Source organism: Rousettus aegyptiacus, unplaced genomic scaffold (genome assembly GCF_014176215.1).
Source record: "Rousettus aegyptiacus isolate mRouAeg1 unplaced genomic scaffold, mRouAeg1.p scaffold_m13_p_6, whole genome shotgun sequence".
Classification (NCBI taxonomy): Eukaryota; Metazoa; Chordata; class Mammalia; order Chiroptera; family Pteropodidae; genus Rousettus; species Rousettus aegyptiacus.
The window spans coordinates 69,297,059-69,441,237 of record NW_023416309.1 but is presented as its reverse complement, the minus strand read 5'-3'; the positions used below and the strand labels follow the sequence as shown (position 1 = coordinate 69,441,237).

The 144,179-nt window shown below is 38.3% G+C and overlaps 1 protein-coding gene and 1 pseudogene across 4 annotated transcripts; both read left to right on the top strand.

Moving 5' to 3' along the window:
* The first annotated feature begins 59,812 nt into the window (after window positions 1-59,812).
* MYOCD (myocardin) lies at window positions 59,813-143,684 on the top strand. 4 transcript variants are annotated; one of them, XM_016158087.2, is made up of 15 exons: window positions 60,118-60,165; window positions 92,567-92,632; window positions 97,530-97,573; window positions 102,406-102,461; window positions 103,451-103,526; window positions 106,116-106,277; window positions 119,185-119,360; window positions 121,937-122,062; window positions 126,673-126,929; window positions 128,596-128,749; window positions 132,665-133,603; window positions 136,009-136,152; window positions 137,151-137,279; window positions 139,158-139,215; window positions 141,358-143,684. In XM_016158087.2, the coding sequence occupies exons 5-15, from the start codon at window positions 103,511-103,513 to the stop codon at window positions 141,927-141,929; spliced, it is 2,733 nt and encodes a 910-aa protein (XP_016013573.2). In that variant the 5' UTR covers window positions 60,118-60,165; window positions 92,567-92,632; window positions 97,530-97,573; window positions 102,406-102,461; window positions 103,451-103,510; the 3' UTR covers window positions 141,930-143,684. The 4 variants fall into 4 exon arrangements, with proteins under 4 accessions (XP_016013571.2, XP_016013572.2, XP_016013573.2 ...); XM_016158085.2 differs by lacking the exon at window positions 97,530-97,573 and having other exon boundaries at window positions 59,813-60,165; XM_016158086.2 differs by lacking the exon at window positions 97,530-97,573 and having other exon boundaries at window positions 59,833-60,165; window positions 132,665-133,588.
* LOC118604881 lies at window positions 98,807-98,922 on the top strand (annotated as a pseudogene).
* Window positions 143,685-144,179: the final 495 nt, after the last annotated feature.

Genomic DNA, 144,179 nt, shown 5'->3' with positions numbered 1-144,179 from the left:
TCAAGATAGGTATGAATTTGTGATATTATATAGACACACAATGGCTGTCTTTATGATATAAGTAATTCTTATAAATTATTAAGAGAAATATGAGTACTATTAGTAAAAAAATAATTAAAGAAAAGCTCAAAGATATCATTTGCATGAAGAATATATGTAGCTAACAAGTATGCTTCTTGCTTCATTTTTGCAAGATGGCTATTGCATTTCCAAACATCACAACAACACTCCGGGTAGATAGAAGTAGAAAAAGAGCCTGCTTCCTGCATCTATACATATTCCTTCTCATCAGGACTGTTCCCAGAAACCTCCTGTAACAGATTTCCTTGAATTTCATATGGCCAACCAAAGGGAAGCCGAGGAATAAGTATTCGGTTTTCCAGATTCCGGAGTAGATGATGGCAAGAAAAAAGGGATTAGTAATGGATGCCAAGTGAGCCAACTGCAGTTTTTACATAGTATTTTTATGTAGAAAATTAAAAGCATACTTTGTAGAGTGCATCGATTGAATGTAGTGACAACCGAAATATGCAAGAATTGTTTTGCAGGCCCTCTAAAAAGCATTTGTGACATCTGACCATTAAAAGGAGTTAGGAGATGTACTAACAAACTATTCGGGCTCTGATCCCTACATTTTAGGGGTGCAACACTATAAATCATATGTCTTTATACAAAGATTAGAAAGTTGATGTCGGGCACACATATCTCTGCCATAAACTCTTTCACAGGCACTTTGTCGTAGGCGACAAGAAAGAGCACTTTCAAGCTGTGTTTGGTTACATGAAACCTGAGTCAGTTATATAGCGATTGCAAAGAAAATATCATCAAAACACAAGATTTGTCATACAACTGAAGGCAGCAAGCTGTTGGACAAAGAGCAAAGTGTGGGATTCAGGAGTCTGAGGGTTTCATCACACTTTCTACTAAACAGCCATTTGCCCTTGGACAGATAATTACACCAGCCAACTTCAGTTTCCTAATCCATAACATCAGGGGCTATATGGAAAATATATATATATATAAGCACCTTGAGCACAAGATGACTGTATCACATTATAATTAAAATATTCTGAAAATTAATAACTGCAAAGGTAATTAATCATGTCAAACCTCTCACTGTGAGCCAAAATAAAGGAACGCAGAGAGATCTGGAGGAACAGAGATGTGAAGAGTCATTTGCTCTATGTCAGTTGCCATCATTCATGGTAAATGGTATAATTCACAGGAAATATAGCAGATATAAACCTTTAGAACCCAATAAAACTCTATCAACATTATCTTTGTATAATTGTAGAAATGACTGAGCAATGCAATTTATTGAGCCCACATTCTAGCTTAAGATTTGGAGTCATTACTGACTTCATTTCACAAAATGGAAAGAATACACCTCAAGAGACAAATCATAATGGTAAGAAGTTGTCACAATACTTACTAAAAATTTTCAAGCCAGGAATCAGAGGCCATACAAGGAACTCTATATCGGTGCTATCAGAATGTATCAACCTTCAGATTCAGATCAAAGTGATCCTCAGGCTGTCAGTACAGGCTATGATGTAGCTGAAATTCTCATTCTACCACTAATAGCTATGTGACATTAAACAAGTTAACCTCTCTGTACCTCTATTTCTCATCTGTAAAAAGGGAAAAAAATAATTGTACCCACTCCTTAGAACTGGGTAAAATTTTAACATTTTAGTGTAATTCCTGTTCTCTTAATAGTTATTATCAGAGAGGTAATTTTAATTCTTCAAGTAGATCAATGAATTTGCAACTGAGGTTATACACTGTTATGTACTTAGTAACTTGTGGTAAGTTTCTTAATTAGGGAACAAGTTCCTCTATGCAAAAATACACAGAAGTGGCAAAAGTATGATATGGTAAACAGAAGTTTACCACAAAGCTTGGGGAAACTTTTAATGAAATACATTCCAGAATATATTTGCAGCTTTTCAAACAGTTGTTGCCTAAAGTCCTAAGTGTCTTCCTAGTGCAATTCAAGTACCACTACTCCTGGGGAGAAGGCACAGAACAAGAAAGACATAGGTCCAGACAGAGCAGGAGTACAAAAGTACAGACCTTTGGGTTAGGCTTAGACTATATCTTTCAGGAATATATCAAGAACATAACTGGAAATTGTTATAGAAACAAAACTGAAAAGATTTTCACCTATAGTCTATTTGTACTTCTCTTGTTGGAAACCTCCCCTGAATTCTTCCAGTGCTTAATATTGGATGTTAAAATCTACTTTCAAATAAATGGGGAAAGGCCAGGTTGTTCATTAAATGGTGTCGAGACAGTTGATTAACCATTTAGAAAAACAAAAGTTAGAATCCTATCTCAAAACAAATGAATGGGTTAAATATAGAAAGAAAAAAAAAGAGGCATGAAAATATCAGAAGGAAATATAAATGAATAGCAATAAAACTATGTTATGGGAAAAGGCTTTATGACTGTATTCCTTGGAGCAGAAATTATAATGGGAAACATGATTGTTGATTGCATTACAATTTTTAAAATGTTCCTTTATAAAAAAAAAAATACTGTAGGCAAAATAAGGAGAATAGTAAGTTATAAAAACATAATATTTCAGGTTAAAGAGTTATTGTGTCTCAGAGCACAATCAAAAAATACGTCATTATAATAGAGAAAAGGCTTTTATAAGTAAATTAAGAAATAATGACCTGCCCTCTTTGTCTCCCCCACCCTGATGTAGTAATGGCCATACCCATGATGTTTAAAAAAGAAGAAAGACATATACCTAATAGACTTGAAGAAAATTCAGCCTCTAATGTAATCACCTACTTTTCATCTATCAAGATGTCAAAGATGAAAAGTACCAACACTCCATGTAAGAAAGCATTGGGCAGGCAATATGCAGTTGCACGCATGCATGCTGGCAGGGTAAACACATAAAATCTTTTTGGAGAGTTAGTAGGTCATTGAGATAATTTTTTTTAGTGAAAAGTTTTTCAAAATTTCTAGTATTTATCCTTAGAAAATTATCAATGACAAGCCTGGAGATTTAGATCAAAGATGTTCATAGCAACAAAGTTTGGAATCTCAATAAAAAAAAGTTAAGGAGACACTTGTCATCTGAGGGCAATTAATAATTAAGATTTGGTTTCCACAATGGAAAACTATACAGATTTTTTTTAAACTAATGTGTTGATGCAGAATTACAACATAATTAAAAATTATAAAACAAGAATATAGTATAAGTCACATTTATAACAAAATTCTACATCTTGCTATATTTAGCATGTTAACTATTTACATGGAAAATATTAATAAATGGTTAAAAACAAGTATCTCTCTATGATATTACTACTCAGGACTGTCATGATCATGAAAAACGAGGAATGATTGAAAAGTTTTCATAGACAAGAGAGGCCCAGAAAGACAGGAAAACTAAATGTACTGTGGTATTCTGTATTAGATCCTGGAATAGAAAAGGGGCATTAATGGGAAATGAATGAAATACAAATAAAGTCTAGAGATTAGTTAACAATAATATATCAATTATAGTTTCTTGGTTTTGAGAATGTTATTGCAGTGGTGTAAGGTGTCAACAATGGGAGAAACTGGATTGGGGCAAATGGGAACTTATTATAGTACCTTTGCAGTTTTTATGAAAATCCAAATCTATTCCAAAATAAAAAGTATATTAAAAAAATCAAGACATTTTCAAAAAGGGTATATACCTGAGGAGTTGGATTTGGGTAAGAAACCTAAAGACTTTTAGATTCTATGTGTAAAATTTTATATAGTAACTATATGAATTATAAAGTAAAGGATAAACTGATTTAAAAACAAAATGATATTATAGAAGTTTATTTGTGAACATGAACTAATAAGAAAAACAAATCAACATGATCCTATTTAAATGTTTTTTTTTAAGTTGGTGATATTTTCTCTAATTTTTATATTCTAATTTTAAAGACAAATATGTATTACTTATAGGATAGAAAATAAAGTTTAAAACATTTTCACAGGCAGGCTCGGGGTAGGTGCAATTCTCAAATCTAATCTCTGGTCTCATGAGTTGGAATCAGGTATTTCCTGGTCATGTGCCTTCTCCTTGAAACTTTGGGGCCACAGAAACTTTGTTTCTCTCTTCTGTTGATAAATTTGAATAAATATTCTTTTACTCTAATTGTGATCCAACATAATTTGTATCTGCCTAGGTCAGTCCATTGAAGACAGAAGGGTAAAGATAAGTTTTGATATAAATACTTTAACAGTGTGAAACATTATTTCCTGATGGACTGGTTATTTATAAAATGATTTTCAAAGAAAATGACAACCAGATGATGATGAGAGAAAATACAAAATCATTAAACACTACTGTTTGAAAACTAAAGACAAAATGTAAAAAACCATTTTGTCTGCTTAATGTTTTATCACATAATCACAGCATTACCATATTCAAAATAATATTTTAATAGCCTAATATTGGCCTAATATTTGAGTGCATAATATGACTGATATTTATTGTAATATGTTTTAGACATGTATCCATATAATGCAATCTTTTCATATGCTCATCTTATTCAAAAATGAATTTGCTGGATGGTTTCCAAGTGTAATTTGAATTTATAAAATACAGAGTAGGTAAATGCTATGCTTGTCTCCTTCCACAACCACATCATGATTGCAACTAAACTACAGAACAACCATCACTGAGAGTGGCCTAATGTCTAGCTAAACAAAAGTCCTATAACTAAGGATGTACAGAAAGACAGGTAGAGAATGGTAGGAGTCCCTCCTGAGGAGAGAGGGGTTCCAGCTCCACACCCAGGGTTCCTATGCTGGAAAGAGGAGTCCCCATAACTTCTGGCTGTGAAAATTAGTGGAGATAGTGGCTGAGCAACATGGAGGGCGGCTGGAGACCTAGGCAATCCTCTTTAAGAACCTGTACCCAGATTTATTCACTGATGGACTCAGTTATTCTAAGTTCCTATGCTGGGGTAACAGCTCAAAAGGCACTAGGGACATATGGAGAGAAAGTGAATTACCTGTCTTCAGGGTGAGGGCTGGAGAGGCAGCTTTCACTCAGATGGAAATGCTGACACAAACCATTGTTCTTTTGTTGAGCCCTCCCGCTGCATGCACAAGTGGGTGCTATATCTGAGTCTCCATTAACCTAGCTAACACTGTTCAGCCCACTCTGTGATTCCCTGAAACCCAACTTCTGAACCTACACGTTACTTTCAGTAGCTTTTATATATAAATATCCTATCTTGGCTCATGTTGTAGACTTTCCTAAAATCTCTCAAAGGTTCACAAACCCCACACAAGCAGTATCTGGCCTCAGCATACCCCATACCTCTTGCTAAGCCCAGCACTAGCGGCAGCCGCCTTTAATTCGCAACTTAGCCTCTTCCAGGCACCTCCAAACCCCACACAAGTGATAACCATCTACAGTTAACCTTGTAGCCCATACCAACTAGCCCCAGGCAGAGCACAGGCAGCAACTGAACTTGGCCTGCACAGAGTCCCTCCTCAGAGGCTCCAGAACCAACACACATGGCAACCAGCATCAGACCACACAAGAGCACCACCCAACAAACTCCACAAATGACAAAATGGAGATGAGCAATCTACCAGATGCAGAGTTCAAAACACTGGTTATAAGAGTACTTAAGGATCTCAGTGAGAACTTTAACAAAAAGATAGAAAACACAAAAATAGAGATAGAAAACATTTTTTAAAAGTCAGAAATAAAGAATGCAATAACTAGAACAACGAATTCATTATAGGGAATCAACAGTGGATTAGATGAAACAGAGGATCGAATCAGTGATTTGGAATATAAGGTAGCATAAAACACCCAAATAGAACAGCAAAAGTTTTTAAAAATCCAAAAATAGAGGATAGTTTAAGGGGTCTCTGTGACAACGTCAAGTGTACCAACATTCTCATCATAAGAGTACCAGAAGGAGAAAGAGCAAGGAACTGAAAACATAGGTTAAAAAATAATGATGATAAACTTCCCTAACTTGGTGACAGAAATAAATGTACAAGCCCAGGAAGTGGAGAAAGTCCCAAACAAGATGAACCTCTCGCCAAGACACATCAAAATTAAAATGCCAAAGGTTAAAGACAAAGGGAGAGTCTTAAAAAGCAGCAAGAGAAAAGCAGTTAGTTACCTACAAGGAAGCTCCCATAAGACCATCAGCTGATCTCTCAACAGAAACTTTACAGTCCAGAAGGGGTAATCATGAAACATCGATGATGAAAAGCAAAGACCTACAATCAAGACCACTCTTCCATTAAAAATTGAAGGACAGATAAAAAGCTTCCCGGACCAAAAAAAAAAAAAAAACCTAAAAGAGTTCAACACCAAACTGGTATTACAAAAAATGTTAAAGAGACTTCTTTAAGAGAAGAAAAAATATATATCAGAAATAAAAATAATAAAATGGCAATAACTACATATATATCAACAATTGCTTTAAATGTTCATGGATTAAATGCTTCAAGCCAGAGATACAGGGTTGCTGAATAAATAAGAAAACAAGACCCTTACATATGATTTTTTCAAGAGATTCAGTTCAGGTCAAAAGACACACACAGACTAAAATTAAAGGTATTGAATAGACTATTTCATGAAAATGAAAATGAAGAAAAGCTAGGGTAGTAATAATTATATTAGACAAAGTAGACTTAAAAAAAAAAAAAAAAGGCTATAACAGGAGATAATAGGAGACCCAGTAATTCCATCTGGCTATTTATTCAAAGAAAATGAAAACACTAGCTTGAAAGGATATATACATTTCTATGCTCATTGCAGCATTATTTACAATAGCAAAGATACAGAAGCAACTTAAATATTTATCAATAGATGAGTAGATAAAGAAAATGTGGTGTATATCTACAATGTAATATTATTCAACCATAAAAAGGAAAGGAATCTTACCATTTGTGACAATATGGATTGACCTGAAAGGTATTATGCTAAGTGAAATAAGTTAAACAGAGAAAAACAAATACTATATAATCTCACTTATATATGGAATCTAAACAACAAAATAATGAACAAACAAAACAGAAACAGACTCATAGATACAAAAAACAAATTGATGGTTGCTGGATTGGAAGAGTTTGTGGGGAGCAGATGAAAAACGTGAAGGGATTAAGAGGTACAAATTGGTAGTTATGAAATAGTTATAGGGATGTAAAGTTCAGCATAGAGAATATAGTCAATACTATTGTAATAACTATGCATGGTGTCAGACGTGTACTTTATTTATCTGGGTGATCACGTCATAAGTTATATACATGTCTAACCTCACTATGTTATACATCTGAAACTAATATATTATATGTTGGCTGTGATTAAAAAATTAAAAAACATTTTTTAAAAGACCACAAATAGCACATTATAACTGCTTTCCCAGTAGCTTTTAAGCTCATGCTCATGGTGATTAGGTAATGGCAGATAAAGCCATTGGAGACACATCTCACATCGATCCCCCACAGGCCTCTCCCATGTACTATATTTCAAAATTCATTTCTGTGAGTCTTAGAGACTTTATAATTTCAAAGATATTCCTCACAAACACAACTATTTATGCCTGCTAAAAGTTACTGAGAAGTCAACCAGTGATTTTAACATAATTTATAAAGTGCTATATTTGGTGAAATTATAAGATTTCATAGTAAATCAAAAAGAGACACTTTGAAACATAGATACCCGGTCACAGAAAAGGCTTGCCAAGGTACATTTGACATGAGGTTCGAAGAATGAGTAGTCATTTCTCAGGTGAACAAGAGATCAGAGAAAAGACTGCTGCATCTGCAAAGGCCAGGAAGAAGGTGGGAGGACTACTGAGCCTGAAGGAACTGGACAGAGCACTGGGGTATAAAGTACCAGAGAGAGTGATGAAAGATGGGGCCAGAGGAGGAGGACCGGCCGAAACATGAAGGGCCTTGAAAGCCATGTTAAGGAGGTTGGATTTTATTCCAAGGGTGTTAGGGGCTGAATTGTATTCCTCTTACCTCCCAAAATTCATATGCTGAAATCCTAATCCCCATTACCGTCTAAATAGATGACAATAGAAATTGTGTGCCCATAGATTATACATTACACATTTCGCAACTGTGCATCTGTACAAGGTAGCCCTGATAACAGTACACAGGTAAACAAATTGGAAATAAGTGGATGCGTTTGAAAGAGACTTAAAAATAGACTCAATGATTTTTCAAGATTGGTTGGATACTACTAGTGAGAAAGGGAAAAATAAAGGATAAAGCTACTTTTAGTCAGGCAATTGGATGGGTGGAGGCACCTGCCAAGGATATCAGAAATCGAGGAGGAAGAACTGGAATGGAGATGATGATTGAGTCCATTTTGGCTCAAGTTTGAGGAACCAAACAGAGGTGTCCAAGTGGAGATTTTCAGTAGGGAATTGGAGTTATGAAGATATGGACTTTTATATGCATGACACTTTTAAAGCCCACTATTTTAAACCACAGAGATTGATAAGAACAAAAGAGATCATGTGTAAAATATGTAAACAGAATAAAAGAAATAAAAATAAACTTTATTTTTATAATCCAAACTCCTAAGTCAGGGTTTATTATAAGAATGTAGTGGTAAAATAAGAAAAATGGTGTCACCCATTCCCTTTCCCTCTTCTACCCACCCACTGCTTCCAGGCATTGCCGGCTCCACATATCCAACTCCTTGAAGCTTGGGGGTGCTCTGTATACAGAGTTAGTGCATGCATGGATTTCCCTATTCATTCAGCATATGCTAGGTACCTACAGCCTATCATATATTGTGCTACACTTCTGCTGATCAAAAAAAATTGTCATGTTGCTCCCCATTCTCAAAACAAGCTAGATGTTTCATCTGTTCAGGACATCATAGAAGAGTAAGCCTAAGTCTTAGCTGAATGCATAGCTAAAGTTGCTTCAAGAATACAGGTAGAGTTGGAAAAGATAAAAACAAAACGACTGCCCATCAGCCTTTATCAAGGCTGACTATTAGGTTACTGAGGGTGATACTTTGCATTTGGCGTTATCTAAGCTTGAGTTTGGATAGTGCTAATTATCACACATTCCCCAAATAGCTTTTTGAAAATTTGTTAATATGCTTGAATACATTCGTCTAGTTATTAAAGCAGATAGGCTTAGGAATTATGCTTTGCAACAGGACAAGCTAGGACAGAAGAGGCTGCATGGAAAACACAGCTGGCTGCCTGGTTCATGCATAACTGGGAGAAATCTCCTTGGGACCAACTGTATTCTTGCTTGAGCTCAAAGTATTGTAATGTGAGTACAGATATAAATGTATTATCAGCCCAAACCTGGTGAGGCACAGAATCATTTGGGCAACATGAGATAAGTAAACATATATTCAAATCCTTCTGGGAAACTGGAATAAGATTGCCTTTTTTCCCCCATTTTTTTAAAGAATACTCATAACATGAAATAATCATTTATGTTGATATTTGACTTTAAGACAGACATTTGTTCAGCTTAGTAACTCCATCAAGAGCAAAAAAAAAATAATTACATGCAGGAGATTATAGGAAAGCAGGAAGTTTTAGTCTTTTGGCAGAATGAAAGGGAAATAGTCAGCCATGACCAAGAGGTCAAAAATTCTTAAGGGAGTTGTAAAATCCAGTCTGGAATCAAGGGGGAAATCCATAATTAGTTACCCAACCATGTCCTTATGAAGGGACGGTAACACCAAACAAAGAACTAGACTTAAATGAGAGGGAAGGTGATTTCTCCCAACTCTGGCAGAATTTGATTCTAAAGCACTTCAAGAGTCCATTTCACGTCCTTTTATTGTTTCATTCTTATTCAATACAACTTCAGCCCAAATGAAAAATCAGCCGGAGCTCAGAAGTCTTTGGTTATATGGATGTGGGAGATGTAACAAAATTCTATCCAGTCTATAGAGAAAAGAAAAATCCACAAGTCGAAACTAATTCTAGGAAATACACTCTACAGAGATAAATGTATCACCACCCAATGTTCTCCTGCCTTTGTGTTTTCATCATGATTTAAAATAAATAAGCTTCCCAAAAAACAGCCAGATGACTATTGAGCGTACTAAGATTCTGCATTCATTTCCTATAAATCCATTATAGGAAGTACAAAGCTGACTGTCAGAAGCCCATTAATAGTACACAAATTATTCTTCTGCAACCCTTCAAGGAGTGCTTCTCAAGTGTGAAGTGCATACAGAGAGTCCAAGAAGTATTGTTAAAATGTAGATTCTGATTTAGAAGGACTAAGGTGGGACCTGAGATATTATATTTCTAGATGATGCTGATGTCATTGGTCCAGTTCACACTTTAGCAAGTTGACATCTCCTATAACATTCTATAGATCTCATTACCTTTTCCACATAGAATTTCAGGAGAAAACTATTAGCCACAGGATAATGATTGTCCCTCTTAGGCATAGGTTTAATTGTAGGCTACCTGAATACGATGGGTGAGCCTTACAAATAATTACCAATTTAGAGTGAAGAGAGAATGATGTCAGTTTTTGTAATCCATGTTTGGGGTCATAATTATGAAATGCCATGTTATGAAATATTGAATTTATTCAGGACTCTGCAATTATTATTTAGAGAAAGCCAGGTGTCTGAAAAGTATTGCCTGTATATACAAAATTTTTAACAACAACAATAGCAGTAGTAATAAAGTCTGCTGTGTTCTAGAACTTTGGGACATTGAACAACATATATAAATTTAAAGAGAAAATGTTCTTTCTTCTGGAATGAAAATTGGAAGACTAATCATTTAGGTAAGACACCTTAATGAGGACAAAGCTGGATCAGGAAACCATGATCTTTTTCCCACATGCTGCATATTCCAGAAACAGAGAGAAAAAAGTAGATAATGGTGAATGAGTGACAGAAGTTCTTGCTTTCACTGACTGGAAGAAAATTCAGATCTTGAATCATGAAGAAAACATTGGCACCACTAATGAGGTTTGTATTCTGGTTACTTGTGAAGTCGAAAGATGGGAATTGAAATGGGAATCTGGGGGACTTCTTTCCTTTTCTCCATGAAAGCACCAGAAGTTAGACTTATGACTAAATTTGAATGGAAATTATTTGTGCTCTTTTTTTTTATCTTAATCAAAAAATGAGGGTTCTTCCATTTTTTATACTGTTAGTCTCATATCTGAAACACTTTTAAATTTTGGTTAGTTTTGAAGCTCCTTTGAATTTTGTGTTTTCTATAGTCTTTTTTTTTTTTTTTTTTTTTTGGTCACTCAAGAATGGTTCAATTGGTTACTCTTTCTTATTTCAATGAACTTCTAATCATGCCACAATACTATTTTAAAGAATATCCATGGATTTCTACTGCCTAAGAGATAATGCCCAAAGTCTTCACTTTAAAGGCTTTCATTATTACACACAAGTTTTCTTTTTAGTCTCATGTCTTTATGATCCAGAAGCACGATTAGTTGCCAAGCGCATCCTATTGCCTTTTTCCTATGGTTTATTTATTTATCCTCAACAGTACTTTCTTTGTGAAGCTTTCCAAACAGCAGCGTCCCAAGCAGAATGTATCACCTTCTGCTCCCAGAATCCTCTTCCAGAATTCTTTGCTCCCATTGTTGACCCAGTATGGTTCCCACTGCCGTCATAAGCCTTGTGTGTGACTCTCGTGCTGTGTAGACTGAGAGAAGCATGAGAACAGGGATAGTGCCTATTCCTTTTTATAACTCTAGCATTTAACATAGAGCCTTACACATGGTAGATGCTCAAGAAATCTTTGTAAAATTTTTCTAAATTAATGAATTTTCAATTGCATATAGAATTTAGGGGAGCGATCAATCCTCTAAGTGGTGGATGCTTCTTTAGTCTGTTTTAAATATATAGGCTTATTTAACTGTTTATAAAAATGAAGAGTACTGTAAATCTTTTAAAACTAAATATTTTTGGTTTAGGCTGACTATTTAAGCATATTTTTAAAATCCCCCTCCCTTACAAATGTTCATAGAACTGCCATTCTCCAATAAAAAAAAAAATTAGCAAAAATTCTGCTTTGGTTTTGCAAAAAGAGAAGGGCATTGTCCACATGAAAAAAAAACTCTGAAGAATTTCTGTTAAATGTAGTGCAGATATGAGAAGTTAGATGAGAGCCACCCACAGTTTAAGGCTTGCAATGCAGCCCCCACTTGAGCAGTAAATGGAAAAGCACCACTGAGAAGAGCTCCTCTGAAACATCTTGGCTCAAGGCCTCAGTGGATGAATCTGTAAAGGGTGATAAAATATTGCTGGAATGAGTGAGAAAGTTGAGGCCAGTTGACAAAGTTGACAAAATCTTTAAACAATGACTCCAATAAACAAACTTTACATGAAGAAAATAATTTTGAGACAGTCGGGGGAATTTGAACACAGACTGCATATTTAATGATTTCAAGTAATTATAGTTAAGATTTTTAAAGATATAATAATGAGATATGGAACTTTGGTTATGTTTTTTAGAAAGAGATTTTATTTTTTGAAGACATATACTAAAATATAACTGATTCTTATTATTCATGGACTCCGTCTTTGCAAATTTGCCTGCTAGATAAAGTTTATTTGTATCCCCAAAAATAACACCCATGGTACCTTCACAGTCATTCAAAGACATGAGCAGAGGGGTAAAAAATTTGAGTCACCCAATACACATGGAGCTACCTGAGGTCAACAAGATGACTCTGTATTCTTGTTTCAGCTCTCATATTTTCAACACGTGTCTTTTTCACAGTCTATTTAGTGCCACATTTTTTGCATTTTTTTGTGCCATTTGCTGGTGGCTTTACTGTTTAAAATGGCTCCAGGCATAGTGCTGAAGTACTGTCTGGTGTTCCTAAGCACAAGAAAGCTGTGATGTGCCTTCTGGAAAAAATAAATGTGTTAGATAAGCCTCATTCAAGTGTGAGTTGTAGTGTTGTTGATTGTGAGTTCAATGTTAAGGAATCAACAATATATATTAAATAAGGTGTCTTTAAACTGATACGCACATAAAGCAAGGATAAATATTAATTAGTTGACAAAATGTTTTGACCAGTGACTTCTAGGAACTTAACCCTGTATTCTTCCAAGAGCAATGATTCAGTATTTGCTATTTCAGTGTTCATAAGACTTTAGAGAACACAACTACCACAAATAACAAGAATAAGTTATAAACATGGGTGAAATAATATGTCTGAAATTTACTTCAAAATAATTTGGAGGATTAGAAGTGAAAATATAAATGAAATAGATTGGCCATGAATAAATTGTTGAAGGTGTATGAAGGGCATATGAGTGTTCATTATACTATTCTCTCAACTTTTGTACATATTTTAAATTTCCCTTAATAAAAAGGTTTTATTTTTAAGAAAGAGACAGAGAGAAACTTGCATAGTAGAAATATAAGTTTGGCTTTTCTTCAGGCATTAAAGAAATCATTTAGTGTATTATGTGAAGAAATATAATTATTTAGAAGTAGAATGAATTAAATTTCATATTAAATATAAATGATCCAGTGCCATGTAAAGTTAGTATATACAAATCCGCAAAAGATAGCGAACAAGTATGGGCTTTATAAATTGTAAGGTAATATAGAAACTTACATGTCATTTTGAGAAAGTGAAAAGAAAAAGGAAAGAGACATCTAAGTAAAAGACTGCGATCTGCTATTTAACTCTAATAAGCTCAGTTTTTACTAACCTTCACTCTTGTTTATCTCATTGATAAACTTGCTTCAAGACCCTGGGATGCCTATGCCCGCCCCTGCCCCAGCTCGGTCTCTGAGAGTTCATAACAGGTCAAGTGCAAGGACTAATGCCCTACATTATTACTACCTATTTCCACTGCAATGCCTCAACTTGCTCTCAAGCCCTCTGACACTAATTTAATAGTCACTTTTGCCAAGGTAAAGCTTTCACGTCATTTTATTCTCTCTCATTGCCTAAAATAGTGTTTTCCAAATATATTCTATGGAGTCCTGGAGCTCCAGAGAGATTTCTCAGGAGTGTGAAGGGCAGGATAAACTAAAGGACCTAGAGCTGCCATAGCAGCATAGAACAGCATCACTTCTAGACTTTGGGGTTTACAAAAGATTTAGCCATGAGTAAAAATTCTCCTTCTAAGGAAAAATATTGAAGAAGGCAAGCTTCTGAGACACATTTTATAATGAGGACACATACATATCACAGCTGTTTCTGATGAACCCAGCTCACTCAGGTGAAAGACTCACACACATGTTTCATTCTGTTTTCTTAGAGAATCTAGGCTCTTTTGCAGTCAAAATCAACAAAGGTCCTTATGAAATCCTTAGCAGATTGGCTGTTTGTTTGTTTGTTGCATAAAGCTATGTGTTGTTGGAAGGTCTTTAGCTTGAGGAAGAGTTGGAGAACCCTGAGAGATTTTTGAGTCATCATCCTCATTCCTATTTCTTGAGAGCCTTTTGTATGCAAGTTATTGCACTAGTTACTTTGCATTTATTTTATTTAACCTTCTCTATAAACTTTCAAATTATGTGGTAGCATCCTCATGTGTTAGCATTCATTTACAGGCAAGTGACAGATACCCAGATCTAATTAGCTTAAGCCACAGAATGCAAATGCAGGAAATGCAAGGTAGAGGCTGTGCCTAGACAGACCAAAATCTGGGCTCCAATGCTCACAGAACATCATCTGTACCTTCTTTTTTCTTGGCTTCTATCTTCACTTTGGCTTTTAACGCTGCAGAGGTGATCATCTTACATGCTTTCCATGAAAACAGAGACCCTGCTTTTTCACTGCAACATTCCCAGCAAATAGAACAATGCCTTGCACATGGAAGGAACTCACAATATTTCTGTTGAATAAATGGATGAGATACAATCATAAAAATATAGATTTTCGTAAGTCTCATAATTCTATGTTCATGCCAAAGATACTATGCCATTTCCTGGTATTCAGGGTATCGTTTTGTGTACTGAGCAAGTAGATCTCCATAGTCTAGCCTCTTTCTCCAGCCAGCCTTCAGATTGGCCTCCATTAAGTATTACATCTTCTTTCTCACTTTTAGGTAAGTTATCACTTCAAAAGCTTTTTTTTTTTTCTGATATGAAATGTGTGAATCTAGAGATAAAACAAGACCAGAATGCTATCTTTCCATGAAATATATGGCTGTTGTTTACATAGAGGTGCCCTTTGTTTTGGGTTACTGCAGAGGCCATTTTCATTTATTTAGCAGCAAACCTCTTAGTTATAACCTACAAAATAATTTCACTACACATCTATAATTTAATTTGAAAAAGAAGCATCTTCCTATGGGTCGGGTCCTGAAGAAAGTCAACTATTCAATCTTAGAACTCCAAGATAAAATAAAAAGTTTGAACAAAAACTTCAAGGAATCTTCTAGTTTGTTCTAAACTTTCTATTACCTATTACTCATCTTCACTTATGCCCAGCCACTGTCAGTTTTGTTCACTACTTGGGGCTAAATCCAGTGTGTTTTCCTCCATTTGGTATTTGAAGAAGGTGCTATTTTCTTTTATATTAATCTCAGGAAGGCATTCCAATACTGGTACTTAAAAAAATAAAAGACTCTAGTAGGCTTTCTAAAGAAGGAAATGGACAAAACTAATACTTAATATTTATATTGTATAATATAGAATTTAAATTATATAATATCAGATAGCAAAAAAAGGAAAAGAATGAGCAATGCTGTCTAGCAGGTGTCTATAATTTCTAGTAGTCACATCTAAAAAGTAAAAAGAAAGTGGTGAAATTAATTTTCACAATACATTTTATAAAACCAAATGTAATGAAACATGTAATGAAAATAAACACTGAGTATTTTATATTATTTTTTATACTAAATCTTTAAAACCCATTAAAATTTTTTTGAAACCCAAGTACATTTTACTCTTACAGTGAATTTCATTTTGGAGGCTAAATTTTCAGTAGTTAAAGTGAAATATAGACCCATCAAACAATAAAGTTGCTCAACAGGAAAAATATTTCACAGGTTTTCAGTTTTTAAATTTAAAGTTGAAGATAATGAAAAATTAAATTACAGTCATCATATATCAAATGTTCAATAGCCACAAGCTTCTAGTGACTACCACATTATATAGCAAAGTATAAGGAGTTACAGGGCAGGGGGTGAGGGGAATCGACTCTTTACGATATAGAAGACGGGAAGATCTTGTCTGAAGATGACACTTGAGCAGAGACATGACTGGAATGAAAGAGGGAGTCTCCCAAGATCTGAGTGAATAATATTGCAGGAAAAGAGAAGCACAAACTGCAAAAGTCCTGGAATTGGGATGGTAAACATCCAAACATATGCAGAACCTTTCAAGTTGTTGACCTTGGGAGTATATCTACTTGATCTAAGGATGTCATCATAGTACAGTATCTTTTTGGTGTTTGGGACACAAAGTCCCTAAAATATGCATCGCTTCCTTCCCTTCCCTGTTGTTCATTAGAACAAAACATAAGATTCATCTTCATTCTGTGAAATAAGTAAAAGAAGTTTAAGGCTATGAGTCTGGTCTCAGAACTGAGCCAGTTGCCTCCCAGTGGCTTTGTAATGCGCACCACTAAAGAGAAATTAAAAGAGAAAAATTTCTGGATAACACCTGGCAGTGAGGTGCTGTTTGCTCTCACCCAACCCCTGCCCTTGAAAAGGGTTCACGGTGGCCATCTGCATTTAGCTAATCTCAGTGTTATTTTCTCTTGGCAGGTTTCTGGACAGCTAACACCTTTGACAGCGATATCAGAAGTAGGTTCCCAAACAGCACTGCCCAGAATCCACTCAGAGAATCTGAGCAAATGGATTAAAGCCTTTCTTATCTTTGCTTTTTCTTAGGCAACTTAGAGGTGTGTAAGCTGCTGAATAATTGCAACCAGGGACAGAAAGTCTAGAAGAACAAAATGACCAAGAGCTGAAAGCCCTCTCAAGTGGGCCCTGAGCTCCTGGGAAGAGAGCACACAAAGCATAGGAGACAAGTCAGGGAACAAATTATTTCAATTTTGTGCATATAGAAGGCCCTTCTAGACACACAAAATACCGAAGTGTATGTCCAGTACTGCTGAAATGAAGAAGAAAGATGGAAAGGTTTAAGATAACAAAAATCGATTTTGTTAAGGCAATTGGTTGAAAGCTTTTTTTTTTTGTCTTTTATCAAAATTGTCTTTGAAAATTTGTATTAATTACAAGTTGTAAAACAATAAAATAATGCTCAACATCATTAATCATTAGGAAGATGCAAATCAAAACCACAATGAGCTATCACCTCAAACCAGTTAGAATGGTTATTATTAAAAAAGAGAGAGAGAGAGAGAGAGAGAGAGAGAAGGGTTCATGAGGATGTGAAGAAAAGGGAACCCTTGTACACTGTTAATGGGAATGTAAAGTGGTGTAGCCACTATGGAAAGCAGTATGAATATACCTCAAAAAATTAAAAATAAAACTACCATGTGACCCAGCAATTCCACTTCTGGGTATATATCCAAAGAAGATGGTATCACTACCTCAAAGAGATATCTGCACCAGTATCTTCATTGCAACATTAGTTACAATAACCAAGACGTGGAAGCAATTTGTGTCCATTGATGAATGAATGGATAAATAAAATTTGTTTTATATATGTGTGTGTGTGTGTGTGTGTGTGTTATGTCTCAATAAAGTTGAGGAAAAAGTTGCAAAACAAAAAGCTTGCAATTTTTTATTTAAGATTAGTATTGTCCTGTCTTTATGCTCTGTCAGCCTTGATGAAGATGGGTCCAGAGATGTTTTCTGCAAGCTGACCGCAACCGCTCCCCTGAATTCAAGCCCCATGAGAGTGAAAGTGGGCCTATCTTCTTCAGCAGGTAGCCTCATACCTCAAATTATCTGTTGAATATAGAAGATCCAATGTCATGTAAGAAGTCATTGTCCAAACTACAGGATGGGAGAAGAAATGCAGAAAAAAGGAACCATGTGCTTAGGCAGAAGCATGAGGTTTTAGAAAATGAGACTCTGAAGGCATTTCCAGAGTCAGCTGAGGAAGGAGCTTCCAGGCAGTGTAGAAAGCTGCTTTGAAGTACATCAAGGGGCCCTGGGTTTTGAAGTCCAGGGACCCAAGGGACCGGGAATGTAATAGCATCTGCCTTTGTAGGCTCAAGATGCTTTAATGAGCAGATATGTTCAACCTGAGGTGTTGGAAGTAATATAAATCAAGCACTGGACTCCACCTTGTACCTTCATTGGCCACTTAACATTAAATAAATGTGAGCACTGGACACTCTGCACCCAGAAGAGCAGCTGCCAGTTATGAAGGGAGCTCAGAGCTGGCCTCCTCTCTGCCCACAGGGGAGAGCCAGGAAGATGGGAAGCAAATGATTTCTCTTGACCCTCAAATCCTAGAGTATCTTTCCATCCTCTGATCTCCCATAATAATATCCCGACTGCTGTTAGGTGGGAAGAGTAGACTTCCTGTGCCCTTTCAGGAGGAAGATTTCAGCTCAGTCTTATGAAGAATGTTCTAACCATCAGAGTTGTGCATAGAATGGGCTAGCTCCTGAAGCGAGTTACCTGTTCAAGCCTAGGGACCACATCAGGAGCATCAGGGAGGGAAAACTTCCTTTTGCGGAAAGCTTGAACTCAATAATATACCTCTCTAAAAAGAGCACACCTTATGAGCAGAGTCAGCATCTGTGGCCAGTGCTAGCTGGCCTGGGCACAGGTACACTCATGCTCTATCTACTCCAAACTCTGAGCTGAGTCAGGACTACAAAGCCCTTTTGTCCCCCCCAAGTAATGTATTCATATAATTTATCATGCAAACTTGGACACTTTTACAAGTAAAAGAGAACAATAATAATAACATGGCACAATAGGGCAAATGGAGAGCTGTGGTCCCCCAACTAGAGTACACCATTAGCAAAAATGCCCAGCCAGATAGTGGGGTCTATAATTCTAAGCTGTGACATTTACTAATTGAGCTAAAAATCTGCCTGGTGCTATCAAAATGGAGGGTCTTTGGTGAGTCTAGCAAGAAAAACAGCAATGTGCTGTTATACAAAGATCCTTGTGCTGAGAACTCTGGTGGCTATAGAATACTTTATGGGGGTTATGGTTTCAGGGGAGATGTCAGGTTTGAAGAGAGTGGTGAAGTATCAGGGAAGTGAGGGTGAGAGGGACATGTTTCAAAGCTACATTTCCATAAATACTTTTAAACACCCTCAAAATAAGACTAAGAATGCTCAACTGTCCATGTCAAATTATGTGACTATTTTTTTATTTGGAGTGGTTTGGGGGATGTCTGGAATAGATATACTGAACCCCACCCCAACAGCACCCTCACCAACCCACACCTCTGTGCTGGCACAGCCAAGATTTATAAACATCCTCATCTGTAAAGGCAAACACAGAGGCATTTGCCACTGGGGTCTCATCTAGTTTAGACCTCTGTGACTTCACTCTCTTATTGACCTACAGCAAAACCACTGACATCATGCCAAGCCCTGCAGACCTACCCGACTGATTCATTCAATATTTGTAACCTTTGAAAGATGAAATTTCTCCATAAAAAAGAGTCAGAAAATAACCATGACTTTAAAAATGTGTTAGCATGCATACCTATGAGTCTCTCCTGTCCAAACAATTTTACAGTTGCCTGCTTTCTTACTTTCCTACACTGGCTTCCTACTTCTGCTCTGGGGTTCCTAAAATCAGACTCACACTGGAATAGATTGCAAGCTCCCATCTTTTCTGACTGGGTCTCTCTGAATGGAGCTGTCACTAGCGTCTTCACAAATGGCATTTCCATTAACATTTCTATTTCCGTCCACTTGGGGCACCTAAAGATTTCCCACCAAGATTGACATCAACTATTTTAAGAAAGTGCTTTTAAAAAGCCAATGCACTGGCTAAGTTTAAATCTGACTTTCTCAAGGGATGCTTAACAGAAATATACTTTTTTTTTTTTTTAAGAACCTTTGTAAGTTCAAAATAACATTCCAAAAGGAGTCACTAGAAAAACATTCAGGGTAAGAAAAGAAATAATAATTTTTTTTTTTTTTTTGCATTTGTGGCAGACAGACCTAGCTTTATCCTAATATTCTATGTTTGTTTTTTGACACAGAAAATTCAAATAGCCATAAGAGTCAGATAAAAATTGAAAGAAAAATAGGTTGTGCTTTTCATATCTAGAATATTTACAACAGAGGGAGGAGTCAAGACTGTCTAGATCCATTATTCAATAGGCAAGGAGATTTTAACAAATAGCAGATCGAAGGCGGGGTTTTGGAGATTCTTTTAGATCTTACAGGAGCAGTGTCAGAGCCATTTCTAAACCATGCCAATTAGAATTTTTTGTCAGGCTGATGACCCACAATCTCCTGATGCCACAGCATGACAGAATCTGTGATATGCTTTGACAGCTGCCAGTCAAGAAGATACACCATGGATGATTACATCCATGAAAACTTACAGTTGATGTGATTGTTCCCCTAAGCATTGGAGACAGATCTATGCTGGCAGAAAAAGACAAATGATGTATCAGTGAGAATTATGTTTTGCTGCTAAAACTAAAAAACCCTCATGATAGTGGTCTAGTCATAAAGAGCCCAGGGGGAGGCTTAGGGCTGGTATGGTGAGACCATGATGTCGTCAGGGACCCAGGGTTTTAACTGTTTCTTCTGCCATCTTGAGCACATAGCTAAAGTTCTCCAGATCACCTCATGGTTTTAGATAGCTGCCAGGCTAGTATTCTCATGACTGCCTTCCAAGCAGGAGGAGAGAGGAAAGAGGGAAAGTGTGGTCCCCTCTCTTTCAGGAGATCTCCCAGGAGTCTCACACAACACTATTATATCTCAATTGCCAGAGTGTTGTCACATGGCAATTACTAGCCACAAAGATGAGAGCTGCTAGTTTAGAAGGATTCACAAACAGATACTGTAGCAAGTTTTTCAGATCTCTCAGAGGCATCAACTTGCCTAAAAACAGTATTTTGGACTGCAAAAGCTTTTATGTATGTTTGTTCATCATTTAGCATAAAAAATAATCTGGAAGCTAGAAAGAATGCAGTTTTCCAGGAACTATAATAAATGGTAAGTGTTTATCCTAAAAACGGTAGGTAAAAGTATCTCTTATGCTTTGTCCAGAAGTGAATAAGAAAAAGAAAGCCCACGTTACAGTCTAATAATGATGTGTTGTCCTAAATTCACTTTTGAACCAAAATGAGAAAACCATTATCTTCTAAAGAACCCACTCCCAGTGCTTGTGGCATTCATACTGGAAATCCCAAAGTCTCCATAACTCTTCTCAGAATAGTTTAAGGGATGTCAGCTGAGTTGGAATAGTAGAAGTTAAGGAAGAAGTGAAAGTGGTAAAACTTGTCTTGAAGGTTCGTTTCCAGAGCAAGCATGATACTCATGATCTGTTCAAAATCTTTCGATTTCAAATTTAGTAATCCCCACTCCCATGATGAGGCAACTTTGATACATGAGGCAGTCCTGCATTGGAAATTTTTTAAATCCCCTGGTACAACAAATGTTTATAGAGCAGGTGCCACAAAAAGGATTGAGCTGTATTCAGTCACCTTTCCTATTGGAGGCTGTTGCCCAAGATGTCTGAGATCTTGACCAAAAATGTTAAGTGGTTCTTTCAGCCTTGAGTGTTTCTTTCTATTTTAATACATGATACTTAAAGGTTTTTTTTCGCACTAAAATATATCATAATGAAAATAAAGGACTTATTTGAAAATAACTATGTCGGTTATTTATATACTATGAAAGAAAATACATGCTGGTCACAAAATCATTGACTGAAACCATCCCAACAAACTCCAGTAACATGGAGCTGGTGGGTTTTTAAAAATATTTCCCCCCAGCTTTATTGAAGTATAATTGACAAATAAAATTATAAGATATTTAAAGTGTACAACGTGATGATTTGATATATGCATACATTGTGAAAGGATTTTCCTGTTGAGTTAATTAACATATCCAATACCTGATGTTTACCTTTTCATTTATTTATTTATTTTTAGTGAGAACATTTAAGATCTATTCTCCTTGCAAACGTCAATTATACAATTACACAATATCGTGTTTTCAGCTATAGTCACCATGTTGTTCACTAGATTCTCAGACCTATTCCTCTTATAAATATGTAGTGTTTTACCAGCCTCTCCCTAGTATCCCACCCCCAGCTCCTGGCAACCACTTTTCTGTTCTCTGTTTGTGTTTGATTTTTTACGTTTTTTAGGGTTGTTTTAGATTTTACATATTCCACACTCTTCAGTAGTCAGACTATTGATGTAATTAACAGTAAATATGTCCACCTTGGTCGTTTCTCATTCCCAAGCCTAGAGGCACACGACCTCATGGTTCATGTAGGCTTCAGGGACCTCCTGAAATTTCATGTCAAGTTGTGTGTGCTTGTATATTTGCAATGGGAACAGGATGTTCATCAGATTCTCAGAGACCTCTGTGGTACTTAAAACTGCTACCCTGACAAATTGTACTTCAGCAATGCTGATCTTTCAAAGGCCAAATACACTAGATTGTCTCCTACTTCCATATCTACTAGGGGACAAAGAGAAGAGGCATTCCAAGCAGAAAGAGCAGCGTTGTCGATCTGGTAAACTGCTTAACTTTAATATTCCAGCACAAACCCTGTTTTCTCTGCAAAACCGTCTGATGCCTCTAAGCAGATGTAGGCTCTCTTTATCCAGGTTATATTGCCTGCACCTTATTTTATCATACCACATTGTAATGCTTTGTTCATGTTTTTTTTTTTTTCTTCACTTGTCTGTGAATTCTTTGAGGCTCAGATTGACATTCATGTATGTATAACCTATCATTGCAACTAGTACTCACTCAACTAGTGAGTTCCCAGTGGATGGATAGACAAAAAGATAAACAGATGAACTCCTCCTTTCATTACCAATTTCACATTATCCACAGATTCACTTCTGTTCCCTATCACGTTAGTCATTTCCTTAACTCAGGGCTTATATTAATTGCAAAGCCTGAAATTGCTGAATGTTACCCTTTAAAATAAATAATCCTCATTAACTGAACTTTAATCCATCAATTTCAGTTTTTCTCTGGACAAGTTCTAGAGGTGCAACTATACTCTGTAAATAGGCCTCATTTGGCTCCTGAATAACAAATAGTATTTTCTCTTTGATCGGGGCTATTTTATGTTTCTGACTTCTTGCAGAAAGAAAACTCCTAGACTCAGGCTTATATGAATCTAGCCCCACTTTTCACAAGTTGCTTTGCTTCATCTACTTTACACGGCTATCTATCGAATGATAATCCTCACCCTCGATAGTAACTAGATTTTAAAAACTCTTCAGTCTTCTTGGGTTTTTACTAATTTTTAACTTTGCAATGCTGACTTGCATGTTTTAAATTTTCATCTCTAAGCTTACTCCCAAGAGCTGATAAACCTCTTCTATGTTGATAAGTTATCAAAAACTGAAGAATTGGGAGAGGAAAGAGTTACTATTTTGTGAGCTGTGAGTTTGCCTGCCTAGAGCAGCATTTTGGATGAGGCTCATTATTTGTGGAAATGGTGTGTTTCACAGGCAAAAATAACTTTTTAAAAAAAGAACATCTCTGCACCCTCTTGAAGTCATCTCAAAATGAATTCAAGATTTCTCATGAAATAGAAAAACCTTTATTACGGCCCAATGGGGTCCTAGTGTACTTAGCCATGCCACATCAAGTCTAATATAGGCAACTATAGAGTTCAGAAAAGCTAATAGAGACTTAATGATGAGGTATGAGAACAGAGGTCAAGGAGGGGTGAAACAGGTTTTCTATTTGGAGCCACACAGCCATGGGAAAATCTCACTTAAGAACCATAAACAACCAAAAAGAAATAATTGAAAGAGAAGAATATGGGACCTTTCTCTTAATTTTAAATTAGTACAAAGGATAGCACATTTTATATAATAAATCAAAACATATATGTCAGTATCCCAGGAGAATCAGCTAATCAATGGTGAAGGGGAAAAGATGAAAAAAAAGGAAGATGACAAATAGAGAAGAGCAGAGGAAAGAGGAGAGAGAATAAGCTGTCTGAGAAACATAACCAGCATTTACTTTGTGCCAAGTGTTGTTCTAAGTGCTTCACACATCTTAATTGTTATAATTATTATAGCAACCCACAAGGCCCATCTTATCACCCTCTCTCTAAAGAAATGAAGCACAGAGTTGTTAAGTGATTTGCCCAAAGTCAACACAGCTGGTGAGTAGAAGAAACAGAATTTGAACCCAAGCAGCCAGGCTCCAGGGCTGACAATGTGACAGCAGATGTGACCAAGAGATTGAGAAATGTGTGCTCTCCTGACCACATTCAATAGAATGACTGTTTCCATCCCTCTAAAGATTCATATGTAGAAGAAACATAACCCCCAGTGTGATGCTATTAGAAGTTGGGGCCTTTGGGAGGTGATTAGGCCATGAAGGTGGAGCACTCATGACTGGGATTAATGCCTTATAAAAGAGACCCCAGAGAGCTCCCTCACTTCATTCCCCATGTGAGGACACAGCAAGATAGGAACTGTAAACCAGGAACTGGGCCTTCACCAAACATGAAAACTGCTGGCCCCTTGATCTCGGACTTCTCAGCCTCCAAAACTGTAAATAAGTTTCTGTTGTTTATAAGCTGCCCAGGCTGTGGTATGCTATTACAGCAGCCCAACTAGACTAAGACACCATGGAATGCTTATCCCAAATCCCAGTCAGGGTTCAGCTATCCACCTCCATGCTCTGTACTTTCCAACCCTCTGATCACAACTGTGGGCTCTTGATAAAAAATTTCTGAATGCCCAGCACAGCCAATCACCCTTCACCCAAGTATGACTCCTGCCTAAATCTCCTAACCTATGTAACCTTATATCCCGTCCTCATGGGACCTGATATTCCTAGAGATGCACACTCCAATAGCCTGTCCAAAATATTCATGCACTGACCACACCTACTGCTGAGAGTTCAGTTCTGTTTCTGATCAGTTCATGATCTTGTTCTGATGAAACCCCAGTCAGGACACAGCAAGATGAACATGTCTGAAGTTCGATCTTGGCAGGGGTTCAACAGGAGACTACTCTGAGAGAATATAGAGAAACTGAGTGAAATTGAATTAGTTATCAGTGGAGATGTGCATAGTAAGTTTTGAGGTGGATGCTGAATGGATTCAGACACTTCTGGTCTCATCACTGCTGAAAACAAGTTTCTGCCAAGCCAGTAAACTCTGTTGAGGCAGATATTCTACCCTTTGTAGTGGTGATCTTTGCAGAAGGAAAAGCAACACAAAATATCTTCTCAAGTCGAGGTATGAATATTTCCAAACCTGAACATCTAACTTGACAAAATCATACTATAATGAGAAATTTTTCTTTTGCAGACAACACACTCTGAATAAATATCTTTCCCTGTGAGTTCTAGTTCATAGGACACAGTAGGGAAAGTCCTGGATTTGAGGTAAGTGGCATTAGGGGTGTGGTGCATTCAGTAATATGAGCCTCATAACCTCCAGCTGCTGGGAGTGTTGGGGCTGGTGGCTCTCAGATGAATCCCATTAGGGGATTTGCTCTCAGTGAAAGAGAATTACCCAAGGTTATATACTCTCTCCTGAGGCAAATCTATCCAAAGACTAGACCTGGGAATGGAGGATAAAAAGGCCTGGCCACATTGCCTTAAGGCAGGACAACTCTGAAGAACCATAGCAGCTTCAGAGTTCCCTGGGATTCAGAGTCAAACTAAGGTGAGCAGAGTGAGGCACTTGCCCTACCTAGGTACAAAATTTAAAGGGGCACCAAAAATCTCAGTAACGAAAACAGATAAAAATGTAATGCGGTATATCTTTTTAATAATGCAAAAAAAAAAAAAAAATCCATGGTAAAGTATCAAAGTTTTAAATAAAGATGGACCTCACCGAGGCTGGGATTAGGGTGAGGGGAGCAAGACACTTCATGGAAGTGCAGGGTTGGATTTTGTCTTTATTTAAATTTTAATATTTTGTTCAGCATTAATTTTTTTGCACTAGGTTAAATTTTTTTTTAATGTTGCATTAAAATATTATGTATCTTGACTACTGAGTTTTCTGGTACCCCTTAAAATTACCCTGAGGCAAGATTCACCTCACCCTGGTCCTGACTCAACTGGGATCTGCTGAGGCTTCTATCACAATCACATTACAGTTTAAGTTCTCTTCTTCAGTCCTGCCTTCTTTTTCACTCCCTTGTAGGAATTATTCCTAAGCCATTCCCAGTAAGTCTCCTGCACCCAAACCTGACAATGTCAGAGTTTATTTCCTAAAGAACCCAACCCAGGACAAGGAGACAATTCAGTAACATAGAAAGCTCATATGGTGGACACAGCCAGGGCTGAAGCACAGCCCTGCAACTTACTAAAAGTGCCCTCATGGGCAAGGCACACAGCCTCTGCAATTCAGTTTTCCTCCAGTGTAAAATGAATACAATAATGTCTGCCATTCATTTAATCCTGGGTCTCTCTGAGGAGTAAACAGGCTAATCGGGATACAGAATTTAGCTTCATGTCTAGCAAATAGGTGTTGGGAGATGTTATTATCCCTCCCTCTGTTTCATGTTCCCCTTTCTTTGAACCATTAAACAGGCTGAAGTGATAAGCACCATGTCCTGTTACAAGACGAAGCCTCAAAAAAAGAGGATGAGCCCCTGTTTCACTGGTTTTGCCAAATCGGCCTGAGTTTGTCCTCCTATAGCAGAATCAACACTCTTTATCCATAAACTGCTGATAATCTGACTCACCACTTCCTGGTAAAATCTGTAATGTGTGAGGTCTTCCTTCTTAGTTGTTTCTAAACATCTATGATTAGGGACAATTAGGGACTGGTGTGCCTGCTATCCTTCTCCTTTCAGCTGAGGAGGAAGTTCTGATGTGCCATTATCAGGACAGAGACATCATCTGTCAGCCAGTTTCAGGAGTCCACAGGCTCATTCAAACCCAGCAACAATCTCACTAACTTTATCTGTGTTCCCCAAATGCTTCAGACTGTTTTCTTCTCACTGATAGAGGAATCTGCCATCTCATTTTCTCAATGACTAGAGCAAGATTCTTAAATAGAAAGAAACTAAGATAGGTGTTATAAAATGTCAAGGAAATTGGGACAACCAAATAGAGGATCAGGTCCTCACTTCCAAGAAGCTTTGAACAGTCTAATAAGAAAGAGAGAATAAACATACACATGAGAGACAAGCAGAACCCATAGCCACAGACTTATGGTGATATGAACCCACCTCCTTGCATGCTGCCTATCACACAAAACCCAGTAGGGGTCATATGACACCTTCACCATTAAGCATTACTCTCTCCTGCACCAGCCACCTCCCCGAAACCCCAGCCAGAAGCACATCTTTACTCTCTCTTTCCATAGCTTGAAATGCTATTCTCATTTCTAGACGATTTGCTTAAATTTGCTTGGCTGCATCCATTCTTAAATATTTTTTCATTTCTGTCTCTCCAACAATTTTTTTGTGCAAAATAGGTGCTTAACAAATGCTAGGCAATGAACGGCTATGCTAGAAAATGCCAGGAGCAATGGCAGGGAGCAGGGAGGGGGGGTGGGAGTGGGGGAAGAGAGAGGGGGGTAAGAGAGAGAGAGACGGAGAGAGAGAGAAAGGAGGGAGGGAGGGAAGGAAGGAAGGAAGGAAGGAAGGAAGGAAGGAAGGAAGGAAGGAAGGAAGGAAGGAAGGAAGGAAGGAAGGAAGGAACAGTTTTCCATGGGCGGTAGTTTTTGTGAAACAGCTTTTGAAGGAATGAAAAATATATTCCTCTGGAGTAGGATTTAAAAACTGAAGCTCCAAGGGCCACATTAAACCAACCTACACATTTCTGAAATTTTCAAGACTGAATGACTGAAAAAAGAAATTTAAAGCAGAAATCGTTCTGAAATTTGAAAATTAGAATGTCTATGGCTAACATATGCATTCCCGTTAAGCTGCATTTTCCATTACTTCCTGTCTGCTGTCTACATCTAGGGCACATGCCTGCTACCTGAGGCCATTTCAGTTTATCTCCTGCTCTGCAGGAGCTTGGCCATAGCTGCTTCCATCTCTGGAGTTAGATCGTCCTGGCCAAAACACATGAGGATTAAGGTAAATATGTGTGTTTTCCCTAATTTCTCAGCCATCTCCCTTAAATGTAGATTAATACCTTTCCTTCAGAGCCAAGAAAAGATCAGAGAAGAAAAGGAATGGAGAAATAATTGGGTGCCCATCATATATAGCAAGGCTTTATTCTATTTAATCCCCATGACCACCTTGAAATTAGATGTTACTTATCCACATTTTATATATGAGAAAACTGAGGCCCAGAAAAGTTAAATATCTTGCCTAAAGCTACAGAGCTGGGAGGTGGGGGTGCCAGATTTCAGATCTTGATCTTCATGCATCCCATCCCCTTACTCTTATCACAGCTTGAAGCTACTAAGGATGGAGCCGCAGCACAGAATCTCCATTTCCAAGGACAGAATTGTGGGAGGGAGGGAGACACATGTTCTCAGCAGCACAGGGCTTTGCATGCAAGTAATTCCTGTTTATCTGCAGTAAGGCAGGCGAGTCATGTGCAGATAATCCAAAAATAGTTTCTCTAATTTTTCTTGGGATAAATATAAAATTTTGGCAACAGACACCCCTTTCAAAGTGTGTTTTGATTATAGTTACACGAAAAGGCATTTTTATTCTCTGAGGATTTGCCAACTAACGAGCAAAAGGGAACTAAGAAATGTGCCAGCCCAACCTCCCTCCTGCCCACCAACAAAAGGACAGTGTACAATCCAGACTGTCAGCGAAAGGACACTGGATAGAAGTAGGACACCTGAGTTCTGACTGAGTCTCCATCACTCTTGAACATGAAACTCAAATCAATCCTCCTCATTTCACGGACACGTTTCTTATGAAACTATGATCTGGTTGTGAGTGTCTTAGCCAAGGTCACAAGAAAGGCCAATAGAGAATTGGGATTCAAAATCTAGAGCCCTTATCTTTATCCCTTTTCAATAATAACCCTCCTGCCTGATCCTAACGTCAGACTGTTCCAGAGTCAGATATGGCCAGAAATTGATATAGAGATGTTTGCATATGATTCCAAGTATGGACCCAAAATACAAGAGAGAGATAAAGATGAGTGGGCAATATTCTGTTCTAGGCCATAAAACTGGGCTTCCATGAATACCCTGCTTCTGAAAACTAATGAGGGCCTTGGAGACAGTTGTGAGGCAATATGAGTAGAGTGGATGGAGTTGAAGCTTATGTCATCATGCAGACCTGTGTGATTTAGAGCACATTACTTAGCCTTCCTTGGCTTTTCCTTAAATGGAAAATTCAATTGCCATGGGAACTCACAGAAGCACCTGGCATATAGATAAGATTCAATTCATACAAATGAGTGGTCTTGTTGAAAGTAAAGGGACCCTCCCTGTCTAGTCCTTGTGAGTGAATCTGGCTTCTATTGAGTGACTTATTGTTAAATTTATTGACTTAATGACTTATTTGTGGGTCTCTTTTCTTTCTTCCAAATATCTTCAATAGGCAGAAGAGAAATTAATGAATTACTATGCAAAGAAAAACAAGATCTATTTTCCCTGTCCCTTAGATTCAACACCTATGTTCTTCTGACCTGCAGTTGATTGAAGAATGCAGAAGTTGCGACACAGCTGGGCAGGGAATGTGCAGAAGTGGAGAAGCAGAACCCTAGACCATCCTCTATTGAGTGCACAGGCTCCAATAAACCATAGTTGATTAAAATCATCCAGTACAAACAGGAGGACCATTCTGTAAGAGTTAAACCAATGGGGTACCTATGGTTCTGTCTTTTAGATTAGATCTGAGATGACCTGAGAAGTAGTTTACCATTAACATGGTCTTCAGCTCTCACTTGATTTTAGTTGATATTCAGGAATAACTCAGGAATGATCAGACGGGATTTAGTAATCCCATTTAATAGACGAGAAAATTGAGACCCAGGAAAGTTAAATGTCTCCTCCATGCATAAAAAGTATACAATGATAGAGCTGCTATTAGAACTTGTTGTATTGTAAGGGATTATTTCTATGCCTTGTAACTGCTTGAGGACAAAAGTTGTACGTCATTCATCTTTGTCTCTTCAGCACCTAGCAGACAATAGGGTTTCTTATGTATTTCTTGAAGGAATGAATTTTCTGTATATTATGCTACTATGCATGTATTTGAAGAAGTCCAGTATTATGAAACACAATGCCTTCTTTTCCCAAATAGCACATGACTTCAGAAAATCTCTGTGATCACAAATTCAACCAAGTGTAAGCTTGTGGGATGAATATTTTTATTTAGCCATATTAAAGAGTCTTCTAGTATAAATGTTTTTTTACATAATCATAATATATTAATCATTTAAAAATCGAGAAGACTGAATTATTCTTTATGAGACATTGAAGTAGCATTACTCAATGATCTTTTTGGCTTAGTGAAATAAATTTGATGTAGTGAAGTGGGACTAGAATGAGAAGCTGAGTTATTTGGGCTTGTCTTTAGAATTAAAGATGCAAATTTCAGAATTTCATGTATGAGTAACCCTAACTCCACCATTTCATAGTCCTATTAGTGCATTTTGGAAGAAGAAAGTTCCTTTCAGCCAAAAAAAAAATTATTCGTTTCTTATATCAGAACAACTCTGTCCTTCATCATCTTTGCACTCTTCACCCTTCATCTTTGACTTGCATTCTCACTTGTGTTTGATGCTTTACCCTTTTCCATTCACTCCCTCGCCTGTCTATGTTGATAAAAACTCTAGGGCCAAGTGCAGGAAGACAAGAGGAAGAGAGAGATCAGCAGTTTTGTACTATAAAGAAGGACTGACTTGACCTTTGGAACTGGAATTTTTAACACTACCAACTCAACATGTAAGCAGACAAGTAGGAAGCAACTTCCATTTCAAGATTCTACACTATTCTATAAGGAATTAGAAAAGGTTCTGATTGACATTCTAGTGGAAAAAAAGGAAAGATGGCATATGAGATGGTGTGGAATCACCAGAGGTGGTGGCATATTTGTTTGCTCTGGCTGCTAAAACAAAATACCACAGACTAGGTGGCTAAAACAACATCAATTTATTTTCTCACAATTCTGGAGGCTAAAGTCCAAAATCAAGGTATTAACAGTATTGGTTTCTTCTGAACTCTCTCTTTGGCTTGTAGATGATCATCTTCTCCCTGTGTCTTCACATGGTCCTTCCTCTGTGTGCTCATCCCTAATGTCTCTCTGCATGTCCTCATCTCTTCTTTTTATAAAGACTCCAGTCAGATTTAATTAGGGCAACTATAAAGGCCTCATTTTAATTTAATCACCTTGTTAAAAGCCCTATCTCCAAAGAGAATCACATTCTAAAGTACTGAGAATTAGGGCTCCAAAATATAAAATTTGGGAGGATACAATTCAGCTCATAACAGGGAGAATGTATAAAAGCACCAAAATCAAGTTTTATCTTCATCTCAAATTTTCTCAAGGCATATTTAGACATTGGGGCCAGGCAAACTAAAAACTAAATGTTTACTAAGAGCAGTTGTATGTCAGTGAGAGAGAAAGCCATGATTTATACTGTGTGCCAGTTTCTGTGGTATAAATATTCCCACCACTGTCTATTTCAGGTTAGCATTGTGGTAGTATTGAACACAGGATTGGGAAGAGATTCAAACGATCACATCTCATAAGCCAGTCTGAGCTGGCTCCAGCACACCTGCAAATAACAAGAAGGTATATTGATGCTGTGTTTTCCTAGCCAGATTCCTTCTTGCCATAGTTGTCTCTGGTTTGAAGTTCTTCCTTCCTCCCTACAAGCTATTTGTTCTCTAATAAGGCAAACAAAAATCTACAAATCTAAACATTTCCTATTCTCTTTATCTGGACTTGAAATATTTTAGTACTAATACACAATATCCTAGATAGAACCCATCTTAACTCTCAGTACTGGGCAAATCATCTGGAAGAATGACCTGGGGGAAAAGCAGTAGTTGTGTGAAAATATTATACAATATCCAAAAAAGGAACTGATCTGATAAGTCAAAGATGCCCCCACCCCATTTCAATAATAGTTATTGAAATAATCATGGATAACCTAATCTCTAATATGTATTTTTTATGCTTTTCAGGAATATTTTACATTTATGAAGCTAATCCTGAAAAGAAAACAATCTGACATCTGAAAATATATGTCAGCGATTATAAAATGACAGATACATCTTAAAATGCAATAAATGCAGTACACAGCAAATGGCTTCTGTATAAAGACTGAATAATTTAATTACAATACAATATAACTTGGAGTATAAGAAATAAAAATGATAAGGTTTTAAAAAAAATGAGAAATACAGAAGGAATGATCCAGAAGGTCTTTCTATGTACAAGAATTCCAGAAAGAGAGATCAGAGTATTAAAAGGATCAATAATAGAAGTATTAAAGTAAAATCATTTCTGAACTAAAAGAAGTCATGAGTCTTTTTATTATGTATTACATATAACAAATGAACTGAGACACACATCACAATATATATTATTTGCATTTTTTAAAATTCAAAAAATTTTAATTTAATTTGTATGTGGGGAATCCCATAAGCATCTAGGAAGTTTTAAAAATTATTCACAAAAGAAAAAAATTAATTCTACATCAAACTTCCCCTTTGTAATACTAAAAATCAGAAGTCAAGTCTACAGATATTAGATGAAAAAATATTATGACAAACAAAAATGTTCTTCAACATGCAAGCTTTAAAACTGCCCCAGTACAGCTAGTCCTGCAAAATAGACCAGAGAAAGTGATTTCGAAAAACAAATAAGTAAGTAAAATGAAGACATGATGCAAGATTAAAGAAGGCAATGTACAAATAAATGGTGGTAAGTAATAAAAATGGTAATATTTTGACTAGAGTTGTTTCCTATTTTTGGTTAAAATGATTTTGAAACTGAATGCAAATGTAGAATAATTCTTGCCAAAAATACTGTATAATTAAAAAATAAATTATTTAAGTCTGATTATTAAGCCTTCTGAATTTAATATTCTTGATAATTTCAACAAAAACTAGAAGGAGGAGAGTAGCGGAGGTTAAATTATTCCCCATTTGAAAGAATCAAAGGAGTGTTCCTAGGAAAAAGTTATCGAAATAATCATGGATAACCTAATCTCTAATATGTATTTTTTTATGCTTTTGAGGAATATTTTACATTTATGAAGCTAATCCTGAAAAGAAAACAATCTGACATCTGAAAATAACTGACCCTTCGAAAAGGGTCAGTTAATTTCTAGGAGATGAGAATGTCTAGATGATGATAAGGGGGCCACTGTTACTGACAGAGGAAATATATAAGTGGAAGACCTCAGCACTAATAGAAAAATATATGTTCTACTTTTTTAAAAAACCAAAAAAGTAATAAAAAATGAAGAATAAGATAGAATTTGAAAATTACTATAGGGAAGAAACATAAAAAGAAAATTAAGAGTTATGATGGAAGCATAGAAAAACAGAAAACAAAGCAAGATGAAAGAAGTAATGTTAACAAAATAATTTACCTCAATAAATGTTAATGGGCTAAACCTCTCCCATTCAAAGACTCTGGAATTGAATCAGATTGAAAAATCCAGATTGTGTTTTTTATTAGATAAGTATCTTTAAAAAATGACATAAAAAGTAGAAAATAAAATGATGTACAGAGACATAACATGCAGAAGCAAAAAATAAAAATATAGGAATAGCAATGTTAACATTAAACAAAGAAGAAATCAATGCAAGAAATTAATGACACAAGGTTGATTACCTGTTACTGTTTCCTCAGCTATGAAATAAAGAAAATAATATAAGATGGAAAGAAAATAATGGAAAAAATAATGTCCTGTTTGAACTTGAAATGAGGTGATACTTAAAAATACTTACCACAGTGCTGCCTGATACATAGAAAGAGTTAAACAAATGATGGTTATGTAAAACTTAAGAGACATCATTGACCAATCCATCAAAATTTTTCATATCTCATCTTTATTCTACATTCTCATTTCTACACTCTTAATGCAGTCTCTGATTGCCTTTCTGCTAGATTTCAAAGATAATTCCCTACCCGCTCTTCCTGTCTCCAGTTTTACACATTTCAATTCATCCTACACAAATTAATTCTCTTAGAACATTATTTTTAGTATGTCACTTTTTGGCTCAAAATTTATATACACAATGCAACCCAAACTTTCCAGCTTGTTATTTAAAGCCCTTTAAAATTTGCCGTGATCCTACCTTTATTTTCAGGATTATGCTGCACTACTCTCAATATAAACTTTTCATTCCAGGAATTTCTACCTTTTCAATAGCCCTAAGATATGTTTTAATCACTTCTGTTTCTGTGTCTTTCTTTGTTCACATTTGAAACTTCCTTCTGCCTATTTCCATGTTGGCCTTTCTGCGCCCACTTCTGGTCCTAACAATATCTTCTTTTCTCCTCCTTAAATGTAGTCTGACTTGGTTCATGAGAAAACTTTCCTCTTCTGATGTCCAAGAAATTAGGTGCTGTATTCTAATACTTAAATAAATCTAAACTTGTATTCTTATTTACCATATATCATCAAATTTAAGAAAGTTTATTATAAGATAAAGCATTTATGTGCTACCAAGGAAGAGAAAAAAAAAAACCCTCTCAATTACAATGTGACATTCCATTGAGTTTTTTTAAGGGGCATTACTTTTTGAGTGAAAATGAAAAATGGAAAAATGTGCATCTTAGGATCAATAAAATATGGTATTTCACACATTCATTCATTCATTCAATAAATATTTTCTTATTGCCTACCATAGGCTCAACACCATACAGATAGTATCGACAGGCAATACCAACAAGGCACCTACATTCAAGTTTATACTCTGCTGTGCATATACCTTTTACTGCCTTCCCCAGCCCCACCAAAAGGATTGGTAAGATCTTTAAAGGTATAAATGAATGTATCATACTTTCCTCCCTTATTAGGTAGCATTTCTCCTATTTTGTACATAGTAGGCATTCTAAATATTTAGTGAGTGAGATAATAAATGAAAAAGAGTGCACATAGTGTAATGAAGACAGTTCTAAATTCAGATAAAGAGAATATACAATGTGTTAAAATTAATTATATATGAATGTGATACCTTTATACTCTACATAAAGCAGAGGGGAAAGGTTCAAAAAGTGTGGGTTGAAAAAATCTTGTTATGTAAATGTGATTGAGAGCTGTCTCAAGTATTCTCTAGGTGAAGCAAATGAACGCAGAGAATTATAATTAATGCATTATTCACACTGTGTTATGAAATTACTTTCTTCCCAATTATTTAAAATAAAAAATCTGCAGATCTTTGTCATTCGTTGATTTAATATTTCTGGTTTTTACTGTTTATTAGGCACCCTAGAGTCTCTGACGTCTAGAAATTTGCCTTTTTCCTGAGAATTCCAGCACTTGGGAGGTTGGCGGGCAGAAGAGAGTCACCAAGCCAAATACTTCCTGGGTGAGCAATAGTCTGCCACCCAGGAAGTATTTCAGCATCTCAAGAGCTTTGCCCTTCTCCTTTTCAACATTATTTAGGAAGCTGAGGATTCTTGAGATCATAGAACGTATTCCCTGAGAATGCCAAGAGCCTATTGTGGTCTTGATCAGCTGGGGCTCTTCATTCTTGCAAGTTCATACTCTTTGTGTCCTTGGAGAACTGAATGAGGACAGGAACACTTAGGCTGCCAACAGTGCTCATTCATTCAATCAACAAGCTTGTAAAGAGATTTGCAATGTGCCAGACATTAGAGCATATACAAAGAGGAGTATATTCTAAAGTGAATTACAATACTCAATTCAATTAGGACAGACTTTTATAGGACTTTTACACTTTTAATTGTCCTAACTTGTTTTCATTTTGATCCTCACAACCACCCAGCATAATAGCCAGGAATCATATTGGTCCCATTTTACAGATGATGAAAGTGAGGCCCAGAGAGTTTTGGAGAAATCCCCACATTCAAATAGCTTAAGACAGACTCCAAAATTCAGTCCTCTTGACTATAAACCCAATGGTCTTTGCAGATTATGCATATAGAGGGTCGGGGATATCAATAGGGTGGATGGAATTTCAGAGTAATTTCACATACGTTCTGAATGGTATTCTAGAAACATCACTCTGCTCCCCCACCTCCAAACACAAAAATCAAAGAATCATGGCAAAGACTACCAACCGAATTGAACATCTAAAGGTCCAAATATAAATAAAAGGTAAAACCTTCTGTGCAAAACAAATTAACAGTAAAGAGTGATAGGAAATTTTTACATGTCCTTGAGTGTTCCATTTCACCCTCTACTCTTGTCTTTGGCTTGGTCCTAACCAAAGAGCTCCAGATGGAATGAACAGTGTCTGGGGCCAGGCTCCGGGTTGTGTTATGACTGCAAGTTAGCAACTTGCCAGGCTGAGCCTTCACTCTGTCCTCCCCCATGACCCTGGCCCACTTCAGCTGGCTGAATTATTCAAATATTGTACATTACTAGTTAATAGACACAGCATATTGAAAGTTTTACAATCAAATATTTATGCTGCTAAAAAACATTTTATATAATCTTTAAACAGCCATGTCATCTATTTATTCTTATTCTATAATCTTCCTGTTTTGTATCAAAATTGGAGAATTTAGCCTATTTACCCAGAAGTAAATATTATGATGAAAACATTGGGCAGCTCAAAAGTAGACTTAGTAAAGTGCAGAAGTATTTTTTGTCAGTGTTAATTGCGCAAGAGCCCCTGCCTGGTAATAAATTAAGAAATTTCTTCAGGATGCTTGAAGCATGGAGATTAATATGTTTCATGGCTAGATACTACCTCTATCTGCCTTCGGCTGCCTTGGCGGACCAGTCTAACCATTCTTTCTGGCCATTCATTCCTTTTCAGAAAAGGATAGGAACTCTTCTGGGACAGAGAGTGGGCATTTGCAGGTGTCTTCCATCAAGGAAATACATTTAATACTGAACCTTGGGCTCCAAGTAAGAGTTGACCCAATGGTCTAAAGTCTCGTGTTTGGTAATCAAAGGCCACCAAGCCCTCAGATTAATATCCTTCTCTTTTGTCAGATATTCTGAAATTCTGAATGCTTCTCCCTAATTCTGTCTTATATTTCTGCTTTAATAGTCTTCAAAAGCCTGCCATCATGTTTTAGGCACAACTAATCTCTACCCTATAGAGGCTCCAGCCGGTATCTCCTCTTATCACTGAATCAGAGAGAAAGACCCTCTTTCAATATCAGGTGTTTTTTGCCATGTCATTTTCAAAGAATAATCTTAAGGCACAGGGGATGTGCCAGAACATCAAAGGGCCAGAAAGCACCATCTTTTTGATGAGATTTCACCTCAGTCTCTGACTTTGGTGTGCAAGATCTAATGGCTACCCCTTAGCTTTAAATGTGCTCTCTGCTTCTTGATTTCATTCTTCTACCATATCCAATTTTCTAATCTCTGGCTGAACTCTCAATCAAGGTCTTATTTCTGCCTCGCTCCTCACTTTAGAAGCTGAATAACCTATAACTCCCTGCCCTGACTAACCTCATTAGATTTAGAGAAGGTAGTGCATTAGGTTTAGGGTAAGTGAGACCTGTGTTAGAATATATACCACTTTCTCAGTAGCCTCATAAGAGCTGTGGCCTTCACAAGGAATGCAGGCTGGGGTCAGGAGACCGTGGGAAACAAAAGCCCCGATCTCACTCTCCCACCTCACCCTAATCCATGCCAGAGCTCCCCATTGGCTGAACACACCCAAAAGTCATAGGGAAAAAGAGCCTGTTAATGGTGACCATATTGGTCAACCTCCCAAACATCACTGACAACCCCTCACCCAAGTGAAGGTTAGGACAGAGGAAGAAGACAATATGAGAAGAAAAAAGAAGTTATCAGAAGATACACAGAATAGCTATGATAAGATATTTGGTTTAATTCTGAAGGCATTGGGAAGCCACTTGAGAGTTTTAAGTCTCAAGTCTGATGTAACTGGAGGCTATTTAAAAGATGTTGACTAATTTATATTTAATTTGTATTAAAAGAATCAATCTGGCTTCGGTGCAGAGAATGACTTTAGAGGGGCAAGAGTGAAAGTTAGGAGAATATTTAAGAGGTTATTACATCAACTAAGTAAGAAATGCATGTTGCTGTGGTCTAGTATGGTGGCTAAAGATAAAGAAAAATAAATGGATTTAGGATATACATTGGGAAAAAAAATTACAAAACAGGTTCTATTATTGCCATGAGCTAAAAAATCCCTTCTTACAAACTTAATGGAAAATAAGAACAATGCTGCAAATGCTGGAAATTCTGCAGCAGTGTCAACTAATGTTGCTTTTACAGTGCAAAGTGCATTAAGATAAATTTACCAGCTCTGTGCTGTTTTTATTTAAAAGAAGGAGAGAAAAAATAAAGAATTTTTCAAGCCTGGCATGTAGAAAAATAATTTGTTCGGTCAACCCAATAACAAATAGTAAAGTCTTTTGATTTTATTGTTGGCATTATCATAAAGAACACACTGTGCTTGTTATCTGATTAAAGGAGTTTCATTGTAATGTTGAAGTGAGTTACAATCTTTAATAAACAAATAACGTCAGTAATTTTTAAATTCCACAGTCGTGAATGTTTGTAGTTTTTTTCTCTCTCACTGATACTTCTGTCAGACATCAGAAATGCTTTTGGTGCATTCCCAGATGCAGTATCACTTCCAACTAAAGAGTTGTAAGGCTATTTCTAAAAATCCATCAATATCTCTTCAAGGACTAGGCTACATCATTGACGAGCCACTTAAAGTTTGGTGTCATAATACCAATCCCAAACCATCGCCTCACTCCTGGGAAGTTCCAGTGTCCCATAAATAAACCTGAGTAGACTATTAAATTCATATTCTTATCTAAGGAAGTCTTAGCATGGAAGGTGGTCACAGACCAAAGAAAATTGTGAAATGGTAGTTTGATCATTCTACACATAAAAGACTTAATAGTGTTGAAGAAACCGATCATGTTTGCAAAATGTATATAGAAAGATTACAACTCCTAATATCTTTAAAAATAAAGAATACATGAGTACTTCACACACATCTGAGGTCAGACAATAGCCCTGCCATTTACCAGTTGGATAATCTTGATCAAATTGTTTCACCTCTCTAAGCAGGGATGCTTAAAGCAAAGGCTTTGGGGAAATACTTTTTACAAGACTCCTGACTGTACGAGTAACCTGAGTAGTTTAAAATCAGCATGTGAGTACCATTCTGGCAGCCTAATAATACACCTGTCAGAGGGAGATATCAGCTCACAAGGCTTCCCTCCTAGAACCAGTGCTGGTCATTAGGCTATAGTTTTTGAGCTCATGTGGATGTCTAGTTGACCCTGCCACAGGCTAGAGGATTAGAAAACAGTCCAAAAGGGATAAAAAGAGACAAGAGAGTGGGTCTCACCCTATCTGACTCGGGATCAGAGCACCTAGCCCAGATGGCATTGTTAGCCTCCACAGTTTCCAGGTCCCACAAGAAGACTTATAAAATTTCAAGGAAGGCACTCCAAAGTGCAGGAGGTTTCTGAGATGTGGCATCTGGGGCAGAGCTCCTGGTCTAAGGATGGCAATTTCTCTAAACCTCAGTTCCCTATCTATAAGATGGGAATAAAATTCTACCTACTTCCTAAGGCTATTTTGAGTATTAAATGAGATAATAAAACCATTCAGATCCCTAGCATAGATTAAGCATTCACTGAATATCAGCTAATGTTGTTGCATACATGTGTTTGTGTACAAATATATACATATTAATATGTATGTTACAGCCCAGATTTGAGAAATTTTTAAATTAAAATTATTGGGGTGACATTGATTAATAAAATCAAATAGGTTTCAAGTATACAATTCAATAATACATCGTACGTATATTGCATTGTGTGTTCACCACCCAGTTAAATTTCTTTCTATTACCAAATGTATGACACTCTTTTACCCTATTTATCTCCCACCGCCTTCTTTCTGGTAACCACTAATCCACTGTTCATGTCCATGAGTCTCCGATTGCCATGTTTGTTTGTTGCTTTCACTCTAATATCCCGCATATGTGTGAAATCATATGATTGGATAAAGAAGATGAGGTACATATATATAATGTAATAATACTCAGCCATATGAAAAGATGAAATATTGTCATTTGTGACAATATGGATGGATCTTGAGATTATCAGGCTAAGTGAAATAAGTCAGACAGAAAAAGTCAAGAAATTTTTGATGACAGATATGTCTTTTCTCTAGAAGGTGTAAAACACTTGGGCCTATCCACCATCTTCAAAATCTCTTATTAGCAAACCCAATACAAAAAAAAAAGGACAAAAAAACTCAAAACAAAAGAGGATGAAAAACCTTTAGAATTATTAGTTTTAGCTTCACAAAGTTCTGCCCAAGTAGATTTTTCTCTTTCTTTTCAAGTGGGGCAAAAACAAAACTTCCGAAGTCTAAATGCCTCAAAGCCAAATATCATTGTTTCCATTTTTATAATTAACTTAAGCATGGATCATTCCACATTTATATTTCCAGTGGTATCTTTAGTAAAAATTCAGATACCAGCCAATCCACACCTGCAATTCAGGGAGGGCCCTGACTATAGCATCCCTGGCAATTGCTTTCCACCAGGAGTACCACATCCAGCCTTGAGGCACTGATTCATGAAAGGACAACCTAGGCTGATGTAACTGGAGGCCGTTGAAAGGATGTTGACTTTTTCACTGCTTTGGAATCGTTCTGGCTGTTTCTACCACAGAAGATAGTCATTTCCCAAAGAATCACCATTCACAGACTCTAATATGTAGCATTTATATGGCACTTTAAAATATATAAGGTGCTTCTCTGTACTTCAGCTTTGCCTATAAATAGGTTGGTCAATGGATATGCATGATCATCACTGTTGCCATCATCACCACCATGGCAGTCATCATCATGGCTCTCCTTTCATGGGAACTTCACATGTGCCAGGCTTTGTCTTGAGTGCTTTATATGTATTTATTTACCTATTGAATCCTCTCTAGAACTTTATGAACTAGACATCCTCATCTTACAGTTGAGGAAACAGAGGCACAAAGAACAGAGCAGTTAAGTAACTTGCCTAAAGTCACACAGATGGTAAAATGTGCAGCTAAGGAATTATACTCAGACGTCAGAATTATAACCAGCGTCAGAAACCATATCCTTTGCCGTAATGAGCCATAGTGTTACTACTGCTCCCGTACACAAGAGGAAGAGTTACACTACCAATAGCTCCATATTTTAATAACTTTCTTTCCAAACCAACTCATCTGCAGGCACATAAATTTTATTGGATCTTCTAGGATTCTCCTTTAGTAATTTTTAATAAATTTTCTGTCAAACACACTAGTTACCCCAGTTTCATGTCTTGAAAATTTTAGACACACAGTTACTATTTTTTAGCTTTAAATGATAATGTAACAAAATCCTAGTTCTTGTGGTTTTATTTTATGGTTTTTTTTTTTTATGGAATGGGTCAGTACCAAGGTCAGTTTGTAATAAAGAATTTTCCAGAAGAAAAACAGAAAATACTGCATAAGCCAGGAAGCAAAGTAGAGATGTTTAAATTTTTCCTGACATGAATACCGACCACCCACGGGAATAAAAAAAAAAAAAACACCTGTTGAAAGAAGGACACATGTATACCCAGAGAGGGAAACTCGAGCTGGCTTCTGAGTCACCTGTCAAATGAGAGGCTGCATGAACTCATGAAAAGAACAGTCATACAGAAGCCTTGAGACCCAAGACCTGTTCTTGCCTCTACCTAGAGGGACAACTTACAATGAATCAGTGATCCACTCTCCCACACCAGTTACTTCAGCTGTCAAAAAGTGTCTCAAATACCTCATAGGATTGCTATAAGGATCACAAAGGAAAATATGCACAATGGGGCTTAGAAAGTTAAAAGTACATATACCATTGGGGGAAAACAAGAATGAATGAAAATAGTACAATCATAAAACAAGAAAATCTTATGGAAGGGGGTGAATAATTAGAGCATGGAGGATTTTTAGGATGGTGAAAGTACTCTGTGTGATACTATAATGATGGATCCATGTCATTAGATGTTCATCCAAACTCATTTAATGTTCAACACCAAGAGTGAACCCCAATGTAAACTATGGATTTGGGGTGATTAGGATGTGACAGTGTAGGCTCATCAGTTCTAACAAATGTATTATTCTGGTGGGATGTTGATAACATGAAGGCGATGCACATGTGGGGCAGAGGGCATGTGGGAAGTCTCTGCTCCCGCCTCTCAATTTCTCTGTGAACCTAAAACTGCTCTAAAAAAATTAAAGTCTTAATAAAAAACAAATCTTACTAGAAGAGGCATCCTAAGGGTTGTATCCCCTGCCTAAATATCATATAGGTTTAAATCTGAGAGATGCTGAGTAAATCTCTATAAAACTGGCATATCCATTCAAATCATATTCATAAAAAGGAATTTTGCTACAGAAGCATTCAGTGGATCTGACTAGCCCTTGGCCATTTGCTAAACTGAATGATTTTTTTTGTCTTTTTTTGCTCAGAGAGGAGCTGAGCATATTGTTGGTTAATAAGCCTCCTGTCATGAATTTTCTTTACTGGTTTTAATAGCACTTGGAATTCTCCATTTTCAGACATTCTCACTTGGAATGGACTAATTTTAATAGTCAAATGTCAGTTTTAGTGAAGCTGTTCTAATTCCCCGAGTAGGCCATGATGTTTTCAGAGGGAGAGAAATACTCTTCCCAGACAGTGTCCCCTAGAAATAAAAGCTCTCTTCTCTGACTCACAGCCCTGGAAATGTGGGGTGAGGTGAATAAGAGGTTTGGAAAGCTCTTGAGCAATCGTGGCCCACTAAGTAGTCGTGGTGGCCCTCCCTCACCCTCCCGGCTCCCTGCTGCACGCTGGGGTAGTGCTTCACCATTCCTTAGCCATAATAGGCGTCCAGGGTTAATGAGACAAGGCACGCATGATTTGTAAGGTCACCTGAAGCAGGTCAGGGATTTATGGGACTCCATTCTGTTTTCTGGGGAGCGGGGGAGATGGCAGGCATGCTGAGTAAGGGAGGAGTTAGGAAACAGAATGTGACTAGTTGCAAAAAAAATGTTTGGAAGAGAAAGCAAACTCCCATATCGGCTCACATTTTATGAACCAGAAGTGGTTTCTTCATCATCTCTAGAAAGTGTATAATGTTTCCAGCCCTGAATGGAGTGAATCAGAACAAACCAGTTTCTACACTCCCAGGTACCATCCAGTCTGGGAAAGGCACTGTGTAAGATGCCTTGGTTGATATAAAGAAAGATATGGCCAAAGCCCTCAAGAAGTTTATAAATGCGGAAGAAAAGATAAAAAACAAGAAACACTATTTGATATATAATAATTCAAACACAAATTATGTCAAAGGGCAGTGATGAATAATACAGAAAATTAGCAAAATAGAATTAAAAGGAAAAATAGATAATGAATTATGGACATAGATGAAAATAATATGCCTGTTCCCCCAGTAGCTTATAAACTAGTGGAAAGATTTTCATGCTATAACGTCACTAATAATACTCCTTGAGAAATGCAATAACGAAAGTACGTATAAGATATCAAAGTAGGAAAGCAAGGAGGGTGTGATAAACTCTGCCTGAGGCTATGAAGGAAGGTTTGCTGGGGAGGTGAAGTCTGATTTGGGTTTTGAAATATAAGTAGGATGTCTCTAAACAGAGAAAGGCAAAAATGAGTCTGGGACAACTGGTGTGATTGATTCAAACATTGTCAGAATACATATTCTTTGTTTCTGATCTATATTCCTCCCCAGCAGCCAGGACACAGAAATAACAGTCAGGACACAGAAAGAAGCTGAAGAGGCACTACATGAATTCATGCCTTTTTAGCACAGTGACCCTGTCCTCTAGCATATGTGCCCAACCTGATAGCTTTAAATCGGAATTATCAAATTATATTCCTCTTTCTTAAGCAGGAGTAAGGACAGAGAAGTACAAAGAGAGAGGGAAAGGATGAGAGGCGTTGCTCTCAGGCAGGGGAAGAAGGTACTATGACAGATACTTTCAACTGAAACTACACTCTTTACATTTGTTTAACTTAGGTCTTTGTTTAAATTAGGCAAAAGTCCTTTTATATTCACTTTCATGGAAAAGAAAAACAAGTTGTATTAATAGGGTGGCTCACATGAGTTCCATCTGAAATTTCATTGCATTGCTCGTGTAATAATGACATTGGATTTTTGGTTTGCTAGGAGTTTGTGGGTGTCCTGCCACTATATTCTTGGCCCCTAGTTGTCCAGGATTATATCTTCTTCTTTATCTTTATAAACCCTACAGTGCTAGAACGCAGTCTGTGTTTAATAAATATTTCTGGAATTGAAACAAATTGATAGGCTGATACTGTATTCCTTAAACAGGTAATTCCTTGAACAAGTAACTTGGTAGTATACCCTCCCTCCTGGATTCCAGATGAAACCTCTTGAAGGTCAGAGCACAGATTTTACAGCAGAGACTATAAAGCAGTGCAATATGTATCTCACTCAGCTTTCCCCAGAGATGGATTTACTGTGAAATTAAGGAAGCTTAAACTTCAGGGCCCTCACTTGCTCTGTCTCTGTGGTGGCTGGGAGTAGCTTGGAATTCTAGAGAGTTCCAGGTAGGAAGAGGAAGGCAGAATGCAGCTAGGAAACATTTCTGCATTACCATTTCTGGAGTTGACTGAAAGATCTTATGAGAAAGGAAATGAATCTTCTATGTTCCAATTAGTTGTAATTGCATGTATCACTCTAAGTCAAAAGTCACACTAACCGTCACATTTCTAATTTTGCACTCATTTTTTAAAAGGCCCCCAGATATATAAGACTCAGGTCCCACAGTCTCGATCTACCACCAATTGACTCATATTGTGTTTTAAAACTTACTTTAAAATTACAGATAGTTGCTCACATTTTTAAAATAATAATACATTGAACATTATAACCTGGATTTCAAGTTTGCTTAAACAACCGGAAGGAATGAATGGCAGCGAGTGTCTACAGTCCCTCTCAAATGGCTACAGTCAACTAGAGCCAGATCATGACTGCCTCATTTGGACAAGCCATTGCTGTCCAGTTTGCTGCATACACCCTCTTCCCGATCCATTCTTTCTTAATGCTTGTCATATAATTTCAGTTTGCAAACCTGTTTTAATATTGTATATCTACCTGGGCACTTACCAAAGTGACTCACAAAGTTCCCTAGGTACATTTTCAGTGAATGGATGACAGAGGAGGAAATGCTTTCCTAAAGTTGTTCATCAGACATGTGAAAGAAAAGAGAAAACAGACAAAAGGTGATACAGGCAGTTAGGACAAGATGATAACATGCAAGAAGACAGTGATGACTGCTGCTAAGACAAGGGGCTTGTGCTAAGAAGGGGAGAATTGGAGGTCCTGAGGCTATGAGGTGAGCTGTCCCTCAGCTCACCAACCCCTGCTCTGTGACCCAATAGCTGATTTCATGTTGATCCATAAGGAAGTCCATAAGGGGTCAGAATTCAAACTGACTACCCTAGGCTATGCTGTGGTTTCATACCTATGGACACAATCACTCTCAATTGGCTGAAAGCCAAGAATCTCAGTTGTGGAAGGCAGAATTCTAAAGTGAGCCTCAATGAGTTACATCCTTTACATCTTTGTATAATCCTTCAGCACAGGAAGGACTAGAGAATGTGACAGGTGGCATTGTCATGATTAGGTTGCATCATATGGCTGAAATAAAGAGATTTTGCAGTTATCATTAAGGTTTCTAATTAGTATGATTTTGTGTCAATCTAAAAGAGTTTATCCTGGGTGGGTCTTACTAATCAGATGAGCCCTTAAAAAGAAATTTCTCAAAGAGAGAGATTCTCCTGCTGGCCTTGAAGAAGCAAGCTATGATGAATTCTAGGGCCACAAGGAACTGAATTCTACCAACAACCAGTGAGCTTAGAAGAGGACACTGAGCCTCAAATGAGACCACAGCCCCAGCCAACACCCTGATTGCAACCGGTGAGATAATGCTGAGCAAAGAACTTGCTAAGGGAGGCCCAGAATCATGACCCATGAAAACAATGAGATAATAAAAGCGTGTGCTGCTGTTAGAACGGCTATTATCAAAAGGACAAATAATAAGTGTTGGAGAGGTCGTGGAGAAAATAGAACCCTCATACACTGCTGATGGAAGTGTAAATTGATACAGCCACTATGGAAAACAGCATGGTGGTTCCTCAAAAAACTAAGAATAGAATTATCATATGACACAGCAATCCCTTTTCTGGGTATTTACCCAAAAAACTTGAAAACATTTATCTGTGAAGATATATGCACCCTGATATTCATAGCAGCATTATTCACAGTGGCCAAGATGAAGACAACCTGAGGGTCCATTGACAGATGATTAGATAAAGAAGGTGTGGTACATATATACAATGGAATATTGATCAGCCATAAGAAAAGATGAAATACCGCCATTTGTAACAACATGGATGAATCTTGAGATTATCATGCTAAACAAAATAAGTCAGATAGAAAAAGTTGAGAAGCATATAATTTCAATCAAATGTGGGATATAAAACTAAAAGTAACAAACAAACTTGACAAACAATCAGAGATTCATGAACACAGATAGTGGATTAGTGGTTACCAGAGGGAAGGGAGAAGGGGAGAGATAGAAAAGGGTAAGGGAGGCCAAATATTTGTGGTAGAAGGAAATTTAACTTTGGGTGGTGAACATAAAATGCAATATACATATGACATATCATTGAATTGTACACTTGAAACCTATTTGATTTGATTAACCAATTTCACCCCAAGAATTTTAGTAAAAAAATAAATAAATAAGAAGATTGGATTAAACGTGACAGTGTGAGAGATGTTCCCAGATCGCTTCCCTTGAAACAATAATAAGCTGAACACCTAAAACTCAACAAAAAACACCTAAACTGCATGCCAGCATGTCTGAACATGGGATCTGCGTGTAAGAGCTACCACAGGTCAGAACCCCGGGTGTTGGGCAGTGGACTGGGAGTAATAAAGAAGCTGCCTCTCACAGCAGCTGGAGCTCCCTGTAGGAGGAGCGGGAGGGGAGGAATGGCGAGTTCCCTGAACAGCTCTGTGTGAGAGTGCTCTGAGCTCCACGTGGCCGGCGGCAGTGCCCAATCATCAGGGCAGAAGGCAGAGTAACAGGGATGGCAGAAAAGGGGGGATAGCAGAGAAACAACAGTTGATTTTTACCAGCCATTGTTGCAAAACTGAGGCTGAGCCAAGCCTCCAATCTCTAACCCAGACGGCTCCTCCCCCATACCCTCCTACATGGAATGCTGCGGAGCCCAAGGGGAATCTGAGCAAATGCTACCACGACTGTCCTAACACTGACAGGAACTGAGACCGAAGATAATGAGCATGATTAAACATCTATAAGAAAAAAAAGACATTATTAACACTTTATATAAAGCAAAGATCCAAGAGGCTTAGATGCCACCTACTGGAAATCAAAAGAAAAACACTTTATTTGCAACAGGCTAGGGACCATTATATAATAAATCCTCTTTCTGGGTGGGGAGGGGAGGTGGGGGGAAACCAAAACACACTTCCATTAATGCCCAGACAAAGAAATAGTCCATTAAACACCATGAACAACCAAGGTGACAAGGTATCTTAGAAAGAAAGATAAAAATCTCCAGAAAATACACTTACATAGAAATATGCAACTTAAATGACAGAGAATTCAGGATGGTACTTCTGAAAAAGCTCAGTGAGATCCAAAATGAATCATATCAACAATTTCAGGAATTGAAAAAACAACTAGATGAGTTCTTTAGCAAGGAGACTGAAACCCTCAAAAAGAACCCAATAGACCTTCTGGAGATAAAGAACACACTGCAAGAGTTGAAAAATGAAATAACAAGCTTGGGAAATAGAGTCGACCAAATGGAAAAAAAGATCAGTGATATCAAAGACAGAAATGTAGAAATAAATCAGAAGAAAGAAGAGAGAAACTGAAGAATGAAAAGAGAAATATACGAACTAGCTGATACCATTAGGAGAGGAAACATAAGAATAATGGGAATTCTCAAAGGGGAGGGAAAGGAGCAGGGATTAGGAAACGTTTTCAGACAAACAGTTGACAAAATTTCCCCTATCTATGGAATGAACTGGAGCTTGGAATTTAAGAAGTCGGTAGAACACCCAATTACCTCAACCCCAAAAGGCCTTCACCAAGACACATCGTATTAAAATTATCAAAAATCAACAACAAAGACAGAATTTTCAAGGCAGCCAGGAAAAAGATGGTAAACTATAAAGGAAAAACCCATTAGATTATCATCAGACTTCTCAGCACAGACCTTACAAGTCAGAAAGGAGTAGAATCAAATATTCAAACTATTAAATGAAAGGAACTGTAAGGTAAATGCGTGACACGCCGAGAGAAGTTTTAAAAGCAAGCCTTTATTGCGAGAGCACTCCCGGGCAAGGTTCTCTGGTTCAGAGAGGAGAGGAGAGGAGCCAAAGAAGTCACGCCCTGGGATGGGAGGGCGTAGTTTTTATAGGGTTATGTGGAGGTAGGGTATAGAATGGGGAATGTCAGTTGAGCATCTGATTAGGGTGGTGGTGGATCAGGGCAGTGGTGCCAGGGCTTTAGGGTGGGCCCTTGTCCGGATTCCGTTGTCAAGCTAGGAAGCCTCCAGGCAGGCCCCTGCCGACCTAACATCCCAACCTCTTTGATATAGGGGTGCTGAGTCAATCTGGCTACTTCCTGCTGACCACGGGCGAAGAGGTTGGGGGTCTGAGGCCAGGACTTCGGTGGGGAGGCGAGCATATGGATGTAAAAGCAGCTGGTTGACCATGATCTGGGAGACTTTGTGGATGTGTTCCATGCATCATGGGGAGGAGTACGCTTCAGGCAAGTGGGGTGGTACCAGCACTGATGACCGAGGAGTTTGGCAGCTGTCAGTGTAGTCAGGATGGCAGTGTGTGGACCTGACTACTGAGGTTATAGTGACCGAGGCTGTAGCTCCTTGAGAAGGACATGGTCCCCTGGAGACAGCGGATCACCATTTGAGGAAGCTGGTCCAACAGCTAGGTCTGTTGTAGGGGCTGGGAGGCACGAGTCACCATGCTGTCTGAGTAAGCTCCGGAGGAGAGAAAGATAAGGTAGATATGAGAAATAAGGCGGAGGTCTTGAACCAACCAGTAGGCTCCAGAGGGCTTACGGACAGGTAGAATTGGAGTATTACAGGGTGAACTAATAGGGATGAGGATCCCCTGACCAAGAAGTCTGGTAGTGTTAGGTTTAAGGCTCCTACGATGGATCTCAGAAATAGGGAATTGCGGGCGAGCTGGATAGCGAGGAGGATCTTTGAGGCAAATACAGATAGTGTGGTGAGTAGCAATAACAGAGGTAGATGTGTCCCAGATGGAGGGATTGACAAGGTCAGAAAGGGTAGGGAGAGGAGGAGTAGAATCTGGCGCTAGGAGAGGTAGCAGGAGTGGAGAGACCTATATTTGTGGACTTATATATAGAGAAGCCCCTAACTTATGTAGGAGATCTCTACCTAAGAGGGGAGCTAGGCATGTGGAAATGACTAAGAAGGAGTGTGAGAAGGGGAAGCCATCCAGGGAACATGAGAGAGGAAGAGTTTTAGGTGGGCATGAGGCTGTGCCGTCAATCCCCATAACCGAGATAGGTGAGGGGACTGTAGGACCCGAGTGAGATGGCAAAACAGAGAAGGTAGCCCCCGTGTCCAACAGGAAGAAGATGAACTTAGCTGCTACCTGGAGCGTTACCCTGGTCTCGGCGAGAGTGAGAAGGGTCCCCGGGTCTGTCTGGGCCTCGTCAGTCATCCACTAACCCAAGAAGTTCCAGCAAAGGTATTGCCTGACGGGATGATCCCCCATGTGGAGGCGCCAACAACGAGCTGGCCATTGGGCAGTCAGATTTCCAGTGGCCCGTCTGCCTGCAGACCAGGCAGGGCTTCGTGGAAGCCTGTGGGTTAGGGCACTGATGGGCCCAGTGGCCTTCATGGCCGCATTTAAAGCATGCCCCAGAGGGGGTTGATTTTGGGTTGACCCCAGCTCCTTGGCCCCTGGGGCCCACCGGCCTCAAGGCAGCTACCAAGGCCTGGGTCTGGAGTGCCAACTGGTGGTGGAGATGGGTCTGGTGGCGAGTTTCAGCCGTCTCCTCTTTGGCATTGAAAACTTTAAAGGCCATTTTCGCCAAATCCTGTATAGGGGTTTGAGGGCCATCCTCAGCCTTCTTTGACTTTTTCTGATATCTGGGGCCAATTGGGTAATAAAGTGGGTGGCTAGTACCATTGCGCCCACTAGGGAAATTGCATCTAGACGGGTATATTGAGTAAGGGCCTCGGTGAGTGATTAAGAAAGAGAGCCAGGTTTTCGTCGGCTCCCTGGTTTACCTCCAGAAGCTTATTAAAGTTAACTACCTTGTTGGAGACCATTTGCATGCCATTGAGGATGCATTGTAGCATTAAGTCATGTCACCGGCAGCCATCTTGCCCAGCTTGGTATTCCCATCCCAGGTCAGTTCCTGGGACAGCCTGAGGTCCAATGGGCATGGTGGTGTCCGTGAGGTGAGTTTGGTCAGCATAGGCCCTGGCAGCTGTGAGGATGTGATCTTTCTTTTCAGGTGTGACGGTAGAGGCCTGGATGACAAACACATTGTGCCAGGTTAGATTATAGGCCTGAGTGAGATAGCGAAATTCTTTGATGTAGATAGTGGGGTTAAAAGAAAAAGACCCTAACCGCTTTTCTATTTGAGAGAGATCCTGTAAATAGAAAGGAACGTGAATTCAGTCTATACCTTCAGCCCTGGCAACCTCTCAAAGAGGGCAGAGGAGATAAGAGTCGGGGGCAGGGGCAGAGCGAGAGCGGGTATGGGCTGAGATGGAGGATGGGGCAGGTGGAGGTGGAGGAGGAAGAAAAGGGTATATCAGGTGAGTGGTGGAGTCCGACGAGACGGGGGGCCGAGGAAGAGCTGAGGGACTAGGGCAGGGAGGCGGCGGGGTAGGCCAGAGCAGAGCGAGAGAAAGGATTTCTGGAGGATCATTGAGAGGAGAGGCAGATGAGTCGGTTGCAGCTTTGCCTTCTGTGTCAGGGGTCGGTGAGGTGGAAGGCTTAGGGCCAGCCTCCCCAGCTAAGAGGACCTGAGCAGTGGAGCATCGAGAGCAGAGGGAGGGACGGGAGCATAGACCCCAAAAGCCTTGCACATACGAGATTTCAGCCCACTTTCTCGTCTTATGACAGTAAGTGTCTAGATCTGTCAGAGTTTGGAAGTTAAAAGTGCCTTCAGCAGGCCACTTAGATTGATTATCTAATGGATATCTATGCCAAGCAACAGTGGAGTAAAAGATCAGTCTTTTATGTTTTAAATCTTGACCGAGGCCTAGACAGCTAAAATTTGTGAGCTTTGGGGAGCTTTGGGGTCCGGTTTCAAATTAGAAGCTCCCATGGTCTCAACACCCAGGTAAAACCAGAGATCAGGCGTCCCTAAGACTCTGATTTAACCCAACGGCAGAAAGGACCATGGAAAGTTAGAGACGTCTCTCATAACTTTGCCAGGTCTAGAGTGAAATATGAGTGCCCCTGACATGGCCGCAATTTCGGTTACAGTTATGGTTACAGAAAGGCAAGAAAGACAGGAGACCCAGCAGTGGGCCTGGCCCGGAGAGTGGTGAGACCAAAAGGGAACTTACCCTATCTGACAATGGAAGGTGGATAGCGAATGTCCCGGAAGAAAAGAGAAGAGAGGCCCCTCAAGGCCTCCCAGAGGCCGAGGGACACAATCTCCTCCCGGGCTTCAGCACCAAATGTAAGGTAAATGTATGACACGCCAAGAGAAGTTTTAAAAGCAAGCCTTTATTGCGAGAGCACTCCCGGGCAAGGTTCACTGGTCCAGAGAGGAGAGGGGCCAGAGAAGTCGTGCCCTGGGATAAGAGGGCGTAGTTTTTATAGGGTTATGTGGGGGTAGGGTATAGAATGAGGAATGTCAGTTGAGCATCTGGATTAGGGCGGTGGTGGATTAGGGCAGTGGCACCAGGGCTTTAGGGTGGGCCCTTCTCCGGATTCCTTGCAAGCTGAGAAGCCTCCAGGCAGGCCCCATTGCCCACCTAACAGGAACTACCAGCCAAGAATAATGTATCCAGCTAAGCTCTCCTTTAGATATGAAGGAAAAATAAAACCTTTCCAGACATACAAAAATTGAGGGAATTCACTACAAGGGTTGCACTACAGGAAATATTAAAAGAGGTCAGTTCACCTAAAACAAAATGACCCCAAAAAATGCATAATTAGGAGTAAGGTGACTAGCAGGCTGATAAAAGCAGAGGGGTGTAACCCCTACTATGAACAGGGCATTATAAGCTTAAAATGAGAAGAGATTTGCTATAGCAAGATAGTAATGAACGTTCAGCATACATAGGGACAAAATGAGACAGCAATGACTGAAAAGGGGAGGATTCAAAGATCTATTTTCACAAAGGAGCATGGAGATAAGCCATATGCAGAAGAAAAAGGACGACTGTATCCACACAACTATCCTTTTTATATTCATAATGGTAACCACAGGCCAAAGATTTAGAACCAAAGTATATAACATAAGACAAGAAGGACCAGAGGGAAAACCAACAAAAGCCAACCAAAATAAAGAAAATAGAAACCCTGGGACAAGGAAGCAATAGAAACACCGAGCTACCAGAAAGCAAAAGATAAAATGGCTGTAAGAAGACCTCATTTCAATAATCACCCTGAATGTAAATAGACTGAACTCACCAATAAAAACGCACAGAGTTGTAGAATGGATCAAAAAACAAAACCCAACCATATGCTGCCTCCAGGAGACACATTTCAGCTCCAAAGACAGATATAGACTCAAAGTGAAAGGGTGGAAAATGATTTTTCAAGCAAATGGCATCTAGAGAAAAGCAGGAATAGCAGTACTAATATCAGATGAAATAAACCTCAAAATCAAAAAGGTAAAAAAAGATACTGAGGGACACTTCATGATGATACAGGGAATTATGCACCAAGAAGGCATAACACTTCTTAATATCTATGCTCCCAATCAAGGAGCCTCAATATGTGTAAAGAAATTACTAGCAGAACTAAGGGAGAAACACACCAAAACACTATCATAGTAGGGGACCTAAATACCTCTATGTTGGAAACGTACAGATCATCCAAACAGAAAATCAATAAGGAAATAACATCTTGAAATGACACATTAGACCAACTGGACATAATTGACATTTACAGAGCCTTCCATCCCCAAACAGCTGCTTATACATTCCTCTCTAGTGCACATGAAACATTCTCAAGGATTGACTACATACTGGGACACAGAGATAGCCTCAACAAATATGAGAGTTGAAATCATTCCAACCATGTTCTCTGATCATAATGCTTTGAAACTAGAGATCAACTGTAAAGAGAAAGTGGAAAGAACCACAAATAAATGGAGATTAAACAATATACTACTGAAGAACAACTGGGTCAGGAATGAAATAAAAAGAGAGATCAAGAGATACATAGAAATGAATGATAATGATAGTACAACATATCAAAACTTTTGGGACACGGCAAAAGTGGTCATAAGAAGAAAGTTCGTATCTTTACAGGCCTACCTCCCAAAACAAGAACAAACCCAAATAAACAACCTAACTTCATATTAAAAAATTAGAAAATGAAGAACAAATGAACCCTAAAGTCAGTAGAAGGAGAAATAATCAAAATTAGAGCAGAAATAAATGAATTGAAAACAAAACAAACAAAAAAATGATAGAAAAAATAAATGCAACAAAGAGCTAGTTCTTTGAGAAAGTTAATAAAATTGACAAACCCTTGGCTAGAATTGCTAAAGAAATAAGAAAAGGACACAAATAAACAAAATCATGGATGAAAGAGGGGAAATTACAACAAACACTGAAGAAATACAAAGGATCATACAAGAATACTGTTGAAAAAGTATATAACATCAAATTTAATAACCTAGAAGAAATGGACCAGTACTTAGAAAAATATAACCTTCTTATACTGAATCAAGAAGATCTGGAAAATCTATATAGACCGATCAACAGTATGGAAATTGAAACAATCATCAAAAACCTACCAAAAAGTAAAAGTCCAGGACCAGATGGGCTCACCAGTGAATTCTATCAAATATTCAAAGATTTAATACCTATTCTCCTCAAACTCTTCTTAAAAGCTGAAGAGGAAGCAATACTTCCCAACTCATTTTATGAAGCCAATATTACTCTGATACCAAAACCCGGTAAAGACAACACAAAAAAAGAAAATGACAGACCAATATCTCTCATGAATACAGATGCAAAAATCCTAAACAAGATACTAGCGAACTGAATACAGCAACATTTTTAAACAGTTATACACCACAATCAAGTGGACTTCATCCCAGGGGCACAAGGATGGTTCGACATATGCAAATCAATTAATGTGATACACCACATAAATAAATTAAAAAATTGGAATTATATGATCATATCAACAGATGCAGAAAAAGCTTTCAACAAGATACAGTACCTGTTTATGACCAAAACACTTAACAAAATCAGTATAGAAGGAAAATACCTTAATATAATAAAGACCATATATGACAAGCCCTCAGCAAATATTATAGTTAATGGTGAAAAACTTAAAACCTTCCCTTTAAGATCAGGAACAACGCAAGGCTGTCTACTATCACCGCTCTTATTCAGTATAACATTGAAGGTCCTAGTGAGTGCAATCAGACAAGAGAAAGATATAAAAAGCATCCAAATAGGAAATGAAGAAGTCAAACTCACTATTTGCAGATGACATGATTCTCTGTATAGAAAACCCTAAAGACTCCACAAGAACACTACTAGAAACAATAAGCAAATACAGTAAAGTTTCTGGATACAAAATCAATGTTCAAAAATCCATAGCATTCCTATACTCTAATAATGAAGTGTCAGAAAAAAAAGTGGAAAAAATAATTCCTTTTCCAATTACAACAACAACAAAAAATAAAATACCTAGGAATAAATCTAACGAAACATGTGAAGGACCTATATCATGAAAAGTATAAGACCCTATTAAAAGAAATCAAAGAAGATACAAAGAAATGGAAAGATATTCCATGTTCTTGGATTGGAAGAATCAACATAGTTAAAATGACCATATTACCTAAAACATTATACAGATTTAATGCAATCCCCATCTAAATCTCATCGGCACTTTTTAAAGATATAGAACAACAACAACAAAAAATCATCAGATTTGTATGGAAGCACAAAAGACCCTGAATCGCCAAAGCCATCCTGAGAAAAAAGAACAAAGTTGGAGGCGGCATCGCTCTGCTCAACTTCAAATTATACTATACAGTGACAGTAATCCAAACGGCACGGTATTGGCAGAAAAACAGACACACAGACCAGTGGAACAGTACCATGAGTCCAGAAGTAAATCCATATTTATATGGGCAAATAATTTTTGACAAAAACTCCAAAATATACAGTGGAGAAAGGAAAGCCTCTTCAATAAGTGGTGCTGGAAAGCCACCTGCAAAAGAATGAAACTAGACTGTTGTGTATCACCACACACCAAAGTTAACTTAAAATGGAATTAAAGACCTGAATATAAGACCTGAAACAATAAAACGTATAGAAGAAAACATAGGAAGTAAACTTAAGGACCTTGGGCTAGAAGAGGATTTTATGAATTTGACCTCAACGGTAAGGGGAGTAAGAGCAAAAATAAATAAATGGGACTACATCAAACTAAAAAGCTTTTGCTCAGCAAAAGAAACTGTCAACAAGATAAAGAGACAACCATCCGAATGGGAAAACATTTGCTCGCAACATCTCCGATGATGGCCTAATATCCGAAATATACAAAGAACTCATACAACTCAATAACAACAACAACAATAAAAACAACAACAACAATAAAAATATGGGCAGAGGACCTGAATAGACACTTCTCCCTAGAGGACATACTAATGGCCAACAAATATTTGAAAAGATGCTTGACAACACTAGCTATTAGGGCAATGCAAATCAAAACCACAATGAGATACCATCTCACACCTGTTAGAATGACTATAATCAACAGGACAAGTAATAGTAAATGCTGGAGAGGATGCGGAGATAAAGAAACCCTCATACACTGCTGGTGGGACTGCAAATTGGTACAGACACTATGAAAAACAGTATGGAGTTTCCTCAACAAACTAAGACTTGATCTACCATATGATCCAGCCATCCCTCTACTGATTATTTACCCCAAAGAAACCCATATCCAAAAAGATTTTTGTATACCAATGTTCATAGCAACATTATTCACAGTGGCCAGGACATGGAAGCCATCGAGTGTCCTCTGATAGATGATTGGCTAAAGAAGCTGTGGTACATATATACAATAGAATATTACTCAGCCATAAGAAGAGATGAAATACTGCCATTTGAGACATGGCTAGACCTTGAAATAATCATAATAAGCGAAATAAGCCTGACAGAAAAGGTTGAAAATCACATGATATCACTTGTATATGTGGGATATAAACCTCAAAGCAACAAATGAACAGGACAGAGACTCACTGACATGGACAATGGACTAGTTGTTACCAGAAGGGAGGGGGTGCAGGGAGAAAGTAAAAAAATAACCTGGCATTTAAAAAAATTTAACTTGAAAAATAAATAAACAAACATACATGTGTGCTCTTTTAAGCTGGCAATTTGATAGCTAACTGATGGCAAAGGAAAGGAAAACTGTAACAAAGGAGGTGTCAAGATTGCTTGGAATCAGCAAGAATGGTTGGAGGTGAGGGGAGGGTAAAGAGAGGTACTTAAACCTTTCAGGAAGAATTATTCATTTAAACTTCCCTACTCTTCTGGGAAGCATTTCTAACTCCATTTTACTTGAGGATGTTGAGTGTCTCACAGGACTTTAACGACTAATTCCAAGTCACAGGGGTAGATTAGGTTTAAATCAAGCTCTTCCTGCTGTTAGAAGCTTCTGTGTCTCCTCTACATCACATCTCAGCCTCACTCTAGGCCTCAGGAGAGAAGGTCACAGGGTAGCAAGGCAGAGGAAAAGTACTGCTGACATGGTCAAACTGCAGGACAGAACCTGGTGGCAGCCAGCTGCTGCCAAAGCACCACAGGCTATGCTGTTCCCCTTGGGAGCATACAAATCAAATTTTACCCCCCAATTTTTTTTTTCTCAAAAAATGCTAACATAGAGAGGTGGAAAGATGAGCTTCTAAATGAGCATATTTATATCCATAGATATTCCACGCCATAGGGGTATAAATTCCAGAGGGCAGACGTCAGCAGCTCCACAGTATTATGGGAAAACCGAGAAGGACTATGGTTCCCAGCATTTCCCGAACACACTCAAAAAAGAAACTATACTCTTTTCTCTCTGTCTCTCTCTCCCTGCCCCCTTCCCCTTCACCCCACTCCCTCGCCTGCAAAGGAAAAAAGTTTACTCCGGTCTAACTCATCTAGGTCATACAGACCCTTATGTTCAATACTGGCTTCAGCTGTTTTTATCACAACTTTCGCTGAAAAAATAAATCTCTGCCAAGTTGCCTTCTTCTCAGCTCCACAACCCTCAGGATAAAAATCTGTTTGGCTTTCTTTTGTTTTTAATGTTACTCAGAATAGTTTTTTTCTCTACTCTGATAATTTAGCAATGTTCCTTATCCCATTAGTCTCTTCCCTGAAGATTGGTACCCTGCCACAGGGATTGCTTGCCAAGCTTGCCAGGGTTCTTGCAGGCTCCTGTGCATTCCTATTCCCAAACCCGCCTTTATTTGACCTGTTTTCATTGAAGACCAGGCACTTAGGTCTCCACCGAAGACTAGAACATGCTGGTAGAAAGAGGGGTCATGCTGTGTCGAAGGCAGAATAGCGTGCCCTCTTCCTATGTTCACTTTTTAATCCCAGGAATTTGTGACTATGCCACATTAAGTGGCAAAAGAAAATACGGCAACGGATGGGAGTAAGGTCAATAGTAATCAGCTGATCTGGCACTAGGGTTTATCCAGATGGACACCATATAGTCACAATGGTCCTTCAATATGGGAAGGGCAGGCAGAAGAGGAGAGGTCAGAGCTACACCACATGATAAGAATTTGAGCCATTGCTGCTTACTTTGAAGATGGAAGAAGGGGCCACAAGCTGGAGAATAGGATTGACCTCTAGAAGCTGGAAAGGGTAAGGAAACAACTCTTTTAAAGATCCTCCAGAAGGGAATGCATCCCTGCCAACATCTTGATTATAGCCCAGTGAAGCCGATTTCAGACTTCTGACCTCCAAGAACTTCAGAATAATAAATTTGTGCAGTGAACTCAGCTTGTTACAGCAGGACAAAGAAAGCGGTATATTCTGTATGGGAATGTTACATAATCACTGGGGCGCTCCTGCACACACTGTAGGCCTGTGCTCAGGCCCCATGGGCACGCCAGCATTCCCACCGCAACATGGGTGGGCTTGCTCTGCCTCCTTTCTGACACATCAGGAATTAAGTGGTCTGTCCTAGAAGATCTCATTTACACAAACAACTGGTCAGATCTAAAGAGTGAACTCTTAAGAATCAGGAAATTCAGGCAGAGGCACAAACTCAGGGCATTAGAGTAGTCCTATGTGCCACTGTCACCTTGGGTCTTCATCTGTCACCAACTGATCTTTTAAGGATTTAAGGGTCCCCTGAGACATATGCAAGCATTTGTGAAACAGATCATATATTGAGGCCCATGTGCATGTAAGGTTGCAAATAAATTCAACCCAACTTTATATATGTATATAGTTTGTCTTTTATTTTCTGTGCCAAATATTAAGCAGCCTCTTGAGAGCAGGGTCTTCATTTTATTTATTGATGGATGCACAATAATTCAGCGTTCAATTTGGAATGGATTTTACCCCTAAGGAAGTACCCGCTCCTAGAAAAGCCTTGGAGCCTTTCTATGCTAAGCCCAACCCTAGCTTTCACATCACCTTGCTGCACAGATCCTCCCTTCTGGAGTCTCACCGTACTGAGAGCCCAAAAGGGCAGTCTCCTCATATGTCTTCCTTCTCCCAAAGGGACAGCAAGCATATCGCCTGGGCTAGATCTGCAGACACACTGAGTCAGGTTTGTCCAGAAAGCTCATATTCCAGAAAAATGAAAGGCTTTTCATTTTCTCCATGGATGTGTAACCAAGTTTGAAACTAGAGCTGCGAGGTGAATACGGTCTCTCTGTGCCTTGAGAATGTGGGGACTCTGCTCTGTTGCAAGCTTTATTTATCTGCAAGTGGTCCAGCTTATCTGAAAAGCGCAGTGCGCAGGGAGTCTCGAAGGAAGGCGCGCGCGTCGCTTCCTGGGTGTGAGATTCCCTTCGCGTCAGCCTCCCAAGCAGCTGCCCAGCTGCGGGGAAGTCCCGTGGCTCCCACCCACCCTGGCGCAGCCCCGGGACGCCCCCGCCCGCATGTCCGCAGAGCCATGCACAACCTGCAAGCCCAGGCGCTTTGCAGCCCTCCTTTCTGTCCTTCCCTATCCTTAACTTTGTCCCTGGCGGATGCCAGACCCGGGCCCGGCCGGCCACCCGCGTGCCTCCACGTCTGCTCAGCTCGCTGCAGAGTTAAGATCCGACTCCCCACACGCCCCGGGCTACTCCAACTGCCGGGTTCGCGCTCGCCGCTCCTGATTGGCTGAGCTCCTGTCAGTAGTAAAAAAGTATCAGATAGCAAACTTGGGACCTTCATAAAGGCGTGGTGGTGATACTCCGCAATCGCTGGCAGCCTATGACATCAGCCAAGAACGCCTGGGATGCCGCTGCTCCTGGCCAGACGCAGGAGGAGGAGGTTCCTGCCGGCTAAGAGTTAATCAGCACCGCACAGCGAGGGGGGAGCCGTCAGTTTTCCGGGGACCCTGGTTTCGGTCACTGGCTGCCACTGTACTCCTCCTACCCAGGGGAGCTCACGGAGAGTTGGATGAATTCTGGGTTGTTAGCTGCGGTCAGCTGGGCTCCTCGGAGCCTGTTCCTGGTGGAAAACAGGGGGCGTCTGGCCAAGGGACCAGCGGCTCGCAGAGATTCAACATGACCCTCCTGGGGGCTGAGCATTCTTTGCTGATTAGGAGCAAATTCAGATCAGGTAGGGCTGAGGCATTTAGCACTCCTTCTTAAACTTTCCTCTTCTGCACTTCTCAACTCTAGACTGCTTTCCAATAAATGTCTCACAGCCGGCAGTGGCTACTTCAGCCTTGTTCCCCAAAAGCACATTGTGGAAGTGAAAATTTTATTTGACTTCGGGGGCCTTTATTGTCTTCCATTTTAAATAACTTTGAGTTGATGAGTGTGTTTTTTGTTTGTGAAAAGGCCAGTCTTTTTATTTCGTTTTATTTTTCCTCTGTATCTGTGAATAGAAAAATTTAGAGGGGTACATTCAAAAGGACCATGTTTGAAAATGAACAAATACGGATTCAAGTTTGTAAGCAGCTTAGCATTAGAGATAATTGCTGAGAAGATGAACCTGATGCTGTGTATTAGATTACAGGGGTCACTTAAAATGTAGCTAATCCAAACAAATGCATTTCTCAAAAAAGTCACTTGGGGGAAGTAAAAATAGCAAATTTGGAGCACACCAAGTATTTAAAATGACATCACTGTAGAAAAAAAAAAAAGTCCAGTGCCACAAATATTTTTTCCCAAACCATCTGATATTTATAAATGGAGATTTTTGCCCCTAAGTTTCTGATTTAGTAGCGCCTAAAGAAACTTCTCAAAGGACGCTAAGTGAAGGTGAGTGGAAGGGAGAGATGGGAACTCTAACTTGCTGCTCACCAAGGGTTGGTATAGGTGCCCATAGAAGGTTTGAAGGTGTGGGGGCTCCACATTTAGACACAGAGATACATGCCTTCTTAAGTTCTTCCTCCATAGCGCTATGCGTATAATACTGGTTTTATAAAAGCTGTAATAAACCACATAATAAATGGCAGAACTCCTACTTAGAAGATAAATTACTTTATGAGAACTCTAGTGTGAACATCAGGCATAACAGGTGTAATAAGGATGCTGATCTCGTTTGCTAACTTTTCTTAGCCCTTCTATTTGGGACCACTCAGTGTTTCCCTGGGGATTGATGTTTCAACAATGAGAAGAGTGGATTCAAGAAAATGAAGGGAAACATGGTTTCCTTAGATGCTCCTGGCTTTTAGATGTCTGTGAGGTCCACTGGAGATTTTCTTAGGCTCTATACTGTTGAAAAGAGATGAAAACTCGAGAGCTTACGCAGCCGCAAGACTCAGTGCCCTGAAGCTCCAGGATGAGTCTGCCAGCCACTGGGCTCAGCTGTGGTTATGTCCTTCCTTTCCTTCCCATGGCGAGGTGAGGTGGTTGGTCAGTTAATCTGCTGGAGACTTTAACAGTGCTTTGTAATTTGGTCAAAACTGCAAGGCAACACTGCCACCTTTCTGAAGAAGAGAGGATGCAAATTTGTTTTGCAAGAAGATACATTCATTTCAAATGCACCCTTGCTGTATCATATGGGGGGAGGGAGGGGGCGGGGAATGGACAGAGGAGGAGCAGAATTGTCAAAATGAATTTGGTGAAGGTACTAGATAGAATTGCAAAGCAGACCTAGCAAACAAATCCTTCCTCCCTAAAGTACAGACCAGAGGGAATACAATGTTTGCGCTGCCCCCTCATTCCTGTCTTAGTGCACTGGTGGAGTCCTGGTATATCCCAGTTAAACCCTGAAGTTTCTGAGAATTCCAATTGCTGCCTTATTTTTTTAAAGCTTGGACAGGCTGTTGTGTCACAGGAAGGGTAGCTTCAGGAAACATGATATTAAAGCAGACACGGGCATGCTTTATCCTCTTGCAGATAAATAGGGAAGTTGGGATGTGGAAGTGGACAAGGTAGTTTAATTATCTGAGATGCAAGGGGTTGATAATCTGAAAGACAAGAAAAACAAGCAAAATATAAAATGAAGTAAATGGAATATTGAGGATGGTGATCATTCTGTCTGGATGTACTTACAACTGTAGCTGCACCAGCGCAGAAGACTGGCTGGCAGCATGCTAACAGAAAGGTTTGCCTCTTCTAAGAGAACTTGGTTTATTTTGTGGCTAACAATGGATAAGGAAACCTGCTCTGTTTTGATTTCTTTCTCTCTCTCTCTCTCTCTCTCTCTCACTCATTTTTTCACGAGCTACTCAAAATATAAGTTCATAAAACTCTATCTCACTGCTAATGTTTGCTTTGATAGTAGAGCCTGGTGTTACATATTTCATTAAAAATAGTTCAAAAAAAATAAATGAAACTAAGTTGGTCTTTGATCATACTCACTGTATTATAGGTCTTGTTTATAAGTGAGCAGACTCTGAAATCGACAAGTATGACAACAGCATCAAGCCAGCTTTCCGTAAATTGTATTCAAGTGACCTTGTTATTAAGTACGAAATCATGCCACAGGAGTAGTAAACTGTGAAAGTTTACATGTATGAATATGTTTAGTGATATAAACTAATGTCATCTGAGAGGCCTCAGGGTTTCATGGTTAAGCGTATAGGCCTAGAACCAAACTAACTGGGTTTTTAGTGGACACCTCTACTTGAACCTAAGATAAACTGCATAATTCCCTCTGCCTCAATTTGCCTCATTTGAGTAATGAGAATGATTATAAAGTTGTTGTGAGGATTAAATGTGATTATACAAGTAGAGCACTAAGGAAAATACCTGGCTTTTAGTAAGACCTCAAAAATTACTGTTTTATTATTATTAGGCAGCTGGATTCTGCATTGGTTACCTCCTCTCTGAGTCTTGGTTACTTAATCTGTAAATGTCAGGGTTGAATGAGGTGATTTTTCAGACCCTTTTGTAACATTTTACATTTCTCTGAAGACATGTAAAGACTGAGAATAAGCAACATTGTGATTGGGCTGTGTGGCAGTTGGGCATAAATGGTAGGCAGTTCACATAAATGCAGTAAATAGTGTTACTTTTTAACTACATTTTTACTGTTTGATCTCACTGTTGTTTTGTCAATATCTATAATCAGTATCACTGTCAACAATTTCCTCAATATCATAATCCTTGTGTCAATAAAATACAAGGAGTTATACGTATGTGTGTACACACATACACACACACACATACATACACACCATGCACAAAGATAGAAAGGTCATTTATTGATTTTGCTTCTATAGAACTGTTGTGTTTCATTTGTTTATTTCTTTTTTTGTTCTCCTTTTTCCATTCTAACAGCCCACACAAAGGCAGACCCTGGTACCTGCCATGACCTTGCCTCTATCTCTCACAAATTTAGCAAATAAAAATACAGGAGGCCTAGTTAAATTTGAATTTCAGATGAATTATATTTTTAGCATGCTGTAATATTGGAGACTTACTTATATCTGGAATTCAAACTGAAGTAGGCATTCCATATTTTATCTGGTGACCCTACCTATAATCTGAGCAGTCTTTGATCAACACTCTTTGCTGCCCTCTCAAGCTCTCAAGATTTTTGGTGCCCAAAGACTCCCCAAAATGCAAACTTCACATTTTAGGCATGAAAGCAGAGACTCAGAATGAGGAGAGGGTGCTATGAGCATAAAGGCTGAGTCCTTTGGGATAAATCTTGCATATGGATTGGGGTAGAACATCAGTACTCCTCTGTAGCTTTCTGGGGAAGAAGAGGGTAAGCTGCTCCAGAACTTAGGGCTGCAGCTGAAAGAAGCCAAGAAACAGGCAAAGTAGGCAGTAGAGAAGCAGTAGCTGAATTCAGCTAAGCATTGGAAGGTGGAACACACCAACACCACATTTTTCTACCCCCAGCAATGTCCAGGGATGGGGCTTCAGAGTCTGCAATTGCTGTTTGTCTTTCCAGAGAAAGCAAGGGGCATCTCAGGACTCCACAGGTCATCCTCTCTGTGTTTTCTCTGTCCTCCATCCTTCAGATCACCTAAAAAGATTACTGATTTCTACTTTAAGCTATATCCTTAACATCTCTGGGACTGAATTTTCTCTCCTATAAATTGAAGAGACTGTACTAAGAGGTTGATCCCAAAGGTTTTTACCGTATGATCACTATTGAAGAGATTTCCACTATGATCTGAAGAGAAGTTCAGGCTCTGGCCCTACCTTCACCATTAATTAGTTTGAAACTTAGAACAAATATTTTAACCTAGCAACTTATTTTATATTATAGGAAAGGCATTTTTGTAGGTTAAGTTAATTTTTCTAGGCTATAAAACTAACTATATATATATTTTTTCTTTACCTAATTCAATTGACCTCTTTAGACCTCATTTTTGTCATCTAAAAAATACAGGGTTTGAAGTGGTTCATCTCTGAAGTTGCTTCCAGCCTTAACATTTGGTATTTTTCCAAATGAATTCCCTAGGTATTTTTGTAAAGTTTTGAATACGATAAGCTTCATAAAAGCATAACTATGATGTTTCTGAATTGTTGTGTTCTCAGGAAACTCGATATATAGTAGATGCTCAATAAAAATTTCTTGAATGGATGAATGAAAAATTCATACCTACCATCTTCATAATTAATACAGTATTCAAGAAAATCATTTCAATTGCTTCATATGCTGTCTTCTTTTAAAAATTACATTGATAGCTTTTGAGTGTGAAGCCTACTGAAGCACAAATATCTTAACCAGTTCCCAGTTTCATATTATTAATGAAATGATCAGTAGAATATTTTTAAGGTTTGAGAAAACTTGTTCCATTAAAATCTTTCAAGAATTTCTACTAGACATAATCAGAATAGGAGGAACTTAAGGGCGAATTGTCACTGTAGGCTTCTGTACAAACTGTCCATAGCTGAACTTCTTCCTTCTTTTGCTGACAACCGCTGATTCCTCTCTCAGCCACGACATTAGGTGCCTGTTGCTGCCGTAGTAAACTACTACTAACTTAGAGGTTTATAAACACCACAAGTATATTATCTTATAGTTACAGAGATCAGGAGTCTGAAAAGGGTCTCACTAAGCTACGGTCAAGGCGATGGCAGAGTTGTACGCTTTTTGGAGACTCTAAGGAGAATGTGTTTTCTGATTCTCTTTAGATTCTGGAGGCTATCCCCCTTCCTTCATCTTCTAAGGAAGAAATATAGCATCTTTAAACCTCTCTTTGACTTCAACTCTTTTGCTTCTGGCATCCACATTAAAGGGCCTTTGAAATTCCATTAGGCTCATCCAGGATAATCTGTATGTTTTGAGGTCGGCTGATTAGCAATCTTAATTCTATCTGCAGCATTAACTAATTCCCCTATACCATGTGTTTTAGCATAGGCTACTCTAACAAAATACCATAGACTGGGTGGCAAAACAATAGAAATTTATTTTCTCACAGTTCTGGAGGCCGGAAGTCCAAGGTCAAGGTGCCAACAGAGTCAGGTTCTAGGGAAAGCCCCTTTCCTGGCTAACAGGTGGCCACCTTCTCTTTATGTCTCTGCATGGCACAGAAAGAGACAGAGAGAGGGTAGTCTCTGATATGTCTTCTCACAAGGGTGCTAATCTCATTCTGAGGACCTCACCCTCATGACCTCGTCTAACCTAATTACCTCCCAAAGGTCCCATCTCCAATTACCATCACAGTGGGGATTAGGGCTTCAACATACAAGTTTGGGAGAGGACACAGTTTAGTCCACAGGACCATATAAAGTAACATATTTGTAGGTCCCAGGGATTAAGACATGGGCATCTTTGGAGGGAATGGGGGGAGGGTGCATCATTCTGCCTGTGACAGCAACTTCTGATATGGCATTCCCATCTCTCACACCTCCACAAGGGCTCCATCCTGTAGATTTTGTTCTCCAGAACTTTTCTCATAATGTGGATTATCTAGCCATAATCCCAGTATTTTCTCTAGGGTGATCCACAGAAGACTAATTCTACAGGATGTTAACAGTCATTCAGCAGGAAATATATTTTTTAAGAGGTAGGCAGAATATACTGAAAGATTGAAATTGGATTTTTAACTGTAGGATTTCTCAGAGATTTTAATATTTCTAATGTAAGTCAGGACAAATACCATACCCCAAGAATATCAATCATAGGATTCTAATCCCAGTCTCCAAAGAGGTCACAGGCAACCTAAAAAATGCTATGCAAATGGTATATATTTATTCATTCATTCATTCAACAACTATTTCTTTCATGTTTCCCTTGTTATGGAGACTGTGCTGAAGCTGGGGATACAATTGGGGAGCAGACAAGACATACTCCATGCCGTCACATGACAAGGATATTAGCTGGCTCTCTAATATCCTTGCATGGTTCCTGCAAACTGTGCCTTCAGAAGTCCACATTGGAACACAATTAGCTAAACCTTAAAAGATGAGTGTATTTTAAGTCCTAAATGGAAATTAAAAATCTTTTTTAAAAGCCAAAGGAAACCACAGGGTCTGGCTGGGGCCACCTGCTTGAGATCATTGCTCTTGCCTCAGGTCTGACTGTGTTAGATGTACTCCTATACCCAGTGGCCCTCCCTCATCATCTTAATTATGATGCAAGAGCCCTGACCTCCCTTTTGGACTTTCCCTGCCTTATTTTTATCCATAGCACTTATCACAAATGGGCATACTAAACATTTAACTTGGTTATTTGTTTGTTATTTGTCCATGAGAGTAGGAATTTTTGTATGTTTGTTTTCACTACTTTATTTTCCAGCACCTAGAGCAGTGATTAGCAGAGAGAAGGCCTATTGAGTATGTTTTGAATTAATACACTTTATTTTGCACCTAAAGAATATTCAAAAACAATAAAAGTAAACAACATAATGTTTTTATATATTTTAGGCATATGTATGTATACATTAAAACTAGAACAACAAAAGAAATGAGTGAATATAAATACAAAATTCAGTAGTTACCTCTGGAGTGAGAGGGGCAAGATGAAGGGATAATGGTTTAGTCCAAGGTAAAAAAGAAGTTATTGGTGGTGTTTCTGGGTTAGGCAGTGGTTACATGCATAGTATTCTTAGGCAAATTAATTAAACGATGTTCATCCATGGACCAATGATGATAGTGCAACAGTGTAACATGGACCAAGAATTATGATTAATCTAATTTTGTGTACCTGAAGTACTTTAAAAAATAAGTTTTTTAAGACCAGAAAGAGTGGCATTTGTCTTTTATCTGCTACAGTATGTGACAGACATGGTAAGATTTTATCAAATTGGATTGAACCAAATTGAATGGATTCTCATCTAATAGGATTAAATTGGAGAATAACAGATGTGCATGGCAGAAGCAGATTTGCTCAAGCCCAAGATTAGAATTTTACATACTTCAAGAAAACCAAACCTGAATAGGAGCTGCTAGAGCCTAAAGTGCACATTCATCTCCTTTATTTCCATCTTTTCAGCAAGAACTCACTGGCCATCGAGGAGATGGTGACCAGCTAGCTATCTTGCATCTCTGCCCAGATTGGGAAGGAGAATCCAGCAGGTACATTTCACAAAAACTTGCCTCCCCAGCCTCATTTCAGATTTCTCTGCCATAAGAAGACACACTGTGGGACCCCATCATATCCATTCTGTGGCTCCATGACCTTGGGAAAGTCAATTCAGTTCACGGGGCCTTTCTTTCCATATTGGTAAAATAATTCATGCCATTTGTGAAAGACTTTTGTAGAATTATCAAGAGTTTATTTTATAGAAAGAAGTCCCATACATAAATAAATATTTTATGAATATTTTTGTTTTGTATGTAAAAAAAGAAGTCCCTATTCCCCATGTGGGAAGGGATTACTTAACCTGGTGGGATGTGAACTGTGCAAGAGAGAAGTGTGTATAGTTAAAAGGCTTCGAGAGATATAGATATAATTTCATTTATCTATCTAGCTAGCTAGCTATTTAACTTTTCCATCCAATCTTTCACTGAGCATAATGTTTTCAAGGTGTCAGCACAGCATTCTTTCCTGTGATTGACACCGCCTCTGCGGATGGACCACACTTCACTTGTTCACAACCCTAAATGGACGCTGGGTTGCTCTCACCTTTGGCATGTGACTGCAGCTGTCATGGCCACGTGTCCCTTTGCACAGAATGGCTTCATTACCCCCTCGCGTGTGAGGAGGCAGAGCCGGGGGTGAGGCTGCTTTGCCCAGTGCTGACCCCGGACAGGTTCCGGGCAGGGCTGCGGAACCGAGGCGCACACAGCAGTTCTCACCACTAATGCAGACCCCAGCCATAAATAGAATTTTAAAAAACAAAACCATCAGACAAATAATAGTTTTGCAGTCTTACAATTTTAGTACTTCAATTTTCAACTTTATTAAGCAGGAAATGTTTGTCTTTTAAGTCAGTAATTTGCCCTAACTTCTATTCTGAGATCATCCAGAATAGCTAGTCAAGCTTCACTCTTAGATAAAATGCAGCGTTTTCCGAATTCTGTTAAAATAAAATATATTGTTTATTCTCTGAAATATAAAATAAATAGCTGATCCTGACTTTTGTTGTTGTTGTTCACCTCTCATAGTTATCTTTCTGTCACCACATATTTGATCCCCTTTACCCCGTCTACCTCCCCACTCCCCTCTCTCCTCTCCCCACTGCCCTCTGGTCTGACTTTTATTTTTACAGGGCACAACGAGATGCCCTCTAGGACCGAGATGCCCCCTAGGACCATTATTGAAAGAAGGAAATTTTTTTCTTTCCTCCTGTTGGTAGAGAGAAGAGAAATTCTCTCCAGTTCCATGCAGACACTTTCGGAATATCTTTTATCATTTCAGTCACTCCAGTGGACGTTTGCTGTGTTCAGCTACTTGAGATCATTAGAAGAGCAATAGAATTCTAGCAGTAGAAACAGTGACTTAAACAGTGAATTAAGTGTAATATTGTTAAACATATTTTGGGGTTCCCTCATGTATAGGAACTTAGCCATCACTTGATATGCGTAGCAATAATGAGTGAATACACAATCTTTCAAATACTCACTATTTCTTGGCTAGCACCTTTTGTCTGTCACCCCAACTTGATTTGTCATGTAAGTTTTTCACCCCTCAATCTTCATCTCTTTCCCCTTGGCCTCTTAAATGGTACAAAGTCATCGGTTTGTTCTCAGAAAATATAATCAAAGCACCAAGGAACATCCCCATTTCACAGATAAGGCAAAATGATTGAAAAATACCCCATAAACTGTTCTGACTTTCCTAATTCCGAAAACACTCCTAATTCTGGTTTCTCAGTCTGAATTAAAGTTCCACACGGAACTTTTTGATGCTAAAGCTCCAGACAGGGCAATAAGGCTCCAAAATAGGCAAAATCCAGAAAATGCTATTCAACATTAATTGAACAATAATCTCCTCAATATTTTATATGTCTTTACTATTTTGTGTTCCTTTCCTGTCCTTGTCCAGATGCATAAAGATTTTTACAAAGTTACATGAGAATGCATACATAAATTTACACTCAGACTTTTATCATTCAGCAAAAATCATAAGTAGTTTTTCAAGCTGCTATATAGCAGCATAATTTTTTTAGACTGTATTCAAGTCCACCAAGTGAGTATATAGTAATATACTAAACTCTTCCCACTCAGATCAGCAAATTAAGCCCATTATGATTTTTATATAATAAGTAACACTAGTATGAAAATCTTTGTGCACATAAGCTTTCTCATTCTCTGAATTGTTTGTATAGGATACTCAAGTTTAAATGTCCAAGTGTGGGAATAATGGATATTAATCTTATTATCTACTATAGTAACTAGTATTTCTGGAGAACTTAGAGTGTACAAAGCCTAACCTAAGTCCTATTTCTGTATGGTGATGAACACTTGTCCCTGAAATAGAACTAATTCAGAGTTGTCTTGGGTATTTATTTAATGGTGCCTGATGTTCAATGAGCTATACACACCTTTTCAGTCAATAAAAAAAATAAGATCCACAGTTACCTGATAACTTTGAGAACTTCTGTGTGATCTGCTTTTTGGGGATCACCTCTTACCAAACATGGCTGATGACTCCTCAAAGAAATGAAGAGGACTAGGGGTTATTGAGAAGCTATTATCTCATTTAATCTTTACAAAAATGCTGTGCTACAGATATGATTATCCCCATTTCATAGATGAAGAAGCTGAGCCTCAAAGATGTTAAACACCTTTGTCAGAGTAACACAACCAAAAAATGACGGAGGCCAGATCTGATTCCATTTGTTCACCATGCCACGAGGACCATCTTTATTACAACTTAAAGCTCCCTGCTCCTACTCCCCACCCTCACCCATCACATACACACCTGGCTTACTGGATTTAATATACCTCATTCTGGACTACAACTCCAGGCACATACTCAATTGCCATTATCGTCTTTGATTGCCTAAATAGTAACTTATCAAGATACCTGTTTCTAGTACAAATTAACCTATAAATGATATATGTCATTTTCCCCTCCCCCAATCAGAACTTTTCATGAAATTTGACTATTTCGATTTGTTTATTTGAGAAAAAAATTCAAAAAAATTTTGAAAACTAACAACAGTAAGAATAGATTTGCCTCAAGATACAAACATAGCTATATAAAAAACATCTAGTAACAGACTGTGAAGCAGTCATTGCCAAAGGCTGGAAGGTGGGGGAAATAGGGAGAGGTTGATAAAAGGGTACAAACTGTCCTTCATAAGATGAATAAGGTCTGAGGATCTGATGTATAAAAATGGAAACTATAGTTAATAACACTATATTTTATAATGGAAAGTTGCTAAGAGAGTAGAAGCGTTCTCACCAAAAAAAAAGGTAAATATGTGGGGTGATGGGTATGTTAATTAACTCGATGGCAGGGCATTCTTTCACAATGTATACCTAATGATCATGTTGTATACTTAAAATATGTTACAATTTTACTTGTCAATTAAACCTCAATAAAGCTGAAAAAAATAAAAGAAATATTTAGCGGTATTAGGAATAAAACAGACAAATGTTATCAGTGGATCAGAATTTTGTGTATGTATATACACACACACAGATCTATGTGTATATGTGTGAATCTAATCTCTAATTATTAGTTATTAATCTCTAATAATAATGATGGCTGTTCAAATCAGCAATAAAATATGTGATGAAAGTTTGTTGGGAACATTTACTACCCATTGGGAAATAAATGAATTCAGCTACTTTATAATATATCTTAAAATAAATTCCATATGGATTAAATAGCTAAGGAAATCTGTAAAATATTAGAAGAAAACAGAGAACAATTTTATAGTCTTAGAGTGAGACAAACCCTCCCAAGCATGTCACCAAGATAAGAGTAGAAATAAAAAATGACATATTTGGACACTTAAAAAAGTTTAAAATGTTGCATGAGAAAAAAAAATCACCAAAAAAATTTAAAGTCAAAAAGTTTATTTAAAGAAAATACTTGAAATGACTATCTCAGACAAAGTTATTAAGAGGGCTTCCATAAACAATAATATTAAAAGCATACAACATAAAAGAAAGGTAACTCGGGGGGGGGGGAATAGTCAATAAGCTCATGAAATATACTCAGTTCACTAACATTCAAGAAAATGTAAACTAAAAGAGCAGGATATTATTTTTTTCAAACATAAGATTGGCAAAAATTTAAAATATTGATAACATCAAGTATTGGACACGTGTGGAGAAATAGGCATATATATCCTATTGATAAGCATATCTGTAAAGTCTTAAAGGATGCAATTTGACAGTCTCTGCTAAATTTTAAATGAGCCTCCTCATCAACCAAAAAACTTCAAAGTATCTAATCTAAAGAAATACTTGCGTGTACAGGAATTTTCAATGCATCATAGTTTATTATGCAAAAAATAAAAATAAAAAAGGAAATAGCATACACATCCGTCAATTGGGGCATGGTTAATTAAATTATAGTACATTCATCCTATACAATATAATTCAGAGCAAAACAGAAATGATAAAATATTATATGAACTGACATAGAAAGATCTCCAAGACATGTAATTAATTTTTTTACAACAGCAGATTACGAAACAGACAGGCAACATATTTGCATTTGTTTTTAAAAAATTATTTAGATGTAAATACACAGAAAAAAACCTTCAAGAATATAAGTCAAACTCTACATTGATGCTCAGTTTGGGAGGAGGGCAAGACCTTATCTTTACCATTTGAATCTTTTAAAATAAGAATTTTGGTGTCTATAGAAAATATGTTTAAACAATAAAGAGAAATTGACGTAATAATAGTAGTGGAAAACACCTTTCTGTAAGTCTAATCAAATAGACAAAAATTTAAATGAGGATTTACAGGCTATGAATAGTTAATTTGATTACATATTTTAAACCTCTTCAATAATATAGGATATTGAAAGATAAGTTTAAATTTACCACCCCCTCTCAACATGTGCATGTGAGCATGTGTACACACACAGAGAGAAATGTCAATAAGTTCTAAACATCAGGCTCATATCTTGACCATAAAGGCAGTAAAAAAGAATATATTTTAAAGCTGAAATATTTTAAACTCAACAAGTTAGGGTTCAAAACGCCATAAACATACCCGAAGTGTTAAAGTATAGAAAAAAGCCTGGAAAGACCCATTGCAAAGTGATTATCTCTGGGCAATGAGATTATGAATAATTTAATATTTTTTCTTCTTTTTAATATTCCTATATTCTTTACTTTGATTATATATTCAGTGCCTCCTATTATTTTCTGTAATAGAAAGGAATAACTTTGGTAATAAACCAATTAACAGTGAATGTTGTTTGCTCATTCACTTATTTTTTAAAATAATTTTTTATTTTTCAATTATAGTTAACATACAGTATTAGTTTCAGGTGTACAACATAGTAATTAGACATTTCTAAAACTTACAAAGTGATCACATGATAAATCTAGTATCCATCTGACACCATACATAGTTATTACAATATTATTGATTGTATTTCCTATGCTGTATTTCCTATGACTATTTTGTAACTACGAATTTGTACTTCTTAATCCCCTCCTCTTTTCACCCATGGCCCAAACCCCCTTCACCTGGCACCTATCAAAATCTTCTCTGTATGTATGAGTTTGTTTCTCTATTGTTTGTTTATTTTGTTTGTTAGATTCCACATATAATTGAAGCGATATGGTATTCGTCTTTCTTTCTTTGACTTTTTTCATTTAGCATAATACCCTTTAGGTCCATCCATGTTGTTGAAGATGGTAAGATTTCATTCGTTTTTTTTTTTATAGCTGAGTAATATTCCATTGTATACATGTACCACCTCTTTATACATTCAACCACTGATGGACACCTAGGTTGCCTTCATATCTTGGCTATTGAAAATAATCCCGCAATGAACATATGGATGCATATGTTTTTTTGAATTAGTTTTTTTAGGGGGGTTTCTGTGGCTAAATACCCAGAAATAGAACTACTGGGTCCTTCTTTGTCTTTCGTGGTAGCCTTTGTTTTTAAGTTTATTTTGTCTAGTATGAGTACTGCTATTCCAGTTGTTTTTTTTATTATTTCCATGTTCATGAAATATTTTTCCCTATCCCTTTACTTTTTTCCCTTTTTTGTTTTGTGTCTTTCCATCTGAAGTGAGTCTCTTGTAGGCAGCATATGTAAGGGTCTTGTTTTCTTATTTAATTAGCCACTCTATGTCTTTTGATTGGAACATTTAATCTATTTACATTAAAAGCAATTGTTTATAGATATGTAGTGATTGCCATTTTATTATTATCCTTTTTTTTCTTCTTTTTTAAAAAGTTCCTTTAACATTTCTTGTAATACTGGTTTGGTGGTGACGAACTCCTTTGGCTTTTTCTTGTCTGGGATGATTTTTTTATTCTTAAATCATGGTATAATGGGGGATGAAAGAAACCTTATCTGGGGCACAACTAAATCGAAAATTGGCTGAATACCAAGGAGGTTTAAGTTGTTAATAAATTCCCACCAATCCAAGAGCATGCTCACATTCAACCAAAAACACTTCAGCTGGGACTGAAAACTCAAAATCCTAATATTACTTTATACTAGAAATTTTAAATGTATGTGTTGTAGCATAGGTCCTATAGCCTAGCTGACCTGTGTCCAAATCCTGGTACTACTCTCCTGATTGTGTGAACTGGAGCATATCCTTCAAGCTCTAGAACTACCACTTCTCCATTTGTAAATGTAGAAACAAAAGTGCCTCCCCTTGGAAAGTTTGTGAAGCTTTAGTGAAAAAGCATATTAAGAGTGTTTAATAAAGTGCAGGGATATGCTTATACACTCCACAAATGGTAGCAATTTTATTCACAGATTAATATATATTAATTATTATATCAGTATTTATATCTCTATGCTATATAGTATGTTAATTTACAATATTTTTAAACAATTTATAAGTTATTGTAAAAATCATATTGTTTCTAAATTAACAGCAACCTGCCTGTCATAATTCTCTCTTAAGACTTGCTAATAGCTATTTTCATTTCTTTTTTTTTACCCCAGTTTGTGTTTAAAAGTGGTGAATATAATCATTATCATTATAGAAATTTACACTGTATTCAATAAAATGATTTTATACATATTAACACTTATTCTCTCCCTTTCAAAAAAATTTTAGGAAGGAAATTTTAGTATTTTTATTCTCCAGAGACTGGGGTTGTTGTCCAGCTCAGGTCTTTATATGTTTCTGAAAAGAGCCCTAGGCCTTGTCTGGGACCCTCGAAAGGTTACCAGTGGTTATAAGGATCAGAAAAGGCTCACGGCTGATTTTCAGGTTCTACTGAGAGTACAAGTCCTATGCCATTATAATTGAAAATACTTTTCTATTTAAAACTAAAATCAAGGGGAAAAGCTTTCTCCAGAGGGAACAAAGTTTGGGAATCAGACGGCTGGGAAGGAGACTGCTAAATTGTGACACTTTTTTATCTTTTTGATGCATTAAACTTCCCTGCCCCCAACACAAATTTACATCAGTTAATATGCTTTAATTTTCACACCAACTCTGTGAGATTGCAAAGCTGACCCTACAGATAAGAGGACTGAAGTTCAAGGATATTAATAAATTTGTCCAAGGTCACTCAGTAGATTTAGGACCAAAATTCTGGTCTCTGGGCTCTCAGAACCAAGTTTACCACATGATCCCTCTGAGGAATTTGTATCCAGGGGAAACACAACTGGTGCAAAAATAGGCAGATGCCTGGCTTTGAACAAGTGTCTCTCTCAACAAAACCGTCTGTCTGCTTAAAGCTTTCTTTGCACATAGTAGCCATCTGCACTGGCTTCAAGGCAGAAAGAGAGGTGAAAATTCAGCCAGTTCAACACAGTATTGGCTGGGAGAGGAAAACAGAATAAGGCCTAGACATTGCAAAAGAAACTTTGACTTAGTGGAATGCCCGCCTCTGCAGAGAGTTCTAGTCTTAACATGTAGATTAGAACCTGACACCATGGAATGTCCCGGAGACAGAAAATGTTCTTAAATGTTTTGTTTGGTTGCTTCAACACCTTGTAAAAACAGTAGAGCCAAGATTATTTTCTAACATTTCAAAAAATTTTAATATGTGTACATTTACTATTTTCTAAAGTGTAAAGGAACAGTAAAATATATTAATGAAAGATATGTATATTCATATATATACTCACACTATTATATATATTATAGCAATATATTTGCATATGTATCAATCACAATTGTATATACAATACTAGTATATATTAATAGTAAAACAATACTAGTATATAAAATAATTTGAGTGTATAATGTATAATACATACAAACATATGTGTCTATTATATACTGTGTATGCATTACGTATATTGTATGAAGGGTCAAAGATTTATGTCCTATGAAGAAAAAACTTAAAATGTTCTACAAAATGAAAATGAATACATCGAAAATAAATCATAACCTGCACATTAAATGTGGTGCTTTCAAAGAATATCTAACAAGATGGAATATGTTTATAATGTAAGTAGTGTTCAAAACTACTTTGGATTGCATATATAATACAATCCAAATTTTTGAAAAATTGTAGAACACATATTTTTCTATACGCATACATATTCGAGTTGTAAGAAAGAAGGCAAGTTGTGGGTTATCCCTACAGACTTGAATTACCATTAATTTCTCTTTTCATCCTGAAACTTTTGTCCATTTTCCAAATTTTGTGTAATGAACATGCATTTATTTTATAATCAGAAAAGGAAATGTATGCTCTAAATTTTAGCATAGTACATCACAGGCTTAATTTAGGATCTGAAAAGAACTTAAATCTATATTCAGGGACACGGCAACGTGAAAAGAAAAATTTCATCTTAATTTGAGGATAATTCCTTTCCTTTGCCTTCATAAAATGCACCCTTTGTTCCAAGTACTAATTCTCTTTTGTGTTCAGTTTTCATGCAGTTATTCATTCGATGCCTACATTAACCTCATTTATATTTGTGTAGCAATTTTTCACTGTTAAAGAAGTCTTAGTTTGATCACTGCATTTACCCACTTGGGTATAATGGTACCTTAAAAAGATACCTTCTTATAGGGATGGGTAACCAAGGTTGAAAGGGTTAATGACCTGCCAAAATTCACAGGCACAAAAACATGACAGAGCAGGATTCAAACCTGTATCTCCTGGCCCCAGTTCTCCTGACCTCTTTTGATGAACAGGTGGACATAAGGAGACATCAATTAGAGTCCCTTTTCTCAAAGACCTCCCCCAGCAATAGCTTTCAAGGAAAGCAGGTCAAATGGCAGGTTTTTCTCTCCTCAGGCCCCTCCTGCCTTCCCCAGTGTGCGCACACTGTCGGCTTAATTCACTCATGGCTCTTCGCCATGGAATACATAAACAAGTGGGGAAAGCCTCTGAGAGGAATCTTGATGCCCAAATGGAGCAATTTGTCTTCTGAGATTATTGTTTGAAATTGTTTATGTCAGTTGCCGAGTTTCTGTTCTGTACTTCAGGGACCTGTTTGTGATGGAAGAACAAATTCCCTGCAGCTGAACAGCTATCCTCTTGGGGCAGCTCTAGTGACAGTGTGGCCTGTTGCTTGCCTGTCCTCTGGACACAGGCAGAGACTTGGGGAGGTTCACTACAGCCCCAGTAGAGCACCCAGAGAATTTTCTGTGGCTCACTATTTGCTGGGCACACTCTCAGCATGTTACATATGCTAATTCAATCCTCACAATATTTCTCTAAGAGGTACTGTTGTTCTCTCCATTTCACCCCCATTCCTAGAGGAAGAAACTGAATCACCAGCCATTAAGGAAATTTCACAAGATTCCACAACTAGTTATTAATAGGAAAGCTGAGACTTTAACTCATGCACTCCTGGCTCCAGAGCTCGTGTTTTCAATTACTACCTTGTGCTTCTTCTCATAGTCACCTAAACTGGCCACAGTTTGCTTAAGCCATCTGACGTTCTCATCCTCTCCTTCCAGAAAACATGCAAATTGTGAATTCTTCCCCCTTAGGGACATCGTAAGCCCCAAGGCATTTCCACTTGAGGTCCACGTTCCTCATCCCTCTAGTGTCTCAAGATATTATAATATAAAAGCCTTAAGTTCACAAACCTGGCAGCTTTTTGAGTGAGAGAGAATTCCTTTTGAGGCATGAATTAGTCTTCTTCAAATGTTTTGACAAACTGAGAGTGTGATGCTTAGGGAAAGAATAGCTTCACAGTGTTTGTGTGAACAGACATCTTTCTAAAATAACTTTGGACTGTGCATAAGGCTTGATCATTGAAGGAACCGCATAGCAATTCTGAGTTAGAGCTCTTTGGATTTGAATATTCTCCTGGTTTTTACCCTCCAAATGCCCAGTACTAGAAGCTGGCCTGAATTAATGTTTTGTAGTTTTCTTAAAGGACACGGAGTCAGCACATATTTTAAGATTAAGAAAGAATAGCATGTGCCTGGTCCCAGCTTTTTCTGTGCATGCCTGTTCATCTGTGAGGACCACTAAGGCCAGTCCAGCTCCCCTCAGGCTCACCTTCTCACTTCAGACCAGAAAGGGCTACATCAATGACCTGGTCATCATTTTTGCTTTCTCTTCTCTGAATGTTCCCAGCAATAGATGGGTAGATAGTCCAGCCTATGTCATTCTTGGTCATTGCGACCATTTGGCTATGCATCAGCGCGCAGGGCAATGTTTGGCCAGGGAACAGTTATTATTGGTACCTGGACTCAGAAGGCAAGGAGCAGAGTGTTCTCAGGCATCAACACTACACACAAAAATAATTCCTGGTTCTTAGCCTTGTTTGGGAAATGTGGCCAAGATTGAGGCAGGAACAGCATAGACGGCCTGGCCTATCAGACTATGCTCTCTCATTTTTACATTAATAGTGACCTTGCATCTTCTTTACCAGATGGTTCAACACCTGTGTATCCCAAAGAAGAACATGTCAGCCTGTGAGTGACTCAGGGTGTTCATATGAAGGATGGCTTTTCCCAGAGTCAGATAATGCCAGGTAGAGGAAATAGTTATGTGGGTGGGCCACCTTTTGGTCAAGAAGAGGAGAGTTATATCTATAAATGTGTCCCATAACACCAGCTTTCAGATCTGGAAGGGACCTGAAACTTCTAATCATGGTCCTGGTTGTTACTTTCCAGGAAATTATCCTTTGGCCAACAGGTTCCTAATGGCCTGTGTCTAATGGTGTCTTTGAAGGCAATAATGTCAAGATCAGAGATGGTACATAAAGGTTGATCCAGTTGAACCCAGAGTAGGATTCAACAAAGAAGTTCAAGGACTAAACTATGGATAGGTACTACTGCTCTTTCTGAGGAAAGAGAACCTTCAGCTGGCTGAAGCTGTGTCGTATCCATAACGGGTGGTGTTTACCTGGCACTAGATAGAAAGGACACCACAAAAACAGCCATCCAAGATGCTTTCTGTGACATGGCTGACCCAGCTTCCTGGCTTTGCTCTGGTTATATGTTTTGCCACCTTTACAAACTCTAGGTCCACACACCTAGAAGTATTTGACTGTACAATTGATCACAAAGTTTTGCCGAGTTGTACTGACAGCTTTCCACCATCACCAAATATACCTCCTCAACACTAATCGGTAGGGATCCTCTTTGTTTGCAAACAGTAGAGAAGCAAATAATAGAAATTTTGAACAAGCTTAAGCAAAAAAAAAAGAGCACTTTTTTAAAGATACCATGGTATCTCATGCAACTCAGCAGCAGGAATATGGTTGAGACTTAGAGGAAAATACCTGGAGTTGGGGCTTTGAACACTCTCAGACAATTCTCTTTGGCCCTCACCCATGCGCCATTTTTCTTTTTTTTTCTATCAATCAGCTTTATCGTTTTCCCAGTTCCCATGGTTAAAAATGGCCACCCCAGCATTATTGAGTTTGCTCTCTCCCAGTCCCATTTCTAAAATTCCTGGGGAAAACCCAGTCTGGCTGAGTGGGTGCCCATCTTTGAAACAAAAACTATGATTAGGGAGAGAGGCAACCCAGTGAGAACATCTTAGCTGCATGAAAACCACATCCATAGAAGATTTTTTAAAAATCAGGCATTTCCTCATAATCCCAGCAGAAAGCCATTCAGAATAGAATAAAAGGCAGTTATCATCAGCTTCTCATTTTTTCTTTTATTCCTCCCTCTGCCAGTAACTTTGCTGTCAGTATCTCCCTCTCTCATGAGACACACCAAGCCTTTAGGAGACAAAAATTACTCCTACAAATGTACACGCACACAAACAAGCTGTTGTTGAATGGAACTAGAGGGAAATCAATTAAGTGTTATGGGCTTAACAACATCATTTATTTATTTGTTTAAGTTTCTTGGGAGAAAGGAATAGAAAAGCTTCTCTAATTCCCAAACCACACGCAGCTCCCCATTCATGACATTCCACAATTGTGATTATTTGTTTGACATCTTTTTCCTTCCCTAGACTGTGAAATTTATGTAGGCAGAACCCATGACAGCTTTATTCACAGCTAAATCTTTCATGTCTAAAACAGTGCTTGGAGATATAGTAGGTGATCAAACAACATTGAATGAATGAAATGAATAAATGAGTGAATTTACCTAGCATTTACCTTACTGTTAGATTCCCGGATCAAAGTATTACCTTAAAGGCTCTTGGCAGTTCGAGCAATTCTGCTACCAATAATTATTGTAGCAATGCTTTAGTTTGTCCTTTTATTGTTTTGCAAAAGTCTGATTAAAGAAATTTTCATGTGAATTTTATTCACCTGTCCTTGACTCTCTCCCTCTTTGTCTCTCTCCCTCACTGCCTCCACTTATGCCTTCCTCCCTTTCTATCCTTAATTTGTTATCAAGACATAGTAATTTTTCTTTTCTGCTTGTTTCTCAAATCTTTTCTCTTCTCTCCATTTCCACTCGATACAAGTGGACTTTCTTGTCTTACTCATGGGTCATAAGAGTCTTCAAGCCAGCTGTGTCTCCCTATCCATGTTAGCATGATATTAGTCATCCCAAAATCTCAATATTAGCATATTACTCTGCTACTCAAAAAGTGCCAGCATTGCCCTCTTTCTACAAGATAAAGTCCAAACACTTCAGCATAGCATTCAAGGCCCTCTGTTCTTGAATCCCCACCTCTTTTCCAGTATTATCTATTACCACTCCACAATAGGATCCCTTTCTTTGAACAGGCAATATTCTGGATGACAGTACATATTTTGCTGGTCCTAGTGCAAAATGACAACATAGGCTCCTTGTTCAAAAACAATTAAACTTCGGTCTATGATCATGCTACCCTGAACATCCCTGATACCATCTGACTTGAAAAACTAAGCAGGGTCAGGCTTGGTTAGTACTTGATGGGAGACCACCTAGGAAGACCAGGTACTGTAGGCATAAAAACAAATAAACAAACAGACAAAAAACAATTAAACTTCAGATGGTGAAAATACAACATTAAAAAAAGCATGAAGTCTTTCTGAGTATGGTACAGATCATGTTTATTCCACTTTCGAGTTTTTCACTTAGTTAAGAATTCCCTTTGCCAACCATCTTATTCATATGATTCTCAATAGAACATTTAGTAGTCCAGTTCTCCTATTTAATTAAAGGTCTAGTTCTTACTTTAATTAAAATTGAAAATCCAGTTCTCCTTCTATGTATATGCATTCTTTAATCATACGTTATCTAATATTTTATTTATCTAACTCAAATGTGTATGTCTTCTCTTCCCCACTAGATTATTCATGCCTTAAATTACTTTATATTATCCTCAGTATCCAGGGATGCCTCAGAAAATAGCGAGGAACTGCTAAATGCTTTTTGAGAGGCCACATTGGTAGATAAATGCATGAATGCATGATCACCAGACTGGCCTGGTGATCCTAAAGGTACTAAAGATTTCTGTAGCACTCATAAAAGTGGCAGATATTCTAGTTCACACTTCCCTCTAGAAGGTCATTTTAGGGCCCTGCATTTCACATCTGACTTCTTAGAACCCCTGGCAGGCTACTTTTTTACAAACTTGTAGTCCATTCCTATACTTTGAACATAATACTAAGAACTATTACAAGAAATATTGTAATCTTATGGAGAAAACTCTAGATTAAGAAAAATATCAGAGGCTTGAATTTGGAGATGTACAAAGACAGACCCTGGTTGAAAATGAAGCCAAATGTCATGAAATGTTAGCACACCAAGGAGCCTTTGAGATCATCAGCTCATCTTTCTTGATGAAGGAGGAAACTGAAGCCTGAGAAATGTTGTGTCTTGACCAAGATCACATAGCTGTTTAGTGAGAGGAACAAGGCCTGGTCTCCTGAACACTCATGTGACTTGCAAGGACATCCCATTGATAGATTTCAGCAGACAGAACTTCGTGAGACCTTGTCCTAACTAACTACTCATAGGTATTTGCCTGTGTGCAAATCAGAAATGGAATACAGATGCAATTATATAAAAAATATATTGTATTATTTTTTAATACAACTCACTTTGGTTTTCTATGATATTTTGGACTTTGGCATTTAATCATCCAACAGTCGAATTATTGAAAAAATATTTACATTTAGACAAAGGGCTTATTGTATATGCCGAACAGGGAAAAAGTATAGAGTAATGAGGATACAAGCAGCATTATGGGTCTGATGTAATGACTGCTCTTGTCGTTACCATGGGGAGCTGGTTGCTAGGCAGAGTATAGAAGATTCTAATAGTAGCAAAGAGTCCATTGTAAGAAGGTGCTGCAGAAGTAGTGAAAGCCCACTACTATCTGCTGATGTTAAAGGAGGCTTCTTTCTACTGCTGTTGCTGAGGGACCTGTGCTCCTGAAACTTCACTTTTCCACAAAGAATTTTCAAAAGGCCAAGATGAGTTGAAAGGATGGAGTCAGATTAGTACAATGGCACCACAATCCATTCCTGCCCTTGCTCCTGGATAAAATTACTCCATCTGTTTCTAAGCAATACCTCTAAGGAGGTTTGGGATTTTTTTAGATCTAAATCATAAGAATAATTTCTTTAAATTGGAAGGGATTTAAAAATCATCCAATCTAATGATTTTCAAATCCATGGAGCTTTTTGCATTTCTTGAGAGCCTCTTCTTTTATCACTTAACCCTTTACTATTGCTTTTTCCTTCCATGTAATATTTCAGTTAAAAAATGTTTCCAGTGCTTTTTAAAAAGTTTGCACCTAATTCTAATTTAGTTCTTCCCTTCATGGGTAAAGGGTCTGGAGCCCAGAGAGATGAATTCCTTGTATTGTTGTATTGAAGTGTTGGAAGAAGACATTTAGGTTCCCTCGGTAGAATTTGAGGAGTTATTTTTAATTCTTCACGTAGTCAAAGCAGAGCCATTCTTAGAGAGACTAGAATTTGTGGAACATTAGAAGAAAGAGAGGAAGACAACTTTGTGGATGATGAATGCATGGGTAGGACAGTGAGGACACATGTTTTATTTTCTTTACTAGTTACCATTCTTTTGTAATTTTACATTTATCTCTCCCCCCAAATGGACTTACTAAATATGTAATAGACATAAATTATGTTATGACTTTAGTAAAGTTTAAACACAAATTAATTTATAATTCAGAAAAAATGTCTTTTTAGACCACACATCCTGTTCTTTCTTTAGAAAACATAACCATTCTTAGAGGTTGTAGAGGTTGTGGCAAGTAGGCTGCACACAGACTACAGGCCATGCGAGGCTAAGGGGAATTTGCTTAAGAAAAATGGAGAATTTAGCAGAAAAAAAATAGTTGAGTGGAGGGAGGATAGAACATAAAATCAATCAAATATGAATAATATAATGGCCTTAAAATGGCAGCGTATCTATGGCAACATGGGAGAAGTAATGGGTAAGTCTGATGCCCTTAGCAATGATGATTTATCTGAATGGATCAGATACAAGCTTAATTCACAGACCCCCATAATTTCTTTGATATCCTTTGGAGAAAACGCTTCATTGGCACATGCAGTATTCTCGATGGAAAATAACAAACAAGAACTAACAATTGCCAAAGAGCTGAGAATCACTAAGATATTTAGTATTATTATTTAGGGACAATATTACTGGAGCATTGGAAAGTCTCCTACACCTAATAGAGGAAAAAGCAACTGTTCTCCACCATGAGTGATGGTAAGATTGATTTCTGGGTTTCAGTTGGACCTGCCAGCTTTGTCAAACTGCCAGCTTTTCATCCCCACAAATCAAGGGGTGAATGGATAATAGCCCGGCTTATTAGAGCAAATTGATAGCTCGTGTGAATCACCCTGCTACCTAGTTTACTGCTTCCAAATTATCTAAACGGTTGAACAAATAGCCAAATTCATTCTGATATTCTTACAGCAAATTTTTTGTGTATAAGTAGGTTTGTTTTCTTTGTCCTTTCTTCTCTTTCCTCTTTCTTTCCTTCCTTCCTTTCTCCCTTTCTTTATCCCTCCCTTCTTCTTTGTCCCTCCCTCTCCTTTCTTCCTTTCTCCCTCCCCCTTCCTTCCTTCCTTCCTTCCTTCCTTCCTTCCTTCCTTCCTTCCTTCCTTCCTTCTTTCCTTCCTTCCTTCCTTCCTTTCCCATTTTTAGAATTCGAATCACCTCTACATTGGACCCAGAGAGGCAGCTCATAATGTGGGCAAAAGCATAACCTTATCAATTCAGAGTTTTGCTGGGACATTTGGCCTATTTCTTGTTTCCTGGGGCAGGACCCAGTATGCCCCTGGCTTAACACATCTTTTTTTTTCCTGTTACATACACATGAATTAATAGGCATCACAGGAATAGATATTCATACACATATACACACACGAATATTCTTTTTATAATAAAATAATTAATTTTTCCCATTCTAATTCTCTCCTTTACTTCTTTGTACCTTTCCCCCATCCCTGCTTTCTCTTGTTTATCTGCCTTCTTTGTTCCTAAAATCCTCAGTACATTCAGAACTGATTCATACTCAGATTTCTTTAGATTAAACTTTCCTTACTGCTATATGTAAACGTTCATGGAATACATAGCACTTAAGTAAATTAAAATACTATCTTAATTTGATATATTGCCTCTGTCACTGATGTGGATAGAAGCTACTTTCTATTTTGGTCCCTTGAACTTTGTGATTCGTTGGAAATAATTATGAAGGCTTATTTGTGGGAATCTCAACTAGGATTATATAACTAGGAGGGTTTAGGATATTCAAGATTACACACACGAACCCTAAAAAATGTGTATTTAAGTCAAGTATCAACCCAACCTGCTACTGAACAAAATAAATATTGATGTCAGACTATAAAGAAAGACTACAAACAGATTCAAGGCTCATAAGTATATATTTATGATACACAAGATCTAAAATCCAGTTGATACAGAAATTAATTATGTTAGAATAATTAGTTAAGAATTTTAAAAATGAATTAAAGTCTTAATACTATTTACTAAAATTAATTTCAGATGCATTACAAAGTCAAATGCAAACCAAAAGCATCAAAATATAAGAATATTTAAATAAATATAATCTGGATATGGAAAAGATCTTTCTAAGTATACACCAAAGTTAGAAATCATAAAACAATTTTTAACAGATTGCATATAGAAATGTTAAATACCAAAAATCATCACAAAATTGAATGGCAAACTAAAAATCAGGGAAAATTTACAAAGTAGATAACTATATTTAATGTACTTTAAATATAAATAGCTCTCCCAAATCTATAAGAAAAAATTTTCAATGGAAAAATTTGCAAAGAATGTTATCAGTCAATTCACAAAAGATACTAATAGTTAATAAACTCATAAAAATGTTTGTCTCATAATGAGATATCATTATTACTTTTCAAATTAGCAAAGCTTTTCTCTTCTTTAAAAGCATCATCCATTGTTAATAAGATATAGTGAAACAGAGACCCTCTGATTGTCCCAGTAGAAGTACAAAATGATACATCATTTCTGAAGGAAAGAAATAAAATATAGAATAAAGGGGGTTAGTTAAAAAGATATTGGAACATGGTGAAATACTTGGTAGCTATTAAAAAGAGTATACAAAAACACACCCACGAAAAGTAATAGTATATTGCCGGTAAAAAAAAGCAAGGCACAAAACAATATTAAAATGTGGCCTCATTTTTGCACATAGTATCTTTGCTTATTTCTATTTCTGAAACTTACTTCTTCCTCCATATTTGTTAAATATATTTTTAACATGTTTGTTTTAACAAACATTTGTAACATGTTTGTTAAAATATATTTTCAATATGCCTCAGACTGACTAGGTTATTGTCTCCAGAAAAGGAACCAAAGAAATGGTTCTTCTGGGTTTATTTCAGGCCCCATGTGCCTCTTAATATCAGGTAAATTGGGAAAAATCCTGATCTAATCCAGTCTCTTCCTTGGGTTTATATTGAAGCTGAGTTCCAGATTGATTCTAGGAGTTGTCTAAAGTAACAAATATGTAGTAGTGAGTAGAGTCTAGAATTACATGTGCTGTATTCCAGCTGAGCGATTCCTTTCTAGACCACTAAGCTTCTTTAAACCAATAATCTTAAATCAAATTCCCATCAACCCATTACTTCAGTCAGATAGGTAACAGAAGTTCTCTCCAATTTTATTGTTTCACATTTAGTCATGCTTTTTCTTTGTTGATGGCAAATGGAAAGTTTTCCATTTCCACCGTTCCCTAGCAATGTGATCAAACAGTAGCACAAACTCTTTAAATAGAAAAGATCCATTTCCACTCTATCGTGACTCAGTAACAGCCACAGGATTCTTCTCAAACTTTCCTAAAAATGTCATCTTTGGGCTGGACTCAAGAGGAACATTTCAGCCAAGGAGACACATTTTCCACTCTGTCAGGAATTAGCGAGTATGGGTTTGGAACATAAAGTGTTTTGCAATCCTCAGAAAAGCAATACTTCTCATCAAAACCATGGCAACAACTCTGTGTGATACCATCAGAGCCTGGGAGCATTCAGGAGCTTCCTTATAATCGGGGACTCATAGAGCCAGCCCATCACCTATGTCAGTTATTACAGTCACTCAGCTGCCTGTTGGCTCCAGAAAGAGAATAGTACCCTACAAGACTGTTGCTATGGAGACACTGTTGCCAGTGATGCTGGACTGAGGGTTTCTTATGTTGAATTACCTAGGAAGAAGGTAACATGAAATATTCCTCATGTTCTAGTGGATCCGGATTCCTCATTTGAAAGGACCCACCCTCCCCCCCCCAAAAAAAATGGGGGAGATACATTAAAACACAGATATGACATGGCAAAAGTTACTGTTTTATCATCTAAATAGTTCCATTTGGAATTTGCACCCATAAGGCAAAACTTTGAAAGTCCAAAAGTCGTGGGTTTGAAACTTGCTTCTCTCACTTCTAATTTTTTTTGGTCTTAGATGAACTACTTACACCCCCTGGGCTTTATGAGATGTATTATGGTATAATAATTCATATTTCTACAAGATCTGTAGAAGGTTTCAGTAAAATGATTAATGTAAAAACTTCTATCCCAGAGACTTTTCAATTCTATTAATGCCAGAGAGTCAGAGAGAGGAAATAAAAGTGAGCAAGATGATGAAAGAAGTGACCTTGATGAGTTAATAACTCAGCTACTTCTATTCACTCCTGTTTCTGTCTTCTGCCTTTCCCACATCACTCTATACACCACGTCACCCCTGTGTCTTCAGTACCCTGTTTTTACAAGATTTCTACAAGTTCTTCTTTCCCAATTTGCACCATCTCTCCCCAGAGACTGGCAGTCCTGGGCATGGCCAATGTTTAAGGCAGCAATGACATTTTAAGTTACTTAGTGCTCCCACTACAACTTAAAAGCTCCCTTTTCTTCTTCAGATTCTATAAACAGAACCAAACAGGTTCCAATCATTATCAATATAAAACAGAAAAATATTTGATAGCCTTGTATAGTTTAGGAAGTGCTTAACTCATTAACTCTATCCCAATAACCCTGTGAAATTATTATTATAATTTATTATTAATATATACAGATAAGAAGGCTAGGACTCAAAGACATAGTGACTTGCCTGAGGTTACACAGCTTAGTGAAGCCAAAGTTGAGTCTGTACTTTCCATTCCCAACACCCTTGCTCCATCAAGCTGCCTCCCTTCTGGATCAAGAAAGATTTTCCCACCAGCTCTGGGTGTGTAGCAGAAGTGGCTGTCTATGTGATAAGAGAAATGTCACAATGTCCTTCAATCCTGATATTTCCCACATCTTAACCTGAAACTCTCAAGAGACTGGTACAGTTGCCCTTGGTCCTCTTGCGGGTGGCTCTGCTTCCTCTCTGGGGTACAGGCAAGCGACATGTTCTTGTTGCAACCCAGTGGTATGTAGAGATATCTTAATCCTCATTCTTGAGTTGGGTACCCAGTTCCAACCCCAGCTGAATTCAGGGAACCTATTTCTGGTCCTGTGCTATACTTGATCCAGAAGTTTCTATATATTCTTTAAGAACCTTAAGCAGAGGGTTACTTCTATGAATGGTTGGGGTCGACACTTTTGATTATAGAATATTAAGGAATATGTTCCTCTTCTTTCAGGTAGGTAATGGTTGAGGTGGTGGTGGAACTTTCTACTCTGGTCTTGAAAGTCATTGTGGGGGAGGGAAGAGAAACAGGTTAGAGCAGTCAAGAAGCATTTTTTTGAAGGGTAATATAAGAGTCTCCCTACTAGACATGAAAATCTATCATACAGCTAGAATAATTGAAGGAATGCAGTACTAAACAAGAATAGCCATAGAAATGAGGAAATCAGAATCAAGAGTCCATAACTTTTAAATAAAGAGGTAAATTGAGTGCAAACCTGTGACTCCAGATTCTGAATGAAAGATGTGAAAATATATTCTAGAAGCTAACAAAGTCTGACACCCCAATGCCAGAACCATAAAAGAATATATTGAGTTGACATGAGAAAGGCACCAAAAACTCACTTTCTTTCACTACCCAGAGATGACCATATGGCATCAGAAGAAGTGAAGAAAAAGCTACACGAATACCTATAATTTGCAGGTGGTTAGAACTAGGAGTGGGGGGAAGGCATGGGCCAAAAGAGCAGTGCTCTACTCAGAGTATTTTTAGCTACAATGAATCAGTGGAGGTTTGCCAAGAGCTCTGGGGACACAAAGGGCCACAGCAAGCTGAAAACAGTGAAAGAGATGCTGCTCAGCAAAGCACAAAAAGATAGTCAGAGAAGGAGGCCAGGTAATAGCTGAGATCAGCTGTGCCCAGAAAGAATGTCCACTTTACCAAGCACAAGGTTTCTGTCTGAAGCATTAGTGCTCTCCTATGTGCAGGAGAAAGCAGCCGTGGAAATGGATGTGGTCATTCAAGCCTCACCTCTAGCATCAGAGCTTCGCTGAACCTGGAGAAGAAGCCACCCAGAGCCAGATTCCACTGCCAAGACCATCCTGGCCTTGGCTTTCTGGCTATTCTCTTTAGGCTTGGAGCACTGAAGTGACAGTCAAGCCACCAGCTTCAGTGGAGAGAAGGATCAGAGCAGCTTTCAAGTAATAATAGCAACAAGGCCAAGGGCAGTGGGTAATCCAGCCACATTTCACTAGTGAGAAGAAATCAGAACAATCTTTCAGGAGAGCTATTTGCCTTTTGTACCAAAAGCCTACATATTTGATACTTTCTGTAACAAAGCAATTTCATTTCTAACAGTGTATCCTAAAATAATATCGAAGATGTATCCATTGCTGTTTTTCATAGCAACACATTGGCAACAAACTAAATACCCTAGAATGGGCATTTGGTTCAATAACTTATAGAATAACCAAAAAGTAAAATACTATACAGTTACTAAAATAGTATGTTTTGAAGGGTATTAAATAACATGGGAATATATCTGTGATATATTACTAATAGAAAGCAGCTAATGAAAGAAAAGTTATAATGTAATCCCATATAAACATATGGGGGAAAGGATCTCGAGTCTGCAAATCAATATTAATAATTGTTATCTGTGGTTCAAGGATAAGTATTTTTTTCTGAAAGCTTTTTTATATTTTGCATTGTGTTTCTACACTGAGTACATATTGATTTGGCTTTCCATCCCTTTATCCCTTTGTATTACATTATAAGAAAATAGTTCAGCTCAATCTTCTAGCTTATTAATTCATTTTTAACTATATTTATTCCATTATATTCAGCCATCCATTTGAGTTTGTTTATTTTCCTAATTTAAATTTTACTTTGATCTTTGGGATTTTTAAATTTTAAAAATTTAGTAAAATACACATAAAATTTACCATCTTAACTATTCTGAAGTATACAGTTTAATGGCATTAAATACATTTGCATTGTTTCTCTTTCAGAATTGAAACTCGGTACCTATTAAACAATACTCCTCGTCCCCTGACACCCTAGTCCCTGGCAATCACCATTCTACTCTCTATGACTTTGACTACTTTAGATACCTCATATAAGTTGATTCATACAATATTTGTCCTTTTGTGACTAGTTTATTTCACATAGCATAATGTCCTTCAAGTTTCATCCATATTGTAGCATGTGTCAAAATTTCATTACTTTTTAAGTCTGACTAATATTCTATTGTATGTATATCAATATTTTGTTTATCTAATCATCTGTCGATGGACACTGTGTTACTTCAAACTTTTGGCTATTGTGAATAATGAACATGGATATACAAGTATCTCTTCAAGTCTTTGTTTTCTCTTCTTTTGGACATGTACTCAAAAGTGGAAATGCTAGATTCCCGGTAGTTCTATTTAACTATTTGTGTGTGTGTGTGTGTGTGTGTGTGTGTGTGTGTGCGCACACACACACTTATAATATATATGTATATACATACATACACACATATACACACATATACACACATTACACACACATATACACACACATACACACACTAATGGGTGTGAGATGGTTTAGTTTATTTTTAATTATTGACTATTCTCTTGCTTATTTCCAAGAAGGACCTTGTCATTTGTTAACATTGTAACATTGAATATACATTTTTGTGGTAAGCTTGGAGTCTTTATTTCATGGTGCTGACATTCCTCTCAGGTTAGGTGATTCTCAATGGTACCCCCACAGTGTGCCCTTGTGTATACCAATTAGACTGTCTAATACACAGGTGAGCACAGCTTGCAGGGAAGGGACATGACATTCATGTTTTGATCTGGTTTCAGGGATTGGAAGAGAGGCACAAGATGACCAGTAGCTGGTTTCAGACAGTGAAGGAATCTTAACCCTCTTGGTACTGCCAACAATCCAGAAGCCTGCTCCTGTGTCCCCCAAGATGCCGTATTTTCTGCCCCCACCTGAAGATAAACAATCCCATCGCTCATAACCAGTGTCTGGTCCACTGTGGATTGGGGTACAGAAGATGGTAGAAGTTGACCTCTTGCTTTGGTACCCCAGATCACAGACCTGTTAGATTGAGCCTTAGATCCCCTTCTGCCCCAGTGCAAGGAGGATTCTTGGCACAGCTTTTAATTACTCACCTGCATATGTCTTTGGGGTGCAGTTTTCCAATCCAATTCCATATTCGTTTTACGTCTCATAAAATACTTACAGTTTTTTTTAACTCTTCATTAAGGAATATTTTAAAACAGATACAAATAGAATAGTATAATGAACCTCAATGCACCCACCACCACTCGAGCTTCACCTCATGAATACTCGCATTTCAATGAGAGTCTCCCATTCGCTCTTCCTATATTATTTTGAAGCAAATACCAGGCATTATGTCATTTCATCCACAAATAGTTAAGCATGTATTGATAAAAAATAAAGATCTTAACAGATCACAGAATACTAATATCATATTAGCAATAATTATTTAATATCATCAAATACCTACCTAGTTAGCATCAAATTTGCAATTGCCTCACAAATTTTCTATTGTTTTTATAATTTATTTATTTTTTCTAATCATAAGATCATTTTATTCATAAAAGAATCTTGAAATTATCTCTCTTTGCAAGATGATCATTAGTACAATGAAGTGAATAAGGGCACAAGTAAGAATATGGAGGATACGATACATACAAAGCACTAGCACAATCCCTAGTTCATGGTAAATGGTAAGTGCAGCTGAAGTAGTTGCTGTTGTTATAGTTTTGGTTATTGTAACCAAGTTTTTTTCACTTTACCCCTACAGTGCAGATACCATAGATTATTTATAGTTTTGAACCATTGAGGAATCTCCTTTTTCAGTGTAGGTAAATGTCTGCTTTTTCTGTCCTTATTCTGAACAACTTAAACTCAGGAACCAAGATGAAAAATACAGAATTTCCCTGAGAAAATGGAATGTCTATAAGGGAGAGGATAAGTGTGGAAAGACAGAATTTGTTTGGAGTACAAGGGTGAGGTAAAGGCAAAAAATCACAAACACTACACACACACATAATATATACATTATATACATATACACATATACACATATATACACAAATACTATATATGTATATATATATATTATATATACTCTATTGTGCTATGGATACTAACATAAATTTTTATAATTTAGGAGTATAGTTTGGACAATTTACAATGCTTTAATTTTCTAAGCAACTCGCGACACCAGTAACCCCTCTTTGAATTTACAAATGGATTCCAGCGTCTCACAATACTGCCACGTTTTGACGATTTATTTTCTAGGCACCATGCTAAGCACCCTGCATACATTGTTTCTTCAAACTTTATATAGCAACTCGACAAAGTTGGCCTTGTGTCCACCAGCAAACGAGAAAACTGAGGGTCAGAAAGGTCTTGCTCAGAGTTACTCAGCTATGAAGGGGCTAGAGATGGGATTTAAACCCATGTGAGACTCCAAAGCCAATGCTTTCTCTGCTGTTTCCCCTCTTGACATTATAGGCAAATTTCCAAAAGAAATCAGTGGCATTTATCTTCCAAGTGGCATAGTAGGAAGAGAGGGAGCATGATGCTATGAAAATAACATTCATCTCGAAGAGGAGACAAATGTTCTCATCATAGGTTGTTACTCAACTTACTGCAAAACCCTTCAACACCCTTAACTTCTCTTATCCTTCTTTCTCCGTGTCTACAACAGAAATAAAAATATATCTTATACAACTGTTGTAGAAATAAAATGGAAAGAGCTATGCCAAAAAGTATAATGTAAACATAAGTGATTGAAATCATATTTAGCCTAACTAACAAGCTAACATTTCCTTTTCTAAGTTTTGCAGTTACGACTTCAACAGAGAAGGACCCAGGAACAACTGGCTAACCAAGGAATAATACCACGTGAGTAGCTGCATCTCCTATTTACTAATGTATTACCATGGAACCGTGTGATTTTGAAGCTGGAAAGCACCTCAGAGGTCATTTACTCTGAGCCCATGGATCCTTGTAGAACCTGTATTAGCATAAATTCCAGACCTTGAATGTTTTGCCCCAAGTTCTACTCACCCTCAAGGGTTTTTAATGATACAGGTTGTACTTAAAATTCTGATGTACTAGGTTAGTTTTAGTGTAAACACAATTTACTATGGGCCTCTGTCACCATTTTCTTACTTTTAAAATTTGATATAATCACTATTCTTTCCAAAAGCATCAATCATGTCATCTTTTTCTCACTTCCTCGGTTTCGCTTCTGTTTGAGGTACTGTACTCCACAATTAATTGAATGTTATCACATGCCTCTTTTCTAGATTACTGAGTAGCTATACCATTCTAGCATAATTGGTATAAAATTGAATTGCTGGCCATGATTTGGGTCAAAGAAGAAGGATTCTCGTATCTTTTAGAAGATATATTTGAAATTTTCTACCAATTTAGCAATTAAAGCTAACTCTTGGTGATCCATAGAAATAGCTAAAATGGTTCTCATAGAAAATATGACCCAAACAAAATTGAAAAATTAAGAACCATAATGACTCTTGCAGAAATCCCCGTCATGAGTAGGACTTCAGAGTTTAGTATGAAACAAGCGGAAATTTACCCTTGATAAAATGGCCTGCAGTTAGTAATATTAGAGCTCCATGATCCACAGAGTTTAAGTGTAGTCTGTGCTTCAGAGCCAAAGCAGAACTAAGACTTTTTCAGGCCTTTTACTTTGTATTTCAAAAGCAGCATTTTGTTTTTGTTTCTGTTTTTAATGGCTGAGCCAAACAGTAAACAAACAGATGACTTTATAGTGGAACAACTTTTTTAGAGGTTTGCTAAGCACAAAAGAAACAGCTCACCCAGCTCCTGAAAAGCTACCTGAACAACATGTACAACGATGAGAAACCAAAGGAGCAAGACTGTGTGTGACCTGTTCATCTCAGCCAGCCCACCGGTGGAAGTGCTTAAGACAGTGGAGAGACCAAAGGCCTGCAGACTGCAGGTCAGATGAACAGAACTTCACGCAAAGTCAGCCAGGCCAGTCTTTTTAGGAATCCTGTCACTAATATGTAGAATCTAATTTGTTTAACCATTATCTTGAAGAATCATTCACTAAGATTGCAGACAGGTACAGATCTACTAGGATCCTTTCAGCAGACCACAATCAACACCAAGCACCCTTAAATATGTGATGAGCCATCAATTTGAATAGTATTAAAATCATCTATCCCCTCACTAGTGTTTCTCCTCCTTAATTCTAGAAAGGCAAGTGTACTTGGTAGAATCAGGACCTTTCAGTCAGCTCAAACTGTTCACAATCGATTTAAAGTTCAACCTCTATGCTTAAATTGTCTGAGCCTGGATCTTGCAGCAGGCATTTGGATGAGAATAAACTTTTTATTTTTAGGTTAATGGGATTAAATTTCTTGGGATCAGTAAAAACACCTAATAAAGATAGGAATTAATCCTGTTACATTTTTAAATAACACCTCTGTGTAAGTTGTGTGAATCAAATGTTCATTCATGCAGTAGGGTCCAATTGGTGGGGATATATCTTGTTATCCAGGATCTCCAAAATTAAATAATGTGCATATTAAATGAAATACTGCTTGACAGATATTTTGTATCCATAGTCCATTGTATTATTAAGATAATCACTGAAACATGTTCTATGAGTAAGGAAATTATTCTCTCTTTTAGTTTAGAAAAATGACAAGTTAGCAAAATGATAAAGGTTAATTAAGCATCACCTTGTTTCCCTTAGTCGTCAGCCACCTCCTCTCAACCATGCTTTCCAAAGGTATAGATTCTGCTGTGGAAAAATATCAAAGCCACAGCAGGTGCACTCTGCAGGCCCAGACTAGACAAATCTTGACTACATAGCTCTTCTCAGAAAGCTAGACCCAGGAGAAATCTCTTCAACTGCTGAAAGATTAGGGGCAGGGAGGAGATGGCCAGCCTCTTCAACTCAATTAGAGACTAAACATGCAATCTAATGCAGTGCAGAGCAGCCTGTGTTCACTCAGGAACCTAAGAGTACGTGTGTAAATGTAAGTCATGGAGAAAAGGAAAGAGGTGCTAACAGTCGCAAGGTTTTTTCAATTCAATCAAATCTAATACATTTCATTATAAACCAGACTTATATGCAGGGTAGCAGGCCATATGCTCTAGGCAAACCAGTGAGCAAGACAGTTGTTCAAGGAAACTCAAGATTTTAGGAGAAAAGGTGATGAAAAACACACATAAGTGTAATTCAAGGTGGAACTTGTTACATTCCACAATAGAGCTTTTTATTTCTTCATTCTATTATTTGAATTTTTTGAATTTTTTGAAACAGAATAAAAGAGGAGAAGGTAGAAGGAAGGGGATAGAAGTGATAGAAGAAAAGTTGATAGTCCTTAGAGATCATCTAATTCTGTAATTTTAATTTTTTTAATTGTTAAATATATCTTATATTGTGTATGTATATACTGGCTGAAACAGGGAGGGGGAGCCTCTGCCTTACTTACTTTACTCAGTCCCCCTAATCCCTCTGGACTCCCCCTCATTATCCTTTCCAGAGAGCTAGTTCTCTTCAAAATAGGATTTGAAAACACCTGACCTAGTCCAAGCCGTTTTCTTTAATGTTCGCAAAACTGAGGTTGAGGAGGCCTAAGAGATTTTTCAAATGCTCCCAAGCCAGGTCCCAATGTAGTTCTGCTTTCTGCAAATTTGAATTGTGTGAATTTAAGTGCATACACAATAAAATTGTTAATAAATATCTCACTTTATCGATAACATTTGAAATCATTGCAATCCTCCCCCAAATTTTAAAACATTGTGAATTACCTAAAGTGGAGCTGGTGGCCAAGTGAATTGTTAATTGTCTTTATGTTATCATTACACAGCACTACTGTTTTTAGCTGGTCAATAGAAACACCTGCTATCTTTTGGCAGAATTCATCTTGAGTTTGACCTTAGGTTACATCTCAAGGGCTCATCTATTGCAAAAATGCAACTCCCTCCTATTGTGCATTTTGGCAGAGCCAATACCAGAGCCTGTGTCTTCTGATCCCTACACAGGACTCTTTTCTAAAATATTCAAAAGGAATTACTTGAATTTTTAAAGCACTTAAATTTCTACTATAAAGCATTTTGTGGCCAAAAAATTCCATTGGAGATAGATGAGAGAGAGAGAGAGAGAGAGAGCTGAATAGAATAGAATAGAATAGAATAGAATAGAATAGAATAGAATAGAATAGAATAGAATAGAATAGAATGAAAACAAAACAAAACAAAAAGAAGAAAAAAGAAATACCAATGACAAACCAATGTTTTTTGAAATGACTTTAGATTCTACATCATAATCTACGTTTCACCATGACCAAGGTTCAATGAAAAATTCCACTAAAGTCAGCTATATGGCAGATCTCACTTCAGCTGCATGCCAAATTAATGGTTAAATTGTAAGGTTTCTCACCCACTGACTCCAATGAACCAAATTATGTGTAATTTTCAGTTGACTAGTAGAACTAGTCCAAATGGATTGAATTTAATTCCTTCCGTCTTGGTCATGCAAACTGCAGGTTTTGAGGTTGCCAATGAGTAACAAAGAGTCCATAGAAAGCAACTAGGGACAAATTCTCTTTTACGATCCTCTTAATCATTTCTCTTAAGCATTTACTCAATTCTTACTGGCATAAATTATGGGTTTAGGATTTCCTATCGATTGCTTTGAATGAATTTAAAGACATTGTTCCTTGACATTTAGTCAAGGAGGGGAGGGTTTTAAAGCCAGCACCAACCCCCTAGAATAACTTTAAACAGTGGGAAAAGGGTTCTTGGGCCAGGAGCATGGGCTCTGCCAGATCCTAAGATTGCTTTTACATTTATAATATCAGTTGTGGAATTCACACTTCCAAAATAGTCATGAAATCTCAGTGAAATATCTTCTTGAAGTTAACTTAGAAATATTTAAGAATTTATTGTTTGAACTTATCTCCAAAATCTTATCTATGAATCTCAAAATGAAGATTTCAAATTGCCTACTTTGTCACCATCAACTAGAATTCAAAGGAAATGGTTTCATTGCCCCTCCCTTTCAGGTTAAAGGTTACAAGAGGACATCAAGGTTCTCTACTTTCTCATGTCTGTAGGACAGAGCCAACTTCCTCCCTTCGTGAACCTATGGGGCTTGGATCTGTTCATCATTTCTCATGCATATTTTCTCACCTACATTTTTTCCCTCAGGGTATTACTCCCCTGTGTAGAATCTTAACTGACACCATTTTATTCCAACCACTTTAGAAGCCTTAGTGCAGAGGGATGATCAGATGCAGTAAACAATTAAAGAGCAATTCAGTAAATATTTTCGCTATCTGCTGTGAGGAAGGCCCTACAGACCACAGAGAGTCAGACATGAATTCTGTTCCAGTCTAGAAGGAGCCCCAAACTATCCCTACTTCATTGTCCCTGTTAACAATATTGGACCAGGTCATATTACTCCATGGAAGTCAGTATCTGGGAATACTGAAGAAAAATTAACTTTCTCTTTCCCTCTCCCTCTACTATAAAAGTGGGCTATTCTATATGAACCCAGGAGAGAGGAGGGAGCATTTGGCTTATTTTTCTGAAATATAGAAAATGAGATTACAGAACAGAAATAAACTGTGGGGGGGGGGGGGGTTGCGCAGAGAGACTGTAACTTCACAGACTCAGCTGCCACTGGCCAGAGGAACTGTCTGGGCAGCTTTGGTTCCATGATCTGATTAATGTCAATGAATTTAAAGATGCAATGAGCTGTCTATGAATGGTGCTGCCTTTATTTGTTTTGCAGACTAATCCAAGCCACAGCAGCCACATACTTACTGCAAAGCCTTGGTAAATCCTTGAATTCTGTGATACTCCTCCTGCATAGCAAGAAGAATGACTGGGGCAATTCCTGTACCCACACCACATGCAGCTTCATGATAGTTTTGAGAAGTTGACTGGGCAAAGCCTTTCTCCTTTTCCTCAGTGCATTCATTTGACTTGGCTTCTCCCTACAGCACCCTACCACACACTGTTGGCTGTTTGAGCAGAACACGTCACAAGGGTTCTGATCTGTCTGTCTCTTCCCTTCTTTTTAACATCTCAAATTCAGAGATAAGAAAAGGCACCCTGGATTTTCACGGCAAATCCGTTTGGGTCAAAAATCCTAAATTTCTTCTTTTCCCTCCCTTTTCTTTCAATTTTCTGGTTTCCTTTTCCTTAGAAACTAGTAAACCAATAACTACAGGCATACTTTGAATTTGTCTTTGTACCCTTCTGAGAAATTCAAAGTATTCATGTATGTTGCATCAACTTCTCCAAGTGCACAAGCCGGTGTTAAGTATTACAAAGCTACACTGGGAAAATGCGCTCTCTTCAGACCCCTAAGACTATCATTTGGGTACTGAATAGGCAATTTTTGCCAACCTAAAGAGAGAATAGAAATTCCAAAGCGTTATCACTTGTGCATGGCATGTATCCCATTTGCTTGGAAGAAAAACACTCATGATCCAATTTATCTTTAAAAGCGAGGCAAAGAAAGGACGAGCATTACTAAATCCATATTATAGTGGAAAACTAAAAGCACAGGAAAACTATCGGATTTGTTCAAGGTTATACAAAAAATAGATGGCAAAGCAAGGACAGAACCCAAATGAATGGTTCTCAAAATTTTAGTTACCTAAGACTTGTTAAATTATACCCATCACTGCTATAGATCTTATGTGTGAAATAGTTTTCTCTTCCTCCCAAAGAGCCCTATGTACATAAATTATTAACCAATATGTTTCTTTGACTAATTAATGGCTTAGAAATTTACCAGCCAGTGCTTTTTCATGAGAACAACCATTATTAAACCAAGTCGTTGCGATTCTAGGCAGCAACAGTGAAAAGTGACAGTTCCAGTCACCTAAGGAGCCTTTCTCTGAGCAAATAACCTTTTTGTTTTTCTTCAGTGTTTTTGAAATACTGAAAATCACTCCTAGAAATTATTCCTCAAACGTGGATCTGTAGTGTAGCAGTTAGCACATTTGCTTTACACGCAGAAGGTCCTGGGTTGACACCCCAGTGGGGCCATAGCCCATGGCCTATGGCCATGCCACCCTGAATAAGCCTGATGTCTGAACTCAGAAGCTAAGCAGGGTCAGGCATGGTTAGTACTTAGATGGGAAACCACCTAGGAAGACCAAGTGCTATAGGCATAAATAATAATAAGAAGAAGTTATTACTCGCTTTTTAAATTCTCGGATTCTCAAAGACCCTAACTCAGGATGCATTGGTTTTGTAACCTCCAGAGCAGCTGTTCTCAAACTTGTGTATAAGAATCACCTGGAGGGCTTATAAAACACAGACCCCTGGGTCCCTCACCCCTAGAGTTTTGGATTCTGTAGGTCTGGAGTGGGGCCCAAGAATTGGCATTATGACAAGTTTCCAGGTAATGATGCAGATCTTAATCCAGGGGCCACACTTTGAGAACTATTGCTCTAGCCGCTGCCCCAGGGCACTATCTCTTTGATTGTGCCTCTTGGTTCTTATCTGTAATATGAAAGGAGCTGTGTTCTCTCCTTCTAAGCTTGAGAATGAGCGACCCCATGAGAGAAGATAGGCCCTACCTCAGGCACAGCCCTGCCTCTGCTTTCAGAATTGCCACCAACGCCAGCCCCTACCCTGAGCTAGAAAGTCCTGTGCTTCACTGATTCCTCAGTGCCCCATGACCTGCGTTCTGCTTTTTTGGGCTCCTGTTGGAAACGCGAGGTTAGAGTGTTGAGCAGGGGACTGCAGGAAGCCTGTTCTTATCTGGAGATCTTTTTTTGAGCTCTAAGTAAGCAAATGTTTATACACACATTTGACCCAAATTAGAGCTGCAGGGACAGAAATAGGAATAGCCCATAGCTAATCTCTGAGGTGAGAACATGAATTCCCTTGTGAGAAGCAATTAATCTTCCTCCAAGGAGAATGAGTTACATGTGTGGTTGACTGAATTTACAATCGTATTTTAATTTGAAATCACATTGACTTATTTTTAAAATTTAATATTCAAATTCCTTTTTAATCTTAAATGTCAATGTCCCTTAAATACAAAATTTTGCCATTCAATCTCCCAAGGGCTAACAACAAAAGAGGTCTTTTATGTAATTTCCAAAAAGCCAACTTTGGGGGCCTGGTACATTATGGTTTCTACTGGCCCCTAGGAGAGGTGGCCAAAACCCACATTCTCTGGAGTCACAGAAAAGGTGAATTTCAGTCGCAGGACCATGGCAGGCTAGTTTTCCACAGTGTCACCTCAAACCAGTGCCCTATAGAACATCTCTTAAGCCTTGAGGATAAAAGCATGTGGTAAAATACTGTGTGTGGACCTCTTTGACTTTCTTCTCGAGTCCTTGCTAAACAGGCATAGCTTCTCCCACCCTGTGTTAGAAGGTTCCAGAAGACCTTTGTGCTCTTGGCATCAGGGAACTGGATTGTATGAATCATTTCACAGGGGAGTTGTTAACACCAAGAAGTGATGAATTATAGCTCGACAAGCTAACATACAGGAAATGCAATGTTTCTTAGAACAATTAATAAGCTCCGCTAAAAAGAGTTTGAAGAGCCTCAGAGACAACAGAACCAGATAAATTCCTCTTAAGTCTTAAGCCCAATTAAGACCAATTGAGTTTGAAAAGTAAGAACTATTTCAAGATACATTCACACTGTTCCCTTAAGGGGTTGCTTCTTAGGGAAGTGATGTATTACTTTTTAACCACTACGATCAATTCCTTTTCTGTATTATGTAAGTGGTTAAGCCACACAAATGTATAATGTCTAATTAGATGAACACCAGAGTGTAGGACACAGCTGAACACCTCTCAGCTCAGATGGTACAGATTCACCAGGGCCCACTGGACTTCAAGCAGACTTGTAGCATCCAGTAGCCTGGAGAAATGGGAGTTGCTTTGAGCAGTCCAACAATATATGATCAAATGCAGGAAAAGGCAAGCCTCCTTACTAAGGATGGTGACCAGACCCAAATCAGAGGAAATGCACAAACAACGCAGTAGAACTTCGCATTTCTTCAGGTGATTTCTAAGAGCACCCGAGTGGGGGCAAATGGGGAAGACAGGGAAGGGCTATTTGAAATGTCAGGTTTTGCAAAGAAACACATTTTAAGAGTAAAAACAGCCAAGAAAAACTGTGTTAGATCAATAGGAAATGTGATATTCAAACAACATATTCAAATTTTTTTTTTTTTTTTTTTTTTTGGATAAGAAAGGAAGCCTCTTAATCTCTGCACAAAGGACAAGGATGCTTGTTCAGTATACTTGGCACACAGCAACCAGCCCAAACTATTCTGCATTTCCCTTTGGTCAACATTATTAATGTTGGAGTTGAGCAGGGAGATTTAGAGAGGGCATGCTTAATACCTTCCCAAGCAGTGTCTCCAATAGAGGAAGACATGGTTGAACAGCTACCAGGATTACAATGGAATTTGCTTGAAGTCCAGCATGCCCTTTTGAAAATTGCTCAAATTTAGCATGATCTTAAGGATCGATTGAGGGATGTGCACATACACACACACATACACTGCCCCAAGTGTCAGTCTGGCCAGAAACCCAGTTTTTTATGTTAGCCAAAGTTTGGAAAGAGATTTCATTGCCTGCAGCTTAAGAGTGGACATCTGTTAGAGTGACAGCAGAACTTTGGATCATGTGATTTATCAACTTGTCCAAACTTACAATTCAGAAAAATAAAATATTCAATGAAAAGTGATTGTGACTCCTGATTGAGATTGTTCCAGAGGATCAGAAAAACTAAATTTTTAAAAAAGTAGAATTTTGTTGAATGAAGGCCTACCTCTATGCTAAATCAAAAGAGTTTACTAAATCGTCGTAAAGAGGAACTAGTGAGATAGTGAGGAGGGAGAATAGTGAACAGCGGAAACAGTGGAAGCTGGCATTTGGTCCAGGTTGTTTACAGCTGCTGTGCACTACGACTGACCAGTGTCTGTGTCTACTAGTTGTTCATATTTTGAACATCACACCTTGAAAGAAGTTAGGCTGTCAGAGGACCTAAGCTCCTAACCCTAACTGTGTGACCCGGGCAAGTCAGCCAATTTCTGTGGGCCCCAGTTTCTCTATTCTGTTCAAGGTCGGAGTTGTATTTCACTATCTCCAAGGTCCCTTCCAGCCCTCAAAGTCTGATTCTGTGCTTCTCACTCAACACCCTTAGTTGCATGTTTCTACCAACCAGCCATGTACCATATCCAAGGTACGAGTTCCTTCCTACAATATGGGACCCCTTTCCTACAGACCACAGCCTCCACCCAGCAAGGACAAAGCACAGTCAAAGAGGGTATTACCCCAGTCTACCCCTCCTCTTCAAACTAGAGCATTACTCTGTCCCCAGTTTTCCACTACTCCCTGTATTTCCTCAAGAACTTGGAATGCCCTGTCGCCACCATTTCTCTTCCTGTCGCATCTGCCTCTGCCGTTCTTCCTGTATAGGCCTGAATTCCACCTTCCTCTGTATCCTGTGGCTTCAGGAAAACTGGTGTCTTTCAGGCCTTTGCTCTTTAATTGCTTGTGGCCTAATAAAGGCGACCACATTGGTATTGTGCACAGCTCAGCAAGCTCACCAGCAAATCCTGCAATGCTGCTCGGGGCCCCTCAGCCCATTCTGCTCACATCTTTGTTTTTCTGTTTCAGCACTGAAAACCGCAACCGTATTCCATGAGCAAAGAAAACATTTGGATAGTGACAAGGTAATGTTTTCCAAACTGCCCTCTTTCTGAACTTAGACTCCAGGGTATGGGTATCTGCATGCTAAGCTTTGACTAAAGCAGGTAGAATTTCTACAACAAACTTAACCAATTTGCTGGTTCCCTACCCCCACATCATATAGAATCTTATGCCTAGGAACTGAAAACTGTGGAAATGGGATCAACTACATTAGCTTTGAAATTGCTATTTTTTAGCTTAAAAAAAAAAATGCCCCCAATCCTTCTGATACGGGAGAGGTCACTGCAAGGATGAAGCAGAAGTCAAAAATTATTTTAAAAGGGAGGCAAAGTTGGTGTGCAAAGTACCTCACCTTTCATTATAGTCCTTTCTTAGCAACAATCAGATTTTTAAAAAATGCAAACCAGTGGTCCGGTTGGGCCTGTGGATACAGAGCTTATTCTGCAGTTACTTAAGTCAAAGAGTGTATTTCTCTTTCTGTTTCTGGGTTGGGTTGGGGAGGGGGCATTTGGGGGGGGGGAGGAAGTGGCATATATTCTACATCTTTGTGGCAAATCTCTGCCATCTGAACTTATCAATAATATAAATACTATTTAGCAAGCATCAGAGCTAAAAATGAGAAAAAAATGCGAAGGAGGTGTCTTTTCCTTGAGATTTATTTGTCTAAGAGTTCTAGTCTATGGGAAGAGAAAGGAGCAGAGCTTGGTAACGCTTGAAAGGTGCTCATGAGAGCCTGAGAGAACAACTTTTGTTATCAGAACAAGAGTTGTCCCCTGATGTCGATCCAAGCTTTTTACCTTTTTTTTCTTATTTTTCCATCCTAAAATTAGTAGAGAGGCTTTTGTAAATGTCTCTGCATCAAAGCACAGGCCAAGGACATCTGCATGTTTCATTTGTCATAAATAGAATACTCTTCCCCTTTAAGAGAAATCGAGTTTCTTTTAAAATTAAAACTGTGTGATTCAACTGTATGTGGTCTATAACAGAAGTTATTCTGTGTTTGCGTCTACAGACTGAAGACGGCCTGAAGCGCAAGGTCAGAAACAGGTTGGACCGTGCTGACTTGGTTAATATGCACATACTCCAGGGTAAGAGTGCACAAACTCATACACCAGGACACTGCCAAATGAGGGGCTATTTTGCAAGAGTTACTTGTTTCTGTACAGTTGCTAGGTCCTCCTAGAATGGGTTCCCTGCCATTAGAAAGTGGTACTTTTGAGCAGTCATTTAGCCACTTTAGGCCATATAGACAATCAAATAGGGATGCCATTTAATGGCTGAGAAGGCATCAGACTTGGGTTCCAATCTTAGCTGTGCCACTTTCTAACTCTCTCTGAGCACAAATGAAATGTCCGATATATATCAAATTCCTTTAAAACGTCTCCCTTCTTTAGCCCAGTAATAAATTTCTAGTATAGGCATACCTGGAAGATATTTGGAGTTTGGTTCCAGACCACCACAATAAAGCAAGTATTGTAATAAAAAGTGAGTTGTAATCTCTTTGGTGGTAGGTCTTGCCTTCAATTTGTAAAATAAATGCTACATCTGTGAAACGTAGTAAAGCAAAGTGCAACAAAACAAGGTATGCCGGCATTTTATCGAAAGAAAATAACCAGACATACAAAGATTTATGTATAATTTTTAATATGGAATTACTTTAGATTATAAAACATTACAAAGGATGAAATGTCCAAAAATAGAGGATGGGCTGAATAAATTATGCATCGGCCATGTAAATACCTTGCAGCCACTACAAATAAGGCTTTAAAAGAATACTAATTTAATGAAGAAAGGCTTACAAGATGATATTTAGTGAAAAAAAAACTGTATTTACAATAAAATTTAGGGAATTTTATAGTCCGATTCTATAATGAAAAAAATACAACCCTAACAATACATATAAAAAATTACAAAAAATTAAGAAAGACACCCACCTATTAAAAACAGTTGAATCTAAGTGGAGACTTTCCCGTTGCTTTTATTTTCTTTTATATACTTTTTTCTTTTTAGCATTTTCCACATTTATGACAAAGACTAAGTAGCAATACTATAATCAAAAATGTTATTTGTTAAAACATTATGGTCTGGAATTAAAATATCAGGCTGTGAACCACAGTGGCCTCTGGTTCAGTTGTGTGTCTCTATCAATTCCCATGGAATCCCCTATTCTCCTCAACAGAAATTGGAAAATTAGCACCTTGGAGCACCAAGGATCTGCTGAATCCAAAATGACCACTGACCCCCAATTTTGAAAGCAGCAATGTGAGATTAAGGGCCAATGCTTGTAACTGCTAAAGGCAGTTATAGAAAAGGGGATCGGTAAGAACAGGAGGAGTTAAGAGGCTTTATACTGAGACCCGAAGATGAGTAGGGTGTTGGAATTGGAGATAATGTAGGAAGCACTCCAGAGTGGGGATAATAAGTAATAAAGGTACAAAGATGAACTCAGTAAGACATGAGGGACAGAAGGGAGACTAGGCTTGCCGAAGTGGTAGTTTGGGGATGGAGAATCTCAGGTCATGAGTTGGGGTAGATTCAGTTTGTGGAAAAGCTTACCAAGCCAGACCAAGAGACTTAGACAGACAGGAGCATCTTTCAGGGGGATACAAGAAAGGAGTTTTTCTGAAGCTTAATCCTATGTTGCTGTGCAGAGTGGATCAGAAAGATCCCTAAGGCAGGTGTCCAGCAAGAAGCCCTTGCAATGACCCCATGGGTGGTTAAGACAAGATTTAGGCTTCTGTACCCCCATTCTTTGGTTTGGAGTGCTGATTATTTTACCATCTCACATAAAATCCTTTGCAAATGAACCTTGTAGATAAGTCTGACCTGCTACCACATTTAGACATCACTAGACCTCTACTATATGGAGATTTCTAGATCAGACACGAGGCTTGGGTAAGTAGGTTGATTAATAGCAGAAAAATGGGGTTGAAAGGCTGATCTGTAAATATTTCACCTTCTAAATATCCAAAGTTGAGAGTAAAGTTGTAAACCCTTAAGGAATCTTAACTTACAGAGCTGCATTATAGCAAGACCTGGTCGACTAGACTCTCTTTTAAGTTCTTCCACAGAAATAAGTCAGGGCCTGACTGAAAGAAGAACATAGGAATGATTTAGGACTCTGTTAGTGACCTTCTGACCCACCAAATGATGAGAAACTGCCTGTTGGTAAATTCAATTTTTTACATCTTTCTGTTTGATTAAATAACTGTTTCAAAGTGATTTTTTTCTTTTACAACTATCTGGATATTTGAATCAGTCAGAATCACATCAACAAGTATAAAAGCCCTAATTATAATAATAGATCATATTTACTGCAGGCTCAGCCTGTACCAGGGAACATACCAACAGGATGTGCATCCAAATGCTGTAGCTTAGGGTCAGTGAGCAATGCAGGCCCATGGACTGTTGCTTACAGAATCACCAAATTGCACATTTTTTCAAAAACCTTCACAGAGCAAGTTTTTTTTAAATTTTCTGTGTGCCTGACACTCTATTTTCTTTATTTGGAAGTGTCTAGTCTTTGCTGCTAATCCATATGAAATTATGATCATTGCATTGAAAAATTGTTAGGATGGTAGAAACACAATGTAACACAATGTTTTGGTTACGAAAGCAAAAAAATAATAATAATAACATCAAATTCTAAACCGATCCTTTTAATTTCAACCCCTTAGCCTCCACTGCAGAGAGGTCCATTCCAACTGCTCAGATGAAGCTGAAAAGAGCCCGGCTCGCAGATGATCTCAATGAAAAAATTGCTCTCCGGCCAGGGCCACTGGAGCTGGTGGAGAAGAACATAATCCCTGTTGATTCTGCTGTGAAAGAGGCCATAAAAGGTAGTAGAACAAATGGCATTCTTCTCTCTGTGCTCTGAGATCTGTCAAGTTGGGGCCCTGGGTGTGAGGGACTCTCCCTGAACAAGAGTCATGCCATTGGTCACTTTCCCAGAATGTTCCCCATAACCAGAGGTCCTGGGAGTAAGGAAGAAATTCCTACTCACTCACCTTCCAAGGTCAGCTAAACATAGATCAATTTTGTTCTAGTCAAGCAGGTTGAGAATCTGACTTGATATAATCCTCAAAACATCACCTCTACAAGGTTCCATCACTTAGAGGAGTCATGGCCATCTTTAGCCTTCCTCCTTTAGAAGGAAATGAACTGGTAGAGCAGATAGAGCACTGGACTTGAATTAGACTTGAACTCTAAGCCCAGTTTGTCTGCTGTGTATGGGTCTTCCCCAGGTGACTTTACCTCTCTGAGATACCTACCCAACTCATAGGTTCTTAGAGTGAAGTTCAGATATTATAAGCATGTGAAAACTCTTTGACAACGTTCATGTATGTTAGCAGGTTAAAGTACTATCATAAACTGTAAAAAATCAACTTTTAAACAGTTGAGACAAATGAACCCAAATAGCCTGAGCATACTGAATTTATAGAGGTGGTGGGATGGTATCTGGGAAAACTATGGCAGAAGGAAGAAAGGGGAGCTTAACATCTCCATAAGCAAACTTATTTTCTTTCAATTATGCCCACAAAGAGCTCTAAGGATTATATATTTAATGAACAATACACATTTAAATGTTTTAACACATTGTCAAAAAGTATGTCAAACAGTTTTATCAAGCACTAAGTTCACTATTAAACTTATCATTAAGTGTACTATCCACAATCTAAAATCTTGCTTTCAGCCATTCAAAGGCCACAGGAATTTTGTGTTGGGAACCTGTAAATATGAAAATATCAATTCTAGTACAGACAATATGCTAACCTGTCAGTGCCCACAAATATGCTATTACAATTTACCCTCTTCTTCACTCTCCCCACTACACTAATTATCCTGTGCCTTCAAATTTGGACTAGCCTAATCAACTGTACACTATCTCCATCTTTACTCTAATAAGATTTAGGACCGAAAAGATTTCCATCAGGCATCTTTCCTCATTTCTTTGAACATTCTATTTCATGCATGTAAAATTATTATTGATTTTTCTATGACAGGCAAAAGATCTCACTTTGATTTGCATTCTTTGGTTTATGGTGAGATTATATTTTTCCATGTGATTTTGTATCACTGGCAATTTGTGGCTACTCCTCTTTTTTCTACTGGGCATTTTCTTCCCTTTCTGCTTTGCAAAAGCTATTTATATAGAAAAAAATGCTATTTATATAGAAAAAAAGCTATTTATATAGAAAAAATGCTAATTCTCTGTCTGTTACAGGCAGATATTGCATAGGCAGATATTGCATATCCTTTTACTAGTTTGTCCTTGACCATTTTTGTGTGTGTAGAGTGTATTTTACATATAGCAATTTTTAATTTCTATATATTTAAATCTATTAATCTTTTTCTTTATGATTTCCAAATTTGGTATTTATTGAAAATATTTCTTAGCTCAAGAATATAGTTATTCACCTATACTGTCTTCATTTTTATATTTTAATACTTAATGCATTTGAAATTATTTAAGTGCATGATTTAAGAGATAGGTCTAATTTTATTTTCCATAATTTTATTGATATATTTTATAATTTGTTTTAGTATGTGTCTTTGCAAGTTTCTTTACTTTGGTCTGATCTTTCTACTATTTCATGGCTACTCTCACAAGTCTATGCTGGGTGAAATTTAAAATCAGTTTGTCACATGCCAATTTCAATCTTGTAGAATTTTGTTTGAGATTGCAGTGAATTTATAGATTAATTTATGATGAATTCACATGTTTAAAATATATTATTTCTGAGGCAAAAATACAGTATCTCTGTCTCCCCACTTACTCATCTTTAATTTTCCTTATTAACATGCTTTTAAGTAAAATCGATTATTACTGACATATGGAAAACCTATTAATTTTGCACATTTATTTTGTAACTTCGAAGATTTTCTTAATAGTTTCAACATCTCAGTTGACTTTAGATAGTCTAGGCCCACAATCATATTGTCTGCAAATAACATTATGATTGTCTTCATTTTTTCTGCCTTGATGCATTGGCTGATACTTGAAAACAAACATAATTTTATTAATATAGTATATAATTAACATAATTTTTAAAATTATATATAGAATATTTGTAACATAAATTATATATTTTTTCATGTTTTATTTATAAATTATATGAATTTTGTACAAATTATGTAAATTATAAAGTATAATATACTATATTATACAAATCAAGTAAATATATTTTATTGTATATAAAATATTCACCTAGATCATGTAGATGTATATCATATGTAAAATTATATTTATGAATTATATAAAGCACATATAATTTGTATTATTTTATATTATGTAATAAATAACATTTTATTACATAATTTAATAATTAATATATTGCATAGTAGAAAATTATTATTCTTACACTGCCAGTGCTTCAAAAGCAGTATTATATTGTTATATTACCATGTCTGATGCTATGTTATTTTAATAAGATTTATTTTTGTTTCCTTTTTATCATAAACTGGGATTTCTCTAGTCATTTACTTCTATATATGACATTAGCTTTTGCTATATAGGTAGATATCATTAGGAAATATTTTTCTATCCTGTTCCACTAAGAGTAGTTTGTAAGATGGATGCTGTTTTTAGAATACTTTCAACATACATGAAAAGATAATCACATGAATTTTTTTTTGACCTAGTAATGTGGCATTGTGTCTTTCCTAATCATCTTGCATTTATGAAAAAAATCTTACATAGATTTTTTTCTAGAAATTGTTAATATTTTATTTGAGATTGTGCGTTTCTGTTGATTAATTGGAATAATGGTACCTGCTAAACAAACCACAAAATTTCAACAGCTTAACGTAGAAATGTATCTTATGATTTACCCTCTTCTTCATTGTCTCCCACCATGGAGAGGGGTTTTCTCGATGGCAAACCTATCAGGTACAACAGATTCCTTCAGTCTTACTGCTCCACCATCCCCTAGATCGGGAGTGGCAAACATTTTCTTAAAAGGTTAGATACTAAAGAAGCTAAGCTATCTAAATTGTCTGTCATAACTTCTTAGCTGTCATAGCACAAAAGAAGCCATAGTCAATAAGTAAAAACATGAGTATAGCTGTGTTCTAACAAAACTTTATTTACAAAAACAGACAACAGGCTCACAGACCATAATTTGCCAACCTGTGTCCTAGAGCCCCATTATCCTCTGAAGTGAAGGGGAAAGAAAGAATGAAAAGGCCTACACATATATTTAAAAGGGCTAAAACTGAACATATCGCTTCCGTTCACATTCTGTTGGGGTTATAGTACACATGGCTAGAAAAGTTATTTCCTGGCTGAACAGTGATTTCCCAGCAATCTTGCTATACTATGGAAGGGAGAACATAAATTTTGATAAATAGCTAGCCCTCTCTGCTACAATATTCATAAATAATATTGGTCTATGTTCTTGCTGTTTTGTATTTCTGAGGTTTAAATGTCAAGGCTATACATGCTTCACAAAATATGTTATAATTACCTTTCCATGTTTTTCCATGTTTAGGAAATATTTAAATATGATCAAAGTGATCATTTGTTTGAAAACATTGCCTAATAGAATTATAGAATCTTGGTACTTTTTTTGGGGTAGTTCTTTGATAGCTTTTCCTCAGTTTTGTCCATAGTTATTTGTGTATTCAAATTTTATCCTTAAGGTAATTTGTAGTTTACGTTTTTCTAAAAATTCAATGAATTTCAAAGTTATTAGCCTACAGTTGTATAAAGTATGGCTTACTATTGTTCTCAGCTTCTTTGAACCAGGAGTTATACTCCATTTTTCATTGCAAGTGTCATAATTTGTATATTCTCTCTTTCCTTCCTCTCTTTTTCATTACAGTCACTAGAAGTCTTTCTTTTTCATTGGTTGGTTTCTTTTCTTTTGTTGGTTTCTTTTCTTTTCTTGAATTCATTTAATTTTGCTTTAAGTCAAGGAAGGATAATCTCCATGAAAAGAGATGAGGGTCAAGAATATTATTTGGCTTCTGATGCAGAGGGAGAGAATGGAGGCAGAGGGATGGCTAAAAATATGCACCCTTCAGGTAAAAAGTCAGGAGGGCCTGAGCAAGAGCATGGTCAATGGAATAGGTAGAAAATAATAAATGTGAGGGCTAGTTTTAAAAGGTGAAGCTGCCTGAAGGTAGGAAAGCAGGAAAGCAGCAACTTCAGGATCTATCAGCCTGGTTTTCAAAGCTGGACTTTGTGAGTTTGGACACATAGCCATGGAGTTATTTAATCTCACTGTGCCTCAATTACTCCTCTCTGAAGTCCCAATAATAATAATAGCCAACTAATGGGGGGTGGGGTTCTAAGGTGGATTTAATTTTAAAATGTATGTAGAATTAGGAAGCACTGGTGACATGTTAGCGAATTCATCTCATTTCTTACCTCAAGGATTATACACTTCAGCAAGAAAAAGGCATGTAAGAAGAAAACTATTATTCTTTGTGATAATTCCTATGAAGAGAATAGATAAAAGTCACAATGGGAATGTATATATGTGTACCTAACCAAGGCATCTTGGGAGACGTGACTAATTAGCTGAGCCCTAAAAGGAGAGGACAGAGATGAGTAATAAGGACCAAGGAGTAACACTAGTCAGATTATAAAGGCATCTTAAATTTTATATCAAAAGCAGTAGAGAGGTTCAAACTTCTCTCATCACTGAAGTGAACAAATATAAGTACTGTTCTAATTCCCTAATAAGGGGGGGACATAACTTAAAATATCAATGCTAATACTACTAATAAAAGGCAGTAGAAAGCCAATGGAAGGATATCTAGTGTAAACCCAAGGTACATTTTGTGTGTGAACAAGGTGGGAATTTTGCACGTAGAAAGATCCCTCTGGCTGCAGTGTGAAGTGAACTAAATAGAAGGGACATAGAATTGAAGAGGTCTATTAGGAGGCTGTTGGACTTGTTTGATGAGAGTTGGTGAGAGCCTGAACAAGAGTCATGGCTGTGGGTGTGGAAAAAAAGAGGATCTGAGAGGTAATTGATTGTGCATGATTAAATGATCAGCAGAATATATCAATTCGGACAAAGGGAAGAGTAAAAACTGATACCTAGGTTTCTCTCTTGGGCAACTGGGTAAATGGCCACCTTTTGTCAAGATAGGGACTGTGAGTGTAAGAGCAGATTTGGGAGAGATTCTTGTTTCAACTCTTGGATGTGAAAGGCCTACAGAAATTCCAAAGTCAGGGATTGAGTAAGCAGTGGGTTCTATCGAACTAGGATCCAGAGGAAAGAATGGTCTAGAGCTATAGACTTGGGAGACTTTAGAGTATATGACAATGTAAACTGATAGAGTTTGTAAAATTACCTTTCATCCATTTATTTCTTCATTTAACATTTATGGAGTATCTTCTCTATGTCAGATACTATTCTAAGTGCTTGGGATATCTCAGTGAGCAAAACATAAAAATCTATTCCAAGAAAGCTTATATTCTAGTGGAGGAGACAGACAATATACAGAAACAATAAACAATTATGTATCATAATAAAAGTTAAATGCTATTTTAAAATAGAAATAGTACAGGGTACAAAGAATCAAGAGTGACCACGAGAGGATGGTTGTAGGGAAAGGAGGATGTATAAAAAGAGAAGAGGGCTAAAATGAGGTTCTCATGCAATAATATTTAGGAAAGAATAAAGGGGATTCCGTGAAGAATAAAGAGATGGAACGACTACAGAAAAAGGTGGAGGATCTATATTGACCTAATTCAAGGAAAGTCCAGAAAGTGGACACAGTAATAGAGAACTGAGCACTTATCATCAACCCATGCATCAGCCTCTTTAGAAGTAATCTTTCAATGAGCATTAGTTTTTATGAGCAAGATAATAACATCATATGAAACATCATAAAGACAGAGGGGGTTGCTAAGAGACCACCTGTAGAGACAGCACTCTGAGCAGCCCTTTTTATGGTGATGATAATCCAGCCCATCTTTCTGTCACTTCTTGTGATCAGATCATCTCCCCTTGGTGAAGTGGTGACTCAGGGTTGTGGTTTACTGTGTATCATTCTCTTGGCATCTGTGTATTTCCCCCCCTCTATCCACGTGCCTTCCCATATGTGTTTACATTTCCTAGCTCTCTCTGCAGCTGTGTTTCTATGCTTCTGCCAAGCTCTGAGCGGAATACTCGGTCATTGTCTTACTCCCTCCTGGTTTCATTAAAGACCAACTATTCTCCAACCCTAAAATAAAATAATTTAGAGCTCTTCCCAACACAAGGAAGGATATTTTTGACAGAAAACCAGTTCCCACTCGGATTTTCTCGTTTCTGGATGTCACCCCTCTTGCAGTCAGATGAATGGCTACAGCAAGTCTTTTCCCAAAAACTTTCCTCTCCTTTAGGGGGCCAGCTATCAAATCTACTTTCAGCCTACAGTTTATCCTCTGATTCTGGTAGAATTTTACAGATTTCAGCTGAAGGAAACATCGGCCTGTGTGACTAGAATGTGTGATACAATGTGTGATACAATGTGGAGGAATCAGGAGCTTTCTGATTTGACTTCCACAGAGGTGGCTTGGGCCTCCGTGTTGCTGCCTCTCAGAGCATGCATCTGAGTCTCTATTTCTCCTTCATAAAAACCACGAGAAGCTATCCTCTGAGGCTAGGATGCTGAATACAACAAATATATTAGATGGGAGTGATGATTTACAAGAACAAAAGTTATATGCTGGAGTTTAGCATGGCCTTGTTAAGCTTATGCATGGGTCGTTGTTACTTAGTGATCATTCAGTTTTGAATGGTCTGGGGGCTTACTGTAAACTCATTAATTCTCTCTGGTCATCTGAGTGTTTTTCCATTCGACGGGAGCATCCCTTAGCTACCAAGGAGGCTATTTCATTGTCCAGAGGCTTGGCTTCTGCTGTAGTAAAACAGAGCCCCTGCTGGCTTTCCCAACTCTTCAAACAGTGGAAGGGTCCTGGTGTTCTGTTCACAGACAAGCACCTCCTCCTAAAGGCTTTTCCCTTGGACGGAGCCAGGCTTCCTAACTGAATGTCCAAGTCAGCTTTTCAGCTACTTTTAAAAAATCAAACTTGTGGTTCAGAATATATAGCCTCATTATCAAAGATAAATGAGTTCTTTTTATCAGCATACCTTTTAACACAAAAAGCAACATTTCCAGTCTGCCAAGGCTGGTCCAGAAGGACCATTCACAACTGTCATGTACATTTTTAAAAGATCCTACGCTAGTCTTTGTTCACCTATATTCCCTTAGGCTCAGGCTTTGTAACAAAACAAAACAAAAAATATCATGTTTACTAAGAATCCAGTCATTTTTCAGAGACTCTGGAAGTCTTAATACTCTTTTATCACTCACTTTTAAGGCAAATAAACAGTACTCATGGTCCTAAGCCAGATGGTAGGGTCATTTGCTTTGGCATAAAAAGAAAAGGTTTGCTTTGGTATAACTTTCTCATGGACAAAATTTATCCTTCTATAATGAGAAAATAATTTTCAAAGTGCCAGTGATCTTTGGGGGAAAGGAACACACTGAAGGATACGTGCAAAACGCTTTTCTAAGGAAGGTTCTGGGAAAGGGGTGGGAAGAGAGAATCAGGAAGCTGGCAGCTTTGGTGCGGTGGGGTGGCAGGAAAGAAAGTTAGCTAGTGCTGAGAGAAGGCGATTGCCTGTTGTTGACCTTTGCTACCCACTGATGTGACCACAGGCATCACTGAGGGTGAGCAGGGCACACCCAAGTAGGGTCTACAGTTGGAAAGAAGTTCCTAGAAACCTGAGAGGGAGCTGTGAAAGAGTAGAGACCTGTAGAGGGCAAATGAGAGACAGTGCTAAAGTATCTTTACACACCAGATAGTCTTCTTTGTCCCTAGAGAATTATCCCCAAGAGCTGATACTGATCAAATGTTTATGCAGGTTACATAATCCTAGGATCAGGATATATCTAGAGATTTAAGGCAAATTTTTGCCAGAAATCTGAAGAAAGGGAATCTTTGTTCCTCCAAACATCCACTGACATCCATTTCCGTAATAAAGGTATCTGACCCCCTTCAAAAACCCACTGTCTTTGTTGGACAATACAATCTATCTTCTACAGATGACGGTATCTTCAGTATAATGAAATATCTTTAGGCAAGAGACACATTTAAACTTTATCTACCTTCACACAATCACCTTCTCCCTTAAGAAGTGGATTTGGCTTCAGTCTCTCCGAGGAGAATGTTAGGAGATGGTCTGTTCATGAATTAAAATAGCTCTCATGCAGTGCAGTGCTCAAGCTTACAAGCAGATAAGCAATCGAGGTCCATTTTTGCATTCCATTTCATGGTTTCCAGCCCTTGGTGTAGCCTAGCAAAAAGGTAACTAGGACTCCAATTATCTCACTCTAATCTTGGAATTTTAAATGTTTATGCAGAGGAAAGTACAACTGACTCATTCATCTAATCACTTCCAAGAGAGAGAGGGAAAGCTCAGAGTCACTAGGCCAAGATCCCCAAGGGGCCAGCGCCCAGAGCCAGCCCCAGGAGCATAGCTGGGGGATGATGTCAGGGCTTCCCAAAGTAGGTCCTTGTCATCACACCACCCGATGTGTCTACAGGGACAATAGCCAGCCCACAGCTCCAGAAAGCCTCACACTAGGGGAGATTGGAGCAGAGGCCCAGGGCCACAGCACGAAGCTGATAGATTTGGTTGTTCAAGAGGCGGCCAGATAAGCTGACCTTTGTCCCTCTCCATATGAGTCTGGCTTGAACCAGGAAGGAGAAGGAGTAATGTGCAGCCTTTCCTGTGACACTCCTCCTGTTCTGGGGAAAGTCTGTCTCTGCTTTCCCAGGATGAACCACTCAGGACAAACCAGTTTTTCTGGCTCTGGATTTGTGCTGACCTTTGCAACCTCACCACAGGATAAACTGCTTCCTGGGTGGTCTTCTTTATTTTGATAATGGTAAACTTGAGACAAGCAGATACTCCTAACAAAAACAATGATAATAACAGCAGCTAGAAATTATTGAACACTTGCACATCAGGGGCTATGTAAATAATATAACATATGTCTCTCCAGGGACTGGCTCCCAAAACAATCCTCTCCCTTGACTGGGAGAGTTTCTTCCTCACCTTTCCCACCCAAACTCTGCTAATCCCTGCCTGGTCACTTCCTTTCCACTCTCCCCATTCTTGCCTAATGCCCCCCTCCTTTTCTCTTCTATCTACAGCTGACCATCATTTCAGGCTCAATTTAATGCTGCCTCCTTCAGGATTCTCTTGCACAACTCCACACTGCTATCTCCTTCATCTAACTACCTGCGGCACTCTCCAGACAGTCTAGTCCTTGAAGGTGTTCCAATTGTGCCTCATGGCAATACATAAATAACCTCCTTCTCATGGTTTTTCATCTCTTGCCATATTACATATGATTATGCTTCTGCTTCTCTCTATTCCTCTTACTGTGAAAAGGCTAAAGATGAACTGTTGAGTGCTGGAGAAAATGAGGCTGATTACCAACTCCTTTATTCCAGACACTCGACTTCTAGACTTTTTCCATTCATTCCAGTGCCTCGAGCTGAGGTCACCAGATGCCAAATGTTAAAGTAGAAAGGACATGCTGATTTACTGGTGATGACAACAGGGCTTCCACCATCTTTCCAACCCTTTTCTAAAATAAGTCCCAATGAAATCACCGTGATCACCCTTCCCAGAATTTCCTGCCTTCTTTGTTCTCACAATCAAGATGTCACATGCAGCCCCTCAAATCACAAAAGATCAAGGAAAAGGTGTGGAATATGGAAATGTCCTTAGTACATGTGTACAGAAAGAGGAAAGATCTTGGCCACCTGCTATGCTGCCTATCCCCAACCAACCAGCAGGTCTTACAATGTTCCCTAAACAGCGTGTACCCTGATGGCCTCCATGGAGGGTAACTGATTTCCCATCCCCTCTGCTGGTGGCTCTTAGAGTACAAAGGCTGAGCCCACAGTTTTAACTCAGTCTCTGGGTGGATTAGACCTTGCAATGTCCTCAACGCAGAGATTAGAAAACGTGCCACCTACTCTTACCTGCTGGTCCATTATGAGGCTTAACAAAACTTGATTTTTGTTATTGCTGCACTATTAAGTGAACTGCCTTTATCATTTACCCCATTTGAAAAGTTGGAGAATGAAAGAGACACCATTCTCTCTCTTTCCCGCCCTTCTGGCAACATTTCTACCCCCATGTTACACTACTTGGACCACTTTGCAATTTGGCTAACTCCCTCTAATTGGTACACATTTGAAAGGTGATACTCCGTTTAGGTGTGGGTGGAGATGGGAGGGGCAGAAGCGGAGGGTCTTTGTCACCTGAAGTATCAGATTGCACAGAGAAGATTCATATCCATTTAAACTGAAGAAATGAGGAGGAAATATAAGATAATAAAAACCTCACATGGGGGATCCTGTTGTGCTGAGAATACCGCTGCCTCAGGGGGCTAGCACAGCCACATGCAGGCTTCCCTGAGAACAGGAATGGTGCTGCTCCGGGTGTGTACCAAGTAGATCTCAATAAAATGCTGTGGTTTCTGGGGTGGGGGAGGCTTGACACCTCCCACCCCTCCAACTCCCATGCCCACCTGGCCCTCAATAATACATGTAATCCTTTTAACAGGGACAAAGTTCTTAATTCCACAGAGAGAAATACGACTTTAAATTTAAATGAAATGTGGTTTCTCAAGTAAGGAAATTTATGGGTTAAGTTTGCAATGAAAGCATATGCATGGAGGCAGCTGGAAGGATTTTCCTGAGACTATCTCAGGCAAATGATCCTTTTGAGAAAGGATTATGTATATATTTTTCACATTGCATGAAAATGACAAATACGGGCTTATTTGCAGAGTGCAGGGTTTGCTGTGAGAAAAGGACAAGGGTTGCTTATGAGCTAACTCTGGACTCTTAAAAGACAGAGGAAGGTGTTTGAGACCAGAGTACTAAAGAGGAAGAAGAGTAACCCCTGATCTCAAAGAAAAAGTTGGCATTTGTCAAATACCAAATGTTAGAAAATGAATAGGTTTCTGATACAAATATAAGTAAATGCTAGCATATATTTAATTCAGGTGATATGTAAACAGATGTTTTATATTATTCTCCCTACTTGCCTATTATTTCAAATTTTTATAGTTAAAAAAGTGCACCTTAGAAAATAAAAGTTAAAAAATAAAAGTCCCAATTAATACAATGAAATACTGTGCAGCTGCTACCTAAAACTACTTTTTTTAACTGAGGAAGAGCTCCAGGGAATATTGTAGAGTGAAAAAGAGCAAGTTTCAGAACAGTATATTCCACCCAGTCCTGTCTGTACAAAATGCTTTTTAAATTCGTGTGTATATGTCTTGCCGTATGTCTAGAATTAAATCTAGAAGAGGAAATATGTTATTAATGAGAAGTGGGATCATCACGTATAGTTCATATGATATGAATTTTTATGATAAATATATATTACTTTTATAATCATAGAAAAGCAATAATGACTTTTATAAAGGTTCTTCAACTCCCTGGAGCAGCAAAGCCTTTCCAGGTTACTGGGCTGCCTAGTGGGCCAGCAACTGGAGTTTCCACCTGTCCTTGTCTGGCCTCTTTCCTGATTTGACCCTTGGATGTCTGAGTGAGGGACCATGACAGATGCCAGCAGTGGTGGCGATGACAAGCCCCAAACCACATTTGTTCCATTACTTCCAGCTCCTCGTTGCCTTCCCAGTCTGCATGGTGAAAGCTCCTCTGTCTTATCTGCACAGAGTAGGAGTCAAAAGTTCTTGTCAGTGTGATTGCAGAATACCGGGCTGGAAAACTTCCTGATAATACTTAAATTCCTTTAGAAGAGCTGTGCCTGGAATCAGGTCAGATGTGCGATGTGGCCTCAGCACATTTTGTACTGTGCAGTTGGATAATAAACCAGATGAAATTTGGCAATTAAAAAACCATGAGGGACATATAAGGATGTTATTTTAGTTCCATCTGATCTGATAACCCCTTTCCTTGAGCTAAGGTATCTGTTCCCCTCCAAAGACCATGTAGGCTGCTGAGAAAGAATCTCTGAATGTGCAAGCTGGTAAGGATTTCCGAAATAGACACAAAGATATGAGGAATCAAGAGAAAAATCCAAATAATACACAAATAAAGATCATGCTGATGTTCTGAGACACATTTATGGCTTTTATACACAGATATGCGTTAGTTGAATGGGGCTTTGGGACACTCCGGTGACACTAGCTAATTCTGACATTGAGGAATTTAAACTTAGTAGCTGCCCTAGCTTATCCTTGTTAGCAAAGTTTGCTAAACATTTTGTGCTGTGTGCCCTGCTTTATACTTGAACATGATGCAAATGGCACACTGTCATCTCAATTATATTTCTCGTCGTAAAACCTAAGGGAGATGAGGCGTTCCCCTAGTGCTTTCTCCATTGGCCTCATTCTGCATCCAGTGACCCCTTTTCCTTCCTTCATCTTCCCTGATTTAGTTTCAAAAAGATATAGGTTCACATAGAAAATGTACTAGAAATAATAAACCCAAAAATAAATTTTAACATGTGATGGTAAACCTTTTACATGTCACTCCATTCTTTATCATCTTTATAAACACAAGTCCCCATAGAGACTAAATAGATAAGAAACCAAATAACTTAAGATATCTCTTCACTCTTATCTTGAATCGAAAATGGATCTTAGGAGCTAGTCTTAATAGGAATGACACATTGAAGCATTTCCGAAAAGCCCAGTTGTGTGTGCCAAAGCTACTGACCCACTTCTTGGATTTCACTCCCTCAGGCAACCAGGTGAGTTTCTCCAAATCAGCAGACGCATTTGCCTTTGAAGAGGACAGCAGCAGCGATGGGCTTTCTCCAGATCAGACTCGAAGCGAAGATCCCCAGGGTTCGGCAAGATCTCCCCCAGACACTAAAGCTACAGAGACCCCTTTGGCAGGTCCTCCGGGGATGAACCAGGTAAACAAACCACATCTCAGTCTGTCATCTCTTCATAGTCTTAAAATCAACACTATCACATATATGTAGAGACCCAGAGATGTCTCTTGACGGCACATCACCTTGTTGCTTTTTCTTACCCTATTGGGCCCAGGGGTCTGTGTGTAGTGGCAAAAACCTCCAGGAAACTCCAAAAGAGAATCCCAGGATTATACCCTTTAACTGACTTTTTAGGCACCTACTCATCCATGTAGATATATTTTATCTCCATTTTTACAAAGTAAAAATAAAGCTCACTGAGATTTAGATGACCCAGATAGAATGTGCCAGAGCAGAACTGATTTCACAGCCCACAGTCTTTCCATGCACTGAGCAGTCACTATAGGGGGCAGGATCAGGCTATGGAGGGAGCAGGAAGTGCTGATTGGCTACAAAGCAGGGAGGCCCAAGTTGGTTCTACCCTTAGCAACTTTCTATCCACCAAACACTGCAAGGTCTACTTCCAGCCCCAACCCAAGCATGACACTCATCTTTTTCTGGACAATTCAAGCTGTGAAGAATGTATATTGCAAATACTATGCATTTATAAGGAACAATAATGATTATTAACAAAAGCCACTGTCGTGTAGTAGTAAGTGCTCACTCTGTGCTAGGGCCAACTCTAAACACTTTACAGGCATTTTCTATTAGATATCACAGTCCCTTCCAGGTAGGGATCACTGATGTTAATTCTCACAGAGGAGGAACTAAGGCTCGGTGAGGCTGAGGGGCTGTGTTCCTATGGGCCTCCAGAAACATTCAGACTCCTCCCAGCCCCTTGAGCATCCACCTGTAGATGCCACACACCAGTCTCCTCAGCCAGCACGATGGTACTCATGGAGTCTGAAGAGGAGGCATGTGTGGGTGCTCACACAAGAGGGGAAGGAGACACACTGCTGGCAGTGAGATGTGAGTCTTATGCCCCTGATTATCCTACATACCAGCTCTAGAGGGAACCCTCCAGGCCTTCAGTCCCTTCCCTTTAGGCTGAGTTTGTTCCTCTTAGCCTCGTGGGAATAATCTGATGGATTGAAATTAGGTATTATATTTGAAAACATTTTATACATGGTAAAGCACCATACAGATAGCAGGGATAGTTTGATAATTATCATCCAGGGCCCTGTTTCCTGAAACTGTGCTACTTACTGGTCTTTGTCATGCCCTCCTCCACTGCATCAGAGCAAAGCTAAGGCTGCCAAGGAGAGAATGTGGAATGGGAGAAAAAGAGGAGACATAAAAAGCAGAGCTGAAATATTCATGCATCTATTGTGCAAGAGTTCATAATCAAAGCATTTTTCTTTCCCGTGTGTACCACAGCTGGTCTCTGCAGCCAAACTTCTTTGATAACATCAAACAGTATATCAGACCATTTGTACTATTATTCTGACAGTAAATTCCTCAGCTTCTGATTTAAGAATGATTTGAGGAGAAGATAAGTTCTTTTCTGCTTAACTCCAGGAGAGGGGAAGAAGGGAATAAGCACTGAGCAATGCCAGACAAAATGCAAAGATTATTTTGTCATTTCACTCAGCAACACCATGTAACAGATAAGGACAAGAAGGTTCTGAAAGGAAAGGATCCCATAGTGTAGACCTTTGCAGGTGCCGGGGCTCAGAGAAGAACTGAGAAGTTCCAGGGGGATCCTGAGCAGCCTTTCCCCCTTTTTGTCAAAGTCACAGCATAGGAATGCAGGAGACAAACAGAAGACAACCACTCCTTCTTCCAAGTCTTCTGCATACAGAAACACACCTCACACAAAGGTCTTTCATGACAGTATATGCACACACACATACCTACATATACACACATACACCTACATATACATGCATGCATGAAGATATCCATAAATATACATGCATAGATACATAGACACACACACCACAGACACAAACACATATACATATACCCACACACATTACATGCACATACATGTACACAGAGACACACACATATACACAGGGCACATGCACATATGCATGCATACACACATGCTTATGCCTACACATGCACACATGTGCATACATGTACATATGCACACATACATACTCACAGACACATCTAGATATACAGAGAACGTGCACAATACCACATACATACATATATGCACAAAGATACACACACGGACACACTTTTCCTCTATCTTCTAACACCCTGTCATCTAGTTTTTTAGTTGTCCCACTCTCCCCCAAAGTTCCTATACCTGCTCCTCCCTCTTACTTTTTTTTAAATCCCATTATCAAGTCTGCAGGTGAATGTTGTCACAGACGAGTGGAATCTTCATACAGGGTGACCAGATGTCCTGCTTTGTCTAGACTAGGCTAGTTCTATACCTATTATTAATAATAGCCCCTTTCTTTCTTAAAAGTGTCTCAATTTGTGGACAAACTATATATACAACTCCTCCCCCTGGAGGAGTTAGACTTATCTGTCCTTAAATGTGAAGACAGGGTAAAGACAGCAGAGCTAAGAGTGTCAGGGGAGGGTGGCTCCACTTTATCATTTCTAAGTTACTCGGTTTTTACTCCTGCATCCTAATAATGCTAACATTTGAATTTCAGGGTCTTACTTCTGGCTCAGAAAATGACAGGAACGACTCGGCCTCACAGTCCGGCAACCAGTCAGACACAGGGAAGCAGGGGCTTGGCCCCCTCAGCAGCCCCAACCCTGTGCATGCTGCAGTAAAGGTACGAATGGGCCCACCTCCAAGCACCTGTCTGAGTACACACCCACAGACCTGAAGGCCTTGCACAGTGTAAGACCTATATTATTCCAACCAGTCTCTGTATGGAAGTACATATGACATTCACAGTAGACAAATAATTATAAGCATTATAGCATTTTATAGCACCTTAATTTTCTTAGCATTATATATAATAGTTCATGGAGTGCTCTCTCCTCAATTAATTGCCTGGCTGTCATTTGGTCTTCTTTCAGCTCAAATAATTTCTAATTTATTTTGGATCATGTTTTCTGAGCTCCAGGGCCACCACTCAATGAACATTGAGATGACTTTTTTTTTCACGACCCTATGTGCTAATTGTCCTTAGAATGATAAACATTGTCACTATGCAATGCAGTCCAGCTCAAATAAACAATGTTGCTGTTCTTGGTGTATAAAGTGGCACATAATATTCTAAAATCCCTTTTCATTCTGAGAGCTTTATGCTATTTTAAGCTACTCCCAAGGTAAGTGTCATAGGCAACCTGCATCTTAAAACCCCATTAAAATATTCTTTTCTTTGTCTCAGTTTGTAATTGTTGCCACCAAAGCTGAGAGGGCTCTTATGAAGTATTTTTTAAATGATTATCAATTGAGTAAGACTCAATGTTAAACTAACAGCTCCATAGCACCCTCCCCCACCAACTATACACACAAATGTTCAAAATGGATGGTAAGTATTTTAGTGGCCCAATAAAGTTCCCTCACCAAACTGCACTGGCTTAAATCTAGCTTACAATTCGCTCAGATCAACAGCTTTGAAATTATATGACAATTGATGAAGTTTGTTCTCGCAGGTGCAGGGAGATGATTCACATTATTTCTAACATTGTGTACAAAGAAAAAATTTATTAATATTTTTGCCAAAGTATTTAAATTTTTATAATTTGAATTAGCAAAGCCTCCAGCCTCACTACAGTAAGAGAATGTGATAGTTGCCTAGAGGAGGACAGGTCAATTTCAGTGATAAGCGGGATTGATTCAGCAGTACTGGTTGTTTATGTAAGAGACAATATCCCTTCTAACTGGTCAATGCTTGTGAATTCTCAGTTGTTAAATGTTTGTCATCTCTAAATTAAGAGGATTCTAGAGGGCTTCTCAAAGAAGGAGGCAAATGACGTGGGAAAAATATATCTGCCTTACTGACTCTACAAGCTTCATAAGAGGCCAGTGAGAGAATGCACAAGAATACCGTGAAAACCGTAAAATCGTATGTAAGAAAAAGGTATTCTCAAATCAGGCTCCCCAAGGGTTGAATAAGAAGTTGAGTAAGATATGATTCCTGCCCTCAAGGAGCCTGTAGTCTAGTTGGATATCACAGCCACCAGCAACCCATATAGTGTTTTGAGCAAGTAATGAAAAAGTGCCCCCAAAGGATCTGAATAAAACATTTCTCCAATGATAAAGAAAATCTCAACAAGCACATGAAAAGGTGCTCAATGACATTAGTCATCAGGGAAAATGCAGCTCCAAACCACAATCAAATACTACTTCATACCCACTAGAATGGCTGTAATTTTTAAAAAATGGAAAATAGCAAGTGCTGATGAGGATGTGGAGATTGGAACACTCATACATTGCTCATAGTGATGTAAAATGGTGCGTCCACTTTGGAAAACAGTGGTGGTTCCTCAATAAATTAAACATAGAATTACTATATGATCCAATAATTCCACTCCTAGGAAAATGCCTAAGAGATTGAAAACAGGCATTCAAACAAAACTTGTACATGAATATTTGGAGCAACACTATTCACAATAGTCAAAAGTTGTAACTAACCCAAATGTCCATTGACTGAAGAATGGATAAACATGTGGCATATCCATACAAGGGAATATCATCATTCAGCCATAAGGAAGAATGAAGCACCGATAAATGCTGCAACACGAATGAACCTTGAAAATATTATGCTGAGTGAAAGAAGTCAGACACAAAAGGCCATATTTGGTATGATGCCATTTCTATGAAATATCCTGAATAGCAAAATCTATGGAGACAGAAAGCAGGTTAGTGGTTTCAGGGGACTGCAGGAAGGCGAGAACAGGGAGTGACTGCTTAATGGGCATGAGGTTTCCTTTGGGGTGATGAAGATGTTCTAGAACTAGATAGTGATGACACTTGCACAATATCGCGAGTATACCAAATGCCACTGAATCATGTGCTTTAAAATGGTTGCTATGGTGATTACCTGTGACTTGTATTTTACAATGCAAAAGAGGTTCCCCTGCCCCAGACAGCCACAGCCCCCTCAGAACCAATAGCCTAGGAAACAGAATGGGAGCCGATTTCAGTCTCCCTCACCCCCTCAGCAGGGTATTTAGTGGTGCGGCCATTATCAGGCAGCCTCAAAATGCCATATGAGAATATGAGACCCACAGATAAGAGACATTATTCTGATTTAGAACAGACTTCCCAGGTGAGCTAGGGTTTGAGCTGGACTCAAAGGATGAGCTAGAGTCAGATAGCAAGTAGAGGAGGGGATTGCAGACAACTGAAAATTGCAAGGAAAAGAGGCAGGAGGGGTAAGTTGTTGTAGAGGGGCAGTTTCATTGGTTTGGTGAACTGTCTTCTCTAGCAGACTAGAATTTGGACCTTATCTTGCAGGGCAGAAAACGCTAATTGATTATGGGCTGCTGGGGTGTTGTGTTGTGTGGCAGGCCCAGTGTGTATGTGCAGGCTAGAATCAGAAAGTCTTTACGAAGTCATGCACTCTCCAGCCATTTCCTGCATCACACTAAGCTGCTTTATGCAATTTATGCCTGGGTCTCAAACCACTGGATTTAGATCCACCTCTGCTTTAGAAAGATGAGATTTCTCCCCTTCTATTGGCCATGAAGTTCTAGATAGAAAACAAAACAGAACGACAAACAAAAAAAAAGCAGCAACAAAAAAATACAAAGCCACAATCTTAGTATCCTCTGGTCCCCAAAAAATGTATAAAACTACACAGTTTCATAGATTCAGAGCTCTATGGTCTCAGTAATCTTTGCCCTCACTGTCCAGATAGTTAGATTTTAGCATTTCCAGAATGCTCAGAGTCCCTGTGCTAAGAAGGCAACATGGAGAGAAAATGCCCTAGCCCCTGACCCAACTGCTAGGGCTGCAGCTCCCCCAGACAAGGCAAGTCTTAGGATGTGGTGGGGATAGAAGCTGAGCTGGAGCAAAACAGGGTAGAGCTGACTGCAGGGGCCCCACTGAAATTCTCCCAAGTGCAGATGACTGATATAATTAACTAGAATGCTGATCAATTAAACAGCAGGGAGAAACAGAACCACCGAGCACACGGGATTACTTGTACTCATTATTCACTAGTCTCCAAGAAGAAGCCTCCTTGGGAAAACACAAATGAAGCTTCGGTGGTGGGATGTGCTGAGTCAGAGAAAAAAGCAAGTTGTTGGCTCTTTTGGATAAGTCACATTTCAGATGCGTATTTTGCGGTTAAAATGGGGAAGCTGCCCAGTTGGAACAAGCCTGCCAGCTATTCAGGAGCCCCCTCTCCTGGACACTGCTGGTATCACACTTTCCAACTTTTTCCCCCAATCCTCAAGAATCTTCTGTCATGACACCTGTGTTTTTCATTTCGACCTTATGGAATAAGTGAAAGTTTGAAATTTTATATTTCTTCAACTGATTACAGTATGGACCTATTGCTTTCTAATATATGGACGCCTTTTGATTTTAGGAGCAGGTTATAGATATAATTACACAGTCCTCTGAGACCTGTTATTTCCATAAGGATGTTATTTATTTAACATCCTTACATTGCTCATTGAGATAGAAAGTGTAGAACATTTTCCCCATCCTTTAGGTGAGGAAACTAAGATGTGGTAAAATAATTGTACCAAGTTCAGAAATTTCTCTTAACTTCCTAGCCTGCGCCCTTAACTTTTTCCAGTGTGTCCAAATGATGTTCTCCAATGCATAACTTCTGGAAGGGGTTCCAGTGTGTAGCATTAGTTCAGAGGAGGTCACTTTCAGAATTTATATTGGTACTTGGGAATGGTGGTGGGAGAGATAGTCTATCTTACTTTTCAGCCAGAAGCAACAAAACTTCACATTCTGCATTTTTAAAGGCAAGCTTAATTTCATCTAAGTTTATGTCGTTACTAAGTCAATTTACTAAGTGCTTAACTAAAGGTGATTACATGTATACATATGAAAGAACTTTCTTATGAATCCATCCCAAGGTCAGAATGCATCCTTTATTAGGCCATTGTTTGGTTTGGATTGAGGAAACTTCTCTCCCTGAAACATAGGCTTACATCTCACTCTATTCTGGGAAGGAAATACTCCTGGAGTATTAGTTCAGAGGAGGTCACTTTCTTCTAAGGCCACTTCTAAGATTCAAGATTCCCTGTATTAAGGAGTGTCCTTTCAGTGCGATATACTCGAAATAGTTTTCTTCATTAGATATCTTAACGTCCCAGGATCTCTTTGCACATCGTGACTTTGCCGTATCATATTTCCGGGATTTGAGAATATCCATCAGACAAAAACTCCTTTCGCTATATCCATAACTCCAAGTCATTCCCATCCATTGCCTAAAGCACATGCATTTCTTCATCCTTTTTGCAGTCCAAGTCCTTGAGTGACAATAAGAACCGCCACAAAAAGCCCAAGGACCCCAAGCCAAAGGTGAAGAAACTCAAATATCACCAGTACATTCCCCCAGACCAGAAGGCGGAGAAGTCCCCTCCACCCATGGACTCAGCCTACGCCCGGCTGCTACAGCAGCAGCAGCTGTTCCTGCAGCTCCAGATCCTCAGCCAACAGCAGCAGCAGCAGCAACAGCACCGGTTCAGCTACCCTGGCATTCACCAAGCTCAGCTCAAGTAAGTCAGGATTGCCCCAGGGGGTGGCTGAGAGCACAGGCTGGGGATGACTTCTCTGTCTGAGGCACACTGGCTCACACTTTGGGACCTAGCAAGTCCCATATTACACCACATCCTCATCCAGTGTGTTTAGAATATGACTGTTGAGAAACTATGCACACTTTTTTAAGAACATAAGGCTGGAGGAAGCAAGTAAATCAATGCCCCTGATAAGAGGCCTCTTTGGGAAATGAGAAAGTACTAACAATTTCAAGATGAATTATGGAACAGACAGAAGAAACCATCTAAGAATGTATATAGGAATTGTGAACAACTCCAACACAGGTTATGTTTTTTTTTTAAATTGGCTCAGCACTTCTGTAATAGGAAGCAACAGCTGAGTGACTGAGTGACATCCCCAAAGATGACTCCTGAGCCCCAATGTGTGGTGACCTCATTGCCAGGCCACCTTTTCAATGATCAATCTCTTCGACGATAAAGTTGGGATGCAGGTTCCCTTACCTGTCCCTGTTCAGCTTCGGATGGTGCTGGCAATCGTGCTGAGTGCTGCCTACAAGGAAGGACGCTTCATCAGGTGTGCTCCTGCCTCCACAGGACAGCACATCTGCTAAATCATAGATATGCCCATAATCGAAAGGCTCCACTACTCCCTCCTGTCTCCTCCAAACTCAGCTTGAATTTCACTTGCCACTTTTTATCTAGCCTTTTGTTGTTTTCCTCGCCCTTCCTCTTCTGCTGACTTATTATTTGCCTGATCCTTGTAGACAATTAGCTTGTGATCTGGTCTAAATTCAAGTCAACCCCTGTAGGTTCTGGTCACCCAATTCCAGTGTGTGGCAGAGGTTTTTCTCACATCACCAAACAATTATCAGCATTAGCTGGTGTCCAACAATTCCACTCAATTCTGACACTGGTTACCCGGAAATAGCATCAGATTCCACAGGAAAAGGGCTCAATCCCACAAGACAGCCATCCATAAGTTGACAAGTACAAGTCCAGATGTTGTCACCTGGGCTTCTAGTCAATCAACTGTAGATCAGTTTCCTACAACCTCCTCCTTGAATCTGATTAATTTACTAGAACGGCTCACATAACTCAGAGAATCATTTTACTTACCAGATTGCTGGTTTATTATAAAAGGATATATCTCAGGAACAGCTACATGGAGGAAATGCATAGGGCAAGTTATAGTGAAAAAGAATGCAGCTTCCATACTCTCTCCAGGTACTACTCTTCCCACACCTCCAGGTGTTCAGTAACCCAGTAACTTTCTGACCTCTATCCTTTTGGGTGTCTATGGAAACTTCATTACAGAGGAATGATTAATTAAAACAGAGGCACTTGGTGAACTTAATCTCCAATCTTTCTCCCCTCCCTGGAGGTCAGGGGGCTGAGAAGACAGTGGGACTAAAAGTTTCAACCTTCTGATCACATGATTGGTTCTCCTGGCAACCAGCATCCCTCCTTAGATAGAGTCCACAAGTCATTTCATAACAAAAGACACCTTTGTCACTCTCATTACTTAGGAAATTCCAAGGGTTTTAGGAGCTGTGAATCAGAAACCAGGATGAAGAGCATATATATATTTCTTGCTATAAATCGCTATATCAACCCCCCATATATATTTGACCGTATTTTAAGTGTTTCTTTTTTGTTCTTTTTTCAGAGAACCAAATGAACAGATGGTCAGAAATCCAAACTCTTCTTCTACACCACTGAGCAATACCCCTTTGTCTCCTGTCAAAAACAGCTTTTCTGGACAAACTGGTATTTCTTCTCTCAAGCCAGGTCTACTTCCATCAAACCTAGATGATCTGAAGGTACAGGATTTGGCATGATTTTCTTTTCTTTTCTTGTTTTTTAAACAAATACATCAGTACATTTTAAACAACATTTTCACCAACGGATGTCTTATGTAGAACAGTAGGAGTGAGATGAGCATGGGAGAGACTCAAGTAGGTGACAGAATATTAACTGCTGCAGTTGAATACGCAATGGAGCAGAAGACTGTAGCTCCGAACTCAGCTCTTTCACTGGCTACGCAAACTTGGGCTAATTTATTAATTTTTCTGCATCTCAGGTTCCTCATTTGCATAGATGAGTTATTATGAGACTCAAAGGGAATCATATGTACACAGAGAGTAGCTGTGAGATTGATATGCGCTTCCCAAATGCTCTAAACCAGTGGTCAATTCCATGATCAACTTTTACCAATCTCTGATGAAATAAGAAAAACAAAGACCATATAAATGGTTTTTCGTAAATCTCACATATGTTCAAAATATCTGATTATTCTTTATTCAAAGAATTTATTTCCTCCCAATGTTTTGAATAATAAAAGATCCCTTCTATTAGGAAATGATGATGATAGTAGATGGAAGTTGAGTATTTCTGGTAGAGTTTTGTTTATTTCTTTTTATTAAATAGGGATATTATTGAGTAAGGCTATTAGTCTTTATTTAACAAGATAGGATATTGGTAACCCTATGTCAATTATATCATTTAAAATGATGTACTAGTCTATGGAATCTTCAAATAGACTGAAACGTAGCAGCAACTTGTTACATGATATATATGTGCTGGCAATTAACTCTGGATCAAATACCACATGCACCTCAGCTCACTGAAATGACACTGAGCTTTGAGTTGACCTTAGTGTGTTCCAAAGCAGTCCTCAGGACTGGCATATGTACTCACCCAGCACTTACAAAATGACTGAAAAAGATGAAAGCCGTGCCTTGAACTTCTCTAATGTGTGAACATACCTGCTCCCTTCAATGCTGGTTGATGGGTAAATGGGGTTCATTATACTTTTCTATTTACTTTTGTCTATGTTCAAAATTTTCCATAATAAATGGTTTTAAAAGTTATCAGTGATTGAAACATCAATGAGTGTAGGAAAGAAATGCATATAAAACTTTGTCCCCAGTAAATCCATATTGCATAATATTCTGAAATTTAAGGTAAAGCGAATTCCACAAGTATTCATTTTAGAATATGAGTTGCATTATTTAATAATGTACTTTAAATTATTCAGTGCAAGAATAGATTCTAAAAATAAATGTAGAACTCATTAATTTAAATTAATTCAAAATTAAAACAATAATGAGTTTCAATTTTGCACTTTTTTAAACCAACAAATTTAAAAAAAAATAATGAAACAATGCTAACAAGACTGGGGATGGGAGAAGATAGCATATTTATTGCTTGTGGTAGTATAAATTGTTGCAGTCCTTTTGAAGTAGGTTTTAGCTGAGTATAAAGTAATATATATTTATTATTGAAATATAAGTGTATAGAAAAGTAAAGAGTATTTTAAAGGACAATTGACTCTCAGATAGCATTACAGATTATATTTCTAGACTTGAAATGCATATAGACATATTTTATTTTAAAATAATCATTTTAAAATAATTATGTGAGCATAAATTTCTGGTATGCTTTTTTTGTTTAATATATCATGACCATTTTTTATGACTATTAATATTCAATAATTTAAAAAAAATTTTTAATATCAGCATATCATTTCACCACCTACTTAACAGTCCTCTGTTGGACATTTAACTTGCTTCCAAATTTTTGCAATTAAAAATAGAATTTGTCCAAACATTTATTAATTTTTTTTATTATCTCCTCAGGCTCAGTACATACTAATGGAATTCTTGAACCAAAACATATTAATATTTTTAGAAGTTCTTGATATATATTGCCAAATTTCTGTCCTGAACATTTGTGCCAATCTAGTCCTAGAAGCAATATATTAAGGCAGCACTTCTTAAACATGAATATGCACACTGAATCACCTGGGATTCTTGGTACAATGCAGCTTCTGATTCAGTAGGTCTGGAGAGGGTGCTGAGATTCTGTTTCTAACAAGCTCCCAAGATGCTGTCAGTGCTGCTGGTCCAAGGGCCATGCCTGGAATAGCAAGTATGAAAGAATTAAAGAGATTTTTGTTTGTTTTTTTGTTTTTTTTTTTTACATTTTCATTTATTTATTTTTTCTGCTAATAACATGAAGAGTTATTATAAATTTCTTTGTCAATTTGATGAATACAAAAATACGTACATATCATGTGTGCATATCTTGGATTGATACACATACATTATTGGCCATTAAAAAATTTTTTTTTATCTTGTTTGTGAAGAGTTGGATGATGTCTGTTACCAGTTTTCATGGCGGGTGTCAAATTTTTTCTTTGAGTTGTTAAACATACTTTATTTATTGGGCATACTAATACTTTATTATTTTTCCTACAATTATTTTTTTCTGAGATTTTTATTTGCATTTGCATTTTCTTTTTAGTGACTTACAGGTGTTTTCAATTTTTGTTGTCAATATTTTTATTAGTTTCTATGCTGTTATGCTCAAGGGATCTTTCCTTAAAGAATATTGGAAGAACATTTTTCTATAGATTTTCCTAGCTGTTTTATGGCATTACTGACATTTAAGTACTTCATATGCTTCCTGTTTTAATTATAAAAGTAGTATGCTTATGTGGAATATTTAGAAAATATAGATAAAAAGAACCATGTTAACATTTTATCACATATTTATCCAGAAATTTTTATCTGCAAGCATAGATTTAAATATATATACAGGTATATTTATATTTTTATAATTCTTAGAAAAACAAATTCAAGCAATTCAAATTTTTAAAATATAATAATATAACATAAATAACTATTTATTATTCTATATCGACAGATATTTTTAGCATCAGTTTTAATAGATCTAAAGTAGTCCATAATTTATATACACAATTATTTATTTAGTTTTTGCATTTTTAGATATCTGATGTTTAAAATTTATGATTATAAAAATGCAGAATAATAACAAATCTTTATACTACACTAACCAGCTATGACACACTATTCCAAGTATTTTACAAATTTTAAGCTATTTTAATCCTCACAAAATGTGTCAGGTATGTGATGTACGATCATCTCCATTTTACGCAAGAGAAACTGAGGCACGAGTGATCACTGAGCTAGTAAGAGGCAGGGCTAGCATTTGAATCAATGGTCTTATCTCCACACATATTATCTCTCAATATATGACCTATTACCCAGCAAGCTGTTAAATTTAGGACATAAATGTTAATATAGGACTGTGGTTTTCAAAAACTGGTCCAAGACCGGAAGTATCAGCATCACTTGGGAACTCATCAGGAATGCACATTCTCGGTCCCTACCCCAGACCCACTGAATCGAAAATTCTCAGCTGGGGCCCAGCTGTCTATGCTGTAACCCACGGTCAGGGTTTGTGCTGCCTGCTTAGGTTTGAGGACCACCCACAAAAAGAACATGTGGGGGAAGCATTCACCTAGGAGGCAGAACACTCAAGGGTCAGCGTGCTTTAGGATGATTGGTTGAGGGCTGATGTCTAAACTAAACAGATATCAGTTTTCTCAACTGTAAAATGAGGACCAGGACCAAGATGGGGGTTAGAGGTCAGTAAACTAGGTACCCTCTATGGTTCACTTGAGCTCTACATTTCCAAAGTATTTTTATAATTGTGCAACCACGAAAACATGGTATATGAAAAGTTTTTAAAGAATTAAAATTGTGCAAAACCAATTTATGTTGGGTGCAGGGGAAGAGATCAGAAAGAAATATTAAAAAAGGAGAGGATATTATGAAATTTCACTTGTGATGTTAAGTAATATAATAATAAATACACTTTTTAAAGGATTATCATGAAACAGCACACTAACTAGGCCCTGGTTTCTTTAGGTTTCTGAATTAAGACAACAGCTTCGAATACGGGGCTTGCCGGTGTCAGGCACCAAGACAGCCCTCATGGACAGGCTTCGGCCCTTCCAGGACAGTTCTGGGAACCCTGTGCCTAACTTCAGTGATATAACAACTGTCACTTTTCCTGTTACGCCCACCAATGCCCTGCCCAATTACCAGTCCTCCCCTTCTACCAGTGCCTTATCCAATGGCTTCTACCACTTCGGTAGCACCAGCTCTAGCCCCCCAATCTCACCCGCCTCCTCTGACCTATCAATGGCAGGGTCCCTGCCTGACACCTTCAATGACACATCCCCCTCTTTTGGCCTGCACCCATCCCCTGTACATGTCTGTCCCGAGGAGAGCCTCATGAGCAGTCTGAATGGGGGCTCCATTCCTTCCGAGCTGGATGGGCTGGACTCTGAGAAGGACAAGATGCTGGTGGAGAAGCAGAAGGTGATCAATGAGCTCACCTGGAAACTCCAGCAAGAACAAAGGCACGTTGAGGAGCTGCGGATGCAGCTGCAGAAGCAGAAAAGAAATAACTGTGCTGAGAAGAAGCCCCTGCCTTTCTTGGGTGCCCCCATCAAGCAGGAAGATGCTGTCTCCAGCTGTCCTTATGCATCCCAACAAATATCTGTGAAAAGACAAAGCAGCAACTCAGATGGCCAACTACAGCCTTGTGAAGCTGCTCAACTCCTGCCCCGTGGGAGCACTCACTGTATGGAGTCCTCAGGTCAAACCAACGTACTTTCTTCCACATTTCTCAGCCCACAGTGCTCCCCTCAGCATTCGCCACTTGGGGCTGTGAAAAGCCCACAGCATATCAGTTTGCCCCCGTCACCAAACAACCATTACTTCCTACCTTCATCTTCAGGCGCTCAAGGAGAAGGGCACAGAGTCTCTTCACCTGTTGACAGCCAGGTGTGTACCACACAGGTAAGAACTCCTTTGCCCTATGCCCAATATACCCTTTTTCCTGGAGATGGGATGTTTATGTGCATTGCTGAAGAACTAATGTTGGCACTTTCCGTGGGAAGGGTTTAATAAAAGTCCAACAGCAGCTCTCATACACCAAGACCCTCAGGCCTTCACAGTAGACCAGCTCACTTTTCTGAGACAGGGGTCGGCACACCTATTCTACAAAGAACCTGATAGTAAATACGTTTGGTTTTGCGGACATTGTGGTCTCTGTCACAACTACTCAACTCTACCCTGTCTCGTGGAAATAGCCATAGACAAGTTATAAATAAATATGCATGTGGCTGTGATCCAATAAAACTTTCTTTACAAAAACAGGCAGTAGGCCAGATTTGGCCACAGGGATGTAGACTGCCACCCCTATTTTCAGGATCCTTGAGCATCAAGCTTTACTAGATGCCAAACCAATTCATCAAGAGAGCCAAAGGGGGAGTTACTAGACCTTACTTGTCTCTTCGTGTTATGATCTACAGAGTGCAAATATTTACTGAGCACCTATTGTGTGTCAGGCCCTTTACTAGTCTCTGGGGACTAGTGCTGAACTAGCCAAATAAATCTCTCTATTTTCATGGGAAAACAGTAAGTTAAAAAACTAGATAAAATATATAACGTATTAGAAAATGATATATCTTATGGAGAGAAAGCAGAGAAAGAAGGTAAAGAGTTTGGAAGTTTGCAACCTAACATTAAGTAAAGGGGCCAGGAAAGGTTGAAAATCACATGATATCACTTATATGTGGGATATAAACTTAAAAGCAACGAATGAACAGGACAAACGAACAGAGACTCATGGACATGGACAATGGACTAGTGGTTACTAGAAGGGTGGGGGAAGGGGAAAATATAAAATTAAAATGTTAAAAAAATTATGTATATATAGTATGAAAAAATAATAAATAAACTGGCATTAAAGACAAAATAAGTAAAAGGGCCAAGGACATTTTAGTAAAGTTTTGAAAGAGGTAAAGGAGAAAGCCTTGTGAATATTTGGGGTGAGGGCATTTTAGGCAAAGAAAGGATAGAAAATGCAAGGACCCTGAGGTGGGAGCATGCATGGAATGTTTAAGCATCAGATAGAAAGCCAGTGTGGCCAGAGCAGAATGAGAGCAGAAATGGCTCAGAGAGTAACTAGCTTGAAGACTAGACCAAGGTAATTATTGAAGTCTTTACTTTGTCTGCGAAGTCAAAGAATTATTAGGAACATCTATTTAAGTCTATCTTAGAAATAAAATTACATTATTAAAAGATTCTAAGCTCTATATTATTAGAAAGGGAATAGGAAGAAAACTCATATTAATCGCATTCCTGCCACGTGCCAAGTATTAAGAATCAGGTATATGAGTAATCTTGTTAATTGTCACAATAATCTTTTGTGCTTCAATTCATTACTCTTTATTTGCCACTGAGGAAAATGAGGCTTAGGGAGGTTAAGCTAGTTGCCCAGGGTCACACGAACCCTAGATTATCTGATTCTAAAGTACATGTCCTTTTCACACTGAATATTCTCTGTCCTGGTAATATGAGGTGTGGCCATAGGTAATGAGAATACATTTTTAGAAACCTACCTGAACAACACATTCAAATGAATGGTGCCCACCCCCGAGTGGGCACTTTGGGAGGAGTTGGGACTTAAACGCATTATCTTGATGAGATTTATTGAATGCATAGTGTCCTAGGCAACAAAGGTAAAACTAGCTCTTGAAGCATAGCTCTGGACCATACGACATTCAGTCCTAATGACATCGATGCCCTCAAGGACAACTAATATTTGTACAGTGATTTATGGTTTGCAAAGCGCTCTTTAAAATCATGAATGATTACATGACAAAAATATAAAAAGCAATATAGGATAACATTACCAATCTGTGCTTATGACATTAACTGCTGCACAAAGCATTGTGGTAGGGACAAGGGAGGCAGATCGATCATAAAGGACTAGAGGAGTCTTGGAAGGTTTGAGGAAGAGGTTGAACTTCAGAAGAAGTGTAGAGTTAAAAAAGAAGAGTAAGGAAAAGGGCATTCCATGTGAAAAAAAGATAGAGAGGTAGGTGTACAAGGTATGCAGAAGGAAGTGCATAGAGGGATTAGTAGAATTTAAGCTTGCAAAAGAAAATAGTAGTTGTCTGTGAAGAGTTTTGGACACTTATGCTGGGCAGAAGTGGAGACCTCATGCTGTGGATGTGTGGGAGCTACTGAACATTTGGGGGCAATAGGTGATACATACAAAGCCAGATTTGAAATTTTGGTAATAGAATTTGGGAAGGTTTGAAAAGATAAGATACCAAGACAAGTAGTCTCAACATAAGCTGCTCTCAGGTATGCCACTGGTAGTCATTTATTGTACTGCCTTTTTCTTTCTACAGAACTCAGGGGCACACGAGGGCCATACTCCAAGCTTCTCTCCCCAGACTTCCAGCCTCCACCCTCCATTTTCTGGAGCCCAGGCAGACAGCAGTCATGGTGCTGGAGGCAACCCTTGTCCCAAAAGCCCAAGTGCACAGCAAAAGGTAGGCACCTATAAAAAAGCTTAAACTTGAAGTTGACTTTGCCTCTTCTCTCTTCTGTGACCCCTGTCTTCCTATGACGAGGTTCACAGGCAGAAATAAACAACATTTTAGATAGAAACAAGTGCCTTGAAAAGGTCTGAAATGAATGTACAAATATTTAAGAGGAGTCATTCCAAAATCAAGATGACTAAAATGGTCATGCTATGTTTATAAAATTATATGGTGAAGAAAGAGTTTTCAGCAAAATTGAAGACCAGAATAGGAGAACATGGAAAAAACAATGCTGGTGAAAGAGGGAAGTAGTACATGGATCTTTGGAAAAGACTGGAGGGATCCAGAGAAGTGGGGGGTCATTGTCCAATACCTCTAAAGAAAAAGAAAGAAATCACACATATCAGCAGGTGGAGGAATCAGGGATGTGAAGGATCCAGGATATGGGAGTTCCAAGGACAGCGAAGAGGTGATAAGAAAGAGCAAACATAACAGAGCCGTTACACACCACAAGTCAGGTCAGGGCGTCCTTTGGGGACAGAGATCCTGAAATGGCCCAGGTACTCCACAAAACGCACTCACAATACTCAAGGCTGGTTCTTGAAGCGATCTCTCTCAGCAGCGCCTCCAACTCTCTGCAAATACAGTTAGAATAAAATAGCCTAAAGGATAAATTACTCTAGAAATACCTGGGTTGATAGACTTCTTTGTACTGGACTGGAATCTTTTACTTTATTTCCTTTTCTCATCTTGCTTTCTGCTAACAAAAGAGGGTGTACTTTGGAGGAGACATAAATCTGTGAGGTTCCCATCCTAAGAGGCCTCCAGCAATAATTTTGTAGTGATATGTACTTTATTAATATATCGAATTTGTTTTCTAAGCCCTAGCTTTTTTTCCCCCTCACTTGGATCAATTTTTCCAAAATTTAGCCTGTAATTTCTAAAACAGAAACAGTACCATTTCTCACCCATGAATTGATTGTCTTTTCTGCATTTTACTCACGCAGATGGCTGGTTTACACTCTTCTGATAAGGCAGGGCCAAAGTTTTCAATTTCATCCCCAACTTTTTCTAAGTCAACTTCAGCAGTTTCAGAGATAACACAGCCTCCATCCTATGAAGATGCAGTAAAACAGGTAACTAAATGGATAATTTGTTCTTTATGGAAGAATAGACTAGCAAAAATGAACCTTATTTTATAGGACCTTATTTTACTCTTCTTGCATGTAGAGTCAGGTATTGAGTGCATCTCGTGCCTTTCCACCAGAATGGGCAAAGTATCCAGATACTAATTGTAGAAAGGTGTTGCATGTGTATAGAAATTGTGGGAGATAAAGAGAAAGAAGAGGTTAGTCTGGACACCCAGATACCTGGACTTAGTGACAGCTTGGCCACCAGCCACCAGCCAGTTGCCATTGCCATTAAGGCTGGGCAAGTGCTCAACTTCTCTTATATGAAATAGGGCTAATATCTACTTTGTAATAATTCTTGATAATGCAGCACTTACCACATTGTCCAGGTACAAAATAGGTACTCAAATATATAAACACTTTTTAAGGTTCTTCCTAGCTTCAAAAATCAATGGTTCTGGTAAAATATTGATGGTTGTTGAGCTGGATAATAATGAAGGTTTGTTGTATCTTTTACTTTCATTTATGTATGGAAAATAATGATCTTATATTCCAAATGACCGAGTTTGGATAAGATCGGCTAGCCCTTTATATGTGTTCAACCCAGAAAAGAAGATCTACATCAGTTACTGCATACTGGTATCCCACAGCCTGCAGTTAGGTTTCACTTGGCTTAGAGAATATTTTTAATATTAGGAGATTTTATATAAAAAGTAGGCTTTCTCATTTCTGGAAAATTAGGGGATCTTGCAACACTGAAGCCACATTTCTGCCAAACAACAATCACCTGAAACAAAGTATCCACTGCCTCCATGAACCACAGTATATGTTCTACACTCTTCCCCTCCCTCTTGTTATATATTTGGCTCATTTACATTACCCGCCAGACTCTGTAGGCATCTAGTGCCTCCTAGACTGGCAATGACTCACTCTTTGAGCAGTGTTCCCATCTATATTGATTATTGTTGCTGTTTACTGGGACTGGGCTCTCAGAAGAGTGAGATCAAAATATATCTTTGTGCCTCCATTTTTCCTGGTAACTATAAAGATCAACTGAAGCTTCACAATTTCAAAAGAAAAGAAAATGGCCAAGAAAAGTAAACTTTCATAAATAAGACTCTACTTAACTCAGATGAGCCAGAGGGGAAGGGTACTTTCCCTACAAGTGTAGATAGGTTCTACAAACTATTATAATGAGGAACTAGGGAAATAGGAGTCACATTCTTGGACTACATTCACAACACCCAAACAGGGGGCAGATCCAAGTCATTTTGAAGTGAAAAAGAGGGCCAAAAGCCTTTAGCCAGGTCACTTATGTTCATAGCAGTATTATTTACAAAAGCCAAAATGTAGAAGCAGCCCAAGTATCCGTCAACAGATGAATGGAAAAACAAACTGTGGTATAGACATACAATGAATGCTATTCAGCCTTAACAGGAAAGAGATTCTGACATATGCTATGACATGGATGAAGCTTGAAGACATTATGCTAAGTGAAATAAGCAGTCACCAAAGGAAAAATACTAATAGGAATCCACTTATATGACGTATCTAATGCAGTTAAATTCATAGGGGCAGAAAGTAGAATGGTGGTTGCCAGGGACTGAGAGGAGAACAGAATGGTGAGCTGACGCTTAATGGGGACAGAGTATCACTTTTGCAAGATGAAAAAAGTTCTGGATGGTGGTAATAGTAATGTGAATGGTTGTACACTCTAAGATGGTTAAGATGGTAAATTTTATGTTATGTCTACTTTACCACAACTAAATAAAAACAACTAACCAAACTTAGTTCAAAGATCTGTGATGCTGCTTCTAATAATTTCTCACTCAAGAAGTAGCTACATTCTAACTTCTCTGTCCTCCTTTGGTTAATTTTCAATAGCAAATGTCTCGGAGTCAGCAAATGGATGAACTCCTGGATGTCCTCATTGAAAGTGGAGGTAAGTCTGTCCTGTGTCTTGCCTGACAGGATACTCTGTAACTGCATGTACTCTAGGGAAGAAACCCTAGGACTAAGGTCAGATATTCACTGTAAATGGGACCAAAAAATCTATGGAGAGAGTGGTCACTTCATCTGAGCTTCCTATCCATGTTTGGAGCAGATAAAGGAAGGCATTAGTGGGTAATATCTCACTGCTTTGGTCTCTTTGTCCTGGAAACATTTTCACCAATCACTTTAACAGTTTTCATGTTTCAACTCAGTCCCTGTGTCTATAGCTGTGCCCTCTTGCTAATGCCATTTCTCTCTACTGTTCTAATCCCAATGTACCTATTGTCTTAATTATAAGAAGAATAAAGCAGATAAAGCAAATTTTGTGCTACCTACTCAAAATGAAATTCAATTAGCAATCTCCCACTGGATGGTTCATTCAGGATTAAATGTCATTCAAGTGAGCAATAAAAATCATCATTTTCTTTTTGCTTCCTTTTAAGTGATTCATTTATATATTTTTTTTAAAAAATTAAATTGTATGTGCCTAGAATTTGAACCTACACAGATGAATAAAATCATGTAAGGTGAACATGTAGACAGAAAGAAAAAAAAAACGTAAGGTGTAAGCCCTTAAATAACAACGTTTAAAGTTTCAAAGAAGGAGTGTCCAGGCAGTAGGCTCAGTGCTGCACTGGAGCAATTCCCCACCTTTGTGGAGTTTGCAGTCTGGTAAGGGAGAGGAACAACAAGTGAGTGAGCAGACAATTCCTCCATTGTAACAAGAGGAAAGAAGAAAAAGAGACAAAATCTTATCTTTATAAATTTTATGATAAAAAGATGAGAATGTTCATATCAGACACCCTTATATTTTTAATAAGTATGTGACAAGGTCAGGAAAGAGTGAGTGTACAGGAGGGGAGCACAGGTAATTCGAGGAAAGAAGAAAAGTTATGAATCAGTCATGAATAAACTGGGTTTTCTAGAGAAACAATAGGATTGCTAGGTGGTATTAAATGCCAACTGTAGGCTTGACATCATGAATTTAAAATGAAATCAGTCAGCTTCATTGCAGAATTTTTCTCTTACAACATTTAGCTGATGCAGGGCAGACTCAAAGAAAACAATGATAAGATTCACCCAAATGTGGTGTTTTGCTAGAGGAGAATGGTGAAAGGAGAAAAGGGCAAGAATGTTGAGAATATTTATAATAGAGTAATTTTAATGGTGGGATGTGAGGATATTTATAATAGAGTAATTATAATAGTGGACCAAAGAATATAGGCTGGACAAAGAAAGAAATAAAAACCAGAAGGGGCTGATGGACAGTGACAAAATAGTAGTCAATAGATTGAAGTGACTCCAAGTGGCTGAGAAATTGCTCTCATCAAGTGAGTTGGAGGAATGGGAAGGGGTCGTCTAAGAGTGGGAAATTTTGGTTAAAACTGAGCTTTCAGAGGGATGCAGTATTTGAGGATGATGAGGTTGAGGGTGTGTCCAACAGAATAAGAATGAAAGGAATCACTGGAGTTAAGGGTGATAGGGATGTCAAGAGGCTAGCTGTACAATGGGTCTCTTCTGAGGATGCTGAAATTGCATAGAGTGACCAGAATTGAAATGGGGGAAAGGCAATGAACTGGGGATTAGTTTTCAGTGGATGAGATGGAGTGACCAGGAGGCTGAGGAGGGTGCGTGGAGTGGCAGGGAAAGCAGAACGACCTTCTAAAACACTGAGGAGTTATAAGAAGGTGTAGGGTAACAATCAGAAAGTGGCAGCAGGATAACACCCAGGAAGACTCATCTTTTGGGTCTGAAACAAATGAGCCCTCACTGAGGCTATAATGGAGGATGCAGTGTCCTCAGGGGACAGCCAGGTGTCAGTGAAGGAGCAGGTAAAGGAACCTGCTTTGAGAGGTTGATAATCACAGAGTGGAATTCAAAGGGGGAAAAAAAAGGATTTGAAGAGAGACCAGAAGGAAGAAGAATTGCAGATATATAGAACAATCTAGGGATGAGACAGGGTGATGAGCAATGACCAGAGAAACAACCGTCTCCTGTATCTTAAGTTTAACTCATTCATTTCAAAGATTCATATTATGTGGCATGCTCTACTTAAAGTGACTTAACAATTCCAGTTTTGTTTTACCAACAGAAATGCCAGCTGACGCCAGAGAGGATCATTCATGTCTTCAAAAAGTCCCAAAGATGCCCGGGTCTTCCAGAAGCCCTACTGCTGCCCTCCCCAAACCCTCAGCTTCCTTTGAACAAGCATCTGCAGGAGGACAGCTCTCCTTCGATCACTATGGCACAGACAGCGATGAGCACCTCGAAGTCTTATTAAATTCCCAGAGCCCCTTAGGAAAGGTGAGCGATGTTGCCCTTCTAAGAATTGGGAGTGAGGAGCCTTCTATCGATGCTATAATGGATGGATTTTCCGGGAAAGCTGCAGAAGACCTCTTCAATGCACATGAGATCTTGCCAGGTCCCCTCTCCCCAATGCACACGCAGTTTTCACCTTCTTCTGTGGACAGCAATGGGCTGCAGCTAAGCTTCACTGAATCTCCGTGGGAAACCATGGAGTGGCTGGATCTCACTCCACCAAGTTCCACACCAACCTTCAGCTCCCTTACCACGAGTGGCCCCAGCATCTTCAACATTGATTTCCTGGATGTCACAGATCTCAATTTGAATTCCCCCATGGACCTTCACTTACAGCAGTGGTAGAATGCCTGATGCCAAAGTGCTAAGGAAGACCAATAGGAATTCCATGGGGAAAGCACACAACCATAAATACTTGTATTATCTAAAAGAAGAAGGCAAAGGAGGAAAAGGAGAAGGGGGAAATTAAAAGGAAACAGTGGAGACTTCTGTTTCAATCAAGAAGAAAAAATAGGAGTCTCTTTTACATATATAAAATGTAATATTTACCAACATTCAATGACTGTTATTGACTTTAGCAATGCATTTTAAAATGTGCCAGAATGCCAAAAAAAAAAAAAAAATTATTTTACTGCCTTGTCAAACACTAATATTTTTTTTAGCCCGTAACTTTTTTCAGGCATTGTTGGGGCATGATCTCACCTTGTAAGCTTTTCTCGTGAATTTATTAGATGTACTGTGGAAAGAAAAGGCATATCTGTGATGGAGGCTGATTCTCATCTCTCCATTACCTATCTTTCGAAATACAAATCAGGCCCGGTTTCGCTTAAAGAGTTCTGAGGCAGAATAGAGGGACAAAAAGAATCCATTCCCAGGCTAGCAAAATCAATTTGATGTCCCTCCCCACAAAGCTGCCCCATTGGAGTGGTTTCCAGTCCTGTGCCCATGACTCTGTGGTCACTGATTAAAAACTGACCCGCATTTGGTCCAGAGAAGCCCGCCCAGAACGTCCCTCTTTTTCAACCATTAGCCATATCTCTCCCACTGTCTTTATAGTGATAAGCATTGCGAAACAGGTGAGAACCTCCTGACATGGAATTTTCTCTGACACAATCCCCTCTAGTTCCAAAGACTAGTGAAGACCACCTAAATAGGTCAGAAGGATCTTCTAGCCTCAGGACGCTGTATCAGGGATAATTCAGACAGAACTAGAAAACACTGTTTCACATATCATGGAAATAAATACCATGGGTTACTATAACAGGACTATTTATGGAGGTCCAACTTCTTTTTGGGGGTATGTGGGGCACCTCGCTTTATTTTTCTTCCACTCTCTGCTTTTCTTTCAAGATACCAATCCTATCTTGCTCCACTTTTGAAGATCTTTCTTTTTCTGCCCCGACATTGGGAGAAGACTTCTCAGATGTAACAAGCTGACATACTCCTAACAAAGCCATATTTTAAAAAGCTAAAATTCCAGGTTCTCTTGTAGAACTCATTCTTCATATGCATACTTTGTTGCAAAAGGAAGTTGAAAGAATGTCCTTAGGAAGAAACTGGTGACTGGGCCCATCAGTCACAAAGCTTATTCTACCCTTATTTCATTTATAGCAATCATTGATTTGGGTTGCTCTGGGGAAATTGCAAATCGTAATATTGTAAAGATAAATATAAAATTTACAAGAATGGAGTACTTTAGGTATGGGCCTCTTCAAGAAAACACAATTGCAAATTGCAAATGATAGAAGGGACAAAGGCAATGGTCTAATGTGCATGCATTCCTCATCACCTCTCGTGCTTTTGCTGGGAGTTGAAAAACCAGATGTCAGGACAGTCTCTCTAAGGCTCGTTGTGGCTCCAGCTCACCATTTTTATAGTGTTGCATGCTGTAGAAAGTAGCTATCGCTGTTTTGTTTGTTTGTTTGTTTTTTTAATTTAAATCACTAAGTCACTGTTTTCTTCTTTTGTAAAAAAAACATTGTTCACTGTGCACTTGTGGAGAAAATAACCAAAAATGTTGTGATTTTAGAAGTTCTTTTTTTGATAAACCAAGGGTTTAGAAGTCATTCCATTGTTAACTTGTAAACTTGTGTGAACAAAGTGTTTTTGGTGACTGCTACTTTAAAAGCTCTCAGATCTTATTGGGAATGGGGAATATATACACACATGCATATGCGCATAGATATATACATATGTCTATGTATGTGTATATCTGTACACGTATATACATATATGTGTATATGTACATACACATATGTGTATGTGTGTGTATCTTGAAAAGCAGTGTTACAGAGCTCTATACCAAAAACCTTTAAGCCTCAATCTGCTGTGAAATGATACTTGGCCTTTCTCACTACGAGTTTCTGATTAATCAACCAGACTACACGTTGCCTCTCTGTGTATGACTAATGGCTCCAGCCTGATGACTCACAGCCACTTGCTTACCATGAACAAGCTCATCTTGACAATGAATATGGATGTGAAAAGACAGAACAGCTTCACTATTAGTAGCTGGAAATGATAATACAGTCTCTCATAGAAGAACATAAAAGAAACATAAATATTGTTTTACATTCCTTGATCTGCATTGTGCTT

Bases quoted from the DNA above. Each gene is read 5' to 3' on its own strand.
- MYOCD (XM_016158085.2), top strand. From the start codon at position 60,111: ATGACCCTCCTGGGGGCTGAGCATTCTTTGCTGATTAGGAGCAAATTC. The intron at 126,930-128,595 runs GTAAGTCAGGAT...TTCTTTTTTCAG, and splicing joins ATTCACCAAGCTCAGCTCAA to AGAACCAAATGAACAGATGG. The intron at 139,216-141,357 runs GTAAGTCTGTCC...TTTTACCAACAG, and splicing joins TGTCCTCATTGAAAGTGGAG to AAATGCCAGCTGACGCCAGA.